The sequence below is a fragment of the Saccopteryx bilineata genome, chromosome 11 (genome assembly GCF_036850765.1).
Source record: "Saccopteryx bilineata isolate mSacBil1 chromosome 11, mSacBil1_pri_phased_curated, whole genome shotgun sequence".
In the NCBI taxonomy this organism is placed as follows: Eukaryota; Metazoa; Chordata; class Mammalia; order Chiroptera; family Emballonuridae; genus Saccopteryx; species Saccopteryx bilineata.
The window spans coordinates 36,303,265-36,447,443 of record NC_089500.1 but is presented as its reverse complement, the minus strand read 5'-3'; the positions used below and the strand labels follow the sequence as shown (position 1 = coordinate 36,447,443).

At 41.0% G+C, this 144,179-nt stretch overlaps 2 protein-coding genes and 1 pseudogene across 3 annotated transcripts; 2 read left to right on the top strand and 1 right to left on the bottom strand.

Moving 5' to 3' along the window:
- Positions 1-14,011: 14,011 nt before the first annotated feature.
- On the top strand, positions 14,012-15,180 carry LOC136315543 (ferritin light chain-like; annotated as a pseudogene).
- An 11,978-nt stretch (positions 15,181-27,158) lies between these two features.
- Positions 27,159-33,764, top strand: TTR (transthyretin). The gene is made up of 4 exons (XM_066246692.1): positions 27,159-27,314; positions 28,230-28,360; positions 30,365-30,500; positions 33,513-33,764. Exons 1-4 carry the CDS (start codon positions 27,246-27,248, stop codon positions 33,618-33,620), a joined length of 444 nt encoding a protein of 147 aa, XP_066102789.1. The 5' UTR covers positions 27,159-27,245; the 3' UTR covers positions 33,621-33,764.
- An 18,763-nt stretch (positions 33,765-52,527) lies between these two features.
- B4GALT6 (beta-1,4-galactosyltransferase 6) lies at positions 52,528-143,310 on the bottom strand. Of its 2 annotated transcripts, XM_066246909.1 has the most exons (9): positions 142,778-143,310; positions 119,841-119,957; positions 112,876-112,989; positions 80,776-80,900; positions 74,445-74,561; positions 60,873-61,060; positions 55,731-55,853; positions 55,347-55,448; positions 52,528-54,857 (listed from the first exon to the last, which is right to left on the bottom strand). In XM_066246909.1, the coding sequence occupies exons 1-9, from the start codon at positions 142,890-142,892 to the stop codon at positions 54,710-54,712; spliced, it is 1,149 nt and encodes a 382-aa protein (XP_066103006.1). In that variant the 5' UTR covers positions 142,893-143,310; the 3' UTR covers positions 52,528-54,709. The 2 variants fall into 2 exon arrangements, with proteins under 2 accessions (XP_066103006.1, XP_066103007.1); XM_066246910.1 differs by lacking the exon at positions 55,731-55,853.
- Positions 143,311-144,179: the final 869 nt, after the last annotated feature.

Below are 144,179 nucleotides of genomic sequence, written 5' to 3'. Positions count from 1 at the left end.
AGTAGAAGAAACAGAGAGAGACAAATTTTCCCCCAACCTTGACATGGCCCTAGTAACGGGGGGAGAGGAACACCTTCTACCACATGCAGCCTGTGATCATTCTAGTGGTTTATCAAAAAATAACCAGATTTTGCAGCTCACCTTCTAAGATTGCACCTCAAGAGATAATATTACAATTATGACAAAATAGATGTTCATCAAGATGGATGTTCATCCCAGCATTGTTGATCCTGTAAAAATTGTAAGCAGCAGGTTACTGGTAGAGTTCATTAAACATCAACTCTGTGCAGTGCTGTGTGTAGACTAATGAGGCACCTTCAAGTTACAAGACGGTGATACTTCTGAATTGTTTTTAGTAGTTGCGTGGATACAAGGGAGCCTGGAAGAGGCCTTTCTGCCACTCCCTCTGCCCTTTCTGACTGTCTCAGGGATGGCTGGCTTACTGGCCCACTGTTCAGATGAGCAAAGGCGGAGCTCAGAGGTGTGTGGCCCAGATGCACAAGCTGCTGGGTGAATCTTTCCAAGATGTGCCCTTCCCTACTTGGCATTCTCACCCCGCTCATAAATGGCTGTGACTGTAGTATGTCGTGAGGAGAGGAAAATAAATGTGCATTTCTCTTTGGAATAATGCTCTGAAATGACAGGGAGACGCTGACCTACAATCATGGTGGTAGTAACAATAGCATGCAATGTATCCCGGGTACTTTCTGTGGCCAGGCATGATGCTAACTAAGCATTATCTCCTCCTATTATCTGTCTTTATCCTCAGGACAATCCTAGAAATACACCCTATTATTTTCTTCCATTCTGTGGATGAATAAGCTGTGGGTTGTAGCAGTTATACAATATGTACAGTTGGGTGATCTGTCTTGTGCCTGCGATGACATCAGACAATCAGCTCTAGCTGAAGAAATGATCGAGATGACAAAAAAACCCCACAAAACTTTTATTGCCTCTTCTAGTCTTTGGGTTTGCTGGGACAGAGAGGGGCTCTTTAAAAACAATTCAAGAACCAGAGACATAGAGGAGGATTGTTATTCCTCCCCCTCCCACCCCCGTCAAATACTCGAAACTATTTTTCATCAGTACAAACCAAAGCACAGGGCAGAAATTTCCATTCACCTATGATCTACGATGGGTTAATCTTCTTTAGCTATCACTTAGCAACAGGCAACAACAAATGAAGGTTGGCAAAGCCCGGCTGATTAGCATTCTTTTTTAGTCAAAAGATCAGAGTTATTATAAGATACAGCCAACAGCCGTCAGGCTTACTGGATTTTAAAGGTCAGATAAAGTTGTTGGTTTGTTTTTCTGTGGGTTTTTTTTTCCTTCAGTGCAAAACAAGTTTTCTTTGCTCTTTGGGTTGATGAAATTCAGATGGTCTTTGAAAGGAAGCAGAATGTGGGTGGTGGGAAGGGTCCTAGTCAGACTGTGTTCAGCAAAGTGGAGCTGCTGGGGGTACCGTGGGATCAGAGTTAGTAACAGACCTGACACAAGCATGGGAGGTGCTTGGAAAACAGAAGGGGGAAGTGAGAGTGTCTGAAAAATTTTCACTGTCTAGAGTGTCGTGTGTGTGCACGCACCCGTGTGTAGTGGGTGAGAAATTATTCTTTCTTGAGCCAGCGTTAGAAAAGAAACAATGCTAGTGGCACCCCAATAACATTCAATCAAACATTTTTTTTTTGTATTTTTCTGAAGCTGGAAACGGGGAGAGACAGTCAGACAGACTCCCGCATGCGCCCGACCGGGATCCACCCGGCAAGCCCACCAGGGGCGACGCACTGCCCACCAGGGGGCGATGCTCTGCCCCTCCAGGGTGTCGCTCTGCCACAACCAGAGCCACTCTAGCGCCTGGGGCAGAGGCCAAGGAGCCATCCCCAGCACCCGGGCCATCCTCGCTCCAATGGAGCCTTGGCTGCGGGAGGGGAAGAGAGAGACAGAGAGGAAGGAGGGGGGGTGGAGAAGCAAATGGGCACTTCTCCTATGTGCCCTGGCCGGGAATCGAACCCGGGTCCCCCGCACGCCAGGCCGACGCTCTACTGCTGAGCCAACCGGCCAGGGCCCAATCAAACATTTTTTAAAAGAAGGAGGAGCAATGGGATGGAAAGTCACTGAGAATCTTTCCCAAAATGCCATGGATGACCTGCAATGTGCCAGAACCCTTCATGTCATAGCTTTCTCGGGGTGCAGGTTGCATGGTGGCTGACTGTCTCTGGGAGTGGTTAGTTCCCCCAGTCTAATCAAGTCTGGGGGTCCAAGGGGACATTGCATGAACTTAGGCCCTGAGAGGTCCCAAGCCCTAGAAGCATGCCAGTTGTATGATATGGATTGTTCCTCCATAAATAAGGGAGCATGCCCTTGGGGAACGGGGAAATCCCTGTATGTGGTCAGTGAGGCAAACTAGATTATAATGATTAAGCATAAGTGGAAAAGGTGAGATTATTCTTAAAGTTGGCCCAGTCATTCTTGCTGCCAATCAAAACTCATTTCTACCACAAAAAATAAAACAAAACAAAAAAATCCCTGCACACATATGTTGATAGCGCCTCTGTTTGTTACTGCCAAAACCTGAAAGCGACCAAGATGTCCTTCTACAAGTGAATGGATAAACAATGTGGCACATCCAGACAGTGAAATATTGTTCAGCCATAAATAAAAATGAGCTATCAAGCCACAAAAAGACGTGGAGGAACTTTAAATATATCCTGCTAAGTGACAGAACCCAATCTGAAAAGGGTCCCTATTGTATGGCTCCAACTCTATGACATTCTAGAAAAAGAAAAACTACAGAAGTAGTAAAAGGATCAGTGGTGGTCAGGAGTTTCGGCGGGTGGAAGGGTTGAACAGGCAGAGCACAGAGGGTATTCAGAGCGGTGAAACTGTATGTTGGATATGTATCACTATATAGTTATCAAACCATAGACTGTATAGCACCAAGAGTAAACCCTAATATTAGATATGGACTTTAGTTGATAATAATGCATCAATGTTGGCTTATCAATTGTAATAAATGTACCATACTAATGCAAGATGTTAATTAATAATAGGGGAAATTGTGAGGTAGGGAGTTTCAGGGGTATATAAGATTTCTCTTTACTTCCCACTCATTTTTCTCTGAACCTAAAACTGCTCTAAAAAAAATAAACTTCATTTTTTAAACCACTTTTTAAAATTCTAGATGTTTCTCTGTAAATGATGCTCTCATTGATTTAGTTAAGAAGCTTTCTATATCTCAAAGAATGTATATCCATATCTCAACTACCTTGAAGTAGTTCCATTGAGGGTGTTAGAAATGCACCCTTTAATAGAAAAAAAGGTTGAATTTGGAGAGAGTCTATGAATCTATTTTAGTCACAACTCTAGTTTCCTCACTGAAGATGCATGTGGCTTTGAGTGGTATAGTGTATAGGTCAACTGCCCAAATCTTTCTTTATTTCTCAGCTATAAAAAGTAGATAAAAAGAGGCCCTGGCCGGTTCGCTCAGTGGTAGAGCGTCGGCCTGGCGTGCAGGAGTCCCGGGTTCGATTCCCGGCCAGGGCACACAGGAGAAGCGCCCATCTGCTTCTCCACCCCTCCCCCTCTCCTTCCTCTCTGTCTCTCTCTTCCCCTCCCGCAGCCGAGGCTCCATTGGAGCAAAGATGGCCCGGGCGCTGGGGATGGCTCCTTGGCCTCTCTCCCAGGCGCTAGAGTGGCTCTGGTCGCAACAGAGCGACGCCAGGGAGGGGCAGAGCATCGCCCCTGGTGGGCAGAGCGTCACCCCCTGGTGGGCGTGCCGGGTGGATCCCGGTCGGGCGCATGCGGGAGTCTGTCTGACTGTCTCTCCCCATTTCTAGCTTAAAAAAATACAAAAAAAAAAAAAAAAGTAGATAAAAAGAGCAATATCCACAGGCTGCAGTAAGGATTAAATATAGAATGTCTAGCACATAGCAAACCCTCAGCCGATGCCTGCTGGACATTACGCAAGCTGCTGAATCTCAATTCTTTAACCGGTAAAGTGGGGGGCTTGTACTTGGGGGCTGCTAAGGTTCCTTCCTGGCCAGGCATGCTAGGTTTCTGTCATTCTGCAGCTGAAGAACAAAGCGTGGCTGAAAGAAGTCAACACATTGAAATGAGGTGTCGTGAAAAGCACTCAAGGGGGAAAAAAAGGGAAGGGTGGACCTTCCCTGATAGCTGGTTCCTGGTTAAGCCAGTGTGTCCCATACTTTGAGTCCTCCAATCTTCCAGATGCACGTGCCATCGTCTCTCTGGGCCGAAGAGGAACTGGAAACTCCTCCACTCACCCCGAGGGCGGTCAGGGATGGTCTGAACGTGGGTCTGTCTGACCACAGCCCCTGTTCTCTCCTCTACTTCGTGCTACTCTTACCCACTCCCCCCACCCTTATATTCCACTTGGGATGAGAGAGGCATGGAAACACTGGAATTAATTTAACAATATGATGTTACTGCCAAAGGAGATTTTTTTTTCTACCAGAACAGAACATAATAAATCGTGTTAATGAATGAGAGAAATCCCAGAGGTAAACAGAGATACAAATATACAAAAAGGTTCACAGCCACAGTGACGTACCAGCAAGACAGCAAGCACTGAATGAGTCTCTTATGTCTTTTTTTTTTTTTGAGGAGTGTTTTCTGAGAACCTCTCACCCCCAATTTCCTGCTGATCCAGCAGTCCCAGCCCTAGAGCTAAGAGGAAGCCAATTTTCCTGAGCTCTAATGGTGAGACACATCTCCTTCTGTGTGCCCCTCATTTCCCTTGTCCTCTCTGGTTTTCACCGCCCCCCCCCCATGGCTCCCTGCAGCCCGAGGGAGACTTGAAATTGCAATCCTCGTACATTCAAGTGCCAGATTATCCTTCTTAAAGGGAATCATCCATTGTTAAAATCTCCAGATAATCCCCAAACCACATTTGCACCATTTAAAAATAAATAAATACTGCTTTCCCAGAGAGTCCAAGCTTTAAATGGAAAGAACGAGAACGTTGAAGGTTTAAATGTCAAATCTCAGCCAAGAATCCAGCCAAACATAGTGCTTGGGCCCAAGGATGTCCCTGCTCTCCTTCCCTCATTCCCCACTGGCTCCTGACTCCCAATACCATTTCTCTTCCCACAGTCGTGGGCCTGTGCATACAGCCCCAGAAGCAAAAAGGCCACTTGTGGGCCGGAGGGCGTCTGGACAGGGGCAGCGGGCTCGTGCAGTCCAGGGCAGAGAGCCCAGGGCAGAGCACAGGTGGGTGCCTCAGAGGTTTGCATCTTGACCATTGGTTTGGCTCTAAGAGCTGCCTGGGGAAATCACCCAGCACAATGACTGCAGGGCACAGTAGGAAGAAGCAACAGAAAAGAGTCAGAGCAGTTTCTAGAGCAAATGTGCCCTTGAGGGCCCTAAACACTGAGTAGGGAGCGTGGGATGGTGGCAGAGCCCCTCTTCCCAGGATCCCACTTTAACATGGTGGCCCAGCTAAAGCCGAAGCACCTAGCAGCTGCCTCATATCTTTTGTGGAAGAGTTACCTGCCCTCTGCTTCCCCTCCTTATTTCTGCTAAGCTCCTTATTACGTGCCTCTGTATAATCTTCACACACTCTCTCAGCAAGAGGTTTTAGTTGTTTGAGGACAAGTTTATCCTTAACATTTCCCTTGCCGCTATGACGTAGTAATGCCCTTCGCCATAAGATGTGATCTGACTCTGATTGAACCGCCTCCTGACATCCTGCTGTCATAGATGTGGGCATTGTCAGAAGAGCCCTCAAGAGCTCCCTCTCTTGGGGAACATGTTAAGGACACTACTCATTTATGGATTCTTGCTGTATTGGCCAAGAGTTTGCTTAAAGGCTTTTAATCACTGTAAAAAAAATAGAGGACTAGATGAAGAAGATGGGGCACATATACACCATGGTATATTATTCAGCTAGGAGAAATGGTGACATTGGATCACTTATAGCGGAATGGTGGAGTCTTGGTAGCATTGTGCGGAGTGAAATAAGCGAATCAGAAAAAAACAGGAACTGCAGGATTCCATACATTAGTGGGACATAAAAGCGAGACTGAGAGGCATGAACAGGAGTGTGGTGGCTATGGGGAGTGGGGGGAGGGAAGGAGGGAGAGGGGGAGGGGAGGGGGAGGGGTACAGAGAGAACTGGATGGAGGGTGGCAGAGGACGATCTCTCTTTGGGTGATGGGTATGCAACATAACTAAATGACAAGATAACCTGGAAATGTTTTCTTTGAATGTATGTACCCTGATTTATTGATGTCACCCCATTAAAATAAAAATTTATTTATATATATAAAAAAATAAAAATAAAAAAAAATAAAACCGAGGCTCAAGTTTAGTTACTCTGAGTAGCCAGCCGAGACAGAAGCCTGACCTGGACACAGCCACTCTGATTCCCACCAAAAGCTCCCTCTCGCGCTTTACTGCCTCCCATTATTACATACGATCTAAGTTACCACTTTCAAAAAAAAAAAAAAAAAAAAAAAAGAGCTCCCTCTAGAGGACCACCATCTGTGGCAGATACAGCAAAGGGCCTGCCAATCCTTGGCCCAGCCCCTGAAAGTGATCAAAATTGATATTTCATCCAGAAATCAATTACTATCTATTCATCATTTACTCACCCAGTTACTATTTTTCAAACACACACACACACACACACACACACACACACACACACACACACACATTTGTTATATAAAATACGAAATCATTTCCAGACATTGCTGACTTTTTATGAATATTTTGTCATAGCTATTTTTTCCTAAATAGGTAAATATTAGAAGTGCTGGTCAAGAAATATTTTTACATTAAAAAAAAATTCATCATATTAGAAAAGGTTGGAACCACGGAGTCATGCACCAAATGCTAAAGCAGGGGTCCCCAAACTACGGCCCGCGGGCCGCATGCGGCCCCCTGAGGCCATTTATCCGGCCCCCGCCGCACTTCTGGAAGGGGCACCTCTTTCATTGGTGGTCAGTGAGAGGAGCATAGTTCCCATTGAAATACTGGTCAGTTTGTTCATTTAAATTTACTTGTTCTTTATTTTACATATTGTATTTGTTCCCGTTTTGTTTTTTTATTTTAAAATAAGATATGTGCAGTGTGCATAGGGATTTGTTCATAGTTTTTTTTATAGTCCGGCCCTCCAACGGTCTGAGGGACAGTGAACTGGCCCCCTGTGTAAAAAGTTTGGGGACCCCTGTGCTAAAGTCTCCCCCGAGTCAGTCAGGCAACATACTGCTAACTGGAGCAGAGGGAGTTCCTTTGAACAGATATTTTCTGAGCCTGCCAAAAATGAGTTTCTGAAGTCGCAAAAGCCTAGGGCAAAGTTTAAATGCTACTGATGCAACTATCACCTTGACCTATTTACTAGGAGCTGCAACCATATACAATCTGGAAATGTGATTTAAACAAGTGGTTCTATTTTAGCTTACAATACACAACAGGCTCAGTTTCAGCCCTCCCTTGTCCCCAATGCAGATTATTCAAAGTCCCTTTGTCACATGGCTAGGAGGAGGAGACCACCAAGTTTCATGACAGTTCCTGGCATTAACAGAAGGAATAGGGCTCCTCTCCCTCCTTGACCTAATTCACTAACTACCTTCATTGCCACAGACCCTGGAGAGGGAGCCATTTGACATAGTGAGTCTCATTTAAATAAATGGACATTGCTTGATTGCCCTGGTAATTACTTACCTTACTACATGTTTCATAATCCAAGAGGCACCTACCAGGTTAACTAATAACTACCCAAATTCTAACAAGACTTCATATTTTATGGTGACATTTCTATTCAGGGCAAAAATAAAATACACATTAAACTGAAATGTAATGTAGTGATTCCTATCCAAAAAGCTGAGATGTGGAAAGAGACAGCCATGGCTTGGCAATTTTATTTGTCGAGTATCCACAACAAACAGAGCCAAAGATTAAATTGCTTAAACAAAAATCAAGGCAAGCTTGCCAACCTCCTCATCCACCTTTACCGACTAGACCAACATTCATGAATTACTAAATGCTGAAAACAGCGCTATGCTTCTTATCCGTTATTGCATTCAATGCCCCCTAACAGGTAGATGCGACTCTCACTGCTGTTTAGCAGTAAGGATATTAAGCCTCCCAGGCTATGTAAGAAAACTCAGGTAAAATAGAGAGTGTGCAGCAAAGCTGGACGCAAACTGAGATTTTTCTGACTCCAAAGTCCATGCGTTTTCCACTATGCTACCTTATCTCTCAAGAGAAACAGGCTATTTCTTTGCTTAGGAGCCCTCACAGCCTGGGAGGGGTGTGTAGCCGCTAGTAAAACAGACTGGGAGATACTTAGAATGCTTAAAAAAAGGATGGCACCAAAAATTCAAACTCTCACCTTCACATAAGACACCCAGCCTAAGGTTTTTAATCTACATTCCCTCAACCAGCCCTGCCAGCAAAGAGATTTCAAAATCCCAACATGAGCAGACATGTCCCACTGACTCATATGTGTAACATTCTTTAAAAATGAGCAGTGAGCCGCCGATACAGAGCTCCGAGTACAGATGTCCTGTCGACAGCCCTGAGGTCTCCTGCTGGAGGCTGTCAGTGGCGAGCTCTGGGGGAATGGGCATCATGCAAGATGAAGCAGTGTCCCAGTGCGGTGAGCTGCCTTCAGCCCCGCAGCACCCACAAGAGTGGGGATTAAAGCCTGACCAGGCGGTGGCGCAGTAGATAGAGCGTTGGACTGGGATGCAGAGGACCCGAGTTCGAGACCCCAAGGTCGCCAGCTTGAGTGAGGGCTCATCAGGTTTGAGGAAAGGCCCACCAGCTTGAACCCAAGGTTGCTGGCTCCAGCAAGGGGTTACTCGGTCTGCCGAAGGCCCGTGGTCAAGGCACATATGAGAAAGCAATCAATGAACAACTAAGGGGTTGCAACGCGCAATGAAAAACTAATGATTGATGCTTCTCATCTCTCTCCATTCCTGTCTGTCTGTCCCTGTCTATCCCTCTCTCTGACTCACTCTCTGTCTCTGTAAAAAAATAAATAAATAAATAAAAATAAATTTTAAAAAAAGAGTGGGGATTAGAAACCGCAAATGCTGTGTGCTGACAGTGCTGTTAGGAGCACTGCTAACCCAAACCAGCAGCAATGCCACCTATCCTCACGGTGACTTTGGAGCCGTTTCAGAACTGAACAGTGGGAAGAAGGCCCAGTGGGGTTGTGCACAACTCAAATAAAGCTGCAGAGAGATTTATTTTGCTTTTGATGTAAGCATTTTTCCCAACTGAAGAATTATAGTGTTGGTATGAATGTGCATTAAAAGAACAGAAGCCGAGTTGTGTTCCAAGGGACTTGTATTGTCTAAACAGGCAGCCAATGACATGGTTTACTTCCCTGGAAGAATCAGCGCTCATTTTCAGAGTGACCTTGTAGTTTAAACTCTTTAAATTGAGAACACAATGAACAAGCTTCTCCACTGAATTCATAAGTAACTGAAACACAGCAGCACTGAGCCACTATTTGGGTAATTGTTTTGCCTGCTGAAATCTGGGTTGATCATTAGTTGTGTATCAGTCTTTTTAAGCTGCTAATATCTGCAAACAGGTCTTTCTAGACAGGTTCAAGAGGCCTTGATTCAATAGAACCGACAGGTCACAGATCATTCACTGCATCTCTCAACACAGAACTTTGACAAGGAGGTCAGGAGGTCCCTATATGCCCCACAGACACCTGGCCAAATGGATTGTTTCAAAGCAAGGTGAGTGGGACCTGAAAGTAGCCGCGGACCTAGTCACCAGCTACCCTAGCCTCTTAAAGTTCCTACTCAGCCCTGAAACTCTGCCCTGGAAATTTGTACTGTTCTTTGTAGGAGTTCGCAGAGCCATAGAATACTATGACTCCAATCTCTGATCAACTGGCTCAAAAAGTTCATCTTATGGAGAAAAAAAGGAAGGTCCAGAGAGGTTAAGTAGCTTGGACTCCATGGCCCAGTCTCACATCTGAACATGGGTTGCATCTAAAACAACGGTTTTCAGACTTTCGAGCACATCAGAATCCTCAGGAGGCCTTGTTAAAACACAAATTATTGGGCTCACCACTGGAATTACAGATTTAGTTTTTGGTTTTTTCGGGGGGGGGGGGTAGAATTTCATTTCTAACAAGCTCCTGAAGTCCAGGGCCCACACTGACCCTGACCTAAGCTCTGAAATAAAGAAGAAGAAATCGTTCCTCTGACTCCAAAGGCACAAAACATTCATCTAAAAATACCAAATAAAACAGTTTGTTCCTGTTTCCCAGTTTGTCCTGAGCCAAGTAAGCTAGGTGGAATTATCTTCTAGAATGCACATTTTGGAGACAATGGAATGTCAGGGGAAAAGGCTTCTCTGCCCGTTCTGCTGAATCACAGGGAGTTGTGAGTTTCAGTCTCAAATCAAAGATGAAGGAATAAGCCCTCAGGCAAATACAGAAGCCAGACAGAAGCCCACGGAGAATAGCCCAGGCCAGTGGGCAGAAAAACAAAGGCACTGGTCAGGGGGTGAACAAGCAGCATCGGAGTGCAGACTCGGGCTGGTTTAGTCTGACACGACGTGTGTACCCGAGAACGTAGGGAAATGGCCATTAGACTGCTGAGCTGGGATCAGACACCCCAAACGTGTGTGGAGGACAACACAGGGGCTCACTCACTGAGAAAAAGCACAACTGGGCTGCTATTCCATGGAGGTGACTCTTCCACTCATTTATGAAATCACTCAGGAAATATTTATTGGGGCATTCCTCTGTACAAGGCCACTCACTAGGGACTGAGGATGCAAAGAGTCAGATGGCATCACCTCCATTCTCAGAGCTCTATAAACTGCTCCAGGAAAGACAAATTCTGAGTCCAAGCCACTCTGATGAACAGCATAGATGTGTAAGGGGCAGGGCAGGAGCTGGGGGGAGATACAAAGCTCTTCCAAAAAGAGAGGGTCGCTTCTGCCTGGGAAGTTGCTCTCTTTTCTCACCAACTAAATGTTAGTTTATCCCAGAGTTCTATCCTCAGACTTGTTGCTAACGTCCGTTGGCGACCTCCAAATGCTCGAATCCAACTGGCACACTCGTGACCTGGAATCCGCACCTCCAGCCTGGTTTCTCCCAGCTCCATCCTTTCCAACTGCCGGCCGACAGGACACCTGGATACTATGTTTACTTTTGCTCATATTTCTCACTGTAAAAGTGAATTATTTTCTCATTTGGCAGCCTCCCAACCTGAAATGCTCAACTTCCTTCTCATTCACTTTCCACTCCTGACATCACCACGCTCTCATTTCTGCCTCCCAAACTGACTCTCACCTGGCCTCTTCTCTCTGTGACCACTGCCTTCATCATCACTTCGTTGGGTTAGTGAAACTCCTTCCTCTCTGAAACCTCTACCTAATCCTCACCCCTCCACAGGACGTTGTCTTTCACACCCTACAAAGCTTTGTTAGAGGTAGGAAGGAGAATGGCTGAGGAAGCAGTAAGGGCTCAGGGGTGGCATGTCACAGGGTCTCTCCAAAATTCAGCTGCTGTTTGAAGGACCATAGCAATAAATGAAGATGGTGTCAAACCAATTCTTGGCCATCTCTGAATGTCAGGTAGAGGACATTAGACTTTATTTGACTGGCCATGGAGAGGGAGGGAAAGCTTTTAAGAGAGATGTGAGGTAATCAGAGGTATGCATTAAGAAGATTACTTTGGCAGTAGCTTATTAAAAAGATTATATGGAAAAAAAGATTAACAATAAGGGGACCAGCTAGGACATACTTGCAAAAGGTTACATAATTAGAGCCGAAGGTTTGAATTTAGTTGGTAGCTGTGGAAACAAGAAAATAAGAAATGGGGAAAATGCTTTAGAAATAGAATTTATATTATTTTTTAAGTAACAGAATTATCTTAATCATGCCCTCAGAAAAATTAATTTAATTCTTGTGTAACCCTCATTATAGCTTGAATATTCTTATATCCATATTCATACCTTACTGACTCCTTGTTCCATTTCTTACTTGTTCTTAAAGACCTAATTGAAATATTTAACTTTCATTAAATATTTAGACTATAATAAATAGTCTAAAGTGAACTATTTATTCCTACCCCTCCTTCTACTTTCATCTCCCTATTCAAAAAAAGTTCAGTATTTCTTTCGGGTTACCCACCTATTTCCTATCTTCTTCTTTGAACTTGATCTTAGTTTGTCTCCTAAGATTATTTACTAGGTACTCGTGATTGTACTTTCAGCGGTTTTCTCCCCACCTCTTTGCTCCCATTATGCTTGAAAATTAATTCAAGTCACTCTAGTTGACACCTACCTCCCAACTTCGACTATAATTCCACCTCTCTTGTCTCTATCACTGTTCAAGAGCAGTTGACCTTGCCCCTTCTCTTTCATCATGCATAGCAGTGATGACGTTCCTCTGGCATCCACCTGGTTATCACTGCCTGTTGCAGCTGATTGTCACTTCTAAACCAGCAACACCACACTAGCCCGTTGCTATTGCCGACATTGTAAGAGAGGCATTTGCTGAGGTCACTGTCTCCAGGTGGAGTCCAGCTGACCCTCACCCTAGGGATGTGCTCTAGATGAATTCGCCAATTCACATGGGCTGACCAGTGTCCAAAGTCAACCGTGGAGACTCAGAACCATCGTTTCATCTAAAATCTCAGAGATGGACTCTCAGGAACCAAGCTCCAAACACTGAAATATAAATACAAATTTCAGTGTGGTAAAGAATTCCTTAAGAAATCCAATAGTCTCTCACAGTTCAGAGTAACTCACAGGTTCTCTGTCTTCACAGGAAGTCTTTGCAGCTCTCTTTCCTACTTCAGAGAAAGTCCTGTCCATAGGACTATAAATCTGGAATCCAAACAGCCAACTCTATAACTTCCTTTTTAACTCCTTCCACTGCGACCCAGTCTCAGGAATGGCTGCTGTTATCTTTCTTTACGTATGCTAATAGATTCCATTACATGACCGCCAATCTGTGCTGGTTTAGAATCTATCTCTTTGCCCAGGTTCTTAACTTCATTGTGCACAAAATTAAATACAGAGGATTACAAAGATAATCACATTGAAATGACAGCTACTAAAACATTTCTCAAATTGTGGTAGAGTAATATATGTACATCCTTATTATAAAATCTAGCACCGGGTCGAATAACTGCCATAATTTCAAAGTAGCAATGAGCCATGAACTCCCATCTCAAACCCACTGTGAAGCCCCGTCCCAGGACTCCTGACTGGTGGTCAGTGAGCTTTCACATGGACACCCTAGTGGCAGTGGGTTCCCCCACCTCGTGAGACAGAGTACGCGTGAGTAGTAGCCATGACTTGCCAGAAAGGTGGATGTTCTTACTTATAGGAAAACACAAGCTTCTCAGAAGAGCATTAAAGAGCCGGCATGACCTCACTCCAGACTGTGTTTTGGCTCATCTGATACCCTAGACCCCTGGTCGGCAAACCGCGGCTCACGAGCCACATGTGGCTCTTTGGCCCCTTGAGTGTGGCTCTTCCACAAAACACCACATGCGGGCGCTACCTCGATAAGGAATGTACCTACCTATACAGTTGAAGTTTAAAAATTTGGCTCTCAAAAGAAATTTCAATCGTTGTACTGTTGATATTTGCTCTTTTGACTAACGAGTTTGCCGACCACTGCCCTAGACACTGCTCCACTCTGTTCTCAGGCCACGTTTGGTGCTCTTCCACCATCCTCCCTCTGGGTCTCACAGTCTGTCAGGACAGATCATCCTGTCCTAACAGCTTACTGCCCAGAGCAGCTCCCTTCTTCCTTCACTGAGGAGGTTCCAAACACCAAATAAAATCAACAATAGCAACAGGAGGCAGGGCCCTGGGCAGTCCCCCAGATCTGCCTCTTGCTTAACAGTGCGGGACAGACCCAGGGACACCCCTTCTTCCAGCCTCCAACCACCCTCCAACCTCTTTTCCAGTCACCCTTTCAGAACATCTCAGCCACACCAGCCTCCAACACCAACCAACACTGGTTTTTTACCCTAACTCCTCATTGCCGATCAACCATGAGCTCCCAAACTCGTCAGAATTATTATCCCACTGAGGTGGAAGCTGCTGTCAACTGCCCCGTGAGCTTGCATCTGTGGGCCTCCCACACCTACCTCTCTCTGGGCTTCCATTTCCACCATGACGATGTGGCTCTGGGGGGCATGGGCCACTTCTTCTATGAGTTGACTAAAGAGAAGCACCAGGGTACCATGTGTCTCTTGCAGATACAGAAGCAGAAAGGTGGCTGCATTCTCTTCCAGGATGCGCCGAAGCCTTCCCAAGATGGGTGGGGTAAAACTCGGGACACCATGGAAGCTGCCATAGCCGTGGAGAAGAGCCTGAACCAGCGCCTTTGATCTGCAGGCCCCGGCTTCTACCCACACAGACTCTCAGCTTTGTGACTTCTGGGAGAACCACCTCCTGGATGAGCAGGTGAAACTCATTAAGAAGATGGGCCACACCTGATCAACCTCTAAAGCAGGGGTCGGGAACCTATGGCTCCTGAGCCAGATGTGGCTCTTTTGATGCCTGCATCTGGCTCGCAGACAAATCTTTAATAAAAAAAATAATAATGTTAAAAATATAAAACATTCTCATGTATTACAATCCATTCATTTCCTACTGCTCATGTTCATGGTTGTGGGTGGCTGGAGCCAATCACAGCTGTCCTCTGGTGTGGACAAGTCCTGCCGGGGGTGAGGATGATGGAGACGTAAATCCTGACTCTGGAGACCAGGTTCAGTGACGCAGATCCACTTTATCCAGGAAGTAAGCTAGCTTATATACATGGGTTCAGCCTATAGGGTGTTACAGCGTGTCCTTAGCCAATGGCTGAAAAGATCAGGGAGCTGCGTGGTTGGCGCTAAGTCACTTCCTTATTGCGGGTGAGCTCCCTTCCTGGGTGTGCCCAGGAGGGTTCTGGGAGCTGGAGTATTCTCACAGCATTGCATCAGCTAGGAATGTGCTCCGCTCTCCACCCACACTCCGGGACAACACCAAATTTTTATTGGATAATGTGTAATGTACACGGGTCATTGTATGGGTCTCACAGAATTACATTTTAAAATATGTGGCGTTCATGGCTCTCAGCCAAAGAGGTTCCCGGCTCCTGCTCTAAAGGCTAGCCAGCCCTCAGGCTGGGCTGGGCAAGTATCTCTTCAAAAGGCTCAGCCTCAAGCACGACTAGGAGCCTTTGGAGCCCAGAGGTCTTTGAGGGGCCCCTCTGCACTCCTCTGGTATCTGGCTTTTGCCTGAGCCTCTCCCTAAAACCACTAGGCACTTTTTTAACCACCCTGGAGCCCTCTCCCATGCATTGAACCAAATGAAAACCATAAAGCTTTTTGAAGAAAAATAAAAAGTAGCAACAACAAATATCATAAGTAAACACTTTTATCTGGGCTTCGGAGTGACATGGCTGAAACTCCCAATCCATGTGAAACAAATGGGATTATGTAGGGGTGGTCCCCTCTGCCCTTGGAGTTACCAGGTGGTGGGGCTGTGAAAACTGGATTCCCTGGCTCATCACCTTCAAAGAGAACAGCCTCTCCATTTCGCCTAAGTACTATTAGATATCTCATCCTTCTTACATGTGGGGAAGCAAAACATCTGGAACCCTGTAGGGCAGGGGTCCCCAAACTACGGCCCGTGGGCCACATGCGGCCCCCTGAGTCCATTTATCCGGCCCCCGTTGCACTTCCGGAAGGGGCACCTCTTTCATTGATGGTCAGTGAGAGGAGCATAGTTCCCATTGAAATACTGGTCAGTTTGTTCATTTAAATTTACTTGTTCTTTATTTTAAATATTGTATTTGCTCCCATTTTGTTTTTTTACTTTAAAATAAGATTTGTGCAGTGTGCATAGGGATTTGTTCATAGTTTTTTTTATAGTCTGGCCCTCCAACGGTCTGAGGGACAGTGAACTGGCCCCCTGTGTAAAAAGTTTGGGGACCCCTGCTGTAGGGTCCAGTTTCCATCAGACCTCGGGCTCTAGAATTTCTCTTACCCCTACTAACCTGTTTGCTGTAGTGTCTTGATTACTCTCTCTTTAATTCATGCCTGGCCTTAACCTCTCTTCCTAGCCTTTTAAAACTGATATTCCTGTAGGATTCTATGTTTGGTTCCTAACCCTGGGTTTTGAATTTTCCTTTATTTGATGTACCACAGTAAGCACACCACTAACCTCTCCTCCCACCCCATTCAGCTGAGGCTCTCAAATGCCTCACTTAAAGAAATTTCAGACACGGGGCCTTTTCTCCTATCTAGAGTATATTTATCCTTGGTGAGCAAGCTCAATCTTACCTCCTTACAGAAGTTTCCATGAGTCCAAAAGTGACTTCCTTCCCTCCTTCTCTGAATTAGTATCCTTTTTTTGTTTGTTTGTTTGTTTGTTTTTTGTATTTTTCTGAAGCTGGAAACAGGGAGAGACAGACTCCCACATGTGCCCCACAGGGATCCACCCGGCACGCCCACCAGGGGCGACGCTCTGCCCACCAGGGGGCGATGCTCTGCCCCTCCGGGGCGTCGCTCTGTCACAACCAGAGCCACTCCAGCACCTGGGGCAGAGGCCAAGGAGCCATCCCAAGCGCCCGGGCCGTCTTTGCTCCAATGGAGCCTTGGCTGCGGGAGGGGAAGAGAGAGACAGAGAGGAAGGAGAGAGGGAGGGGTGGAGAAGAAGATGGGCGCTTCTCTTGTGTGCCCTGGCAGGGAATCGAACCCGGGACTTCTGCACGCCAGGCCGACGCTCTACCACTGAGCCAACCGGCCAGGGCCTAGTATCCATTTTAACTGTTTCCCACTGAATGGGAGAATATGTTTTAATAATTAAATTGTAAGGAACTTTAATACCTATGTTTCTTGATATCTCCCATGGCGATGGCTAACGTATTAGCTTACATTTGAAAGATGCCCAACAGTTGCTTGTTTTTTATTCAGTTGATAAATTTAAAATATCCCTTTATGAGTCATATTTCTGAGTTAAATGATATATAGAAATGCCCCAAATATGGATCCTGAACCATAGATCCTCAATGATGGTTCTCAGCTGATTCTAAAAGAGATATAGGTATAGAGATAAAATAAATCAAGTAACTTTTCTCCCACTCTAACTGGTACAATGAACCCAAACCCCAGACCAGTCTCCCAGTAAACAGAACTAAGCTATGAAGCAATCACAGGATGTGTTTAGAGAGGAACACAGTCTGTTCCATATCACCTTTCCATCAGGCCCTATCTTGGTTCGGGTCCATCCTTCACAGCTCATGGTCACATAGGCCCATCCAAGTGGGACATGCAACTTCAGACCTGTTTTGCCATACAACTTGCATGACAGTGGCAGAGAGAAACGGACAAAAACCCAAAGAAAACCTGCCAATGAGGTAAGAGTCTTGAATCTCCTCTTCTGTCTGTATTTCTCCTCCTCATAAGTGAGTGAGGTGGGGTTGGGTGAGCTTTGTGTGACTCTAGAAGCAAAACTCTAACATCATCTAATGGCTAGTTCTAGATAAAAGTCCTTACCACACTTGTGATGGCTGAGACAGATATTAATTCAGACCAAAGCATGGATCTACTGACTTGGAATTGTCTGTGCTACTGATGTAAGGCAAATTGAAGTCTCCCAGGAAGAGATAAGGTGGGTTCTAAGCTGAGGCAGAGCCGAGGTGGCTGCTCTTGATTATAAAGTCACCAAATATGGCAGCATGTAGGAAAAAGTTGTGAAAGATTTTTTTTCTTCTTTTTTTAGTGCGAGAGAGAGAAAGAGGGAGAGAGAGAGAAACAGACAGGAAGAGAGAGTTGAGAAGCATCAATTTTTTGCTGTGATGCCTTAGTTGTTCATTGATTGCTTTCTCATATATGCCTTGACTAGGGGGGCTCCAGCCTATCCAGTGACCCCTTGCTCAAGCCAGCAACCTTGAAGTCAAGTCAGCGACCTTGGGCTTCAAGCCAGTGACCATTGTGTCATATCTATGATCCCTTGCTCAAGCCAGCAACCCAGCGCTCAAGCTGGTAAGCCCACGCTCAAGCTAGATGAGCCCATGCTCAGGCCAGTGACCTTGGGGTTTCAAACGTGGGTCCTCAGCATCCCAAACCAATGCTCTATCTACTGTGCCACTGTTTGGTCAGGCAAGATTCCTCTACCAGGCAGTTCTCACCTGTTACTCCTAACTAGGTTGGCTACTAAGATTCAACTGTGGTAGGCAGTTAGACAGACACGAGCCAGGACAATGGGCCAGGTTGAGAAGATCACCAGGTTGGAAATCCCCAGTAGCCTAGCACTGGGCAAAACTAGGAAAACAAGGACCTCGGCCCCAGGGTAACCCTTCCTCCCCCTAGGCTATTGCTGGCCATGCGATGTAGAGCCCCTGACCTTTCATATTGCTGGTATTGTGGTTCAGACCCTTCCCTGACCTTTCCTCCCCTGGCGTGTTGCTAGTCATATGAGTGAGACCCCCTTAAAGAGGAACAAACAAGGGAGCCAGAGAATAGCCCTTAAGCACTAAGCCCTGAAGACAATGAGGTTCTGACCCACATCAAATAAACCTAGGTCTCAGTTGTGTTTCAGTTCCAGGCCCAGAAAAGTAGCAAAACCAGAGAGGTGATGCTACTGCCACAGCTGACCCAAGGACCAGCCACAATGACTAATGACCCTCTGACCTGCTGCCAATCAATTAGTGAAGATCACAACCCTGAAAAGACACGCCTGAAAAGCTGATGAAGATCCTCCCCTGGGCCCTCCCCTAAACTCTCTGTGCTAAAAGCCCTTCCAAGGAGGATTCAGGGGCACTCTTCCCAGGCCCCTCGCCCTTTTCCCATTTCTCCCTTCTCCTCCACCCCCACGTCCGTGCATTACCATTGCCTTTCTCTCTTTCTCCTAAGTTCCAAGGGTCCTTCTTTTGCCTCTGTAACTTATTTCTTGAGCCCATTTCTTCTACTGCTCTTCTTCTACATCTGTGACTTTCTAAATAAACTTTCTCTTACAGTTTTAATCTTGGCTCTGAATTCTTTCTCAGCAAAAACTTGAGCACTGACATTGCTGAACAAAGGTCTGGTCTGACTCCACCAGTCTAACACCTGCCGATGTTTTCACACTGCCAACACAACCATGAAACTAAAATTACAATGAATAAAAAATAAAATGCAATCTAATTAACATATTCTAGATAATGTTTGCCTTTATTTGGATAGCTGTCTATATAGATAAGGAAAGAAGAGGAGACAAAATGAAACAGCCTTAGTGTTTCTTCAACAATTCCTGTGGGAAAGACGTGCTGATAGAGCAGACACAAGCATTCAAAGTGTTAGAAAAGCACACTTGGCCCTGGCTGGTTGACTCAGTTGATAGAGCATCAGCCTGGCATATGGATGTCCTGAGCTAGATTCCCTGTCAAGGCACACAAGAGAAGTGACCATTTGCTTCTCTCCCCCTTCATCTCCCCCTTCTGTACCTCTTCCCCTCCCACAGCCTGTGGCTCGATTGGTTTCAGAGTTGGCCCTGGGTGCTGAGGATAGCTTAGCTCAGGGGTCCCCAAACTACGGCCCGCGGGCTGCATGCGGCCCCCTGAGGCCATTTATCCGGCCCCCGCTGCACTTCCAGAAGGGGCACCTCTTTCATTGGTGGTCAGTGAGAGGAGCACATTGACCATCCCATTAGCCAAAAGCAGGCCCATAGTTCCCACTGAAATACTGGTCAGTTTGTTGATTTAAATTTACTTGTTCTTTATTTTAAATATTGTATTTGTTCCCATTTTGTTTTTTTACTTTAAAATAAGATATGTGCAGTGTGCATAGGGATTTGTTCATAGTTTTTTTTATAGTCCGGCCCTCCAACGGTCTGAGGGACAGTGAACTGGCCCCCTGTGTAAAAAGTTTGGGGACCCCTGGCTTAGCTGATTCAAGCATCAGACCCCTGATGGGGATTCCCAGGTGAATCTAGTCAGAACGTAGGCAGCAGTCTATTTCCCCTCTTCTCACTGAAAGAAAGAAAGAAAGAAAGAAAGAAAGAAAGAAGGAAGGAAGGAAGGAAGGAAGGAAGGAAGGAAGGAAGGAAGGAAGGAAGGAAGGAAGAAAGAAAGAGAAAAAAGAGGAAAAAAAGCATACTCTACAGCGAAGTGAAAATTCCAAAAATTAGCCAACTCCCTTTGCTCGAATTCCTTGCTTACTCAGCAACCATCTGACTATTAATTAAATTGGTATTATGGTTTGAAAATGAGTCTTTTATGATTTGCTTAGCATTAATCAAACCCCCAGGGCTTATTAATTCTGAGGAGAGCTGACAAAATTAAATTCTTTAATGACAAAGGTTTAAGGCCCCAAAATACTGTTATCCCCCAACCTCCATGAGACCCTGTTCAAGCACCTGACCAGCCAACTCTCCACTCTGGCTAATCAGCTTACTCACAATAACATTAGTGGGCATGTCAAGGTGGACATGTCAAGGCTAGGAGTTGACATGCACCCTCAGAAAATAAATGAAAGAAAAAAAAGTTCATCTATGATGTTACAAAGTTATTAAATAAGCCTGTCCATTATAAGGGTGAGGGCAGAAGAACCATCAACTAAAAACAGGTCTGAGTTATTCATTAACCACTGCATATTCTGTAGCAGGAGGAAGAATGTTGTCATTAATTTAGTCTTTTTTTCTTTTTTTTGTATTTTTCTGAAGCTGGAAACCGGGAGACAGTCAGACAGACTCCCACATGCGCCCGACCGGGATCCACCTGGCACGCCCACCAGGGGGCGATGCTCTGCCCACCAGGGGGCGATGCTCTGCCCATCCGGGGCGTCACTCTATTGTGACCAGAGCCACTCTAGTGCCTGATGCAGAGGCCATAGAGCCATCCCCAGCTCCCGGGCCATCTTTGCTCCAATGGAGCCTTGGCTGCGGGAGGGGAAGAGAGAGACAGAGAGGAAGGAGGGGGGGAGGGGTGGAGGGGTGGAGAAGCAGATGGGCACTTCTCCTGTGTGCCTGGCCGGGAATCGAACCCGGGACTCCTGCATGCCAGGCCGATGCTCTGCCACTGAGCCAACCGGCCAGGGCCAATTTAGTCTTTTTTTTTTTTAACTTCAATTAAGCATCTAGGCTATGCAAAGAAAACAGTACATGGCTAAGAAAGGACATAAATTTATTGCTTAAGTGTTTCACTGATGCTCCTTTTGTTTGCTGGCATTAGGCCCTTACTGTTGCTGATACTCACTCTACAGAGGACACAGTTGCTATAGCAACCACTTAGGACTCCAGGAGTGTCATGATCCTTGACCTTCGTTGGTTGATCCCATGTAGCCATCTATCTAAGAGAGCTTTCACACACTCAAATAAATATCAGAAAGTCAGACCCCTTATCTTTGGGAGTCTATGTTTATCAACATAACCCTCTCTCATCACAAACTGCCTCTCAGGCAGGAAACATTGGACTTTTCTTGTATTTATGACTGCCATTTGTTGCACTCAAATGTTCCACCCACAAAGAATGTATTCATACTGTATTTTCTGCTTTTTTTTCTGCCTATGTCAGCCTTCCCCTTTCACACCTAAAATACTGTCCGCTTCTCCTGGGACTCTCTTACTTTTACTTTAACTGTACATCTGATCCTCAGGTCTCAGCCAAAATGTTCTCTTCTTTTCATGTTAAAAAGAATCTCTATCTCTGTTATCAGTGATTCAACAATCAGATCAGGATGCTCCTTGTGCTCTGAATTGCCTCACTTTCCCTCCATTTCCTTGTCTTGTGCAAATTCAAATTTTATTCATTATTTCCAAATCAATGACAGTTCAGAAGGCAAGCAAGTCAAAGTAGCCAAGGGCATGAGGCTTGGAAAGCATGCTAATGAAGTCAGTTACAGAATCAACTATTAACTGATGTCAGTAGCATGGAGCAGAGTGATAGAATAACAAGATAAGCCTGACCAGGCAGTGCCATAGTGGATAGAGCATCGGACTGGGATGTGGAAGGACCCAGGTTCAAGACCCCAAGGTTGCCAGCTTGAGCGTGGGCTCATCTGGCTTGAGCAAAAAAAACCCAAAAAACTGATGATTGATGCTTCTCATCTCTCTCCGTTCCTGTCTGTCTGTCCTTATCTGTCCCTTTCTCGGACTCTCTCTCTCTCTCTCTGTCCCTGTAAAAAAATAAATAAATAAATAAAATAAAGAATAACAAGATAAATGCATCAGGCTTAAACAAAGATTCTCATATTTAGGAAATTCATAAATGATGAATAACCACAATAAGATATCACCCTACACTTGTTAAAACGACTATTGTCAAAAAGAAAAAAAATGAGTTCGTGAGGATGTGGGGAAAGAAAGCCCTCATGCACTGTTGGTGGGAAAGTAAATTGGTGAAGCCATTATGGAAAACAGTATGTAGATATAAGGCCAGCAGTCGCAGCCATTATGGCCATTCACAAGTAGGTTCTCATTGGATTTGGGCAGAGGGTAAAGAAACAGTGGAGCCAAAAAATGGTGGACCATTCCTTTATTTAAGTCTCGCACCGGCTGATGAGCAAACACACAGAGAAAACACTTCACTTTCACTCATTCAGAGCTACCAAAACCCTGACACATTCTCCAGTTCCACAACCAGGAGAATCTTCTCCAGTTTCTCCTAGAATCAAAGACCCCACCAGTCTTAGTGGAGCTCGCAAAGCCCCTCAGCTCTGGTCCCCCATCTGCACACCTTCTTTTTCCCTGCCAACATGGCTTCTCTCTTCAGCACCCTGCATTGTCTCTGCTCTCTCTGCCAACATGGCTTCTTTCTTCTTTCTTCAGCACCCTGCATTGTCTCTGCTCTCTCTGCAAACATGGTTCTTTCTGCCTCTTCTCCTTCTTCTCTCACTCTTTTCAAAATTTTCTGGCGTGAAAACCTCTCCTTCAGCAAACATTAGCAAAACAATGGCTCTTCCCAAGCAGGAAGGTAATTTGCGATTTCACAGATCACATATACCTGGCACTGCCCAGCCCTCAGCGCAAACTATAAGCAAACAAACATAAAAATCACATTTTACAAACTTATTTGACCAACAGAAGACTTTTCAAAAAGTTAAAAATAGAACTTCCCTGTGATCCAGCAATCTCACTTCTGGGCATTTACCCACAGGAAATTAAAATATATTAAATATATATATATATATATATATATATATATATATATATATCTGTACTCCCATATTCATTGCAAAATTACTCAAAGTAGCCAAGATATGGGGGAAAAAAACCTATGTATTCATCAATGAATGAATGGATAACTAAGAGATTACTTATATATATTTATGTAATATATTATATATAAAGTGGAAATTACCCATGTATAAAACACTCCCATGTATAAGACACACCTTAATTTTGGGGCCCAAAATTACATAGTTATTGAACTCAAGTTTTATTCATCATAAAATTCATACAACTCTTCATCACTGTCAAAACTCCCATCCCTTAGCTTGCCCTCATCAGTGTCTGATGACGAATCATTGTCTTCACATATTGCCTCGTCCTCAGTTCCATGTATGGCATTTGAAATGCTACGCTTCTTAAATGCAAGTAAAAAAATGTACAACCACTATATAAGGCGCACCCAATTTTTAGACCCCAAATTTTTCAGAAAAAGGTGCATCTTATACATGGGGAAATACTGTACTCAGCCACGAGAAAGCAGGAACTCCTGCCATTTGTGACAGCATGGATAGATCTGGAAGGCATTATGCTAAAAGAAACACAAATATTGCATGGTATCACTTATATATGGGATCTTTAAAAGAAAAGACAAAGAAAAATTCGTAGAAATATAAAGTTGAAAAGTGGTTACCAGGTACTGAGGAGTGGGGGAAACAGGGAGAGGTTGATAAATGGGTACAAACTTCCAGCTATAAAATGAATCAATCCTGAGGACTTAACACGAAATGTGCCTGTAGTTGATAAGCCTGTGTGACATAATTGAAATCTGCTAAGAGTAGAACTTAAATACTTTACACACACAAAGATTAACATGGAAGGTGTCGCATGTGTTAGTTAACAAGATGATGGGAATCTTTTCCCAATGTAAATCTTAAAGCTGAAAATAATAAAATAATATTCATAAATGGTAAAAGCTCGAGATGATATATTTATCACCATATTATCACCATATATCTATTATATGATGATTTATTACCCAGGTCACAACAAGTAGAGTTATGATCAAGTGGGGAAGGGGTCACAACTACTACAGTTACCAAGGCGCTTGGGGTACAACACTTCCAATGGAGTCCTTTTGTCAAGGGAAGTCTCAATGTCCTTTGTGCTGGCCTGATCCCATCTGGAGAAAGCGTCCCATTCAGAACATCCCATCTGAAGAGAGATATTGACCAGTGGTATATATGAGGAGAAAGTTCTTGGCGGTAAGGATTCTAGGAACTGTATCTGAAGAGGAATCATTTAAGTGCCATATGATTTCACTAATATAAGGAATCTAAAAATAAAATAAAATAATTAAACAAAACCAAACAGAAACAGACACATAGATACAGGGAACAAGCTGATGGTTGCCAGAGGGGACTGATGTGAGGGAATAGGAATTTTTTAAATGATCTTTTAAAAGGATAGATAAATAATTGCAGAGCCTCTTGCTCTCAGAAATTTACAACCCAGAAAACTGTAGGACTAGGATGATGAGGGGTGAATAAAAAAAAAAGAAAAAAAAAAAGAATTGTTTGAAGAAGTGGGAATGTCTATTTGGCGAAAACAAAATAAGCTGTCATTCACTGTTTAAATGGCTATAAAAAGATCAGCAATTGCAAACTCAAATTTCCAAGAGGCCAAGTAAGGAAGAACATAGATGAGAGAAACCGGATATTTGAAGGGAAAAAAAATCTTGAACATGATAGTACCACTGGCAATGTTCCCTGGCCTCAAAGTTGGACGGGAAGCCCATGAGTTGTATCGTCTGAGAGAGCAAGTCCACTGATTACCGTCATGTGTGAGTGTGGGCCTCACGCTGCCATCTTTTCTGATTTTTCAAGAAAAGCCAGAAATCCAAATTTCTGTGCAATGTGTCTCAATTTTTAACTGCAACAACCACTTCAAAACTTTTAAAGAAACATTCCACAGACCGAACATAACGTATCTACAGACTGGTGGCAGCCCGGGAGCTCCCGTCCACAAAGTCTATGACGTTTCTAGGTTCCAACAGGACATCACATGGAGATGCATGCATGAAAGATTTACTTGAGATATGACAGAATTTGTAAATGTTTGGAATTCATACAGAAAACAAGTTCTCCCATTCAAGTTCTGAGCAATAAAAATAGGCAAATATTGGAAGACAATGTATGAGAAATGTTAGAGAAGAGACTTTCTCCTGAACACAGATGTTGAATTATAATTATACTCTACACCAGAGAAGTGTTTACAACTTACAAAGAGTTTTTAAATCAAATCACATTAAAAGTTATTTGAGCAATCCTTTACGTAGGGAAATTACAGGTTTTACTATTTTTTTTTTTTTTTTTGTATTTTTCTGAAGCTGGAAACGGGGATAGACAGTCAGACAGACTCCCGCATGCGCCCCACCGGGATCCACCCGGCACGCCCACCAGGGGGCGACGCTCTGCCCCTCCGGGGCGTAGCTCTGTCGCGACCAGAGCCACTCTAGCGCCTGGGGCAGAGGCCAAGGAGCCATCCCCAGTGCCCGGGCCATCTTTGCTCCAATGGAGCCTCGCTGCAGGAGGGGAAGAGAGAGACAGAGAGGAAGGAGAGGGGGAGGGGTGGAGAAGCAGATGGGCGCCTCTCCTGTGTGCCCTGGCCGGGAATCGAACCCGGGATTTCTGCATGCCAGGCCAACACTCTACCACTGAGCCAACCGGCCAGGGCCGGGAAGTTACAGGTTTTTATTTTACAAGTGAATAAGCTGAGTATCTGATGATTAATTAACTCAGAGAGGGGCTCTGGGAAACAGGACAGCAGAACTAAGAACTGGATGACCCAGGTCGTCTAACTCCAAATAGAACTCTTTCCAGGGTTACTTCAGTCTCTAAGTCTGGAAGATTCTAGTCCTGGCTATGCTATGCACTTTCCTGTGGTCAGCCCACTCTCCCCAAGTCTTCCTTGCACAGTCCCGTATTCCTGAAGGCCTTCCTTTTTCTCCCACCACCTCTTTCCTTCATGATCTCTTGTTGAGTTTACTCCATCCAACCTGCGTCTGTCAGCTACAAAAATGTTTCTCCAAATCTCAGTGCTTCAAAATGGACTCACCCTTGACATGTATTCATCCAAAATTCTTGTCTGTCTTCTCTATGTCTTCTACATAGAGTATTTGTCTCTATTAGGCCAAAGCCTGTCTTAATGAATCCACGAACAGAGCCACATATGCGTATGCAACACACACATACACACAAGAGTTGGCATTTCACCAATGCATCGTAAAATCATTATACCTCTTAGACTCCTAGGTTGGCCCGGAGGAAGAGAATCTGTTGTCAGCTGTGGCTTCTCCTTCTCACAGTCATCTCTACTTCCTGCCAGAAATTTTGATTCTGACAGAAGCCACCTGGGTGACCTTGTTTCTCCATGTTCCATGCAGGAGAAGCTGTAAAGAATATTTGGGTCTCTGTACCTCAGGTTTGTCAGTGCCAGTTTGAAATATGTCATTATTTTTGGGGTTGACATGAACCTTGGCAGGGGAGAACAATACAATTGTGGAAAAATTGCTGACTTAAAAATGTTTCCAAATAACTTAGTTTGGCTAAAACATAGATTTTTTTTTTTAATGTAAGCACTGCCAAGGGTGTTTCCTGATAACTAGTGGTCATATACCAAGTGCAATGATGTTTTCTTATGCACTATCCCTGTGCAGCCAAATGTTCAATGTGAAATAAATTATCACAATGCAGATCTATCATCTAAAATGAAAAGTAAAATGTATAGAAAAGGAAAGACATGCTTAGAAATAAGTAAAGGAGAAAAAAATTCCAAGAATGTCTCTGCACTCAGCCAAGGAGGGAGCAGAATATTTTTGTTTTGCTTTGATTGTTTTGATTTTGGTCACCCAGCGGGTCAAATGATCTGTTAAGAATATTTCATAGTGCTAATGTCTGACGCTCTAATCTCTCTAGGCAAGGTTCATATTTGAGTGGGTTACTTATTCTCCCTTTGTTGACTAAGTCAATAATCGGAATCAGCAGGTTTGGAGCCAGGTTGGCAGGGATCCACAGCCTGGCTGGGGGAGAGTGAGTATAAAAGCTCCGGGCTTGGAGCGACCATCATAGAGGCCCACTGGTTCTAGGCAGGATGGCTTCTCACCGTCTACTGCTCCTCTGCCTCGCTGGCCTGGTCCTTGTGTCTGAGGCTGGCCCTGTGGTGAGTGTTTGCTTCTGTTGAAGTCCCTCTCCTACATTTCTTCTGTACATTAAATAAAGTAGAAGTGACTTCCTCCAACTTTGCCAATCAGCTTTTGTTACTAAGGCAAGGGTTCCCAGCATCTATTTTTAAACATTATTGATTCAAACTTCCAAAAGAATGCGGTCCTGCAGAGCTCACTGGGCTGGGGCTTGGGTTCTGGATGCTCTCCTGTCTTGCTCTGGGTCATGGGGGTTGCAATGCCTGGTGCCTTAATTTCCTCAGGTGAATGGTCAAAATTAAGAGAGGGTACGTATGAAGCTATTAATACTGAATTTTTAGAAAGACATCCTCTAATAAAGTTTATTTCCCCTTAGCTAATCAAAATATATATATTTATCGATGAATCTCTGGAAGACTTGGCAGACAGTATTGCAGTCAGATATGTAATTCTTAAGTCCTCCAGGAAATTACCTAATACTATAAAACGGGTCATAAAGTAGCCTGACATTAATTTAAAACAACTAGTAAGAGTGATTTACTACAGCAACAAATGACTAAAATGCTTCCAGAAAAAAAATTACTTGATTCTACGGCACCTTATACCTTTTCAGTCATTCTCTAGAACGGCTGGCGAGGTTAAAGAGCTGGGCTCTGCGGCCTGTCTTCTCTCCTGAAATTCACTCTACACCCCCCCACACACACACACCCAGCTGCTTGCAGAACTGCTAGAGGCAGACACCAATCTTGCTTTGGAAGCCATCATGTCTGTGTTGTGCTGAGGAAGGGAAGCTCATTAACTGTCAACACTTATGTTGCTGGAAATGGGATTTGCATGGACTGCCTGTCTCGTTCCAGATTCCTGACACCGCGAAGAACAGATCCTTTCCCTCTGACCTGTTTTGTTGACTTCTCCCTTGTCCTCTTCCTGCCCAGGGCACCGGTCAGTCCAAGTGTCCTCTGATGGTCAAGGTCCTAGATGCCGTCCGAGGCAGCCCGGCTGTCAACGTGGCCGTGAAAGTGTTCAAAAAGGCTGCGGATGAGACGTGGGAGCCGTTCGCCTCTGGGTAAGCCACCCAGCACACCCGGATGCGGGTCTTCGCCTTCTCAGTCTCCTTCGCGGGTTGGAGAGAGGGCTCACATTATTCGCTGAAGAATCCACAGGAGATTGAAATTTTGAGCAGAGCTCAAGTGGACCCTGGGAGGGATGGGAGGGACGCCCTCTCTGATGCCCTCCACTTGTTTTGCTTAGCTGGGGGCGAGAAGGAACCTGAGCAGCAGGTAGGGTGGACGATGGGGAAGAGGAGCCAGCACTGCCTCTACCCCAGTGGTGGCTCCTCACCTTTCTAGGTCACAGACCACTTTAAGAAGGTGATGAAAACTATGAATTCCATGCCCGGAAAAATACACATATACACACACATACCAAAATGCATATAGAATTTCAGGAGCTTCCTTGGTGCCCTGGCATACCACTCAGTCTAAGTCCATACCTGGGAATTTTAGGGAAGACATACAATTTGTGTTCATTTATTAATAAAGAAAGGAATCAAGGGGCAGCATTGCCCAGGCACCTATCGGTGATTTATTTGGATTATCCAGAACCCAGGGCCTTCGTCTAGCAAACCCTTGTGGGGCACCTTGCTCTGCAATGCTGGGGGCTTCCTCACTCAGTAAGAAAGAACACAGAAGAGAAAGGCATATCACGCAAAGCACAGCCACAGACTAACCTCAAGATTACCCAACTGTCAGGTGCAAAAATGACTTCTCATCCTCATCAACCGCTTTATGATTTTTAGGGAGTGTTTCCACCTCCACTGGCAAGAATTGCAAAGAAAATGCATATCAGTGACCCTAAGCCAACTAATTGAAAGAAAGGAACCCTCAGCAGAAAGTAATACTGCTAAGTGTTTCTGTCCCCTGGGAGGAGAGCTTCTGTGGGTTTTAATTGAATCCCAAGGACCATTTCCTTTGGTGTCGTTTCAATTGAGTTTTTATTTCTGAATTCATTTACATTTTTTAAAATGCCAAGCACAATGTGGAATGTAGTTAAGAGAATATTCTAAGTAAGAGATAAAATGGACACCAAAAATATTCTGATGTTCACGTGAATCTTTTCTTTATAACAAGACTAAGAAGGAACCTAAATATTTTTTCTTCCTGGGAAAAAAGAAGGTGGAAGAGCAATGCTCAGAGTTAACAAAGACAACTTCCATTTTTGTCTATCTTACATTTTGCAATCTAATGAAAGGTGATTTCAAACAACTGCTATTAAGCTGGAACTTATATGGAAATGAAAGGTGCTTAATTAAAAAGAAATTTAAAAAGAAGCTGCCTAGTGTTTGTTTTTGGCAAAGAGTTACCAAAGAAACTAAATATATATATATTTAATTAAATATATATATAAATTAATTAAATATATATAATATATACTTAATTGATTTTAGAGAGAGGGGAAAGGAGAGAGAAAGAGAAACATTGATTTGTTGTTTCACTTATTTATGCATTCATTGGCTGATACTTGTATGTGCCCTGATCAAACCCACAACCTTGACATATCAAAAGGATGCTCTAACCAACTGAATCACCTGGCCGCGGTATAAGAAATTAAATATATAAATGATAGAAGAGTCAGATATGGGTTTCTCATTGTTCTCTGGGGTTCCCATTGTGTGTAAAAATGATACCACCTCTGAAAAATACCCTCACATCACAAGTGAGACCCTGGTGTCATGGGGAACAAGAGTCAGAGTGACTTAGGGTCACATTCAATGGTTGCTATAAAACTTGACCCAAACACAAATACAGAATCACGATGACTCTTTTTGAAGTGAAAAAGTATACCCCTATCTTGTTCTCCTAAGAGAAAGATACCTACAATGAGATTTTAAAACATTTCTGACAAATTTCCTGTCCATTAATTTCAGACATTTAGTAGAATTTTCTTTATCCTCACCTGGTAGAGAAAATACATATATTCACATACACAAACTGCTCGTGTGTGTGTGTGTGTGTGTGTGGTGTGCCTTGCCCTTAATGCCTAACTTAACTTAGACCTTTGCCTCTTTTAGGAAAACCAGTGAATTTGGAGAGGTCCATGGGCTCACAACTAATGATAAATTTGTCGAAGGGATATACAAAGTGGAATTAGACACCAAATCCTACTGGAAGGCACTTGGCATTTCCCCCTTCCATGAATATGCAGAGGTGAGTGTATAAACACTTAAGTTGGTTTGTATTTTTATTTTTTGTTGTTGTTTTCAATGCCCAGAGATGCACATTTTTGCACTTTGCATACCATGGTAATGCATACCATAAAAAAATGTTCTTGAACTAACACAGGTTCTTTTTCTCAGTTCTACAGTCAGAAATCCATAAAACTCTGAAAATCAAACTTTCCCAGAAAGTTTAGTGAAAACTCATTTAGTAACGTCACCTAAACTTACATGATGCCCTTGATAGTCCTCATTCATTCTACTGAACATGAGGATGTGTTTGTTTGCTGAAGAAATATTAATAGGATGAAATATTAGGCAGCCCTCCAAACCTATTTAGAGTGTTATGTAATAAGAGATAGAGGTATTATTATACTTCTCTAAAATCTGAAAAATTCTCCCTTCCAAAACACATTTGGAATCTAGAGGCTTGGTAAAGTGTTTCAGGGCAATGCATCCAGAGACAGTGAATTTAAAATAATAATGGCAATACAATAGATAACAGTCATTAAATGTGTATCACATGCCAGACACTGTTGCATTTTCTTCATTTAACCTATTTAATCTTCAGAAACAACCTAGTGGAGTCAGTCCTGCTTTTATGCCCACTGTACAGATGATGAAAACAAGGTTCTGGGAAGTTAATTGACCTGGAAAGGTCACAGGACTAGTAAGGCGAGAATCAGTAATATTTACCAACAGGACCCAGGCTGAAACTAGCCTTGGTGTGCCTTGGCTTTCTTCTCATGAGAAGCCAAGCTAGTAATAATAATAATAATAATGATAATAATAATAATAATACCAGCTTTGTAACTTTTGGTTCACACTCTTTTCCTCTACTTATGAGGTACTAAGATCCTAAAGGTATACATGGGCCCAATCTCCCGCCTTCTTTTCATCTGTAATTCTTTAAGTCACTTAAAACAGACGGCTGTCATGGAAATAGAATCCAGACATGTTGTTCAGAGTTAAAGATCAACTAATTGCATCAAAAATAGCTCGGCATGAAAGAGAACTATTCTCTCTGGCTTAGTCACGGAAGAGACTTTCAAAAGGCACAAAACAGTTATTTTAGTAAACAGTGTTGTCAGGGAAATTGGAGGGGCTTATTGAACTTCCCAGGCTCACAAGTCACCAAGGTGTCCCATCTACCAAAAGGCCTGTCTCTGGCTACTTCCCAGCCAGGCAGCGAGACCCGGAGCCTGGTTGCAGTGGGCACAGGGGTTCAGATGACGCCCACTACAAGACATGTGCCCCTAGCATCTTGGGCCCTATCTTAGAGCACCAGATCAGCCTCCCTGAGACCCTTATCTGTCCTAGATCTCAGCCTGATGAGAAGATCAGAAGCGATTCCCTGCCATACTACCCAGGCCATGTTGCTCCTATTCATTGGGCTGCTCCTCACTCTTTTAGTATTCATTCAACAAACATTTAAAAAATAAAAACCTATGTGTTGAGCATTCTGCTAGATGCTAGAGATTCAAAAGTGAAAATACATCTCTGCTCTTAGAACATATTAGGCAAGACTGTGAGTCACCTTGGATCCTGAATGGATGTGGGGAATGAGAGAGAGCAGGTAGGCAAGCATGAGCCCCACTGTCACTCGGTGACCAGTGAGGGCAGCCAGGAGTTCCTTTCCTGCAAGCTTCCTCTGATGAGGACCTCCCAAAACATCGCTACCCTACAGCACTAGTCACCTCCTAGTGACCCAGGTGGCTATATTAGACTCACAGATTGAGTTAGAAATTTCCTTTGGAACTATTAGTCCTCTTCATTTCATAGAATTTTGAGCACCAATTATGCCATTTACAATTTTTAGATAGAATAAAATGGGAATGGAGGCCAATGTCAACTCTAAGAGATAAGTTTCCCTAGTTAATTCCAGACACTTGGCCTTTAAGGAGTGCCCCCTTCTCCTTTAGCAAGATTCTTAAGTGACTCTCACCTCCTTTTGCCCTAATGCTATTTTTGCTTTCAGTATGATTCAATCAGGTCTTTTTTTTCTTCTGTTCTCAACTAATCAAGGTTTTCTTTTTCCATATTTAGAATAAAATGTACTTATCCAAGAGTTGTCCAAAGCTCAGTCCCGGGCCTGTACACAAAATAAATAAAATCAAACACCTCTCCACTGTCCCCTATCTGTCTCCTGAGCTCAACTCTCCCTCCGTGCCTTAGACCAGGCACCTAACAATCCCAGCACCTGAGTCTCAGAACCTCTACTAAATTTGCCTAAAGCACATGACTAGCTGGAACAACACTTTGATTGAAAATTCACCCAATTAAAAAGTTTAAATGAGCTCCAACACACATATATATTTCAGAATTCCAACATGATCTTCCTATTCTGCTTGCATTGTGAATAGAACCCTATAATGCTTTTATCCCATATTTCATTGTTTGTTACATCTATAAAAATACACGTGATGCTCCTGGTAGAAAATGCAAAGGAATAATAGGAGAAAAATCTCTGGCTTTGGACACAAGTGCCTTAACTTCTAGTCTAGTTCTGTCACTGTATGAACTTGGAGCAAGCACTCTGATTCAGAGCTTCTGTTTTCTTACCTGTAAAATGAGAAGAATGTTCCCTTCCAGCTCTAACATTCTAGGTCCCTTAAGTTTGCGATAGGATTAGCAGAAATCATTCTCAAGACTTCAGGTTAGGAAATACCAGTTTCTACATTCTCCCCTCCTTTTTTCTAAAACCAAGAAAATGGACAAGAGCATTTAGGCACTCTGATTTCCTTCAGTCAGGCCAGGGACACCCTGAATTTCAGTGTAAATTGTTTTGAGGGGGAGAGACCCAGTCAGAGAGGCAGTAGAGAACTCTTGTCTAAGGATTGCACAAGGCTCTAGTGGTTAATTTTGCCTTTTGTTCTGTTCCAAAAAGAACAAAATAATATAATAAAAATAATTCGTTTGTCACTGGACGGCCAGTGTTCTCTCTGGCCGTGGCTCACGTTGTTGACCTCTGTTAGAAACGCGTCCTGTCCGTGTTCTCTCGCAGGTGGTGTTCACAGCAAACGACTCAGGCCAGCGCCAGTACACCATCGCTGCTCTGCTCAGCCCCTACTCGTACTCCACCACCGCCCTCGTCAGCACCCCCAAGGAGTGAGGGCCCCTCCTCTGCTCTGTTCGAAGGAGGGAATACAGGATTTCATGTTACCAATAGTATCCCGTTTTTATGAAAGCAGTGTTTTGACTTGATAAGCTATGTTACAAACGCAGGCAGAAGCAATAAAACATTCTTATTAAAGCACTTCCCATTTCATTTGAACTTGCTATTTTATTCCCTTATTGGCCTCTCAAATAAAAAAAAAAAAATCTAAATTTTACAAAGAAGCAAAAGAACTCAGAACAGTCACTGGCCAAACTCTGAGGGCTAAATTTTCATTGTCTTTCAAGCTAAGCACATATACAACATGGTCTGCAGCCATTGAAAACACACATTCTGAAAATGAGGAAGCTTTATTTTCCTTTATCCTTCAGTGAGTAGCAAAAGACAAATTCTAAGGGCCTACTTTTTTTACTGTGTGCATTCCCTTGAAGTGCCTTCCTGATTGCAGTAACAGCAAGTGCCACCTGGACAGACCTGCGGTGACTCAAGCCCTCTGATCCCGTTCAGACCAACCACAAGCCTCACCACCCCCACTCATGTACTGGGAGACGACTGTATGCGGAGCACTAGTGTAGCTGCGCTGAGCATAAAGGATAAGATTGAGTGCTTGCATTTAAAGAGCTTACATGCTTTCGAGACGGAAAACTATCTCAATGGGATTTGACAGTCTTTGGCACAAGACACAGCAAGGGTAGGAAAAGGAGTAGCAAACAGCTTGCAGAAGTCAGTGAGGACCCGGAATAAAGGTCACATGATCTGAATCACTGCAGTTTATCAGGTAGAAAAGCCAGGAGGGGTTCTAGGTAGAGAGCTCGGGGATTGCAAGGCCAGACCAAGTGAAACAGCTTGGTAAGTCAAGGCAACAGATGGGAATTCAGAATGCTGAAGTGTAAGGGGACTAAGGTGTGCGAGGCTGTGCTACTGTAACAGACAACCCTGTATCAGTCTGGCTCAACCAATACAAAGCTCACTTCTCACTCCTGCCAAGTCGAATGCGGAAGTTCTTGGTCTGGGTGGCCGTCAGAATGGCTTTCCTCCAGATGGTGACTCAGGGCCCCAGTTTGACTTACTTTGTAACTTCAAGGGACACCTAATCAGCAAACTAGAGGAAAAGAGAATGTATAGGATATTAGCCCCTTCTTGAAGTAGCTTCACATGTGATTCCCAGTGGCATTTCCCCGACCAGAAACTGTTACACGGTCTCATTTTAGATTCACTGAAAACATGGCTCCTGGGGCGGGGGGGGGGGGGGGTACTTCTCAGAACAACCCTACAATCCCGGGGGAAAAAGGCACCATTGTGCTGGTCAACAGGTATCTCTGCCGCAGCAGCATTGGGAGTGGTGGGAAATGAGCCTGGAGTGGAGGGGGCTTTGTAAGCTGCCTGCTAGAGCTGTGGGTTGATTTTACAGCAATATGGACCCACAGATGGGAACCTCGTCATCAGCTGTCCTCCGTTAATTCTTGTGCATCATCTCCACTAGGATGGGGCAGGAAAACCGGGGTCAGACCCCATTAGGCCTAAATTTATGTAAACAAAACAAGCTTTCCATTTTCCTTCAGGTACAGATCTAACATTTTGCCATGCTCTAGCTAGCTGTGTAGAGAGTAAGACTCGGGGGTTTTTGTTTTTTTGTTTGTTTGTTTGTTTTGAGAAAGAGAGGCAGGAGAGACAGATAGGAACATGGAGCTGCAACCAGGAAATCGAACTGGCAAACTCCATGCTCCAGGACGACGCTTGACCAACTGAGCTATCTGGCCAGGGCTTAATTTTTATTGAAGGGGAAGGGAGAGAGAGGGCAGAGGGGAGAGGGAAGAGAAGCATTTGTTGTTCCACTCAGTCATGCATTTTTTGGTCGCTTCCCTTGTGTGCCCTGCCTGGGGGCCAAATGCTCAGCCTTGTTGTTTTGAGCCGATAGTACAAGGTGTCAAAAGAGTGGAATGTAGGTTTGGACTTTTTAACATGTACCGAGTTTCCCCACAAATATATGTGGTAAATATCAAAGCCTCTGATTCTGTTTAATGAGGTTAGCAAGTCTTTCTTCCATGTATATTGGGTTAATGCATATCAAGTTGCCATTTTTGTAAATTAAATGGTCAAATATTGGCAAATTTGTAAGATTTAATCTAATACCTACAATGATTATATTGGGCTCTGACCAGCCTGTTTATAAAATGCTACATTTCCATTTGGCTGCTATTAAATAGCTATGGATTTTTTATTCCCTAAGCAGTCTGAAAATGTGAATCTTCCATGAATACAAATCGCACTTTCCAGCCCCCACGTCTTCTTGTTATCAGCAAACTTAATCTTATCTGCTGAAATCAACTCAGTTTGACTTCCAGTTTAATGCTTGGCCTTTTCTTCCTGTCTCCATTTAATCTACGCCCTGGAAGCTGGGCAGCAGCACCTGGGCGTAGGGTGGCACGTGTTTTCTAGGCCCTGATAGTTCTCTGTCCATGCTGCTTCCACTGAAATAATCCTTTTCTCCTTTTTCTCTGTTGTTATGTGTTAGTATCTTGGCTCATGCCCTTTCATGGCCACTGTTCTGGGTGAATTGTATCCCCTAAAAAGGTATGTTGAAGTCTTAATACCCAGGACCTGTGATTGTGACATGATTTGAAAACAGGTTTTGCATATGTAATTAACAAACATGAGGTCATTAAGGTGGGCACTAATTCAATATGACGGGTATCCTTATAAGGAGAAAATTCAGACACAGACACACAGGATGAAAGCCATCTGATGACAGGCAAAGGATAGAGCAATGCAGCTATAGGCCAAGAACATCAACCATGGGCAGCTATCCACAGAGGATTCTCTTCTACAACTGTCAGAGGGAGTGTGGCCCTGCTGCCACCTCCTTGGACTTCTGATCTACAGAATGGTGAGACAAAGAATTCTTGTTACCTTAAGCCACCTGACCTCTGGTACTTTGTTCCTGCAGCCCTAGGAAACGAATATAGCCTCCTATGGGAGTCTTCCAAATTTTATCTTAGGTTTGTATCATTGAAATCTTTGCCATTCTGAGGTCAATGCTACATTTAATATTTGTTGTTATTCCTTTTTTTTACTTAATGATGCTGAACATACTGTCTTATTATGATTATCAGTCATTTGAACCTCTTTTGTGAACTACATGGCCACATCATTTAGCCATATTATACAGGGTGGTTATCTATTAAATATTGATTTATAAAAGCTCTGTGTATATTAAGCATATTGCAACTGGTATTTGAAAAGTAGATGTGACAGAAGGAAGAATAGTTAAGTTGTAGAAAACCACATCAGCCAAGATACATTGATAGAAGTTAGTGTGATAATTGCAAAGAAGAGGGTGGGGACTATGTTGAAAGAATGAGAGAGCTGAGAAATCATGGGGGGATATTTTGGATGGGTACTTTAGGTCCAGGTAATAGAAGCAGTGAATTCTGGGTTTTGGAGGCCTTGGGGGAATAAGAAAACCGAGATACAGAAGGTTAAATAATTTGCTCAAAGCCGTGTGAACAGCTTTGCAAAGTCCCCAAAGGCAGAGAATAAACAGATTCATCACAGGAGTCCATGGGCTCCCAATTAATTCAGATAGTGAGGTACTGCTCACCAAAAGCCTTGAAATCATGATGGATGCTAATAAGAAAACGCTGCCAATAAACCAATATCAACCTCTAGCTTTAGGGAAGTACGTGATACCTATGTTTCTGATTAGTGTGTAAGGCCATTAATGGTTTTAACACATTTATCTCTTGGGCAAAGAGAGTAAGGCTGACTGAAGGCTACCGAGGAAGGTAGCATTGTGTGTACATATATGGGCAGAAAACAAAACTCACTAATAGTAAACTACTTTCTGGTATTGACATAGCACCTGTCAAACAATGAAATTTAGGGCATTTATGCCTCAAACTGTATTCTTCCCACAGAGGCAACCCTTCCTAGGAATTTGTATTTCTCACCCAAACCCTCAGTTTTACAACGTGTCCCTTCCTTTTACCTCATTGTCCATAGAACATCAACTTCCCTTAGCACCATTACTTCTTACTGCCTCTCAAGATGGAAAGAAGCTTAAAATCAATTCCATCTTCCCAGCTCTCCATTCTCTGTGAGTCAGACCTGCCCCAGTTAATTTAAAGCCAAGGTAGATAATAATTCGTCTTTGGCAATCAATGCAAATGCTGGATGTCTGTTCCGGAACCACTGTCAGCCAGTGAGGAGAGACGGATTGCATGCAACCTGCTTAAATAAACACCGGAGATGTGGAGTTCCCTCCCAGCTCAGCAGTCACCCACCTTCTGTCACTGCCACTAATGTCACTCCCCAGGAGGTCAAAGGTTGTGGAACTGGGTCTAAGACATGATGTGGAAATGCAGACAGCTGAGGCTCACATCTAAGTCCTGGGCAGCTGCCTAGAGGAAGACTCATGCTGAGCTGAATGAACTGTACTCAACAGCCTTCCCCGAGAAAGTGCACTTGGGAAATACAGTGGAATGGATTTCCAAGTATCTGGAAGACAGTGTCTAGCACACAACACAGTAGAGCTCAATAAATAGTTTCTTAATAGATGGTTGAAAGGCTTGGCTCTGGGTAGGAAAACAGTTTTCATCTGAACCCTTACAAGCCCCTTGGGTTTTACCAGAATGGTGTTTGCCCCTCATACAGACACGTGAGAAATGGCACCATGACCCACCAATACGCAAGAAATGGGCCAGTTTGTCGGGAAACACTCAAAGACTACCAGCTCCCGAGAATAACCCAGTTCAAATATTGAGTGCCAGCTTCTTCATCCTTGGATTGATTTCAAGAACCTAGTTGCTGAGGATGCTTAAAAATAGAAAGTCTATTTAAAATGTCCTGCTGCCTAGGGCTAGGGCCAAAAGAACAAAAGGGACCTGTCATTCAAAATGACAACAAACCTACCGAGTGGGGTTTTTTCAGCGTCCTGGAAGGCAGAGACTCTCAGCTAGTCCAGGCCCCGCCCTACAGAAGCAGGGTGGAATGGGAGCCTTGTCTGGGGCGAGCACTGTGGGGGCGGGGTCCTACACAGGAAATCGAGGTCCCCTCGAAGTGAAGGCCTTGTCAGGAGCCACAGCCCTTCCTGAGTGGGGTTTCTAGAGGCAAACACACAGTAAAATCTAGGAAGCTCTGTACAAATATTCTAACCACATTGCCAGCATCTCCTCGTTTGCTCCTCCTACACTGAGTGGCAATGGAAACACTCTCATCCTGGTTTCCAGGAGGAGGGGAGTGAGGAGCTCATTGGTCTAAACCAGGGGTAGTCAGCCTTTATATACCTACCACCCACTTTTGTATCTCTGTTAATAGTAACGTTTTCTAACCGCCCACCAGTTCCACAGTAATGGTGATTTATAAAGTAGGGAAGTAACTTCACTTTATAAAATTTATAAAGCAGAGTTACAGCAAGTTAAAACATATAATAATGATTACTTACCAAGTACTTTATTTCGAATTTTCACTAAGTCTGGCAGAATAAATCTTTATAGAACAACTTACTATAGTTAAATCTTTTTATTTATACTTTGGTTGCTCCGCTACCACCCACCATGAAAGCTGGAACGCCCACTAGTGGGTGGTAGGGACCAGGTTGACTACCACTGGTAAATGGTGCTTAGTTTAGTTTAGAAATAGTTTAGGGAGGCTCAGGGGATCTAAAATGGCCCAATCAGAGGGAAGGAAGCCCAGGACTTCCCTTTTGTGGTGAGATAAAACTGCAGTGCCTCCTGAAGAAATCAGCATGATGTTGGGTCACTCAGATAACCCAGGATAATTTCTTCAGCTCAAGATCCTTAATGTAATCACATTTCCAAAGTTTTTTGCACAGGTTCTGGGAATTAGCACTTGGACAGCGTTTTTTGGGGGGAGGGGGGCATTATTTATTCCATGACAGCATACATATATTTGTTTTATTCTAGACATGTGTTGAGCCCCTATTCTGCACCAGGTGCTGGAGCTGTAAGAATGAATTAGGCACAAGGTCCTGTTTCAAGGAAATGTTCTTATTGGAAACAGACATGAAAGAGATAAAGAAAAGAAGAGATGGATGGAAGGAAGGAAGGAAGGAAGGAAGGAAGGAAGGAAGGAAGGAAGGAAGGAAGGGAGAAGGGAGGGAGAAAGGGAAGGAGAAAGGGAGGGAGGGATGGAGGGAGGGAGGAAAGAAGGAAAGAACAAAGGGAGAAAGGAAAGCATTACCATAAAAATATTTAAAATGCTATGGTAGCATAATAAAAAAAGAAAAAACAACAACTTGTTCTGATTCCTGGAGGGCTGGAGGCCTCACGAAGGAGGGACAACCGAGCCTGCCCTTAGAAGCGAAGCAGGAGGCACCAGGCAAATGAGTAGGAAAAAGTCGTTTCTGGAGAGAAGTCCAAGTTACACAGGGACAAAAATGAAAGTACATTAAATATTCAGAGAAAGGCAAGCAATTTGATTCAGTTCGTGACTGGAATATTTCATATTGAGTGACAGAAGCTTGAAGGGTGATGCTAAGTTAAAGAACCCACGGTAATGGGGAAGCTGGTGACGGCAAAAAAGGTAATGATTCCATCTGATCACTGTTCTCTAAAGCCCCGTCTTGTGGCTGAGGCAGGTTGGATAAAGAGGAACCTAAAGGCTGTTACAATTTCCAGGGAAGGGGTAGGAATGCCCATTCATATTTCTCTTTGTTTTAATAGAGATCTAATAATATAAATAGAAAGGAATGAACTACATAAGTTTCTGTGGTTTCATGATTTTGTTCAATATGTTCTCCCAATGGGATTGGTAATTATAATACTTTAGCTTCTAGGCTTAGAGTAAAAAAAAAAAATTACATTACCCAAAACACTAATTCAAAAGAATACATACACCCCTATGTTCATTGCAGCATTGTTTACAATAGCCAAGATTTGGAAGCAGCCCAAGTGTCCGTCAGTAGATGAGTGAATAAAAAAGCTGTGGTACATTTACACAGTGGAATACTCCATGGCTATAAAAAAAAAAAAAAAGGAAATCTTACCTTTTGCAACAGCACAAATGGACCTGGCAAGTATTATGCCAGGTGAAATAAGCTAGTTAGAGAAAGACATCTATGTGGACTCTAATGATCAAAATAAACAAAATAGAAACAGACTCGTAGATACAGAGAATAGACTGACAGCTCTCAGAGAGAAAGGGGGTTGCAACTGCATTAAAGAGGTGAAGGGATTAAAGAAAGAAGAAAAAAAACTCGTGGACACAGACAACAGTATGGTGATCACCAGAAGGAAAGGGTGGTGGTGAGGTAGAAGAGCGTAACAGTGACAGAAGGAGACTTGCACACAATACAATATACAGATGATGTATTATAGAACTGTACACTTGAAACCTATATAATTTTATTAACTAATGTCACTCCAGCAAATTCAATATTTAAAATTACATTTATTTCCAGAAAGTAATTTTTAAAGATGCTTTTAGATAAGTAGCTACTAAAAATTGTTATTTAAAAATTATTCAATTATTTCCTCCAATGTATCCTAATAAGCTGTTGGATAGCTTTAATTTCTTTACAAAAGTACAGTGTGAATATGGCATTGCCATATTATTTGCAAATTAGAAGCAGCAAAAACCCTTCAGACTAGTCTTTAGAAAAACGCTTGCTGTTCCATTCTTTTTATCTTCTCCTTTTCCAAGTGAAAGGAGGAGAGAGCTTTACTCAGTATCCAGGGCCAACGCTCTCCAATCGAGCCATGGCTGTGGGAGCAGAAGAAAGAAGGGGGAGGGGAAAGGATGGAGAAACAGATGGTGGCTTCTCTTGTGTGCCCTCACTGGGAGTCGAACCTCGGACATTCACATGCCAGGCTGATGCTCTACCACTGAGTCAACTGGCTAGGGTTTGTTGTTCCATTTTTTTTAACTTTAATATATTGTTAAACTTCTTTGAGATTAAAGCCTAAAGTCAAGAATTCCTTCCTAGAAAGTGTTTATATGATCTGTAAATTTCTAGAGTTTTCTAAAATTTCTCTTTTTATTGCTCCTTATCCCACTTCCTCTGACCTTCCAATTTTCCTTCCTCACCTCCACTTCCTGGTGTATCTCTAAGGGACAGCAGTACCTAGCATTTAGCTTTTTCTCTTTTTCCAGTGGATGTCTTTCCTCTGGCTTCTCAATCGATCCTTACTTTCACTCCTTCAGTATCAAATGAGGTATACACTGAAAGGCTTGGAATGTGCTTGGTCCACTGTGAGCATGTAACAGGTGAAATATTTTTATCTATGCAAAACTCTTTATAGACAGACCACATTACCCTACAAAATATTCTAAAAACTTGTCCAGATAACTGACTGAGTGATCTATTATTAGTCTTCAGCACTTTATTTTTTTCTGAAACAACAATTAATGACTCAACAAGTGGAGGACAGGGGACAGGGACAATGGCCAATTCCACAGGTTCCATCTGAGCCTGATTGGGCTGCAAGCAGTGGCTACCAAACTTTAGTACATGTCAGGGTCACCTGGAGAGCTGTGGAAATACAGATCACTAGGCCACACACACAAGACTTTCTGATACAGTTGGCCTGGCTGGGGCCTGGGAATTGGCATTTCTAGCAAGGTCCCTGGAAATACTGCTACTACTAGTCCAACACACTTTGAATAGCATGATCTCAAATCATCAGGCCCGGACCAAGATCCAGGGGTGGAATTCAGCTGGTTCGCATCAGTTCAGCAGAACCAATACCTAATTTTTTGTTGATTTTGGCAAACCAGTTATTAAAATAGCACTTGTAATCAGAGTTCTCTCTAAGGTGGGTGCCTGGGCAGCTGCCCAATGTGGAAATCACAAATTTACATTCCTTACTCTTTTTTAACATTCATCTGCACAACAGCATATTCTAAGTGCCCGTAGTAATGCTCATTCTGTCCATAGGTGAAAAGAATTGCAAGTGAGGATGCCAATCAAGAAGCAATATTGAGATATCTTAAATCACAGTTTTATTGTTTATCATGTATTATTTAATACTTTTTTGTTAATATTTTAAAATTTTCTTATAATATAATCTAGTTTTGTGTGCCTCTTTTATTGTTCTTATTTAAGTATTAAATGCATGAAATAATAAAACTACCTTTCAGTGTATCGTTTTTTTATACTTACAATGGTCATTAGGGCAGAGAACTGGTTGTTCAAGTATTTGAATCCTACCACTGCCAAGATTTACTTCTGTTTGAAAAGTCCCATGAATTTGCATCAGCCTCAAGGTCACATGAATGACATAGGTAGTATCTACCACCATGGTTTTGGATCTTAGCTGCATTTTAGAGTTGGTTGGAAATATTTTGAAGAATACCAATACCCAGGTCCCAACCCAGATCAGTTAATTCAGTTGGCTGGAGGTGTAGCCGAAGTGGGATTACAATTTAAAAAGCTCCCCAAGTGATTCAAATGTCAGCACTGAGCCCCACTGGCTGAGAGTATCATGCATTTAACAGTTCCCAAACCCTGAACAGCCTGTGAATCAATTCACCAGGACTCCCTGGCCAAAGGCTAATGAGGACCAGATCTCTGGGAAATTTTTCCAGAATATCTATAGTTCTTCATTTCGAATTCAAATTGTAACTGTATCCCCTGAGATTCTACATTCTATTGTCTCGGAGAAAAACAATTAAAAGAAAAAAAATAGAATGCATATACTGAGTTACAACTGAAAAAAAAAAGGCTTCATTTAAGAAATAGCACTCCCATTTTTGAAGTCCCATTAAGAAGTCCCCTTAAAGATAGAAAAGACATCTCACCCCAGTAGGGCTATTTTTATGTATGCTTGAATATGCTTGTTTATAAATAGATTGTAACTTTAATCGACAGAATCAAAATTGGTTTTAATGAGGTCAAAAACCTTTCTAAAAAAGCAATAGAGTGTCTCAAGCAGGGGTCCAGTGAATTAAGATTACATACTCAGTCCAGCTAACTTGAATGATAAGGGATCCACTCAAGGGTTCATATGTGTCTCACAGAACACCCCTGGCGGGGATACCGCAGGCCACCCCGGGGACCAGGTCTGGAAGCAACAGGACTGGCGTGACTGCGTCTTTCTCTGTCTCTGGGCTGCATGATTCCCAATGTCAGTCCTCTTCACTCCCTTCGCAGACCAGCTTCTCTGCTCACTTAACCGTAAGGAAGATTTGGGTTTACCTCTTCCCACCACAAGTGAACTGCCCAGTCCCTGTGTCCCTTCAAATTGTTGAGAATCTGATGAGCTCTGTTTGCCCACTATTGTGCTTTCTCTGGTCCACCCCTTGTCCAGTGAGCTGTGGCCAGGAAAGCTAAAGTGTGTGGAGCTTCACCTCTAAGGAGGTGGTTAAGGCAGGTTCCCTGCGAAAGGACCAGGGGCAAGGCTCCCACAAAAGAGTAGCTATGACCTTCCCCACATTAACAATACAAAGTAAACTGTGTACAAACAAAAAAAAAACAGTAAAAGTAGGAAGAAGGACCCGGTAAAACATGAAATCACAGAATTAGTAACATTTATACAATTTAGCAAGAACAATAACCAAATAGGAATTGTTTTCTTTCTACTTGCTAAAGTTAATCATTGGTTAATGAACAAACTCACTAAATATTGGTTCTCTTTTGTCCAAATAATTTTAAAAATGTGTTTCTGTTTAACACTGATATTAGAGTATGGTTTCATATTTTAATTTTTGGATTATATAAAAACATTGACATGGCTCCTGTTTCTAACTACGGCCACCCTCTCCACCACAGGCCACCATTTGCATTTGTTTCTGGTTTGTCCTGTTAGTCACCCTTTTGTAAAAAACAAGGGAATACACACAGTTTTATTTCCCCTTCTTTCCTTCACAAAAAGCAGCACTTTATATATATAATGCATCAATCTTATTTTATCTCATGGGACACCATCAGCCAGGAAAGCAGTAAGAACCAGGGTACAAACTTCATGTCTCCTTTTTACATGGCCACAGGGCTCTGGTGTGGGGGTGACCAGAGCCTGTTCAACCAGCTCCCTCTAGCTCAGGGGTCAGGAAAGTTTTTGGCTGAGAGAGCCATGAACGCCACATATTTTAAAATGTAATTTCATGAGAGCCATACAACAACCTGTGTATGTTACACATCATCCAATAAAAATTTGGTGGTGTCCCGGAGGACAGCTGTGATTGGCTCCAGCCACCTGCAACCATGAACATGAGCGGTAGGAAATGAATGGATTGTAATACATGAGAATGTTTTATACTTTTAACATTATTTTTTTTTATTAAAGATTTGTCTGGCCCTGGCCGGTTGGCTCAGCGGTAGAGCGTCGGCCTAGCGTGCGGAGGACCCAGGTTCGATTCCCGGCCAGGGCACACAGGAGAAGCGCCCATTTGCTTCTCCACCCCTCCGCCGCGCTTTCCTCTCTGTCTCTCTCTTCCCCTCCCGCAGCCAAGGCTCCATTGGAGCAAAGATGGCCCGGGCGCTGGGGATGGCTCTGTGGCCTCTGCCCCAGGCGCTAGAGTGGCTCTGGTCGCAACATGGCGACGCCCAGGCTGGGCAGATTATCGCCCCCTGGTGGGCAGAGCATCGCCCCATGGTGGGCGTGCCGGGTGGATCCCGGTCGGGCGCATGCGGGAGTCTGTCTGACTGTCTCTCCCCGTTTCCAGCTTCAGAAAAATGGAAAAAAAAAAAAAAAGATTTGTCTGTGAGCCAGATGCAGCCATCAAGAGCCACATCTGGCTCGCGAGCCATAGGTTCCTGACCCCTGGTCTAGATACTCAGCTGCTTCCATTGTTTTGCTCCTTTAAATAACGCCTCTCTGAATAAACATGTACATATGTGGTTTCAAACCTGGAGAGATGTGTCTGTAGGGTAGAAGCCTAAAAAAGGATTTGGGGAACAAAGTGTATATGCTCTAGGGATTTTGTGAGATATAGCTCCATTTCCCTCCATAGACGTTGTGGTGTTTTGCATCCTGTGTAGGACAGCGCCTGCTGCTGTGCCACCTAAGCAATCGTGGTGGTGAAGTTTCTGGGTTTGGGCTAATCTGATAAATCAGAATTGGTACTTCAATGTCATTTTAATCTATATGTCTCCTACTTGAGTGTTGATCATCTTTCATATAGAATTCTTTGCCTCTTTTTAAATTACATGTTTCAGTGTGAAGTAATTGCAGACTCGTGTGCTGTTGTAAGAAATAATACAGGGACCCTCGTACCCTTTCCCCAGCCCTCCTCCCCATGGTAACATCCTGCAGATACAGTGCGATGTCACAACCACCACCTGGACATCAATTATGAGCATGCAGCACAGTTCCTTCCCTTTCTTTTTATGTGACATTCTGATGTGAGGTGGGGTAACCTCATTCTGTCTTCTCCCACTAACAACCAAAAATCAACAAAAAAACAAAAGCCCCCCCCAGGAAAAGCCTATTTTCTGGAACCTAGGAACCTAGAAATCTCACATCTGCTGGCAGACACCTAAGTCAATATATTCAAATCAATACCTTCTTAAAATATCCTTTCTTCCAGGAAAAAATGACTCCTCTATTATTTCTGGCAAATACAAGGTGGGACAAAAGTAGGCATATAGTTGTGAGTACATAAAATACATTTTATTCTTGTATTATTTATTAATGACTGTATTATTTTTCCATACTCAACTGTAAACCTACTTTGCCCCACCCTATAGATTGGTGTAAAAAAATGAATAACCTAATATTTCTTAAACAATAAAGGTTTTGATAAATATATGAAAAAATATATACCCATCTCTTCTCCAAAAGGGAACCTTGAAAAAAACAAGGATGAACCCTATCCCTTCTCCCCCACCCCCTCCATGGTAACAAGGTGGTACCCTCTCCCACGGAGCCTGTGTGGGGAACCCTGTGCCAACTTCCCTCTTACGTGACTACACTCTTACTCACTTTTCTATTGGTTTCCAAGTAGGTTATGAACTATTTAGAAGAACATGGAGTTTGCCCCTGGAGAAGCCCTTGGCAAGCATCCCCCTTACCTGGCTGAAGCCTGCTTAGAAGAGAGCAGCTTCTTCACCCTCGTGTCCTTAACAGTCAGCACAGTGCCTGAGACACAGTAGGTGCTTAACAAATGTCCCCAAATTTTGAGTTTGAAGAAATTGGAGACAAGGCTGCCAGAGTTGCTAGACTGGTTAAAAGGCTACATAATCACCCTGTGCAAAATGACATTTATACAAGGTCAAGGGGTAAGAGTCTGATGAAGAAGTCTGGTTTCCATAGTGATCCTGTTCTGCTTGAACAAAAGCACTCACAGGATTTCTGAGAGTCCAGGAAAACTAACAGCCACCAAGATCTTCCCCAATTCTAACCATGTGGTGGTGGAAGAGAAAAAGAGAAGACAGGGAAGAACAGGAGAAGGAAGGGCGGGGCAGGGGGAGGGCCATGTAAAAGGAAGTCGGAATCATCCTTGGAGATAGCTAGATGTATATTTTTAAACTAGCTCAGATATAAATTATGTTCCAGGGGTAAATTAACACCTTCACTTATTTTGATAAGCCCAACAGATATTTTCAGCATCTGCTCTCAAACTTTTTTCTCATATTTGTGACATTTATTTTGCAGGATGACTTTCACTTTCCACGTTTGATTTTTTATTTAATAAAAGGTACCCTGGCCATGAATTCTTAGCTATGCTGTTTTTCCTTTTATACACCAATCTATAATTAATTTCCTAAAGCTTATTAAATATTTTTTAAAAAAATTTTAAATACGTTGAATAAAAATGATGAGCCTGGCCCTGACCGGTTGGCTCAGTGGTTGAGCATCGGCCAGGCGTGCGGGAGTCCCGGGTTTGATTCCCGGCCAGGCCACACAGGAGAAGTGCCCATCTGCTTCTCCACCCCTCCCCCTCTCCTTCCTCTCTGTCTCTCTTCCCCTCCCGCAGCCGAGGCTCCATTGGAGCAAAGTTGGCCCGGGCACTGAGGATGGCTCTGTGGCTTCTGCCTCAGGCGCTAGAATGGCTCTGGTTGCAACAGAGCAACGCCCCAGGTGGGCAGAGCATCGCCCCCTGGTGGGCAGAGCATCGCCTCCTGGTGGGCGTGCCGGGTGGATCCCGGTCGGGCGCATGCGGAGTCTATCTGACTGCCTCCCCGTTTCCAACTTCAGAAAAATACAAAAAAATAAATAAAATAAAATAAAAAAATGATGAGCCTGGCTCTTTTCAGATATATTTGTAGGTCGGTCCAGATGATTTTGATGATGATCCTTAATAGTCATAATTAAGTTACTGATCCAATGTCTCATGGATCAATAAGTAGGTGTGCATATTTGCACTAATGGAACAGTAATTTTCTGTGGATTATTCTTTCCTACTAGATGGCCAACAGTGTTCCCAACAGGATTGTTCACTCACTGAGCACCATGTTAGATGCTGGAGAACAAAACTGAATGACAGACACCACTGCTGTCAAAGAGCTAACAATTTGGGGGAGGAAAAAAAAAGTGCAAACAAATAAATGTAATAGTGTGACATATGCTTTAAAAAATTTTATGTATGGGCCCTGGCTGGTTGGCTCAGTGGTAGTGACGGCCTGACGTGTAGAAGTCCCAGGTTCAATTCCCAGCCAGGGCACACAGAGGCGTCCATCTGCTTCTCCACCCTTCCTCCTCTCCTTTCTCTCTCTTCCCCTCCCATAGCCAAGGCTTCATTGGAGCAAAGTTGGCCCGGGCACTGAGGACAGCTTCATGGCCTCTGGCTCAGGTGCTAGAATGGCTCCAGTTGCAGCAGAGCAACGCCCCAGATGAGCCAACCATCGACCCCTGGTGGGCACTCCTGGTGGATCTCAGTTGGGCACCTGTGGGAGTCTGCCGCCCCCTTGCTTCTCACTTTGGAAAAATACAAAAAAAAATTATGTATGGTAGACAGGAGTGTAAAAGAGAAGCAAATTTTACTTGGGTTGGCCAGAAAAGGCTTCCAGAAGAGCTTATTGAGTCTTAAGAGACACGTAGTAGATCCCTTGGTCAACAAGGACAGAAAAGCTGGTGTGCAGAGGCAAAGGGGCATTATGCTGCCCACTGCGAGTTCACAGGTGGCTAGAGACTTCGAAGGGTGCAGTATGGATGAAGGGTGAGGTATTGGTCTTGAGCAGGAAAGCATAAGTCAAGTCATTAAGAAGCTAGTATGAGAAGCAGAAATACACGCACCTCATCCCATAGGTAAAGGGAGCCACTGAAAAATGGGAAGCATGGTAGTATTTTAAAAGACACAACTTTCTTGACAAAATGGAAGATGGATTTAAAGAAGACAACACACCTTTATAGTAAGAAAAGAGTGGGAGGATCCAGGTAGTTGTAAAAGACTAGATGGACTGAAGACTTGAGAGGTAGAGTGAATGTTGACTGGACAGAGAAGAGGGATTTGCCCTCGAGTATTAGTGCATAGTAAAAGATGAGAAAGATTAGGTTTTGGGTATATAAATTCAGCTTAGGACATACTGAGTTTTAAGTTCTGTGAACAAGAAGGAGATGACCAATAAGTTGACAGTGTTGTTCAGGAACTGAAGCTGGAGGCACATTTTGGGAGTCTCCTGCACATAAACAGAGGGACCATGTAGTCAAAGCTTTGCAAATACAAGAAGTCACCTTCTGTGTGTGTCTACTTAAATTTATTTAAAAGTCAAAAAAATTAAAAATCCAGTTCTTTACTTGCCCTAGTCACATTTCAAATTTATAATAGCCACATGTAGCTAGTGACTATCATATTGGATAGCATTGTCATACAGCATTTCCATCATCGTAGAACATTCTACTGGACAGAGCTAGAAAGTGGTCCTAGAAAATGAGTTATTGATCAGAAGAGAGGAAGAATGGATGGCAGAGGAAGGGTCTCCCAAGAAAATCAAGAATAGGTGAAAGAGCCAAACGTAAAAGCCAAGGTAAGAGAGGAAAAAGCAGGTGCTTAGGACATTAACCACTTCAGCTTCATACTGGGAAGGACTGAATGACCTCCACGAGCCAAGTGGTGTAGGTGCTTTCCACGTCATCTACTTAAAAATTGCACAACCCTCTGAGGAAACAGAGCTTGGTTCCCATTTACTACACTTCTTCTCATGACTATGACTGATAATTGTGCGCTTCTGCCATCTTTACTAATTGTTTGCATACCTTATCACGTATATAAGGTAATCACTGACTTCATGTCCTAATAGAGTTAAAGAATGTGATATCATTCTTTATGATCCAGGACAACTTGCACGAGAGAAGGTGGTTACTCTAAAGCTGAAAACCGACTTAGTTTGAGACAAGTTCTCGCAAAGGGTGTCAGGCCCTTATTAGGATTAGCTTATTCAATCATTTCAGCAATCCTTGGGTCATTCCTATCATCCCCAATTGAGAGATCAGGAAACTGAGGTCCACAGAGGTTTACGACTTTGCTAAAATTTCACAAATAATGGTAGTGGATCCCTGAATTCAAACTCAGATCAGGCTACTTCCTGAGTCTTTGTTTATAACCACCACTTTCCACAGAGCCCTCCTAAATGTTAACTGGAAATCCTCAGTGTCCACTGCAGACCTTTACCAATGATCTCAACTATCCTTCTGAAGTATAATGCTTATGCTAAGAAATATGCAGTTCCTGGGGGGGGGGGTAGCTGATGGAGCTGCTCTATGAGCCTAGCGCTGCATTAGTGAAATATGAAATCAATGTTTGCAGAGGCTAGCACTGAGCACCTCACCTTGGAGTATGTGGGTTTTCAGTTTCTGCTGCATCCGTTTTACATACAGAAGACAGGCAACTCTTTGAGGGCAGGTAATGTCTGATCCCTCTTGGAGAGAGCCTCTCAAGCACAGACTAATTGTATTGAGGAAAATATTTAAATACTGCTGTGGTTTTCGTATTCTTTTCTTTTGAGGAAAAAGCTGAGTGATCTCTAAATGCATTTAAACGAAGTTGTTGCAAAGACAGAGGCTGTGGTTATCTTATGCTTAGGTTGCAATCCCAGTGCAACAAAGGTATTCATCAACCATTCACTTGAAATTTAGAAAAACAAACACAAGACAACAATGAAAAACCCAGATAACCCCAAAAAGGTTCCTCAGGAAAAATAATTACACCATCACACGAAGTCTTTAGAACATTATATTTCATAAAAGACAATGATAAAAAAGTACAAACATTTCCATGAGAAGCAAAAAAAAAAAAAAAATGAGAATACAAGAAATTACTAGCATTTATTTCAGTGCATTTATGCAAAAGCCTTTCAGATCTTAATAAATAAACTAATCTTAAGTACACTTCCTCTTTCTGATAAACACCTCTATGGCCACTTTAATTCTCTCAGTTGGCATACTTGTAAATACAAGGCAACAAATCTAGTGCGCTAATATTTGTCTGAAAAAAACACATAAAAAATAGCACAAAGACAGGCAAACATCAAATAAAATGGCACAAAATCTGTTTTCATTCATTGGAGGCTGCAAAATATGGAGAATATTGTATTGTATATTTTTCCATTTTCTTTTAAAATGGATATCAATCTCTTGGCTGGGAACGAAGTATAGACAAATTTTAAATATGTAATTTTGTACTTACATAATATTGTAAGCAAGGTTTTCTTACTAAACACCTTTTGACAAAGTACAAACAGAAATTTAAATTTAGGTTTTAAAAAATATATATTCATTAAACCCTAGTTTTTGGCAAATATTTAAATGACTATGTCCACTATGGATTAGACATAACGTTATAGCAAGTGTCAACACTTTCTTTTTCTACAAATAGGCCCATTAATGATTATTATTTTCTCTAGTTGAAAAGTTCTATATAACTTTCCCACTAATGCCATGGGGACCTTGTAATAACTTTATGTCCACATATATATATATATTTTTATTTTGGGACTAAGAAATACAATGAATAAGTTATCAGAGGATGTCTTCATAATTTTAGAAATTTTGCTTTACTTGATTTGTTTAGAAATGAAGTAATACTTTTTCTGTGACATTACTAGCTAGCATTGCACTTGATAGAGTAGGCAAGAATACATGTTCACTAATATACCCACCAAACAACACTTTAGAAAAGGTAGTTTGCATTTGCAATATATTTTTTAATTTTTATGGAATAAATTTATTTTCACACAATAAGATAACTGGGCAAAACTCTGTCATTTTTATTGAAACATATTAAGTCACTATAGACAATAATTAATTTTAAGTCTATAGTTTAAAAGCAAAACAAACAAAATGCAAAAGACAAAAAGCAAAGTAATAAGACAATTTTCATAGAATGACACACCATATTCAAAACTGCAAAAAGCAAAATATTCATGGCCTACTCTGAAAACAAAAATTACTATTAGAGTTAATCCAATAAAATAAGGCTGATACTAGTAGAACTGAGTTCTCTTGAAATTGTAAAATACATATCAGAATGAAAAGATTCCAAAATGTGAGCTCCACATTAAAAAAAAAAAAGTTTTTTTAATAAGACTCAGAAACAGCCCTAATTTTTCCCCAAACTGAAATATATAATTATTTAATTATTTTATGGATTAATTATGCTCCTATGCCTCTACTATCTTGTTAGTGATCAACAAATGGTAACTTTCCCAATTTACTTTCTTTAATTGCATTGAATTAAAAAAAAAACTACATTGACTATGAGAGACAGAAAATGAACAGACAAATTAAGAACAAATTTACTTTTCAGAAGGTTTGATTTTCATTATTTTCAGTATGAACAAAAAAAAATTAAAGACAAATATTTTGGAAATATTTCTAAGAAAAAAATGTGGAGAAATTCTGTTTGGTATCATAGCAAAGAGCTATTAGTTTTCTCAAAGTACAGGCAGTCCCCGGGTTATGAATAAGATAGGTTAGAGGTTTGTTCTTAAGTTGAATTTGTATGTAAGTTGGAGCAGGTACATTTACCTTTCTTTACATTTACCTATTAAATGCAACTTAGAAAGATGTTTGTCTTTTTTTTTTTTTTGACAGAGACAAAAAGAGAGTCAGAGAGAGGGACAGACAGACAGGAAGGGAGAGAGATGAGGAGCATCAATCCTTCATTGCAACACCTTAGTTGTTCTTTGATTGCTTTCTCATATGTGCCTTGACCAGGGGGCTACAGCAAACCAAGTGACTCCTTCTCAAGCCAGGAACCATGGGGTCATGTCTATGATCCCATGCTCAAGCCAGCGACCCTGCACTCAAGCTGGATGAGCCCACACTCAAGCCGGATGAGCCCACACTCAAGCCAGATGAGTCCATTCTCAAGCTGGTGACCTCGGGGCTTTGAACTTGGTCCTCCACATCCCAGTCCAAAGCTTTATCCACTGCACCACCGCTTGGTCAGGCAGAAAGATGTTTGTCTTAAAATAGTATTTATTTCTACCTCTCTGTGCATATAAACACTTAAATATTTTCAAACCTACAGAAACTATCTTGTTTACAACCCAGAGACTGTCTGTACAAGAATTTCAATTATTTTACAATTTGGCTTGTGATCCTTTGTGTTACTAATATTGCCACAGAAAATACCAACCTCAAAAATTAAATGTACAACCTGAGATAAACAACCATATTTCTATTTTAGGTGAATAATCCATGAGGCAAATATTATCCAAATATCTCTCAAATCCAGATTTTTATTGTTCTTCGTTGTTGAAGATTCACGATATAGATATACAATTTTTTGTTTTAAATTTGTGAAAATACCCTAAGATATTTTAAAGAATCTTTGGTTATCAATAACTGATAATTTTCAAAGTAAAAACATTGTTTGGTTTTCCCATAAAAACTTCATCCAAATTCAAATAATGTAATATTGATGTTAGGTAGTAAGACCTGTTTTCTGAGAAGTGCTTTATAACATCAATGTTTTTAAATAACTGATTATGTATTATAATTGTATTAAATTATGCTTTTAGTGAGGAAATTTTAATAATTAACATTAGAGATTTAATTTCTTAAAAGTGAAAAAAAAATGCAATTTGAATGAAATTGGCCAACACTAAAAAGAATCCCTCCAAGCTTAAAATTCTATGAGTCTGAGATTAAACCTAAAATTTATTTTTTATCTACTAAGTCTTTATCTTCATAAAAATAGAATATTTAATTTCTTATCTAAGAGTATAATTCATTTGTATATTATAAGTACTATTGGGTTTTCCATATAACTCATTCGTTTTAAAAATTGTCTTGATTTCTTTTTAAATAAAAAAAATTTTTGGCTCTTCTGAACTGGAACTAATAAAAGTGCTGTTTGCTATTAACTAAAACAAACAAACAGTGTACAAACACACGTAATCTTGGGAACGTTTTTTGAGGCACAAAATCCCTGACACCAGAGGCACATGAAAAACAACATAAAGAGGTCCTTTAGGTCACGTCACATCACAACTTGTAAGATTTTCTTGGTAATACTCATGCAATATGCATAAACATTATGGTTGTGACTTAGCAAAATCTGATGAGATTGCAAGCAAGGAAAAATATAAGTGATCCTGGCAGGAAGAAAAGCTGTTGAAGCCATTTCTTCTTACCCTTTAGGGCCCTAAGTAAGCTGTGACTTCTCCCACACAGAAGGCTAAAGTTCTAAAGCTCAAAACTAGTATAACAGTTTACTGTATTAGTCAGCTGTCAATTATTGACAGTTCCTTCATTTCACACAAGGGTTAACCTTTGTTTAGTGACATAAATTTATTTTTTCCATGCAAATAAAAATTGTCTATAAAAGTCCAATAAAGGCATAACCAATTACATGCAAAACTGCAACACATGTTGTTTTTCAACAATTTAAACACATTATTTTATATCACATATGTACAAAATATGTTTAAACAGAAATAAAGCATTCTCTTGAATTAAATTATAGATTTCAGTATAAAAATTTTCTCTTTGCAGGGAGCTCTTAACTTCCAGTCTTAAGCAATGGCATCTGGTCTCCACAGTGCTCGCCATGGGGGTGAGTCAGAGCCGAGGACGGGAGGAAGAAGGCTGACTGTGGGTAACCCCACACTGTAATCACGGAGAACTGCCGGCTCTTCTACAGAACTGGTCACTGTGACACCCCCATTCATTGACCTCCATTAAGAGTGCACTCTAAGTTTATGATCCAGCATTGTGGTCTATCCTGCCATGACAGCGATTTCTTTAGTAGTCTTCAACTGGTGCTAACTCTGGCATGAGGTTTACAGATATGTTTGTATACAACCTATCAATGAGTATTTTTGGCATGTATGCTAAATTGTTCAATCCATCGATGTACTGGCGTTCTTTTGAATACCTTAGCAATTTGTACCTATAGTGTGAGAGAGAAACAATAAAAAGTGACAGAAACACGTTCAAAAAGAAAAATTGGTGGGGCATATGCTCTTACATATTAAAGCATTCAGAGCTCTTTACAATTTTGGGTTCTCAAACATAATTAAGAACCTTTCTAAACCATTTTTTTAAACCATTGTTCTAAATTAGCATTTTTATGAGTCTTAAAATGCCACATGAAAAAATTATTCTGTACCCTACTTAGACATCCTTAAGAAATAAAATGTATTTTATGTTTAGAAAACACTGTTTATATAAATAATTAGGCTCTTTAATATATTAACATAAATATGTATGTATGCAAACATATGTATATATCTTCAACACAAGCACAAAAATGCTTTACTTCTATAAAAAATGATATTGATAGAAAATTTTCTTCAGAATATGTTTTTGGGTGCAATGTATATTTTCAGTCTTTCATACATGAATAAACCTTGTTATCTGAAGACAATACTAAACTTACCGTCCTAAAAACTGGACTTCACCTCGATGATGATGAGGAATGGATTTGTACTTTCCCAGGTCTCCCTCTGGTCTTGTTATATTATATCCAGCATAGTGAACTCTATAAGACAGGGAAATAAAAATATAAAGAAATAAAATCTGACATAAACATTGATGATATGAGTTCAATTTTAAAAGCAAAAGAATGCGCTAATGTGTATGCTGTCAATTTCAGAAGACCCTCTTAGTGGACAAAAAAAAGGAGAAACACAAAGTAGGACTTAGGAATCTCAAAAATTTTCCATCCCAAAGAATCTTTTCTTGGAATAGCAAAGGACAATTTACCTAACAGGAAGAAAATTTAGAGAAATTCTGTTATTAAGCAATTTGTACCTCAACATACCTATTCCAAAGGTCATCATCTTCTCCTCCCCAGCCCCAGAAGGCATTAGGAAAACCATTGATTTTTCTAAATTGTTCCACTGTCAGTCCACTTACACCACCAAAAAACTCTTTATATGGGAGACTAAAAAGAAAGCAGAATATAGCATCCTAAAAATAAAATCAAAACAGTTTGCCGCATGAAATCAAGTTTTCAGTCTTTTATGTGGCTTGCAAAATATACCCCTACTTTCCAAATAAATAATTATGTTGATTAAATCACATTCTGGGAAATGTGAAGTACCCCAAGAAACAAAACATTTTTATATTCTAGTGAGAAAAAGTACATCTATATGTGTTACATAAAACACAAAATAAAATAGATGGTAATTGAATTTAATATATACTATTGCTACTTTATATAATACTCAAACCCAATGTTCAAAAATTGTTAATTTTTATAGCAAAGTAAACATGATTAAATTCATCAATAGCTGTCCATGCAATGCTAGATGTTGCTAAGCTAATAACATTTTCTAAGTTAATAGAACTTAATTATAAATGCATTATTTACAGACCAGGATAAATGTATATTAGTAAAGACAAGTCTGGTATTTAATTTTAAAATGACAAGTTTCCTGTTTCTATAATATATCTGTTTGGATTGTATTCCCAAAATATGCATGAATGTTTACAAATATATTTATTTCAATGTCCTAATATTCAGGAGAAATGACTTTTTCTATTGAGATATAAATGAGATAAAACATTGTATTAGTTTTAGTTGTACAACACAGTGGTTTGATATATACTGCAGAATAATTACCAAAATAAGTCTAGTTAACATTCATCACCATATACAACCAGAAAATTTATTTTTCTTGTGATGAGAAGTTTCAGTATCTACTCTCTTAGCCACTTGCAAATATACAACAGAGTATTGTTAACTGTAGTCACATTACATCCCAGAACTTACTTATCTCATAACCGGAAGCTTGTATCTTTAACTGCTTTTACATTTCACCCATCCCTTAACCTGTTCTCTGTATCTATGAGTTCGGTTTTTTGGGGTGTTTCTTTTTAGATTCCACATATAAGTGTAATCATACAGTATCTGTCTTTCTCTGACAAATGACTATATATATATTCTTTTAATTTTGATTTTATTTCCTTACCTTTCCCTAACTCATACTCCAAGGGCTCTATCAAACAGTTATTCATTTAGGTGCAGACTGGACTTCTGATATTGAAGTAGCATCTCTAGACTTGTCGACTTGAGTAATTCTTATGGCCCCAAGAGTGCTATTGGAAAGTAGTATGCTAGGACCCCTTAAAGGGCCAGGCCACTTGGAGGGCCAGGAGAGAAAGCACAACCGTGCACAGCATCCGAAAACCCAGCTAAAGAAAATCTGGCCAGGGCCACAGCACAGTTGCCTCAGAGAAAGGGAGGAAGCAGATTCCACTTTTTTGCTGAAGAAATTCTCGCCTCATTCCCTATGGGGAAGAGGTGCTGTCTGCCAGCTGGGATCTTGTGTGGCCACAAAAGGTGGAATAGGCCGCTCCTGCATGGAATGCGAGGGCTGCAGGAGCAAGTGATCTTGGACCCACCCCGGGTCAAGACAGTAACAGTAACACGGCCCCCCCAAAGACAGCCCTTGTGTTCCAGGAGACCTCACGAGGCTCACACCTGGGAAGTTAGCATTCTAGTAATAACACTGGTTGGGATTCAAGAGGGTCGATAAGCATTCCTGGCACAGTTGTTTCCCACACCAGCTGAATCATTCCTGCCCGAGCTAGTGGTTTGGAAGAATCCTGAGATCAGTAGATATGTAGATATGTATAACTGTATGTGTGTGTGTATATATTGACATTTGTACATCGGCAAGCACATTAATTCCATTTATTGTTCTGCTTAAGTGGAAACAATCAATTGGACTATAACCAGAATGGAACGATATTAGATAAAATGAAGGCACAATAGATAAATTAAAGAATAAAAACATTAGGCCAACAAGCAAAAACCTAGTGGTGTTTATCTTGCACTGTCCACAAAGGAAAAGACACTAATATGGGACTTGAGCTTTCTGGTCAGCAGCCACAAGAGCGTGGGCATGACTGCTGGGCAGAGATGCTGCATCAGGTTTCGGCCCGTGGCTAGAGCTGGCACCACCCAGCCATTCCCTGACCTGCTACCATCTCCCCAGGCTAGCATTCTAACTTCTGTCCGAGATACCCTACTAACCCTAGGACTAGTCTACGTAGATATAAATATTTTATTCATTAGAAATTAATATTTTCAAGTTAAAAAGATAATTAAGAATTCTTAAGTTTATATAACCTTTATGATATTTTTTAAGTGAAAATCAATCACACTGAATCCAATTTGATTTCAGCCGGCTGACCAAAATAATTTCCACAAGTGCTAAGAACCGGATCCTGAACCTGAATGACCTTCCCACGGTAATGCCAGACTTGAAGCTCAGATACTGAGATGTTAAGGAAAAGGTTTCTAATGATGACAACAACCAGCAAAACAAGATAAAGCCATTCTTTTCCTGTTTCAGTGCTGATTCACCTGGCCACGTCACTGCCTCTCTCTACTCTGTCGGGGAGCAGGCAAAACTGTCATAGGGGAATAACCTCCCCTGCTCCGGGCTGTTTTCTTTGCTCCCCACTTCCATTAGCAAATGAAAACTGTGATCTCTTTCCTAGATTAGACATGCATGCTTGAATGTCAATTTAGGTCACTGTCACAGCATCCCACCGAATGGGAGAACTATTTGTCAATGATACATCTGATAAGGAGTTAATATTCAAAATTTATAAAGAACTCATATAATTCAACATCAAAAAACAAACAATCCAATTTAAAAATGGGCAGAGACCTAAATAGACACTTCTCCAAAAAGGGCATAAAGATGGCTAATAGACACATGAAAAGATGTTCAATGTCACTAATCATCTGAGAAAGGCAAATCAAAACCAGTGAGATACCATCTCACACCTGTCAGAATGGCTGTCATCAATAAAACAGTAAACAGTAAGTGTTGGCCAGGATGTGAAGAAAAGGGAACCATCATACACTATTGGTGGGAATGCAGACTGGTGCAGCCACTGTGGAAAACAGTATAGAAGTTCCTCAAAAAGTTAAAAATGGCCTGACCAGGCGGTGGCGCAGTGGATGGAGGGTCGGACTGGGATCCAAGAGAACCAAGGTTCGAGACCCCGAGGTCGCCAGCTTGAGCGCGGGCTCATCTGGTTTGAGCAAAAAGCCCACCAGCTTGAACCCAAGGTCGCTGGCTCGAGCAAGGGGTTACTTGGTCTGCTGAAGGCCCACGGTCAAGGCACATATGAGAAAGCAATCAATGAACAACTAAGGTGTTGCAACGTGCAATAAAAAAGTAATGATTGAAGCTTCTGATCTCTCTCCATTCCTGTCTGTCTGTCCCTGTCTATCCCTCTCTCTGATTCACTCTCTGTCTCTGTAAACAACAACAACAACAACAAGAAGTTAAAAATAGAACTCCCAAAACAGAAAAAAGAAACTGCCATATGACCCAGTGATTCTACTTCTGGATATATATCCAGAACAACCCAAACAGTAATTCAAAAGGATACAACAGTCTCGATCTATGACATTTCAAGTTTATGATGCTCACTCCCATAAAGACTTAAAAATATTGAGACATGAGTGTTTCAGCTTACGCCGTTAGCATCGTCCTTACAGACTACGTGGCGAACTAGCTGGGCTGTGCCCTGCAGAAGAATATGTGGTAACGGCGCATGAGTGAGGGAGCTGGCGTCCCAGTACACTTACCTAAACCATTTTGAACTGTTAAAAGTGCAAGTGTTCCATTGTGTGCTTTGGTTGGCTTAGTTGTGTTTTTATGTTCTAGTTTATGATTTTACAACTGTATTAGGATAGGTAAGCGACTTAGGCTAGGGTGTGTTTCAATTTACACCAAAATTGGAGTTACATCACTGTCGTAGGAATGGAACTGTGTCATAACCCAAAGACCCCTAGAATGCACCTCTATGTTCATTGCAGCATTATTTGCAATAGTCAAAATATGAAAGCAACACAAGTACCCATCAATAGACGAGTGGATAAAAAAGCTGTGGTACATTTATACAATAGAATATTCCTCAGCTATGGAAAAGAATGAAATCTTACCATTTGTGATAGCATGAATGAACACAGAGGGTATAATGCTAAGTGAAATAAGTCAGTCAGAGAAAGACAAATATTTTATGATGTCACTTACTTGTGGAATCTAAAGAATAATATAAACAAATAAACAAAACAAAACAGACTCATAGAGACAGAGAACAGACTGATGGCTGCCAGCAAGGAGGGTGGTCGAGGGACTGGTTGAAAAAGTTGAAGGGATCAGGAAGTACAGACTGGCAGTTACAAAATAGTCAGAGATGTAAGGTACAGTATACGGAATATAGTCAATAACAGTGTAACACCTATGTGTTGTGCCAGGTAGGCACAGGAAATTCAGGGAGAACACTTTGTAAAGTATATGATTATCTAACCACTATGCTGTACACCTGAAACTAATACAGATTTTAAATGTAAACAGTAATTGAAAAAAAATAAAATAGAAAAGGTACTGTCACAGCTCTGATGACTTTTTACATTACAATGTATCACCAGAGAAGGAAAACATTTGTTTCTTATTATTGAAAGCATGTCAAGAATCCATAGCTTAGAAAGATGATACTCTGCAGAACGTGAAGCAGAAGGGAGACAGAACAGGTGCTGTGATCTACACAGGGCAGACCCAGCATACGTGATCACACAGCAGTCCTGTACATGGGCTCTATACTCCAATGAACTAGGAAACCAATGTTCAGAGATACAAGTAACTGATCAAATCCTACAACTTAAGTGTGGAAATCAGAAGTTAAAGCCACATTTGCTTGACTCTAGAAGCCAGGCTCTTTCCCATCACTCCCACACGAAACTCTGCAGGAGGAAGAACCTAGATGGTCCTACAGCCTGCCTTTCTCTGAGGACAGGTTGGAGTTAAACATACTCTTCAGGCTATCAACAATCTCAGATGCTGACACATAATGATGATACTGTTCTGATGATATGGTTTTGCATACATATATACACTATTACATAATTTCAGGAGGACTGCACATTACTTACATATACATGTATTTATCCAGCTTTGCTGCAAAATGACGTGGCATTTCTCCACATCCATAATAGTTCCGATCGTTTTCGGGTAGATGATCCACGTCATGGAAGATGACACAGTCCCACACACTGTCTTTCATGGCTTCTTTGAAGCCCACGTTGAAGAGCATTGCACGGTTAAACGGCTGTGTGCCGGTCTTCACAGGGAGGAAAACAGAAATGCTACTTAGGCTTTGTCAACTGATTGTTTTCCAAATTTTCTTAAGTTGTTAAATCATTGTCAAATAATAAATACATCTGAATCAAATAGATAAAATAATAAACATACTTCAGGATGTTCAACTATACCATTTAAATTTACTTACATATTTTATACTTGGTAAATTCTAAGAAAACAATGTCATTATCTAGTCCATTGATTGATCACCACATTTATATAATGACAGCATATATGTTTCTATTTTACTTCTAATATATCAGAATATAGATTATAACCAGAAAAAAATAAAGCCATTAAAAATCATAGAGGCTGTGCCTGCCCTGTGGTGGCACAGAGGATAAAGTGTCAACCTAGAAAGTGGAGATCGCTGGTTCAAAACCCTGGGCTTGCCAGGTCAAGGCACATACCACAAGCAACCAATGAACAGCTAAGAGTGAAGCAATAACTTTGCATTCCCCCCCCCAGCTCCTCTCTATGTAAAATCAATAAATAAAATATTTTGGAAAAAAAAATCATAGAGGCTGCATTTTTTTAAGCTTCCCACATGCTATCAAAACTAAGAGAAGCAAATGGTCCTTCCTCTTATATAACAAGGCCAGGGAGAGCTAAATTTGATTACTAATGCTTATAATAAAGACAAAGACAGTTTCAGAGACCAAAACAATTGGAACTTATTACAGAAAATCTAACTTCTTTTACTAGAATCATTTTCTCTTATTACTAGGGAAATACATTAAAATGCATGGAGAACAGATAGTTCCTATTTTTATTATTCTTGCTCATAGCAAATACCAAGAATATTTATGAAACAAAAAACAGAAACTTATGGCATAGATCCCAACTTTCTATATTATAACCACTTACCTTTTTTTATGACAGAAATTATACTAAGGTACATTGACAATAAAAAAGTTTCATTCTGTATCTAAAGAAAATTAAACAGCAATCACCTAGGCTTTAGCTACAGTTCTCAACATAATTTCCAAAGCATAAAACAAGAAAGGACTATGACAGAAGCGAAGGAGACATATGATGCAGTTAGCACCGGAGTGTTGCTCAAGGGTGAAAAACTAATTTTCAAATCCTGGATCCTGCACTAACAGCAGGTAATAAAAACCACTTTACTTTTCACAGTTTCTTTCTTCGCTAATGAAATGGAGAGAATAAAAGAGAAAGGTGATTAAATTATAATGTTATTACTGGTACATCAACATCAGTTTGAACTATTTTCCTTTAAAATTTTGAAATTTGTTTTTATTACTCCTTCTCCGAGGAAACACCAAGTGGCAATGATGCTGTCGGAGGGTGCAGAGGCCAGGGACCCTGGAATGAGAGGCTGTCGTGGCTTCTCTGGAGGATTTGGCACCAGCATCCAGGACTGAGGTCGTGGCCAGAGCCAGGGTCGAGGCTGAGGCCCCAGAGCTCATGGAGGCAAGGCCAAGGACGGAGTGGATCCCTGCACCATGCTGGACTGCTCGGGAAAGAATATGAAAATCAGGTCCCTGGCATAGACCTCTCTCTTCTCCCTGCCCATCAAGGAATTTGAGATCACTGACACTTCCCTTGGGGCATTCTCGAAGGCTGAGGTTTTAAAGATTAGGCTGGTGCAAAAATAGACACACGCTAGCCAAAGGACCCCGTGCAAGGCACTTGTCACTATTGGGAACTACAATGGACATGCTGGTCTGGGTGTCAGAGTTCAAAGGAAGCAGCAAGGCATCATTGAGGCCATCATCCTGGCCAAACTCTTTGTCCAGATGGGGCGAGGTTACTGGGGAACAAGATCAGCAAGCCCCACACCATCCCCTGCAAGGTGACCGGCCCTGTGGCTCTGTGATGATGTGTCTCATCCCGGCCCCAGGGGCAATGGTGTCACCTCAGCCCGTGTCCAAGAAGCTGCTGCCGATGGCCGGTATTGACGATTGCTACGCCTCGGCCAGCAGCAGCATTGCCACCCTGGGCACTTTGCCAAGGACACTTTTGATGCCATCTCTAAGACCTACAGCTATCTCATCCCTGACCTCTAGGACGAGACTGTGTTCCCTATCAAGAATTTACTAGCCATTTGTAGAGACCCACACCAGAGTTTTTGTGCAGACGACCCAGACTCCAGCTGTGGACACTACATAATTTTATATCATATAAGAAAAGCAAAGTGAATTAAGCCTGCTAAAAATTTGTTTTTATTAAATGTATACATAATGGCTTATAATGAAAATAAAAAGTGATATGTCTTACCCATCTTCATGCTCCAAAATCAATACATTTCTGCTCCTCTAACAGTTTATTCTAGTACTTAACTGCATATTTCAACATAATGAGAGTTCTGATATGTCCTTGCTTCATTAGACTTTTGGTATTGTCTATTGACTTCCTATGGTTTTGAAGGATCTACACTATCACACTCACTGCCTCTCCATTCATTCTCCCAAAATATATAGTTATATCATAAGTTTTGGTTAAGTCAATAGTGTTTCTATTATTAAAATAATGGAAATATTTCTTTTTTTTTTTTAATATTAATATTTTTTATTAAATTTAATGCAGTGACATTGATAAATCAGGGTACATATGTTGAGAGAAAATATCTCTAGATTATTTTGACATTTGATTGTGCTGTATACCCCTCCCGCAAAGTTAAATTGTCTTCTGTCACCTTCTATCTGGTTTTCTTTGTGCCCCTCCCCTCCCCTAACCCCTCTCTCCTTCTTCACCCCCTCCCCCCTCCCCCAACCCCCCCGCCCCTGTTGCCATCACATTCTTGTTCATGTCTCTGAGTCTCATTTTTATGTCCCTTCTATGTATGGATTCATCTCAGTTTTTTTTCTGATTTACTTATTTCACTCCGTATAATGTTATCAAGGTCCATCCATGTTATTGTAAATGATCCGATGTCATCATGTCTTATGGCTGAGTAGTATTCCATAGTATATATGTACCAAAGTTTTTTAATCCACTCGTCCTCTGACGGACACTTGGGCTGTTTCCAGATCTTCGCTATTGTGAACAATGCTGCCACAAACATGCGGGTGCATTTCTCCTTTTCGAGCCGTTCTATGGTGTCCTTGGGGTATATTCCTAAAAGTGGGATAGCTGGGTCAAAAGGCGGTTCGATTTTCAGTTTTTTGAGGAATCTCCATACTGTTTTCCACAGTGGCTGCACCAGTCTGCATTCCCACCAGCAGTGCAGGAGGGTCCCCTTTTCTCCACATCCTCGCCAGCACTTATTCTGTGTTGTTTTGTTGATAAGCGCCATTCTGACTGGTGTAAGGTGATATCTCATTGTGGTTTTAATTTGCATTTCTCTAATGATTAGTGATGTTGAGCATTTTTTCATATGCCTATTGGCCATCTGTATGTCCTCTTTGGAGAAGTGTCTATTCATCTCTTTTGCCCATTTTTGGATTGGGTTGTTTGTCTTCCTGGTGTTGAGTTTTACAAGTTCTTTATAAATTTTGGTTATTAACCCCTTATCAGACGTATTGTCAAATATGTTCTCCCATTGTGTAGTTTGTCTTTTTATTCTGTTCTTGTTGTCTTTAGCTGTGCAAAAGCTTTTTAGTTTGATATAGTCCCATTTGTTTATCCTGTCTTTTATTTCACTTCCCCGTGGAGATAAATCAGCAAATATATTGCTCCGAGAGATGTCGGAGAGCTTACTGCCTATGTTTTCTTCTAAGATGCTTATGGTTTCACGGCCTACATTCAAGTCTTTTACCCATTTTGAGTTTATTTTTGTGAGTGGTGTAAGCTGGTGATCTAGTTTCATTTTTTTGCAGGTAGCTGTCCAATTTTCCCAACACCATTTGTTAAAGAGGCTGTCTTTACTCCATTGTATTTCCTTACCTCCTTTGTCAAATATCAGTTGTCCATAGAACTGTGGGTTTATTTCTGGGTTCTCTGTTCTATTCCATTGATCTATATGCCTGTTCTTATGCCAGTACCAGGCTGTTTTGAGTACAATGGCCTTGTAGTATAACTTGATATCAGGAAGTGTGATACCTCCCACTTTATTCTTCTTTTTTAAGATTGCTGAGGCTATTCGTGTCCTTTTTTGGTTCCATATAAATTTTTGGAATATGTGTTCTATATCTTTGAAGTATGTCATTGGTATTTTAATTGGTATTGCATTGAATTTATAAATTGCTTTGGGTAATATAGACATTTTAATGATGTTTATTCTTCCTAACCATGAGCACGGTATATGCTTCCACTTGTTAGTATCTTCCTTGATTTCTTTTATCAATGTTTTGTAATTTTCCGAGTACAAGTCTTTAGTCTCCTTGGTTAAGTTTACTCCTAGGTACTTAATTTTTTTGGTTGTAATTGTGAAGGGGATTGTTTCCTTAATTTCTCTTTCTGACTGTTCATTGTTGGTGTATAAAAATGCTTCTGATTTCTGAGTATTGATTTTATATCCTGCCACTTTGCTGAATTTATTTATCAGGTCCAGTAGTTTTTTGACTGAGACTTTAGGGTTTTCTATATACAATATCATATCATCTGCAAATAATGATAGTTTTACTTCTTCTTTTCCAACTTGAATGCCTTTTATTTCTTCTTCTTGTCTGATTGCTGTGGCTAGGACTTCCAGGACTATGTTAAATAAGAGTGGTGAAAGGGGGCACCCCTGCCTTGTTCCTGATCTTAAGGGGATTGCTTTTAATTTTTGCCCATTGAGTATGATGTTGGCTGTGGGTTTCTCATAGATGGCTTTTATCATGTTGAGGTATGTTCCCTGTATTCCCACTTTGCTGAGAGTTTTGATCATGAATGGGTGCTGGATTTTATCAAATACTTTTTCTGCATCTATTGAAATTATCATATGGTTTTTCTCCTTCTTTTTGTTTATGTGATGAATCACATTGATTGATTTACGAATATTGTACCAGCCTTGCCTCCCCAGAATAAATCCCACTTGATCATGGTGTATGATTTTTTCCATATATTGTTGGATCCGGTTTGCTAATATTTTGTTGAGGATTTTAGCATCTATATTCATCAGAGATATTGGCCTATAATTTTCTTTCTTTGTGTGGTCTTTGCCTGGTTTTGGAATCAGAATTATGCTCACCTCATAAAAGGAGTTTGGAAGTCTTCCTTCCTCTTGAATTTTTTGAAATAGTTTGAGAAGGATAGTTAGTTCTTCTTTGAATATTTGGTAGAATTCCGTTGTGAAGCCATCGGGCCCGGGACTTTTCTTTGTTGGGAGTTTTTTGATAACTGTTTCGATCTCCTTTGGTGTAATTGGTCTGTTTAAGTTTTCTGATTCTTCCAGATTGATTTTTGGAAGATTGTACGTTTCAAGGAATTTGTCCATTTCATCTAGGTTGTCTAGTTTTTGGCATACAGTTCTTCATAGTATTTTCTTACAATATTTTGTATTTCTGTTGTGTCAGTTGTTATTTCTCCTCTCTCATTTCTAATTTTATTTATTTGAGTCCTCTCTTTTTCTTGGTGAGTCTACTTAAAGGTGCATCAATCTTGTTTACCTTTTCAAAGAACCAGCTCCTAGTTTCATTGATCCTCTGTATTGTTTCTTTAGCCTCTATGTCATTTATTTCTGCTCTGATCTTTATTATTTCCTTCCTTCTACTACATTTGGGCTTTACTTGCTGTTCTTTTTCTAATTCTTTTAGATGCAGGGTTAAGTTGTTTATTTGAGCTTTTTCTAGCTTCTGAAAGTGTGCCTGTAGTGCTATGAACTTCCCTCTCAGCACTGCTTTCGCTGTGTCCCATAAATTTTGAGTTGTTGTATGCTCATTGTCATTCGTTTCTAGGAATTTCTTTATTTCTTCTTTGATCTCATTCTTAATCCATTCATTATTTAACACCCTGCTATTTAGTTTCCATGTGTTTGAGAATTTTTGAGCTTTTCTGCTGTGATTCATTTCTAGTTCCATGCCGTTGTGATCGGAGAAAGTGCTTGATATGATTTCAGTCTTCTTAAATTTGTTGAGAGCACTTTTGTGCCCTAACATGTGGTCTATCCTAGAGAATGTACCATGAGCACTTGAAAAGAATGTATATTCTGCTGCTTTAGGGTGAAAGGTTCTGAAGATATCTATTAAATCGAGTTGATCTAGTGTTTCCAATAAGTCTGCTGTTTCTTTGTTAATTTTCTTTCTTGAGGATCTATCTAGTGATGTTAGTGGGGTATTGAAATCCCCTACTATTATAGTATTGCTGTTGATCTCGCCCTTTAAATCCATCAAAGTCTGTTTTATATATTTGGGTGCTCCTATATTAGGTGCATAGATATTTATAATAGTTATATCTTCCTGTTGGATTACTCCCTTTATCATTATGTAGTGGCCTTCTTTATCTCTTACTATATCCTTTGTTTTAAAGTCCAATTTGTCTGATATAAGTATTGCTACCCCAGCTTTTTTTTCATTTCCGTTTGCATGAAATATTTTTTTCCATCCTTTTACCTTCAATCTGTGTGTGTCTTTTGTTCTAAGGTGTGTCTCTTGTAGACAACATATGTATGGGTCCTGTTTTCTTATCCACGCAGCTACCCTATGTCTTTTGATTGGATCATTTAATCCATTTACATTTAAGGTTATTATTGATATGTAGTTGTTTATTGCCATTTTCTTCTTTAAAGGTGTATTCCTTTTTCTTTTTTTTTTTTTTTCTGAATTCTTTTCCCACTTTATCTGTTTACACCAGGCCCCTTAATATTTCCTGCAGCATTGGTTTGGTTGTAATGAATTCCTTGAGTTGTTTTTTGTCTGGGAAGCTTTTTATTTCTCCTTCAATTTTAAACGATAGCCTTGCTGGATAAAGTAGTCTTGGTTGTAGGTTCTTGTTCTGCATTACTTTGAATATTTCTTGCCATTCCCTTCTGGCCTCAAGTGTTTCTGTTGAGAAGTCAGATGTCATCCTTATGGGGGCTCCTTTGTAGGTGATAACTTTTTTTTCTCTTGCAGCTTTTAATATTTTCTCTTTATCGCTTAGCTTTGGTATTTTAATTATGATGTGTCTTGGTGTAGGTTTCTTTGGGTTTCTCTTTAATGGAGTCCTCTGTGCTTCTTGGACTTGTGAGAGTTTCTCTTGCATTAATTTAGGGAAGTTTTCAGCTATGATATGATTGAACAAAGTCTCTATCCCTTGTTCTTTTTCTTCTTCTTCAGGAACCCCTATGATGCGGATGTTATTTCTCTTCATGTTGTCACAGAGCTCTCTAAGAGTTTCCTCTGACTTTTTGAGTCTTTTTTCTCTTTTCTTCTCTGCTTTCATGCCTTCATTCCAGTTGTCTTCTAACTCGCTGATTCGATCCTCTGCTCTATCTATCCTGTTTTTAATTCCTTCCATTGTGGTCTTTATTTCTGATATTGTATTTGTCGTCTCCAACTGATTCTTTTTTATACTTGCTATTTCTTTATTTAGGTTTTCAAACTCCCCCTCCATTGTTGTTCTAAGATCCCTAAGCATCCTTACAATCATTATTTTGAACTCCGCATCTGGAAGTTTGATTATTTCCATATCACTCAGTTCATCTCTCGAAAATGTCTCTTGTGGTTTCATTTGGATTGCACTCCTTTGTTTTCTCATCTTCTTCTTCTTTTTTTTTTTTATTTGTAGAGTTGATTGAGTCTAGGCTTGGTGTTGTCTGCCTCCAGTTTTCAGTTGTGTTATTTTTAGGTCTTCGTGGGTTGGTATCAGCTATTATTTGTAATCCATTTTCGGATTTGGGCAGCTTTGAAGTCTTGATTTGTTTGTTTTCTTAACAGGTGATAGTCTTGTTAACTGATCTCAGCAGGGGGCTTCCTTGAAACTGTATCCAGGAATGCTGTGGGTGTAACCTGAGACGCTGAAGGTCTCTTCCTCCAACTAATCTCACTGGGGGCAGGGTTTTTTCTCTCAGCTTCAGTAGGGGGAGGTGTATCTCAGATCTCCATGGAGACCTGAGTTACTGCCCCTCCTCCCCACTTCTTGTTTTCAGCTGTGTCTTGTTGTGCTGATTGGAGCTGGATAGATGTCCGGAGATCTCTGATCCGGAAGCACTTCAGCTCTGTTTTGTGAAAGGTTCAGTCCCTCCCCCAGCTATGGCCGCCTCCAGCACAATGAGTCAGCTTTTTTATTTTGTTTCTTGCATACCTTAGCCCCTCACAGTCTGTCCCTCTCCCTGTCTTTTCCACTTGGGAGATAAGCTGGTCTTTTCAACCCACCTTGCTCCCTGGTCGCCAGGTAAGTGGCTGTGAGCAGTAGTTTCTGCTCTTTTTCCTCTGTGAAATCCTCTCTGGGCTCTCAGCCTCACCCCCCTCCTTCCCTTCCTGTAAGCAGAGGAGATTCAGGCACTTCTTACCAGGATTATTGTGGCTTCCTCTTTGCTCCTTGGTTTTTGAGAGCTGTTCTTGCAGTTCAGTGTTGGTTTTTCATGCTGATTTTTTCTAAATTGATTTGTATTCCAGTTTGGTGTTGAGAGCTGGGTGTCTGTGCATCCGCCTACTCCGCTGCCATCTTCTCTCTTCCTCTGGAAATATTTCTTGAGGGCTAAGTGAATTATTAGTTTTCTTTCTCAAACTGGAATTAAGAACTGTCTTTTGTTTTTCTTAGTTTTCTATTACTTTGCATAAAATCCCAAATAAATATGCCCTATATCTATTAATAATTGATGTAATCATTCAAACACATCAAAGCCACTACCAATTCTTTCCTCACCCACCAAACCCAGCTCTAGCTCCTACTGCCCACAGTTCTTGCTCCAGTCTGGATTGGTCTGACCATGTACGACTTATCATCCTGGGAGTTCTTCATTCTCTAGATTTTTCTGTACCTTTTACTTAGCTTCCTCAGTTTGCTAAGGCCCATCCCTCAGCAGCTTCTTAAGGGTCCATGGAAAAAATTTTGTAGTCCATGAATAATTGAAAATGCCATAAGTCTATCCTCACACTTGATTGATATTTTGGCTGGGTAAAAAAGTTCTACGTTGGAAATTACTTTCCCCTAGATTTTAAAGGCATGACTCCATAGTCTTCTAGCTATCATCACTGCTGCGCAGGTTTATATAATAATGATATAAATCATCAGTAATTTTTTCTACAGAATATTTTTGATGTCTCCCCTTTTAAATTTGTATTCTAAAATTTCAAAATAATATGTTCCATAGTGGATCTCTATTTTACTTGGGTATACATGTGGGCCTCTTTAATCTGAAGACTCATGGCTTTGTTTGTGGGAAATTTTCATATATTATTTTTTTGGTTATTTTCCCCATTATCCCACAGTTTTTTTGCTGATATATTTTCCCAGAATCCTAATTAGTGAATGCATTCATTATCTATTGATGTGTAACAAATCACAGCAAAACTTAGTGGCTAAAAATATAATAGTCATTTATTATGCTCGCAGCATCTGTGGAGAGGAAGTGCTGACAGCATAGCAGAGATGCCTTAACTCTGCTTCACGATCTGGGCCCCCAATGGAGGATCCATTTCCAAGGTGGCTCAGCCTCATGGCCAGGGAGACGATGCTGGCAAGTCAGTTCCTCTCCACAGGGCTGCTTGAGCATCCTAACGACATGGCAGCTGGCTTCCCTGAGAGTGAGTGATCCAAGAGACTAAGCAGAAGCAGCAATGTCGTTTATGACCCAGCCTCCAAAGTCACATGCTGCCACTCCAGTTTGCTTGCCCACACTCCACCTCTTATTCACTGCAGGAGATCACACACGGGCCTGGCTGTAAGGAGCTGAGGCTGCTTGGGGCCAGTGAGAGGCTGGTCACCCTGTGACGTACTGGAACTCTTAGGATGATTTCCTATGTTTTCATTCTATTTCTGGGAGTTGTTTTCTCAAGTTTATCTTCCAGCCATTCTATTGAAAGTTCTCTTCTAGTTCTCACATTTTCATCTTCAATTATGTTCTTGTTCTGATTATTCTCTCCTTAGAGTATCCTGTTTTTTGTTTCACGGATTCATTTATTCTCTATGGATAATGATTATGAGCATCTATTGTTCAGCTCTTTCCTTTTTGTAGATTTCCTCTATTCCCTCCAAAGTCTCTATTTTTTATTTCTTACTCTACCTTTTGTTTGATTGGTTTTGTCTCCTCTTGTGGAGGATTTCTTCAAAATTAAGGACCCTCAACTGCCCATTTATGTTTGAGAATAAGGCACTAAAAAGCTGAGGGAAATGGCCACATATGTGTGTGAGGATGGTGGCATACCACTCTAAACTCAAACACATACACACACACATACACAAAAAAACCTGGCATCACTGGTCTGCATTGTTCACGCTTCACATCCAACTCATCAGCAAATAACATCACTTTAAAACCCAAAAAAGGCCCTGACCAGTTGGCTCAGCAGCAGAGTGTCAGCCCGGCGTGTGGAAGTCCCAGGTTCAATTCCCGGTCAGGGCACACAGAAAAAGCGACCATCTGCTTCTCCATCTCTTCTTCCCCTCACCCCTCCCACTGCCATGGCTCAAATGAGCAAGCTGGCCCTGGGTGCTAAGGATGGTTCCATGGCCTCACCTTAGGTGCTAAAATAGTCAGTTGCCAAGCTACCGAGTAGTGGCCACAGATGGGCAGAACATCAGCCCCAAAGGAGGGTTGCTGGGTGGATCCTGGTCAGGGCACATCCAAGAGTCTGTCTCTTCGCCTGCCTGCCTCTCACTTGATTAAAAAATAATGTAGCCCAAACCCCACCAGTGCTCACTTCCTCCCATAGCAGCCCAACTCAGCATCCCTCCTACCTGGGCAATTGTAAAAGCTTTCTAACTGTTCTTGTTTTAGCACTTGTTCCCCTCTGTCTATTCTCTGCACAATCATCTTGTTAACACAACAGTTAGATCATGTCATTCCTCTACTCAAAACCTTCTAGAGTCTTCCAATCTCATGTGGGATTGTCCAAGTCTCACCCTGGCCTTTTAGGTCTTTCATTAACTGCTTCTCATCCCTCTCTAGTTTTCTCTCTCACAATCTCTTCCATTCATCACTCCAGCTAGACTGACCTCATTGTCCACATACACCATGTATCCCCTGCTAAATGCACATCCCCAAACATCAGACCAGCTTGCTGCTTTACATCATTCAGGGTTGCTCCAACCTCACGTCCACCAGGAGGTCTTCTATGAATACTCTGTATAAAAGAATACGACTCCCTCTCCTTTGCCCTGACTCTTAGCTCTGAGCACCGGCTGACATACTACACAATTACTTACCGCCTGTCTCTCCACAGAAAAATAGCATTACCTGGTTTGTTCTCTTTTGTATCTGCTCTGTTGAATGAATGAAAATGGGCTTCGTTGAGGTGATAAAGTGATAAACTGGCCTTTTCCTATAGAAACTTCCAAATACAAGGTTAGGCATCTTTTTCCTAAGGCTAATTTATTTCTCTAATGAAGAAATCACTTACACCCTACCTCAGCTGAAAAGATTGGGCAGATTCATACAAAAATTCTGTCTTCAAGAAGCCAAACAGGAAAAAGGCCCGAGGGTCCCTCAGGTCAGCACACAGGTTTACTTAACCCTTCTGTTTTAAGGCCCCAAAGGACAGCGCTGTCAGCACAGTCAGGACCTTCTCTAGTGTAGTTACTCCAGAGAATGAATTCTCGTTCTCCACAGGACACAACAGAGCAATCACCTGGCAACACAAGGAAAACCGGGGAACTAGGGATTTGATGGTTTTGTGATCACACTTTCAAATAATCCCCTTCCTTCAGCCCACTGCTGCAGTCCAACTTCTGTGACAACTTTCAAGTGCTGAGAATGACAGGGTTTGTCCCGTAGATGGATTCAACCTTGTCACAATCACCTTCACCACGCACTTGGGCTGGAAGAGCCTCGCTCTGCTAAGGGAGTTGCCAGTGGTCCACCTGCTTCTCAACTTCCAGAAATGTGCTAAAGTCTCCAAACTACTTCCACTTCTTTGCCCTTGTGGCTTAATATGTTTTTTAAATATTTTTTCTTCATTCTCATTTCAGGAGTTTAAAAAGACGAAGAGGTAAACATGTGTACAGTCTGCCATATTTAACTAGCACTTGTGAGCTGCCCCCACTGCTTAGCTCTTCTGGGCACCAGTCCAGCAGAAAGATGACTCTTCTATTTCATCTGTGGTAAAGATGCTACTCCTCAAAGTGACACACTGTCAAGTACACCGGCCTGAATTAATATTGATCGAGACTGAGATTCCAACTTAAGAACTTTGTAAAATATGGATCACAGTTGCTTTGCAGAGATTTCTTTGTTGCATACACAAAATAATTCAATGGTGCTGGACTCTCAGGAGAATATGCCTTTAAAAGCACAGGCAGATAGCTCATTTCCCAACACATTATGGAAATTGAAGTTTTCAAAAAGGAAACTAACAGTTGATAAAACTGACCTAGAAGTTCACAAGTGTGGCTATCACGTAAGTAGCTAAACTTTTTGTTATCAGATTTCAAAAAGCCTATTCTCATGGTATAGGTTGTTATATAAAATAGTACATATGCACTCTGTACTATATCATCATTATATGCACAGAGAACAAGTCTTAAAGGGTGATATACATACAGAGAAGTATAAATTGTATTAAAAACTATACCCAGGAGAATAAATAGAGACAAGATGCTAAGAGCAAGAAATTAAAAAAATTAAATTAAAAAAGGATTCCCTAAAATAAATCACACAGAAGTAGTCATAACACACAATATTACAATCCTGGGAATAAAATTTGAATATTTTCTACCTCAAAGAAAACCCATCATCTAATAATATAAAATAGGTCACTTTCTGTCTACTAATATATAAGGAAATACATTTTTAGTCAGGTTTAGTGTAAGTAAAGAAGAAAAAGGAAAGATCAGGATAAAATGAGTTCATCAATGTAAAAACCAGAAGTATCCAAATCATGTGTATTTGATACACAAACAAAATGTACAGTGTTAGAAATTATAAATAGAATTCAGTGATAAAATTCAGTAAATGCCCTAATGCTTGAGAAGTGGAGTAGGGGAAAGACCAAGAAAAAAATCAAAGATGACATTTTAAGTGTAAAACTAGGTAATGGCAGAAGTAGAAATAACAGAAGTGTGGAAACTATCTCTAAGAATGAAAGAAATTGTGTGCATGAAATACCAAGACAAGAAAAATATTCAGAGAGAAAAAATTAGCTGCAAAAACAAAGAATAGAGAAAAAAAATTACTTTATCAGGTAAGCTATAAGATGATTAAAAATGATAGGAGCATATCAACTGACAAATGGATTCACAAAATGTGTTATATAGCACTAACAGTTCAACCTAAAATTCAATTATACCCAAATATAAAACTAAGGATTTGAGTTACCTGATTAACCTTAAGCTAAAGATTTTTAATCAAACACATATGCTCTAGTAGACTTGATTACCATTTTGAAAAATATCCTCACCTGTTCAATGACATAAAAGGCGAATTCCAGCCGCTGTTTCTGGAGCATTGGAATCAGGTGCAAGAAAAAAATTGGAAGATGTTCATGGCGATTACGGAAAGGAATGAGGATTGCCACCTTTAAAGCAAAATAGTCACATAGGTAAATAACACAGCAACAAGCCCAAGAGGTAAAGAGGAATATCAATCCTTAAAAACTTATAATGGTTTTAAAGTTACATTCTTAAGACTTTCCTCATCAAAGAGCTAACAGTGAGCAGAAACTGACATGCCCCTGCCTTCGTGCCACTTATGGTCTTCTGTACCTGGGGGGGGGGGGGATAGGTACAAATGGGCTCCAAGGGCCATTCTAAGGATTCTGGTCTTTATTCTATGAACACCATGAGAAGTTGTGGAAAGATTGAAAACAAGGAATAAAATCAGATTTGGTGATGGCAGAGACAACTATGGAGAGTTGACTGTAGAAAGCCAAAAAATGGACTCGGGGAGGTGGTGTGAAAATGAATGCAACAGTTGAGACAAGAGTGTCGATCACTTGACCTGAGGGTGAAGAAGAGAGGTGCATGTTGTTCTGAAACATGTAAGAGGTAAACAGGATTTGTTTATGGGTGAGATATGAGAAGTGAAAGAGAGGGAGGTGTCAAAAGTAACTTCTAGGTTTTAAGGGAGATCATAAATAATAACACTATGGTGCTTTCATTGAATTTAAAACAGATGCCACATAAGTATCTATTATCCTACACATGGCTTATCTGACTAGAGGTATTTTGAAGAAATATAACCAATGTGTCATGGAATATACATAAAGTTTGATAATTATATTAATGTCTTTCATTTAATAAAAATGCACAATTAATGTTTTGCTATATTTTATGTTCATTTCAGTGGTAGGATAATATTCAGGTTAAAATAAAATTAACAATAAAACTATGTTAAAAATGTTGAGTTTAACAAGAAAGATCATGTAAGCAGCAAAGAGTAATATGTCCTTGATAAGTCAAAGAAATATGTTCATAAATACCTCCCAAAAGAAAAACAACATATCTGGAAATAAGAACAGTTTCTGCGTAAATCGATCTATTGTCTAACAGAAAAAAAATATTTATTGGAACTATCAAAATCAAGACTAAGAAAACATCATCTATATAAAATGTGTCAATGAGACATGAGAATAAATGAAAAATTATTGATCATCACTTACATCCTCTATTTTCTGGACCTAAAATTTCTCATACAAGCCAAGTCACCCTGTAATTCAGTGTGCCTTTGAAATAGCTTAAATGATGTTTACTCTAAACATTACTTTCTTGGCAATTTTTGAGCTAAGCTGGCTTTAGTATAATTGTAAATTTTCTAATAAAAAACTAAAATTAAAATAAGTTTTCCACACATAAATTGCCAAATCATTAGATTTTCAAAGAACATTAATTAAAATATATCTAATTAAATACAGAATGTCACTCTATATTCTGTATTTTTAAACACAATCTAAAGTGGCTATTACAAAAAAAATTATTGAAGAACTTAATTCTGGGATTTATTAGAATTTCACATCCACCAAGTAAATTTTACTACTGAACAAATAACTGTGAACGACGGAGTACACAGGCTGAGGACCTAATGCTACTTGTAAAATCAGGACATGGCATTAGATATGGCCAGTAAAAAAGCAGTAACATTTATCATGTATTTTATATTACCAGGATCATAAATGAGAGAAACTTTTAAATTCTCAAAATAGTTTTATTTCGTGTGAACAAAGGATGACAGTAAAATTAAAGATGTCTATACAAAAACTCCCCACTCATGTTCCCTTAATGCTGATGGGATAGCAGAAAAATGGCTGCAATGACCCTGATATTTTCGTGTTTACTTTGTTTTATATTTGTTCAGTGGTAGGTACTAAAGAGGTCTGGGACCCCTGCCAGTCCCACTTTGGATCCCATTACCCTTTGCTTTGCCCCATATAGTACCTCCTCTTGGTTTACGTACCTCAGGCCACAAAGCTGCCAGAGCAACCCCTCCAAGAGTCCTTTCCACACCCCCAGGGCGGCTCTAGCTGGGGCTGGGCACTCCCTCCTGACTGGGAACTGGCAGAGGGCTTCAGTATCAATCAATTTAAGAAATTCCCAAAAGAATACAACTCCCAAAGCAGTTCAGAGACCCTGGGTTTTCTCTTAGGGTAGGAAAATTTTATGAGAAGTAAAAAGGAGAGAAAGGAATTATATGGACAGTGAGGAACTAGCCACAAGCTGGTTGCCTCAAACATAAATAAGTAAACGGGCTAGGAAAGCAATTAAGGAGAGTTACAGATCGAGGGGAAGAAGCTATTAAAGAGTTCCGGAGTTCATACATTTTAAAGTTTGTATTATTCAAATATAATTAGGCTGAGTGATGAGTTAAACATATAAGAATAAACAAAGGCAAAGTCATAGTCCTTAATATAATAATTTCTTCAATGAAGCATTTTAATTATTAAGAGATGTTTTTGTATTTGATCTTATAAGGAAACTGAGAATGTCATACGAGGGAAAAAATGCCAGTGTCTTGGCAAATTCAAATAAGCAAAACTGTTGTTTTAATAGTGGATCAATGTCCACATTTAAGTTACCAAAGATTTTGAATGGTATGCGTAAAGCAAAGTTTTTATTCAAATAAAGCTGAACAACGTCTTAAATTTTCATTCCGTACATCCCTTCTTGCAGCTGTGAAATGACATTCTCAATAGTTTACAATTTGTTGTCTAGAAAAAGAAGACCTCAGTGTTCTGTGATAATTTATTTCAAGGTTTAATAGCCTTTGTTTCAGGGCATACTTTTTCATATGTGCCCTAATTTGCTGTCCAAGCCACTCGCCTGCTGATGCATCTCCGGTGGCAATAAAGAACGTCTGGTCATCACCTTCTGAAAAACGCACTTCATCTTCAGGCATCTCCCCTCACCTCTTCTTGTTCGGGCAAACTGATCCCATTCAGTCTGCTCTTACTTGAAAACCACTAACCTTACTGAGTGTCTGCATCTATTTTTCTTCCTTGCTTATTTTCTCCTGTACTCACCAAGAGGAGATAAGCGAGAAAAATGTTTCCTACATAAATTTCCCCCGCCAAGTCTTTTGTCCTACTTGCAAACTTCAACCACACCACCAGCTTTAGCGTCCCTAAACGACATGGCTTCAGACTTGCCTGCTGGAAGGGTGCACTAGCTATTCGCCACTAAGGCACAGTGCAAGAGAAGCCACGGATGAGCTATTTTCAGGTCCATCTTCCCCTTCCTCCTCATTTCCAGTACCTACAGGAGCTCTGCCAACAGGAGGCACTCGATAAAAAACACAGGTTCTTGGTCCTTGCCACCAACAGAATCAGAATGTCTCGGGACAGAGTTTCTCAATGTTCCTTTTGGCCAGGCACCCCATGTAGTTCTGAAACAGGTGGCTAAGGCCCATCTTTGAGGAACCTTGGCCTAGAGCTGCAACTCCAGGCCTCTGAGTAGGTAACACCTTCAAGCAGCTGCCTGGTTCTTTGAGCTTTTAGGGTTTAGACCAAAGTTGTTCAGGCTGCTACCGGAACCCTGAATGGAAAGGCAATGTCACAGGTACAGTGGTACCTTGAGATACGAACAGACCAACATACGATTTTTTTAAGTTACGAGCTGCGACTCGGTTCGTATTTTTGTTTGAGATCCGAGCGAAATTCTGATATACGAGTCATGATTCGGGAAACTGCCGCTAGTTGGCACATTGGCGCATGGGTCCTGTAATGGCAGCGTGATATACTACGAGTTGACTGACTTACAAGCTCGATTACAGAACGAATTAAATTTGTATCTCAAGGTACCACTGTCTAGACTTCCATCTCTTATTTCCTTTAGAAACAAGCATCCAACCTGGACTAAATCTTCCACTTGAGACTGCAGTGTTCAGAAACACCAAGGAACCGCTGGATTACTAGTTTTAGAAGATCTCAGTTCCAGTTAGCTAGCCATCAATTAATTGATTTTTTAACTCCTTTTTTTTTAAAGAACCTCAAATATTAAAATCAAGTTGGTAGCAGATGTTTAACATAAATCTAGTTATTTCTTCTTTCCTTCCGTGGTCCAAGATTAGAATGGGACACTGTTAAAATGTAAACTGGTAGAGAGGAGGGGGTTATCTAGTTAATTAAGTATGGCAACAGCAGGTCACCTCTGAATAATCTCTGAATTTCCTCGCATATCTTTAGGTGCATAGCTCAGAACTAGAGTGTATTCTCAGCAGAGTTTGTGCAAAGCTGAGATAAAAGAAGCATTACCATAGAGTTCCTAATTAAAATAAGTTAATTTTTAGATCTCTAAATTAGCTTGGTTTTAGAAACTCTACTTTCTTTTTTATTTTTATTTTTTTGTGACAGAGACAGAAAGAGATAGAGAGAGGGACAGATAGGAACAGACAGACAGGAAGGGAGAGAGATGAGAAGCATCAATTCTTCGTAGCAGCTCCTTAGTTGTTCATTGATCACCTTCTCATATGTGCCTTGACCGGAGGGCTCCAGCAGACCGAGTGACCCCTTGCTCAAGCTGGCGACCTCAGGGATTTGAACCTGAGTCCTTCACGTCCCAGTTCAACACTCTATCTACTGCACCACTGCCTGGTCAGGCAAGAATTCTACTTTCAATACTGTCGTCCACTGATTCACATGGAGTTGATAGTCCACTAAAACCTCTTAGTAGGAACTACATATGTGTGATATACCTGTCTGACACAGAGTACTGGAGAAAGGACAAGAATACTTCATTTTTTAATCCCAAATTATTCTTCATCAGAGCCACACAGTGCACACCTGAGGGGTACAGTACCCGGCATGAATACATGTCTGAGGACCAGCCTCCATGTTAACCCATAGCCTCCAAGACTGAGTACGCCTCTCTTCCACTAGCATCCCAAATACATACTCGTCTACCAAAAAGGAAAACTAATTGTTTTGTCCAGGACATTTTTAAAAATGGAATAATATAAATTGGGTCACATTATATATACAAATGTGAGAAAAATCAATCATGAAATATGAAATGATTCACTTATTAACCGAATCTGATCTGGAAAACAGCATAAGACAGTTGTAAAATAGAATGCTTCACCAAAATGTATACCGGAATTCATTTAAGCATCTTTACAACTTAACAAGGCGTTTGTCATATAAACTCAATTCCACACTAATGGGTTCAGTGCTTACCTTATATGGCATGGACAAAGGTAGACTTACAGTTGTAATACAATAATTAATAAATAAAAATAGGATAAACTGTTTCACATACAACTATAAACCTACTTTTACCCACACCTATACATGACATCATGCTCTGCATCAGGAGTGCAGATATAAATAATACACATCCCCAAATACAAACATTCAAGTTGAACTAAGTAGAAGACTTTTATCATAATCTCAACAGCATCAGACTTCTTTCCAGCTGTGATTTCTTTTTTTTTTTGTACCAAAAATAAAGCCACAAATATTTCAGCAGAATACTAAGATGTTAAAAGACACTGAAAACCATTCCTAGATTAAGGTTATGTCACAATTCTTTAGGAGACATAACACTTAACTTAATCATACATAGTTTTCATTTGAATGATGTCAATACTGCTTCCAACCCAACCATAAATACATTTCATGAATATGCACTTACTCAATTTCATAGTATTGAGAGCAAGTCAAATCGAAACCATCGTTTCAGTTATAAGCAGCTGATGCAGGCCCTCTCCCTTATAGTTTTTCAAATACAACATTAAGTAGAATTCTGACATGACCAAAAGATAAAAAGTTAGTGCTCTGCCTTCTGCAACAGAGGTGAAGAGCCCAAGTTCCCCTTTCTGTCTCACAGTGACCTCTGAGTCTCCTGAGACGTCTGGGGCTCTGGGGTACAGAGCTTGAAAACTCTAATGCTAGACCCACCTGGAAATCAGGATATTAATACCTCCCCATGAGCTCTCACAGGCTGCAGGACTTGGTGGGGCTACGGCTGCAGGTATCAGTCACCACTAGGGACAGCTGCAGGATGCAGAGAAATCATAGCCTCTCCTCCACACAGAACAGAACAGAAGAAAATCTGTTACCAGGATCTCTCAGGCTTAGTCATAACACTATACTCTGTATATGCAGAGATGCAGTTACAGTCTTCATCAGTAACACTATTACATCACGGTTGAACTGTGAATACCTTTACATTAAATACAAAAATGTTGATGTCTGAAATTGATCAACACTTAAAGGTGTTTCGCTATATATTTTGAATCAAGCACACTCTTCCTCAGATGCAGAGTAATGTCACAATTACTTATGAGAAAATTGACCTCACCTTCCATCTGGGTTTACAGTCTTTAGGTCTCCAGTGACCTCCTGGTTCAATGTCTAAATCCTTGGAGAAGAGTTGATGAATTTCATCAAAACTGACTTCACTTACATTGACATTGAGAAATCCCCCTAGAAGGTCAAAAACATAAAGAACCGTTTTAATACATTTCCCTCCCCTCAAAGATGAAATCAGCAAAGCAACAATCAGTAGGTTAATTGGCATAACTTACTACCAGTACAGTATAGTTTATTCCTGTTATCACCATGTAATTGTTTGTATCACCTCCTCTCAATTTTAGTTTGGATGATAAATTATATAGTCACACTATTATTACCTTTAGTAAATCAACAACAAAAAAAAATCAAATTGTTTAAACATTTTGGTTTTGAGTAATAATATTTTAATATTCTTTGGAAAATGTCTGCATATCATTACTACTTAGCACATCACTGCAATTTAACAACTATTCACGTATTTTAAAACTATTTTTAATTTCAACATAGTTAACATAAGGGATACAATAGCACAGTACAAAAGAGTAAATTAAGCAGTTAGATTGATTGGGAAACTGAATGCTAGCTTCTGTACACTGGGGAAATTTTTTAACTTCTTTGTGCCCCAGTTTCTTTTTTTTTTTTTTTTTTTTTTTTTATTTTATAATTTTATTTTTTTAATGGGGTGACATCAATAAATCAGGATACATATATTCAAAGATAACAAGTCCAGGTTATCTTGTCGTTCAATTATGTTGCATACCCACCACCCAAAGTCAGATTGTCCTCTGTCACCTTCTATCTTGTTTTCTTTGTGCCCCTCCCACCCCCTATCCCTCTCCCATTCCCCCCTCCCCACCGTAACCACCACACTCTTATCAATGTCTCTTAGTTTCACTATTATGTCCCACCTACGTATGGAATAATACAGTTCCTGTTTTTTTCTGATTTACTTATTTCGCTTCGTATCATGTTATCAAGATCCCACCATTTTGCTGTAAATGTTCCGATGTCATCATTTCTTATGGCTGAGTAGTATTCCATAGTGTATATGTGCCACATCTTCTTTATCCAGTCATCTATTGATGGGCTTTTTGGTTGTTTCCATGTCCTGGCCACTGTGAACAATGCTGCAATAAACATGGGGCTGCATGTGTCTTTACGTATCAATGTTTCTGAGTTTTGGGGATATATACCCAGTAGAGGGATTGCTGGGTCATAAGGTAGTTCTATTTTCAGTTTTTTGAGGAACCACCATACTTTCTTCCATAATGGTTGTACTACTTTACATTCCCACCAACAGTGTATGAGGGTTCCTTTTTCTCCACAGCCTCTCCAACATTTGCTATTACCTGACTTGCTAATAACAGCTAATCGAACAGGTGTGAGGTGGTATCTCATTGCCGTTTTGATTTGCATTTCTCTAATAGCTAAAGAAGATGAGCATCTTTTCATATATCTGTTGGCCATTTGTATTTCTTCCTGGGAGAAGTGTCTATTCATATCCTCTTCCCATTTTTTTATTGGATTGTTTGTTTGTTTGTTGTTGAGTTTTATGAGTTCTTTGTATATTTTGGATATTAGGCCCTTATCTGAGCTGTTGTTTGAAAATATCATTTCCCATTTAGTTGGCTTTCTGTTTATTTTGTTATCAGTTTCACTTGCTGAGCAAAAACTTCTTAGTCTGATGTAGTCCCATTCATTAATTTTTGCCTTCACTTCTCTTGCCATTGGAGTCAAATTCATAAAATGCTCTTTAAAACCCAGGTCCATGAGTTGAGTACCTATGTCTTCTTCTATGTACTTAATTGTTTCAGGTCTTATGTTTAGATCTTTGATCCATTTTGAGTTAATTTTTGTACAGGGGGAGAGACTGTAGTCCAGTTTCATTCTTTTGCATGTGGCTTTCCAGTTTTCCCAGCACCATTTATTGAAGAGGCTTTCTTTTCTCCATTGTGTGTTGTTGGCCCCTTTATCAAAAATTATTTGACTATATATATGTGGTTTTATTTCTGGACTTTCTATTCTGTTCCATTGGTCTGAGTGTCTATTTTTCTGCCAATACCATGCTGTTTTGATGGTCGTGGCCCTATAATAGAGTTTGAAGTCAGGTATTGTTATGCCCCCAGCTTCATTCTTTTTCTTTAGGATTGCTTTGGCTATTCTGGGTTTTTTATAGTTCCATATAAATCTGATGATTTTTTGCTCTATTTCTTTAAAAAATGTCATTGGAATTTTGATGGGAATTGCATTAAATTTGTATATTGCTTTGGGTAATATAGCCATCTTGATTATATTTATTCTTCCTAGCCAAGAACAAGGTATATTCTTCCATCTCATTATATCTTTTTCAATTTCCCTTAACAATGGTTTATAGTTTTCATTATATAAGTCCTTTACATTCTTTGTTATGTTTATTCCTAAGTATTTTATTTTTTTTGTTGCAATCGTGAAGGGGATTATTCTTTTGAGTTCCTTCTCAGTTGTTTCATTGTTGGCATATAGAAAGGCTATTGACTTCTGTATGTTAATTTTGTATCCTGCGACCTTACTGTATTGGCTTATTGTTTCTAGTAGTCTTTTTGTGGATTCTTTGGGGTTTTCGATGTATAGGATCATATCATCTGCAAAAAGTGATACCTTTACTTCTTCTTTTCCGATATGGATGCCTTTTATTTCTTTGTCTTGTCTGATTGCTCTGGCTAGAACCTCTAGTACCACATTAAATAAGAGTGGAGAGAGTGGACAACCCTGTCTTGTTCCTGATTTAAGGGGGAAAGCCTTCAGATTAGTGCCATTTAATATGATGTTAGCTGATGGTTTATCATATATGGCCTTTATCATGTTGAGATATTTTCCTTCTATACCCATTTTGTTGAGAGTCTTAAACATAAAATTGTGTTGTATTTTATCGAAAGCCTTTTCTGCGTCTATTGATAAGATCATGTGGTTTTTGTTCTTTGTTTTGTTGATATGGTGTATTACATTAACCGTTTTACGTATGTTGAACCATCCTTGAGATTCTGGGATGAATCCTACTTGATCATGATGTATTATTTTTTTAATATGTTGTTGTATTCGATTTGCTAGTATTTTGTTTAGTATTTTAGCATCTGTATTCATTAGAGATATTGGTCTGTAGTTTTCTTTTTTTGTGCCATCCTTGCCTGGTTTTGGTATGAGGGTTATGTTGGCCTCATAAAATGTGTTTGGAAGTATTGCTTCTTCTTCAATTTTTTGGAAGACTTTGAGTAGAATAGGAACCAAGTCTTCTTTGAATGTTTGATAAAATTCGCTGGTATAGCCGTCAGGGCCTGGACTTTTATTTTTGGGGAGGTTTTTAATGGTTTTTTCTATTTCTTCTCTACTGATAGGTCTGTTTAGGCTTTCTGCATCTTCTTGACTCAGTCTAGGAAGGTTGTATTTTTCTAGGAATTTATCCATTTCTTCTAGGTTGTTGAATTTAGTGGCATAAAGTTTTTCATAGTATTCTACAATAATTCTTTGTATATCTACGGTGTCCGTGGTGATTTCTCCTCTTTCATTTTGGATTTTGTTTATATGAGTTCTTTCTCTTTTTTCCTTGGTAAGTCTTGCCAAGGGTTTGTCAATTTTGTTGATCTTTTCAAAGAACCAGCTCCTTGTTCTATTAATTTTTTCTATAGTTTTTCTGTTCTCTAATTCATTTATTTCTGCTCTGATTTTTATTATCTCCTTTCTTCGGCTGGTTTTGGGTTGTCTTTGTTCTTCTTTTTCTAGTTCCTTAAGGTGGGAAGTTAAGTGGTTCACTTGGGCTCTCTCTTGTTTGTTCATATATGCCTGAAGCGATATGAACTTCCCTCTTATCACTGCTTTTGCTGCATCCCATAGATTCTGATATGTCGTATTGTCATTTTCATTAGTCTGTATATATCTTTTGATCTCTGCACTTATTTCTTCTTTGACCCATTCATTTTTTAAAAGTATGTTGTTTAGTTTCCACATTTTTGTGGGATTTTTTTCCTCTTTTTTGCAGTTGAATTCTAGTTTCAAGGCTTTATGATCAGAAAATATGCTTGGTACAACTTCAATTTTTCTGAATTTGCTGATATTGTTTTTGTGGCCCAACATATGGTCAATTCTTGAGAATGATCCATGTACACTGGAGAAAAATGTATACTCAGTCACTTTGGGATGAAATGTCCTGTAGATGTCTATCATATCCAGGTGCTCTAGTGTTTTGTTTAAGGCCTCTATGTCTTTGTTGATTCTCTGTTTGGATGACCGATCTAGAGCCGTCAGCGGTGTATTGAGGTCTCCAAGTATGATTGTATTTTTGTCAGTTTTTGTTTTAAGATCAATAAGTAGCTGTCTTATATATTTTGGTGCTCCTTGGTTTGGTGCATATATATTAAGAATTGTTATGTCTTCTTGATTCAGTGTCCCCTTAGCCATTATGAAATGGCCATTTTTGTCTCTGAGTACTTTTCCTGTCTTGTCGTCAGCATTATCCGATATGAGTATTGCTACACCTGCTTTTTTTTGGATGTTATTTGCTTGGAGTATTGTTTTCCAGCCTTTCACTTTGAATTTGTTTTTATCCTTGTTACTTAGATGAGTTTCCTGTAGGCAGCATACAGTTGGATTTTCTTTTTTAATCCATTCTGCTACTCTGTGCCTTTTTATTGGTGAGTTTAATCCATTTACATTTAGTGTAATTATTGATACTTGTGAGTTCCCTATTGCCATTTTATATCTTGCTTTCTGTTAGTTTTGTGTCTTGTTTGATCCTTCTCTTTCGTTTTTCTATCTTTTGTTTTTATTTGGTTGTATTCCATACATCTTTCCTCTGTTGCTATCTTTTTTATCTCATGTGCTTCTGTGGTGGTTTTTTCAATGGTGGTTACCTTTGAGTAATGAAAAGGGTCCCTACCCTGTTCATTGTAGCGAACTATTTTGTGAGTACTTTTGCACTCCATCGTCCTTTGCTACTGTTAATCTCCGTCTTCTCCCCCTCTTTCTTTTTGTTGTTGTCACAGTTTAAATTTGGTTTTATTGTGTTCTTCTTGGAGCTTTTACTTGTGGCTCTGTTTTTTTTTGTTCTTTGTATCTGATTGGAGAACCCCCTTTAGTAATTCCTGGAGTGGGGGTTTTCTGATGATAAATTCCCTCATCTTTTCTGTATCTGTGAATGTTTTTATTTCTCCTTCGTATTTGAAGGATAGCTTTGATGGGTATAGTATTCGTGGCTGAAAGTTCCTCTCTTTCAGGACTTTAAATATTGGGGTCCACTCTCTTCTAGCTTGTAGAGTTTCTGCTGAGAAATCTGATGATAATCTAATGGGCCTTCCTTTATATGTTGTATTCTTCTTTTCCCTGGCTGCCTTGAGAATTTTTTCTTTGCTGTTGGTTTGTGTCAATTTCATTATGATATGCCTTGGAGTAGGTTTGTTGGGGTTAAGAAAACTTGGAGTTCTGTTTGCTTCTTGAACTTGAGGCTTTAGTTCTTTCCACAGGCTTGGGAAGTTCTCATCAATTATTTGTTTAAGTATGTTCTCCATTCCATTTTCTCTCTCTTCTCCCTCTGATATACCTCTTATTCTTATGTTATTCTTTTTGATGGAGTCAGATAATTCTTGTAGGGCTATCTCATTTTTTTTAATTTTTGAGTCTCTTTCTTCTTCTCTCTGTTGTGCCTCAAGTTGCTTGTCTTCTATTTCACTAATCCTCTCTTCTATCTGACCTGTTCTATTAGCTAAGCTTGTTACTTCGTTTTTCAGCTCGTGAATTGAGTTTTTCATCTCTGTTTGATTTGTTTTTATAGTTTCAATTTCCTTGGACATATATTCTTTGTGTTCATGGAGTTGTTTTCTGAGCTCCCTATATTGCCTTTCTGTGTTTTCTTGTATATCTCAGAGGATTTTTAGGATTTCTATCTTGAATTCTCTGTCATTTAGCTCCAAGGTTTCCAATATATTAAATTTTTTCTCCATAGATTTTTCCTCATCTAGCTGTGTTACCTCTCTTTCTTTTGTATCCATGATATTCAATTTTCTCTTCCTTAATGGCATCTGAGGGTGGTTTTGTTGATAGTATTAATGAGATTTAATAAAGAATAAAAAGTTAAAAAAAATAAAAAAATAACAAATCGAAAAGAGTTGTTTTTTTAAAAAAAAATTAATAATGAAATAAAGAAAAATAAAATAAAATAAAAATTTTTTAAAAAAGGAAATTATTCCCCCCCTCTTTTTTTCCTCTCCTCTCCTCTCCCCTCTTTCTTGAGAAAATCTTGTGGTGGACTGTGAGTTATAACAAACAATGCCTGTGATGGAGGGCCTGAATTGGGGAAAAGTAATAAAGGGGCAAAAAATGAGAAAGAAAAAAAAAAAAAAAAAGGAAAAAAAAGAAAAAAGAAAAAAAAAAGAGCGTATGGACCCACAAAAAGCAAATAAGGAAAAAATTTGGGTCAAGAATAAAATGATTTGCTTTTAGGTGTTGGTTTTCTAAGAGTTATGATGAGAGGAATAAGAGGAAAATGGAAAAATGGGGGGACAAATTAAAAACTTACTATTGTATTTAGTGGAACAAGAACTAGATAATATGGAGAGCCAGGGATGGGAACACTGCTAGTGAGTTAAAAAGGTGAAGTAAAAACCCCCCAAAATGCCACAAACATAGGTTTGAGTCCCAGATAAGATAATTTGTTTGTTATTGAGGTTTGAATGAGAGGAGATGTAAAGGAGAAAGGAAGAAACTAATATAGAGGGAGAAAAGAAAGAGAGAGAGAGAAAAAAAGAGGGAACCACTAAAAGAAGAAAAAATAAAGGAGAGAGAGAGAGAGTTAAGGGTTTTGGAGTGCAACCCTCATAGAGAGAAAGGAAGAGAAGAGAAATGATAATGGGAGATGTAACACTTATGGGTAGTGTAGTTCAGGGAGAGGAGAGAGTAAGACCGGTAGAGAGTTAATCGGCCAAATTGGAGGAGGAAAAAAAAGTCTCAAGAATGAAGATAAGAGAAACAAACGAACAAATATAATAAAATGGGATAGGTTATAAAGTCTGCAGATTATTCTTGATTTTGAGAGGTTATCTTCTTGCTTTTTCTTTTCTCTCCCTCTTCCTGGTCGGTGACTCTGTACCCCGGGTTCTGCCCCTTTGGCACGCTCAGGTAGAGGTTTGCAGTTGATAAGTCTCTATGGCAATGTCATGTATTGTGCTTTATTCTCGTTGGGAGTCGAGGCTCATTAGCATTTATAGGCTCCGACAGTGAGAGAGTCCGTGTTCCTGGAGCCTTTCTCCTAGTCTTTCCTTCCTCAATTAGTAGCCTGATAGTCCAGGTATGGGGTTGCTGCTGCCTCTGCCTGGATAGTAAGAGGCTCAAATTGCTGGCAACTCCCCAGTCTATTTCCACTCAGCACAGGGCTCTGGGTAAGGCTCAGTCAGTCAGAGCTGCTAGCATAATCAGGCGGGCTTTCCGCCCACTCGAAGACCTCTGGCTCTGCCACTCTATCCGGTAACACAAGCGGGCGCCCACTTCCGGGGCGCTTGGAGGAAACTCTCACTCACTGTCTGCAACCAGGATATCCGGCCAGCAGTCTCACGCTCTGAGTGAAACCCCCAACCGCAGGGAAAAGTTGCAGCGTTGGAATTGAGTCTCGCTCCGTCCCCGTGTGCGGCCCTTGCAAGGCGCTGGGGCGGCCCGAGATTCCGCTTTGGCCCACACAAAGGCCCCTGACTCTGCCCCTCTGTGCGATAACACGGGCGCACACTGCCGAGGCACTCGGAGGAATCGCTCACTCCTTATCTGCGCGCGCAAACCAGGATATGAGGCCGGCCCCGTTTCCCTCTGAGTGAAACAGCCTCCAGCACGGAAAATCTCCACCGTTTGAATTAGTTCTCACTCCCTCCCATGCGTGGCTTTCCCAGGGCGCTGGGGCTGCCCAGAGACTCTGCCCTCAGCCCACAGAAAGGCCTCTGACCCTGCCTCTCCGTGGGGCAACACGGGCACCCACTTCCGCGGCTTAGGAAGAAATCTCTCTTCCACTAACTGTGAACCGACCAGGAGACCGGGTAAAATGGCCGATCCGCTTGTCTTTCTTTGTTTGGGTTTGGTGCGAGTGTTAGCTTGTATTGCCCGGGTTGCCACAGGATCAGATTTTCCTCGGCTTGGATCTCTGAGCCACAGCCTGGTTCGGCCGTTTTTGCTGTGGCGGCCTGGATCTATTCACCCCCTTTGCCCGCCTCAGTTTCTTAATTCACAGTTACCAGAAAAAGCCGCCCTGTTTAGGTTAGTGAGGAAGGCGGAGCATTTCTTACTCCCTATTTCCTTCGGGGTTTGGTTATATATTTAGCCACTTTTTCACTCAATCATACCTTTGGGTGTATTGCGAAGAATCTGGAAGCTCCAAGTATAGGTTTTTCTGTTTCTGGTTGAAGATCTTGTTGAGTTTTGGGGGAGATTTATCGGTATCGCTTCCTACTCCGCCATTACTCTGACGTCATCCCCTGTGCCCCAGTTTCACGATCAGTTAAAGGCAATGGTAATGCCTGCCTCCCAAAATGATTGTGTTGATTGGATGAAATAGTGTGTGTGAAGGATCAAGTACAGTGTCAGCACAAAGGTATACACACTCAATAAACATCAACGACTATAACTGTCCTAGTCTACTTAACTGACATTTCTTTTTTTTTTTCTTTTTACAGAGACAGAGAGAGAGTCAGAGAGAAGGATAGATAGGGACAGACAGACAGGAATGGAGAGAGATGAGAAGCATCAATCATTAGTTTTTCATTGCGACACCTTAGTTGTTCATTGATTGCTTTCTCATATGTGCCTTGAACGCAGGCCTTCAGCAGACCGAGTAACCCCTTGCTTGAGCCAGCAACCTTGGGTCCAAGCTGGTGAGCTTCTGCTCAAACCAGATGAGCCCACACTCAAGCTAGCGACCTTGGGGTCTCGAATCTGGGTCCTCCGCATCCCAGTCCGACGCTCTATTCACTGCGCCACCGCCTGGTCAGGCCTGACATTTCTTAAGAGAGAAAAATCTGCAAATACAATTCTGCAAATTTATTTTCAGCCACTATCACATATGCCCTTGAGATGCAAAACGGAAAAGCCACACACTTCTAAGATATTCCTGGTCCTCTAGGCACTTGTTCTCCAAATTAACAAGTAAGGATATGATATTACTGAAGGTGTTTTTACTAATAGGTTTTCCAATGTATACCATTGAAAGAGGAATGAATCTTGGACAGAAAATCAATCCATCAACTTAATTAAAAACAAAATAAAGAACTAAGAGAACTAAATTCTTTCTAGCTTCCGTATCTCATAAAACAGAAATCAACCAATGTTGAGGTTTCCCATTTCAAGCCTGCTGAGCCTCAGTGGCCTTGATTTCACAACATACAACACTCGGTTCCTCTCCAGGGAGCCCCTTTCCTCGCTTCTGCTATTCTGTATTCTCTGAGGCTGCCACAGCTGCCTCTCCTCCCTTCCCTTTCCTCATCAGTAGCTTCCACTAAGCACTGAGGCATGCTAGAAAGAAGTATTTTAAAATGCAAATACCCATTAAAAAAATGCAAATGCCTAAGTTTCACAGAGTAAGCCAGGAAAAAAAATTTGCAAGCTTCTGTCTGCCTGTTCTGTTGACAATGTTTGTGGTCTTTTATAACCAAATACCCTCCCTTGAGTAGGACAAGTTATACAAAATAGCTAATCTTAAAAAGATCAGCTCCACCTATGAACTTGCAGAGAAATAATAGGTCAAATGTAAGAGTGATCAGTCAGGGTAAGTAGAGACCCTCATGACTCGGCTGACAGAAACAAAACCTAGCACTGTAATCAAATGAAGTCCACACAAATAAATCTGACGCGTTTAACGCTAGGCATAATTGCTAAAATTAATTAGGCTAAATAGTAGCAGTCCATATAAGTGACTGAAGTTGCTATTCTTTATGCACTCTTACACCAATCTTTGCCTTTTTCCCAGCTTTATGGCTTCAACAGCTGCAAACATCATTATTATTAGGAGTGTCTCCAGTATCATTTGCAGTTTAATTTTCATCTTGAACACCTATGTGCCAGCAAAGGGAAAGGCAGGCTGTATAGCCTTCTCCTCAACCAACAGGGCCTCCCATGTCCACCACTCCTCCTCAGGGTCCCTCCACCCACATTCCTCAGCGTCCCTTAGCAGCCTATCTGCTATGACTCTTTGCTCTGAAATCCTAATAATCTGCTGCTGAATGCCCAAAATGACCCAGTGGCATGAGGCTGTCATGCCAGAAGTAAGAGCAATGTCACTGTTTTTTCCCAGAGGGGGAGTGGGCGTTCAGGACAGACACTGCCCCTCCCCCAACGGTGAAAGTGCGGTCAGAAAGAAAGAGAGAAAGAATAAACACTGATCATTGTGCGTGGAGGGGGGGTGATAAGGTGAAGATCCTGCTCACAGGATGGGCAGGGAAAGAGCCTATTATAGCACGAGGCCAGGAAGAGACTCTGAACAGCTGATCTAGTGGTGACGTGATTCCCAAGCTGTTCTCACTGCACCACTGGGGCTCCTTCCACCTCCTCCACACGTGGGGCTCCCCCTGCAGGTGTCACTTCAGAAAGTGCTCCAGTGCTTCAGAGCCAGGAGAGGACGCGGCCTGGACCGCAAGGAAGTAAGCAGTCAACCAGGCCAGACGCATCTGATGCAACTCGCCAAGATTTCAAGGGCACCTGAAGGGCAAGGATGCGAGAGCTCCACAGGACCTCCCAGCCTGCACTCTGCCTAGGCTAAGTCTGAGGGTTTCCAGTGAGAACATGTGCACTCTTTCTGCAAAGGGAGATTAAAAGATTGAAAAATAAACAGATTGGCCTGAATCCATTTATCCGGCAGTGTAATCAATCAGCACAAAAATGTAAATACTGTAAGGTATGAAATCCTGACTCACTATTTGGAAGGTGGGAATGAGATAGAAGGGGAAGAGCAGGAGAACTGGGAGCCTGGAGAAAAGAGGGGTGGCCAGTGAGCTAGAGGGTAGAGCGGAAGCGTCACCTGTAAACTACCTGGCCACCCGGCAACAAAGCCCGGGCCTCACCACTTCTGTTCTGCGCAAGAATAACTAACCGGGTTGCGCCCCTGGTCGGCCAGGACGTTTGCTGTAATTTCCGAATACGAAATGTTTTAGAAGTATATAAATTATATTTTTCATTAAAGAATATTAAAATAGCTGCAAGTAACAGTTAAAGTGGCTATATATACATGGATGTTTATAGATGAGATTATGGGTACAAATGTATAAACTTACTGCTGGATATACGAGACATGCAACAATGCCTCCCACTTTGGGAGGTGGGACCTAAATGGACCAGGGGTCTGTGAAGGATGTGCAGGCCCAAACCTTAGGCTAATGGTAGTGTGGATGTATTATGTCATGATTTATGATAGCATTCTTCTATTAAAATAGAATTCTTAAAATAAATATTCAATACATATGAAGTACCTATCTATATTTACATTTTTTTCTTGTATTTCAAGTAAAATTTAAGGCACATACTCTCCACGTAGAAAGCTGTTTTCTCTATATAGAACAGTTTTAAATGACTATTTCATTCAGTTTGAGGCCTATATCTTTTTTTTTTTTTTTTTTTTTGGTATCTAAAGCTTAATTCTGGATACTTGGGCTTTTGTCACTGTTTCATCCCCAGGGTTTCACATGTACACAGTTCAAAGAGCTGAGACAGTGCAAGAGAAAGGCTGGAACTTCCTCTAGAAATAATATCCCTTTGGGTGAATTCCTCTCCAACATGAGAAAACAATTTTTATGATAAGATGCCACCTTTGGAGAGGGAAAATGGCGACAGAGTAGGCAGACGTTAAAACTCCCATTTCCCAGAACCAAAGTGGATTGCAACTTTGGGACAATCATCTTGAAGAACCAACTTTGGACTAAACTAAGAGGAATCTATAACCAAGCATCACTGAAAAAGCCACACTGAGACTGGTAGGGAGGGCGGAGACACGGAAAGGGCTGACCCGCTCCCAGGAGCTAGAGGCGGCCTGGAGGGTCTCTCACAGCGGGGAAGGGTTGCCCAGAGAGTTGTGGGTCCTCAGCACCAGGACCGGAACCCCAGCCTGGAGCCCCAGAGACTGGAGGAGGTGTACGGACAGTATTTAACTGAAAGAAGAAGAGCTGTTTGTGAAAGGGAGACAGAATTCTCAGACCCAGGCTCCATCTTAAAGGGACCGAGCACAAACCTTGTTCACAGCCACTTACCCAGGGCTCTGGGAGCAGAGAGCGCCAAGAGAACTAAAGTAGTGAGAGGAAAGTGTAGTTTCAGGGGCACAGAGAGAGACTGTGGGGGACAGCCACCCTGATCGCTATACTGGGTCACTCCTCAAACCTAAAGTGACCATTTTTCCTGGGAGAATTAAGCCAGCAAAGGGAGGCAATTACCCCGCCTACCAGAGGCTTTCCTGTTCCAGTCAGTGCAAAGAGACGCTTAGAAGCAGGGGGGTCGCCTGACGAGGCGGTGGCGCAGTGGATAGAGCACCAGACTGGGATGCAGAAGACCCAGGTTCGAGACCCCAAGGTCACCAGTTTGAGCGTGGGTTCATCTGGTTCAAGCAAAAGCTCACCAGCTTGGACCCAAGGTCTCTGGCTCGAGCAAGGGGTTGCTCAGTCTGCTGAAGGCCCACAGTCAGGGCACATATGAGAAAGCAATCAATGAACAACTAAGGTGTCACAATGAAAAACTGATGATTGATGCTTCTCATCTTTCTCCGTTCCTGTCTGTCTGTCCCTATCTATCCCTCTCTCTGACTCTCTATCTGTAAAAAAAAAAAAAAAAAAAAAGAAGCAGGGGGGACATCAGGGACACAGGTTTTGAGTGCTGAGGTCTGGGCTACACTGCCCCCCCGATAGCTGAGTACCCTCTGAAGGGTGGGAGGGCCCAGCTGTGGCAGTGGCTGCAGCGCTTAGCCCACGCAGCAGTGGAAGGTGGAGCCCAGCAAGGCAGCCCATGCTGCAGTGGCCGCGGGCAGAGCCCAGCGCAAAGCACAGCGACGGCAAGGGGCAGAACCCAGAGAGGAAGCCTGCATGCCCTGTGGGAGGTGGCATCCCACATACCTGGGGGACATCCCACATACCTGGGGGACAAAGCCTGGCGGGGCAAGGAGTCCCCTGCACCCATAGGGAAGCCCGAGCTGCAGCCCAGAAGCCCATGCACCCAGAAGTGCCAGTGCCCAAGTGCCCGAGGAGGCAGTGGAAAGACAACACTTCGGGAATAGAGAGACCACACACACTGACTAAGAGTAGATAAAAGCCAGCCTAGGAGTGCAGCTAATATTTACAAGGGCATCAGGGCCCAGCAGAGGCAGCCACAAATTCTGGAGCACCTCTAGCTCCAAGAAAGTTGCTAAGGGCCAGACATAAAGAGTGACCCCCACAGGTCTGTGCCAGGTTCCTGTCAGGGAGGTCCAAGGCCGGATACGGAGAGCATCAGCTCAGGACCTAACAACACTAGTTAGAGTGGTATCTTAGGAAAGGCTCTTCACATATGACCCAGCTAAGGCATAAAAAATGCTGACACAATAGCAAAAAGAGCAGTAGCAGCAGACAAGTAGCCCACAGCAATTACAAAGAACAGCTGAGGCATACCCAAGAAGATCTAGAAACAACACAACTGAAAGCTGGAGACAGACAACACCAACCCTATACTCAGCTAGCTATACAAACAACACATCCAAAGGAGCAGTCTATACAGAGACAAAATGGGAAGACAGAGAAATGCAATTCAAATGAATCAATAAGAGAAATCCCCATAAAAGGAACTGAATGAGATGGAAATAACCAAGATATCGAATGCAGAGTTTAGAATAATGATTGTTAGGATGCTTGAGGATCTTAGCACAAAAATAGATGGACATAATGAGCACTTAAACAAAGAGATAGCAGGCATAAAAAAGGACATTAAAATCATTAAAAAGAATCAGACAGAAATGACAAACACAATAGCAGAAATGAAGACTACATTAGAAAGATTAAAAGCAGGCTGGATGAAGCAGAGGATCGAATCGGCAATATAGAGGACAAGATAAGCAAAAGCACAGAAGCAGAATAGCAAAAAAAAAAGATGATCAAAAAGTCTGAAAAACTCTAAGAGAGCTCTGTGGCAACATGAAGAGAAACAACATCTGCATAATAAAGGTTTCTGAAGGAGAAGAGAAAGAATAAGGGATAGAGAACCTGATTGAAGAAATCCATAGCTGAAAACTTCCATAAATTGATGAAGGAAAAAGTCACACAAGTTCAAGAAGCAAAGAGAATCCCATTTAAAAGGAACCCAAAGAGACCTACACCAAGACACATCATTATTAAAATACCAAAGCTAAGAGATAAAGAATACTAAAAGCTGCAAGAGAAAAGAAATCACCTATAAAGGAACCCCCATAAGGATGACATCTGACTTTTCAACAGAAACACATGAGGCTAGAAGAAAATGGCAAGAAATATTCAAAGTAATGAAAAACAAGAGCCTACAACCAAGACCTCTTTATCCAGCAAGGCTATTGTTTAAAATTGAAGAGAAATAAAAATCTTCCCAGACAAAAAAAAAAAAAAAAAACCTCAAAGAATTTATTACAACCAAACCAATGCTGCAAGAAATGTTAAGGGGCCTGACCAGGTGGTGGCTCAGTGGATAGAGTATTAGACTGGGATGCAGAGGACCCAAGTTTGAGAATCCTAGGTCTCCGGCTTGAGCGCAAGCTCACCTGGTTTAAACAAGGCTCACCAACTTGAGCCCAAGGTCGCTGGCTTGAGCAAGGGGTCACTTGGTCTGCTGTAGCCCCCCGGTCAAGGCACATATGAGAAAGCAATCAGCCCTGGCCGGTTGGCTCAGTGGTAGAGCGTCGGCCTGGTGTGCAGAAGTCCCGGGTTCGATTCCTGGCCAGGGCACACAGGAGAAGCACCCATTTGCTTCTCCACCCCTCCTCCTCTCCTTCCTCTCTGTCTCTCTCTTCCCCTCCCGCAGCCAAGGCTCCATTGGAGCAAAGATGGCCCAGGCGCTGGGGATGGCTCCTTGGCCTCTGCCCCAGGTGCTAGAGTGGCTCTGGTCACAACAGAGCGATGCCCCAGAGGGGCAGAGCATCGCCCCCTGGTGGGCAGAGCGTCGCCCCTGGTGGGTGTGCCGGGTGGATCCCGGTCGGGTGCATGCGGGAGTCTGTCTGACTGTCTCTCCCCATTTCCAGCTTCAGAAAAATACAAAAACAAAAAAAAAAAAAGAAGAAGAAAGCAATCAATGAACAACTAAAGTGTCACAATGAAGAATTGATGCTTCTCATCACTCCTCCTTCCTGTCTGTCTGTCCCTCTCTCTTTCACAAAAATAAAAATAAAAATAAAAAAAGAGAAATGTTAAGGGGCCTGTTGTAAACAGATTAAAGAGGAAAATATCTAGTAAAAGAGGAATGTAGATTTAAAGAATAAAATGGCAATAAACAACTACATATCAATAATAACCTTAAATGTAAATGGATTAAATGCTCCAATCAAAAGACATAGGGTAGCTGCATGGATAAGAAAACAGAACCTGTACATATACTGTCTATAAGAGACTCACCTCAAAACAGAAGATACACATAGACTAAAAGTAAAGGGATGAAAAAAGTATTTCATGCAAATGGAAATATAAAGAAGCTGGGGTAGTAATACTTATATCTGACAAAATATACTTTAAAACAAAGGGATAAAGAAGGTTACTACATAATGATAAAGGGAACAATCCAACAGGAAGATATAACCATTATAAATATCTATGCACCTAATATAGGAGCACCTAAATATATAAAGCAGATTTTGATGAACATAAAGGGAGAGATCAGCAGCAATACTATAATAGTAGGGGATTTCAATACCCCACTAACATCACTGGATAGATAAATTAACAAAGAAATAGCAGCCTTAAAGGACACACTCAATCAACTGAATTTAATAGATCTCTTCAGAACATTTCACCCTAAAGCAGCAGAATATACATTCTTTTCAAGTGCTTATGGTACATTCTCTAGGATAGACTACATGTTAGAATGCAAAATGAGTCTCAATAAATGTAAGAAGATTGAAATCATATCAAGCATCTTCTCTGATCACAATGGCATGAAACCAGAAATCAATTACAATACAAAAAATGAAAAACATTCAAACACTAGGAAACTAAAGAGCATGTTATTAAATAATAAAAGGGTTAACAATGAAATCAAGGAAGAAATAAAAAATTTTCTTGAAACAAGTGAAAATGAACATACAACAACTCAAAATTTGTGGGACACAGAAAAGCAGTCCTGAGAAGGAAGTTCATAGCATTGCAGGCATACCTTCAGAACCAAGAAAAAAGTTCAAATAAACAACTTAACCCTGCATCTAAAGAACTAGAAAAAGAACAGCAATTAAAGCCCAGAGGAAGTAGAAGGAAGGAAATAATAAAGATCAGAGTGGAAATAAATGACATAGAGGCTAAAAAAACAATACAGAGGATCAATGAAACCAAGAGCTGGTTCTTTGAAAAGGTAAACAAGATTAATGAACCTTTAACCTGACTCACCAGGGAAAAAAGAGAGAGAACTCAAATAAATAAAATTAGAAATGAGAATGGAGAAGTAACAACTCACACAGCAGAAATACAAAGGATTGTAAGAAAATACTATGCAGAACTGTATGCCAAAAAATTAGACAACCTAGGTGAAATGGACAAATTCCTTGAAACATATAATTTTTCAAAAATCAATCTGGAAGAATTAGAAAACCTAAACAGACCGATTACAACAAATGAGATAGAAACAGTTATCAACTCCCAACAAACAAAAGCCCTGGACCAGATGGCTTCACAGGTGAACTCTACCAAATATTTAAAGAAGAACTAACTCCTATCCTTCTCAAGCTATTTCAAAAAATTCAAGATGAGGGAAGACTTCCAAGCTCCTTTGAGGCGAGCATAATCCTCATTCCAAACCCAGGCAAAAACACTACAAAGAAAGAAAACTAGAGGCCAATATCCTGATGAATTTAGATGCTAAAATTCTCAACAAAATATTAGCAAACCAGATCCAGCAACACATGAAAAAAATTATACATCATGTTCAAGTGGGATTTATTCTGGGGAGGCAAAGCTGGTACAATATTCACAAATCAATCAATGTGATTCATCATATAAACAAAAGAAGAAAAACACATGAGATCAATAGATAGAGAAAAAGTATTTGATAAAATCCAGCACCCATTTATGATCAAAACTCTCAGCAAGTGAGAATACAGGGAACATACCTCAACTTGATAAAGGCCATCTATGCAAACCCACAGCCAACATCATACTCAACGGGCAAAAATTAAAAGCAATCCTTTAAGATCAGGAACTAGGCAGGGGTGCCCCTTTTCACTACTCTTATTCAACATAGTTCTGGAAGTCCTAGCCACAGCAATCAGACAAGAAGAAGAGATAAAAGGCATCCAAATTGGAAAAGAAGAAGTAAAACTATCATTATTTGCTGATGATATGATACTGTACACAGAAAACCCTAAAGTCTCAGTCAAAAAACTACTTGACCTGATTAATGAATTCAGCAAGGTGGCAGGATATAAAATTAGTATTCAAAAATCAAAGGCATTTTTATACACCAACAGTGAACTCGCTGAAAGAGCAATTAAGAAAACAATCCCTTTCACTATTGTAACAACAACAAAAAAATAAAGTACCTAGGAGTAAATTTAACCAAGGAAGTTAAAGACCTGTACTCAGAAAATTATAAAACATTGATAAAAGAAATCAAGGAAGATACAAACAAGTGGAAGCATATACGGTTTTCATGGATAGGAAGAATAAACATCATTAAAATGTCTATATTACCCAAAGAAATTTATAAATTCAATGCAGTTCCTATTAAAATACCAATGACATACTTCAAAGATATAGAACAAATATTCCAAAAATTTATACGGAACCAAAATGAACATGAATAGCCTCAGCAATCTTGAAAATGAAGAATAAAGTGGGTGGTATCACACTTCCTGATATCAAGTTATATTACAAGGCCATCATACTCAGAACAGCTTGGTACTGGCATAAGAACAGGCATATAGATCAATGGAACAGAACTGAGAACCCAGAAATAAACCCACACCTTTAGGGACAATTGATATTTGACAAAGGAGGTAAGAGCATACAATGGAGTAAAGACAGTCTCTTTAACAAATGGTGTTGGGAAAATTGGACAGCTACCTGCAAAATTAAACTAGACCACCAACTTACACCATTCACAAAAATAAACTTAATATAGATAAAAGACTTAAATGTAAATCATGAAACCATAAATATCTTAAAGGAAAACATAGGCAGTAGGCTCTCTGACATCCCTCACAGCAATATATTTGCTGATTTCTCTCCACAGGCAAGTGAAATAAAGGACAGAATGAACAAATGGGACTATATCAAACTAAAAAGGTTTTTCACAGCTAAAAGTAATATGAATAAAATAAAAATACAAACCACACAATGGGAGAACATATTCACCAATACATCTGATAAGGGGTTAATAACCAAAATTTATAAAGAACTTATAAAACAATACCAAGAAGATAAACAAGCCAATCAAAAATGGGAAAAAGAGAGGATGACGTCAGAGTAATGGCGGGCTAGGAAGCGATACCGATAAATCTCCCCCAAAACTCAACAAGATCTTCAACCAGAAACAGAGAAACCTATACTTGGAGCTTCCAGATGCTTCGCAATGCACCCAAAGGTATGATTGAGTGAAAAATTGGCTAAATATATAACCAAGCCCCGAAGGAAGTAGGGAGTGAGAAATGCTCCTCCTTCCTCATTAACCTAAACAGGGCGGCTTTCTCTGGTAACTGTGAATATAGAAACTGAGGCGGGCAAAGGGGGTGAATAGATCCAGGCCGCCGCAGCACAAACGGCTGAACCAGGCTGTGGCACAGAGATCCAAGCCAAGGAAAATCTGATCCTGTGGCAACCCGGGCAATACAAGCTAACACTCGCGCCAAACCAAACAAAGAAAGAAAAGCAGAGCGGCCATTTTACCCGGTCTCCTGGTCGGTGTGCAGTTAGTGGGCGAGAATTTCTTCCTGGGAAAGCCACGCACGGGAGGGAGTGAGAACTAATTCCAACGGTGGAGATTTTCCGTGCTGGAGGGTGTTTCACTCAGAGGGAACCGCGGCCGGCCTCATATCCTGGTTTGCGCACGCAGATAAGGAGTGAGCGATTCCTCCGAGTGCCTCGGCAGTGCGCGCCCGTGTTATCGCACAGAGGGGCAGAGTCAGGGGCCTTTGTGTGGGCCAAAGCGGAATCTCGAGCCGCCCCAGCGCCTTGCAAAAGCCGCGCACGGGGACGGAGCGAGACTCAATTCCAACGGTGGAGGTTTTCCGTGCTGGAGGGTGTTTCACTCAGAGGGAACCGCGGCCGGCCTCATATCCTGGTTTGCGCGCGCAGATAAGGAGTGAGCGATTCCTCCGAGTGCCTAGGCAGTGCGCGCCCATGTTATCGCACAGAGGGGCAGAGTCAGGGGCCTTTGTGTGGGCCAAAGCGGAATCTCGAGCCGCCCCAGCGCCTTGCAAAAGCCGCGCACGGGGACGGAGTGAGACTCAATTCCAACGCTACAACTTTTCCCTGCGGTTGGGGGTTTCACTCAGAGCGTGAGACTGCTGGCCGGATATCCTGGTCGCAGACAGTGAGTGAGAGTTTCCTCCAAGCGCCCCGAAAGTGGGCGCCCGCTTCTGTTACCGGACAGAGTGGCAGAGCCAGAGGTCTTTGAGTGGGCAGAAAGCCCGCCTGATTATGCTAGCAGCTCTGACTGACTGAGCCTTACCCAGAGCCCTGTGCTGAGTGGAAATAGAGTGGGGAGTTGCCAGCTCTTTGAGCCTCTCACTATCCAGGCAGAGGCAGCAGCAACCCCATAGCTGGATTATCAGGCTACTAATTAAGGAAGGAAAGACTAGGAGAAAGGCTCCAGGAACACGGACTCTCTCACTGTCGGAGCCTATAAATGCTATTGAGCTTCGACTGCCAACGAGACTAAAGCACAATACATGACATTGCCATAGAGACTTATCAACTGCAAACCTCTACCTGAGCGTGCCAAAGGGGCAGTACCCGGGGTACAGAGTCACCGACCAGGAAGAGGGAGAGAAAAGAAAAAGCAAGAAGATAACCTCTCAAAATCAAGAATAATCTGCAGACTTTATAACCTATCCCATTTTATTATATTTGTTCGTTTGTTTCTCTTATCTTCATTCTTGATACTTTATTTTCCTCCGCCAATTTGGCCGATTAACTCTCTACCGGTCTTACTCTCTCCTCTCCTTGAACTACACTACCCATAAGTGTTACATCTCCCATTATCTTTTTTCTTCTCTTCCTTTCTCTCTATGAGGGTTGCACTCCAAAACCCTTAACTCTCTCTCTCTCTCTCTCCTTTCTTTTTTCTTCTTTTAGTGGTTACCTCTTTTTTTCTCTCTCTTTCTTTTCTCCCTCTATATTAGTTTCTTCCTTTCTCCTTTACATCTCCTCTCATTCAAACCTCAATAACAAACAAATTATCTTATCTGGGACTCAAACCTATGTTTGTGGCATTTTGGGGGGTTTTTACTTCACCTTTTTAACTCACTAGCAGTGCTCTCATCCCTGGCTCTCCATATTATCTAGTTCTTGTTCCACTAAATACAATAGTAATTTTTTAATTTGTCCCCCCATTTTTCCGTTTTCCTCTTATTCCTCTCATCATAACTCTTAGACAACCAACACCTAAAAGCAAATCATTTCATTCTTGGCCCAAATTTTTTCCTTATTTGCTTTTTGTGGGTCCATACGCTCTTTTTTTTTCTTTTTTCTTTCCTTTTTTTTTTTTTTTTTTTTTTTTTTGCCCCTTTATTACTTTTCCCCAATTCAGGCCCTCCATCACAGGCATTGTTTGTTATAATTCACAGTCCACCACAAGATTTTCTCAAAAAAGAGGGGAGAGGAGAGGAGAGGAAAAAAGGAGGGGGGGAATAATTTCCTTTTTTTTAATTTTTATTTTATTTTTCTTTATTTCATTATTAATTTTTTTTTAAAAAAAACAACTCTTTTCGATTTTTTATTTTTTTTTATTGTTATTTTTTTAACTTTTTATTCTTTATTAAATCTCATTAATACTATCAACAAAACCACCCTCAGATGCCATTAAGGAAGAGAAAATCGAATATCATGGATACAAAAGAAAGAGAGGTAACACAGCTAGATGAGGAAAAATCTATGGAGAAAAAATTTAATATATTGGAAACCTTGGAGCTAAATGACAGAGAATTCAAGATAGAAATCCTAAAAATCCTCTGAGATATACAAGAAAACACAGAAAGGCAATTTAGGGAGCTCAGAAAACAACTCAATGAACACAAAGAATATATGTCCAAGGAAATTGAAACTATAAAAACAAATCAAACAGAGATGAAAAACTCAATTCACGAGCTGAAAAACGAAATAACAAGCTTAGCTAATAGAACAGGTCAGATAGAAGAGAGGATTAGTGAAATAGAAGACAAGCAACTTGAGGCACAACAGAGAGAAGAAGAAAGAGACTCAAAAATTAAAAAAAATGAGATAGCCCTACAAGAATTATCTGACTCCATCAAAAAGAATAACATAAGAATAATAGGTATATCAGAGGGAGAAGAGAGAGAAAATGGAATGGAGAACATACTCAAACAAATAATAGATGAGAACTTCCCAAGCCTGTGGAAAGAACTAAAGCCTCAAGTTCAAGAAGCAAACAGAACTCCGAGTTTTCTTATCCCCAACAAACCTACTCCAAGGCATATCATAATGAAATTGACACAAACAAACAGCAAAGAAAAAATTCTCAAGGCAGCCAGGGAAAAGAAGAATACAACATATAAAGGAAGGCCCATTAGATTATCATCAGATTTCTCAGCAGAAACTCTACAAGCTAGAAGAGAGTGGACCCCAATATTTAAAGTCCTGAAAGAGAGGAACTTTCAGCCACGAATACTATACCCATCAAAGCTATCCTTCAAATACGAAGGAGAAATAAAAACATTCACAGATACAGAAAAGATGAGGGAATTTATCATCAGAAAACCCCCACTCCAGGAATTACTAAAGGGGGTTCTCCAATCAGATACAAAGAACAAAAAAAAACAGAGCCACAAGTAAAAGCTCCAAGAAGAACACAATAAAACCAAATTTAAACTGTGACAACAACAAAAAGAAAGAGGGGAGAAGATGGAGATTAACAGTAGCAAAGGACGATGGAGTGCAAAAGTACTCACAAAATAGTTCGCTACAATGAACAGGGTAGGGACCCTTTTCATTACTCAAAGGTAACCACCATTGAAAAAACCACCACAGAAGCACATGAGATAAAAAAGACAGCAACAGAGGAAAGATGTATGGAATACAACCAAATAAAAACAAAAGATAGAAAAACGAAAGAGAAGGATCAAACAAGACACAAAACTAACAGAAAGCAAGATATAAAATGGCAATAGGGAACTCACAAGTATCAATAATTACACTAAATGTAAATGGATTAAACTCACCAATAAAAAGGCACAGAGTAGCAGAATGGATTAAAAAAGAAAATCCAACTGTATGCTGCCTACAGGAAACTCATCTAAGTAACAAGGATAAAAACAAATTCAAAGTGAAAGGCTGGAAAACAATACTCCAAGCAAATAACATCCAAAAAAAAGCAGGTGTAGCAATACTCATATCGGATAATGCTGACTACAAGACAGGAAAAGTACTTAGAGACAAAAATGGCCATTTCATAATGGCTAAGGGGACACTGAATCAAGAAGACATAACAATTCTTAATATATATGCACCAAACCAAGGAGCACCAAAATATATAAGACAGCTACTTATTGATCTTAAAACAAAAACTGACAAAAATACAATCATACTTGGAGACCTCAATACACCGCTGACGGCTCTAGATCGGTCATCCAAACAGAGAATCAACAAAGACATAGTGGCCTTAAACAAAACACTAGAGCACCTGGATATGATAGACATCTACAGGACATTTCATCCCAAAGTGACTGAGTATACATTTTTCTCCAGTGTACATGGATCATTCTCAAGAATTGACCATATGTTGGGCCACAAAAACAATATCAGCAAATTCAGAAAAATTGAAGTTGTACCAAGCATATTTTCTGATCATAAAGCCTTGAAACTAGAATTCAACTGCAAAAAAGAGGAAAAAAATCCCACAAAAATGTGGAAACTAAACAACATACTTTTAAAAAATGAATGGGTCAAAGAAGAAATAAGTGCAGAGATCAAAAGATATATACAGACTAATGAAAATGACAATACGACATATCAGAATCTATGGGATGCAGCAAAAGCAGTGATAAGAGGGAAGTTCATATCGCTTCAGGCATATATGAACAAACAAGAGAGAGCCCAAGTGAACCACTTAACTTCCCACCTTAAGGAACTAGAAAAAGAAGAACAAAGACAACCCAAAACCAGCCGAAGAAAGGAGATAATAAAAATCAGAGCAGAAATAAATGAATTAGAGAACAGAAAAACTATAGAAAAAATTAATAGAACAAGGAGCTGGTTCTTTGAAAAGATCAACAAAATTGACAAACCCTTGGCAAGACTTACCAAGGAAAAAAGAGAAAGAACTCATATAAACAAAATCCAAAATGAAAGAGGAGAAATCACCACGGACACTGTAGATATACAAAGAATTATTGTAGAATACTATGAAAAACTTTATGCCACCAAATTCAACAACCTAGAAGAAATGGATAAATTCCTAGAAAAATACAACCTTCCTAGACTGAGTCAAGAAGAAGCAGAAAGCCTAAACAGACCTATCAGTAGAGAAGAAATAGAAAAAACCATTAAAAACCTCCCCAAAAATAAAAGTCCAGGCCCTGACGGCTATACCAGCGAATTTTATCAAACATTCAAAGAAGACTTGGTTCCTATTCTACTCAAAGTCTTCCAAAAAATTGAAGAAGAAGCAATACTTCCAAACACATTTTATGAGGCCAACATAACCCTCATACCAAAACCAGGCAAGGATGGCACAAAAAAAGAAAACTACAGACCAATATCTCTAATGAATACAGATGCTAAAATACTAAACAAAATACTAGCAAATCGAATACAACAACATATTAAAAAAATAATACATCATGATCAAGTAGGATTCATCCCAGAATCTCAAGGATGGTTCAACATACGTAAAACGGTTAATGTAATACACCATATCAACAAAACAAAGAACAAAAACCACATGATCTTATCAATAGACGCAGAAAAGGTTTTCGATAAAATACAACACAATTTTATGTTTAAGACTCTCAACAAAATGGGTATAGAAGGAAAATATCTCAACATGATAAAGGCCATATATGATAAACCATCAGCTAACATCATATTAAATGGCACTAAACTGAAGGCTTTTCCCCTTAAATCAGGAACAAGACAGGGTTGTCCACTCTCTCCACTCTTATTTAATGTGGTACTAGAGGTTCTAGCCAGAGCAATCAGACAAGACAAAGAAATAAAAGGCATCCATATCGGAAAAGAAGAAGTAAAGGTATCACTTTTTGCAGATGATATGATCCTATACATCGAAAACCCCAAAGAATCCACAAAAAGACTACTAGAAACAATAAGCCAATACAGTAAGGTCGCAGGATACAAAATTAACATACAGAAGTCAATAGCCTTTCTATATGCCAACAATGAAACAACTGAGAAGGAACTCAAAAGAATAATCCCCTTCACGATTGCAACAAAAAAAATAAAATACTTAGGAATAAACATAACAAAGAATGTAAAGGACTTATATAATGAAAACTATAAACCATTGTTAAGGGAAATCGAAAAAGATATAATGAGATGGAAGAATATACCTTGTTCTTGGCTAGGAAGAATAAATATAATCAAGATGGCTATATTACCCAAAGCAATATACAAATTTAATGCAATTCCCATCAAAATTCCAATGACATTTTTTAAAGAAATAGAGCAAAAAATCATCAGATTTATATGGAACTATAAAAAACCCTGAATAGCCAAAGCAAACCTAAAGAAAAAGAATGAAGCTGGGGGCATAACAATACCTGACTTCAAACTCTATTATAGGGCCACGACAATCAAAACAGCATGGTATTGGCAGAAAAATAGACACTCAGACCAATGGAACAGAATAGAAAGTCCAGAAATAAAACCACATATATATAGTCAAATAATTTTTGATAAAGGGGCCAACAACACACAATGGAGAAAAGAAAGCCTCTTCAATAAATGGTGCTGGGAAAACTGGAAAGCCACATGCAAAAGAATGAAACTGGACTACAGTCTCTCCCCCTGTACAAAAATTAACTCAAAATGGATCAAAGATCTAAACATAAGACCTGAAACAATTAAGTACATAGAAGAAGACATAGGTACTCAACTCATGGACCTGGGTTTTAAAGAGCATTTTATGAATTTGACTCCAATGGCAAGAGAAGTGAAGGCAAAAATTAATGAATGGGACTACATCAGACTAAGAAGTTTTTGCTCAGCAAGGGAAACTGATAACAAAATAAACAGAAAGCCAACTAAATGGGAAATGATATTTTCAAACAACAGCTCAGATAAGGGCCTAATATCCAAAATATACAAAGAACTCATAAAACTCAACAACAAACAAACAAACAATCCAATAAAAAAATGGGAAGAGGATATGAATAGACACTTCTCCCAGGAAGAAATACAAATGGCCAACAGATATATGAAAAGATGCTCATCTTCTTTAGCTATTAGAGAAATGCAAATCAAAACGGCAATGAGATACCACCTCACACCTGTTCGATTAGCTGTTATTAGCAAGTCAGGTAATAGCAAATGTTGGAGAGGCTGTGGAGAAAAAGGAACCCTCATACACTGTTGGTGGGAATGTAAAGTAGTACAACCATTATGGAAGAAAGTATGGTGGTTCCTCAAAAAACTGAAAATAGAACTACCTTATGACCCAGCAATCCCTCTACTGGGTATATATCCCCAAAACTCAGAAACATTGATACGTAAAGACACATGCAGCCCCATGTTTATTGCAGCATTGTTCACAGTGGCCAGGACATGGAAACAACCAAAAAGCCCATCAATAGATGACTGGATAAAGAAGATGTGGCACATATACACTATGGAATACTACTCAGCCATAAGAAATGATGACATCGGAACATTTACAGCAAAATGGTGGGATCTTGATAACATGATACGAAGCGAAATAAGTAAATCAGAAAAAAACAGGAACTGTATTATTCCATACGTAGGTGGGACATAATAGTGAAGCTAAGAGACATTGATAAGAGTGTGGTGGTTACGGGGGGGAGGGGGGAATGGGAGAGGGATAGGGGGTGGGAGGGGCACAAAGAAAACAAGATAGAGGGTGACAGAGGACAATCTGACTTTGGGTGGTGGGTATGCAACATAATTGAACGACAAGATAACCTGGACTTGTCATCTTTGAATATATGTATCCTGATTTATTGATGTCACCCCATTAAAAAAATAAAATTATAAAAAAAAAATGGGAAAAAGAAATGAATAGACATTTCTCCAAAAAGGACATACAGATGGTCAATAAGCACATGATAAAATTTTCAACATCAATAATCATTACAGAAATGCAAATTAAAACCACATTGAGATATCACCTCACACCAGTCAGAATGGCGCTCATCAACAAAACAACACAGAATAAGTGCTGGCGAGGATGTGGAGAAAAGGGAACCCTCCTGCACTGCTGGTGGGAATGCAGACTGGTGCAGCCACTGTGGAAAACAGTATGGAGATTCTCCCCAAAATTTTAGACTCAATGCCCAGCCATCCCACTTTTAAGAATATATCCCAAAAACACCACATCACTGATTCAAAAAAAGAAAAGCACCCCCATGTTTATGGCAGCATTGTTTACAATAGCCAAGATCTGGAAACAGCCCAAGTGTCCATCAGAGGACAAGTGAATTGAAAACCTGTGGTATATATACAAAATGAAATACTATGCAGTCATAAAAAAGAGGGAAATCTAACCTTTTGTGACAATATGGATGGACCTGGTAACTATTATGTTAAGTGAAATAAGCCAGGCAGAGAAAGAAAAATATCATATGATCTCACTCATTTGAGAAATCCAATGAACAATGTGAACTGAGGAATGGAATAGAGGCAGAGGAGGGATCAAATGGACCAGAGGGAAAGTGGACAGAGGGAAAGGGGATGGGAGGATGGGATCAGAGAAGGGAAAGAGATTGGTGAAATTATATACACATAACACAGCATTATAGAGAACAGAAAAGCAAATCCTGGAGGGAAGTGGGGAGGGCTCTGGGGCAGAGGAGCAAGGGGGATATTGAGGGGAACACAAGGGTGGCAAGATGTATTCGGTGGGACACTTGAATGTATGTAAACACAATAAATTAAAATCAATAATATAACAGATGCCACCTTCTCTCCCCTCCCTCTGGACTGCCACCTGAGTGCGGCTCTAGGGCTGCCCACTCCCCTGCTGGCCTCTCCAAAGCCAACACTAGAAACGGCCCTTTACAATGCCATACTTAGGCTTCTCTATTCGTGGAATTTTATACCCTCTACTTACACAAATGATTTCCTATTTATTCTTAAAGTAACCAAATCCAAGTATTCTAAGTACAGACAGGGTGGTTTTAAGTCACACATCCCCAATGCCAAGTGCAATGGCTGGACAATGAATGAATGAACGAATGGGAATGGCAAAGCTGGCCAGGTCCAGTCCTGCCTCACACTTCCCTCTCTGCTTCCTTCCTACCTGCCTTTCCACTCCTTGGCTCCACCAGGTGCTAAAATAGCCTTCTAGACGTTTGTACAAAAGGGACTCCACAGGTAGATGACCTAAAAGAACAGCCCCCTGTATAGCCTAAATGATGGTTTGTTACATTATCATTATTTGAGCTTTCCTAAAGTTTATTTACTTACCTTTTCCCTCTTTGCTGATTTTCATCTGAATTATTTAAACTCATCTCAAAAAGCCCCTGTTGCTTTTGTTAAATTCAAAAGGCTAGCCACTATAGACTTTATTAGGGTTAATCCATAAAAGGAGCTATTCCACACACAGTAACAACAAAATACATAATATCAACTGCAAATATATATATTTGAACACAAATTACAAAATAGGAAAACTACAGGTAAGTCTATCTTCATTTTAATGTGAAGTGCACGTACAACTGACATTTTCCATGTCTACCTTAACCAGAAAAAGCAAAATATCCATGCCAAGCAGTCACTGCTTTTTAGTTCTAAATAAAGTAAAATTTGTATTTCACTCTGTGAATACAGGGAGTCTCATATAAATGTAATAAAACTGAAAGCATGTTTGCCCTCTGGAGAACCTGTAAGCACTAACAGCAACAAAAAGAAGCATTCACTCGTATTATATAAATAATCACACTGAAACAGACTGCATGGTGTAACCAACTGAACATAAAATATTGCCGAAATCCATGCCATCAACTGTATCTGGATTCCAATTGGAAGTTTCAAATTTTATCTTTATGGTAATCTAGTGCCAGTAGTCTCGTTGTTACACTAGAGAAAAATAAAAAAGAAGTTACAGCTAGGTTATCAAACACACCAGTTGTAAGCTTTAACTTTCATTTTTGGTGATTATAAGAAAATTAAGTATCATTTACACTTGAATGGTTTTCATCCAACGAAAGCTTATTCTTACACAGAACTTTTAACTATTATTTGGGGAGGTATTGTATTCAATTATTTTGTGTGATATTATTAATAGATTTTACATTTAGGAATTTTATTAGGCTGGCTCTATCACTGATGGGAAATAACCTTTATAATTTAAAAAAAACTAAAGATGCATAGCTAACTTTAAAACTTTTAACCCTACACATTTCTCCTTGGTTTCTCCTTCCCTGAACACTGTAAAGCCTGACTATATCACTCAAAGATGTGAAAAGAAGGCAAGGAAATATCAAATTAACTTCTGTTAGGCTCCAAGCACTGTGCTTCTATTTATCCTTGCAATACTCTGAAGTTGATATGATAATCCCAGATTTTCCACATAGGGAACCTGAGACTCCACTTTGCAAAGATTCACAGACTAGTGAAGGGGCTCTCTTGGCAGAAGCCTCATTACGTTGGCTGTGCCCACGCCCCTTTTCTAAGGAGTTATCAGTGTGTGGCCCTATCTTCCACAAACTAACCCCAGCACTCCAGCCACGGCTAACTAAACAAGGGATTGGTGCTAGACTCAAAGCTGGCTGCCTGTGAGAAGGCCTTCTGTAAAAAGGTGGCTGGCCAAATGGGTGGGACCCTCTCTTGTAGAAGAATACAAGGCCAAGAAAGGCAGAGACAAATGGCAGCTGCACCAACACACGCAGTGAACAGGCAGAGAGAGCAGCCGTGGCACAATCTCTCCAGCACCCTAACGGTATTTGTAAGTGGCAGGACTGGAGGGGAGGAGTGCTAGTAGGAAGGTCTGGCAGGCAGACGTTCCCAAAAAGAGTTTAATTAGTACTCATAAAGTGCTAATTAAGAAAATGGCAACTAAACCAAGAATGGAAAGATTTCCTAGAAACTACAAATCCTTTAATATGCAAATTATGAGAGTGAAATTATTATAATCAATATTTCAACACTACTCAATGGTTGCAGTTCTACACAGACAAAAATATTCAGTTTTAGAAAACCATGGCTGCAATAACAAAGTAAGGAAACAGCAAGATTAGAACCAAATAAGGATTTCTGTTTTTAAATAGAAATAACCAGGCCCCATCTCAGATTTGGGGCCCCTAGGCCGGCCTTGGAACTATAAAAGTTCCTCAGGCTATTGTGCGGCCAGAAATGAGATCTGTGACTCTGAACTAGTGAGTCTCAAAGTGTGGCTCGGGGTCACTGTATCAAGGTCACCTGGGAACCTCTCAGAAACTGCAGATCTTCTGAATCTGAAACTCTGAAGGTGGGACTTTGTAGTCTGTGGTTTCTAAGATCATCCAGGTGATTCTGTCTCCCCATATTAAATATACTTTATACACCTAAGCTTATATCTTGATTCTTATATAATTAAAAATACAAACATCTTGTGCCGGAGTTTGAGAACCATGGCCTTAGACATTAAAAGGCAAATCTTTCTTTTTATTATAGATATACAATATCTATGAGCTACAAATTGAAAAGAACCCTACAAATATGGCAGGCAAAGGCTAATTTCCTCAGTAAAGAAAACTCAGGCAAAGACATAAAAAACACACTTAGATACTGAGGACATCAGAACACAATGACTAACAAGCAATCCAAAAAGATGTTTGTATTTTTAATTATATAAGAATCAAGATATAAGCTTAGGTGAATAAAGTATATTTAATATGGGGAGACAGAAAAAGAAAAAATGCCAAATAATAGCCATGTGGCACCTATCTGAGAGATTTTTAATAATTATAATATTTTATCTTCACAATTTTGGAAAAAATATATATAACTGTATTTAAAACACAATATCTTGATCCCTACCTCATACTGTACACAAAAATTAGAAACAAAATTGTAAAATTATTAGAATGAAATAGAGTATTTTGTATTGCATTGGGGTACAGAAAGCTTTCCTAAGACAAAAAAGCAAAAACCTTAAAGCAATTTGATAACACTTGCAAATATCATAATTTTAAACTGCTGTAAAAAGAAAAGACCCCATACCCTGACCAGGTGGTGGCACAGTGGATAGAGCGTCGGACTGGGACACAGAGGACCCAGGTTTGAAACCTTGAGGTCATCTTCAGCTTAAGCACGGGCTCACCCGGCTTGAGTGTGGGCTCACTTGCTTGAGTGTAGAATCATAGACATGACCCCATGGTCGCTAGCTTGAGCCCAAAGGTCACTGGCTTGAAGCCCAAGGTCACTGGCTTGAGCCCAAGGTTGCTGGCTTGAGCAAGGGGTCATTCGCTCTGCTGTAGCCCCCTGGTCAAGGCACATATGAGAAAGCAATCAGTGAACAACTAAGGTGCCTCAACGAAGAACTGATGCTTCTCATCGCTCTCCCTTCCTATTTGTTCCTATCTGTCCCTCTCTCTAGCTCTCTTTCTGTCTCTGTCAAAAAAAAAAAATCCCATAAACTAAATGAAAAAAGCCAGGGACTGTGAAAAGATATTACCACACATATAGTAGAGAACAGGTCACTCCCAGAACATATATAAAAAATTGTTGCCAATCAATACAAAAGTCTAATTAGCCAATAAGGAACTGATAAAGCACGTGACTGGGAGAAAACTCAAAACCACTCATAAACCCATGAAAAGTTATTTAAACCCACTAGTAATGAGAAAAGTAAAAGCTAAAACAACGACATATAATTTTTATCTATCAGATTGTCAATAATGAAAAAGTCCATCAATATCAATTTGGTGCTGGGGACATAAACTCCAGCGCACACAGCCACGCCAGCCGAGCCACAGCTCCACTTCCGGATCCGAGCCCTCACGCGCATCCACACATGCGCACAGAGAAGCACACGCTCCGTCATTCCTTCCAGCACTGCTTTGTGCTGGCAAAAAAGCAGAAACCACCCAAATTTTCATCGGCAGGGAGAAAAAATAAGCAAAATGTGGCACATTTATTCAAAAATGCACTATATAACAGTTAAGGGAAATAAATATATAGATCTGTATGTAGCCACATGAAAAGTTCTCAAACATTATTAAGTATATACAAAGCAATTTATACAATGAAATGTAATTTGAGAGCATCTATATAAATCCTTAGACCCTTTGAAACATTTTAATTTTCTGTCCAGCCCTCTATATAAAATGTAATTTTAAAGTAAGCTGTGAGAATGCACATCAAACTCACAATAGAAGTTACTTCTGCATAAGGGATAAGCTTTTTCTTGAGCTTTTCAATACCCTGCCCTCTCAAAAAAAAGAAACTGAATAATGTGCTACATAATATAAGCATTAGTACCCACAGTGATAATCTGAGCCTGGTATGCTCAAGTCATGTGATTTTTATTATTTTATTATAATACAGGCAAAAAAAAAAAAGTTAGGTCAAAATGAGATGACACTTACGCATATAAGGCAGTTTTTCTGGGCACGGGAGGTATGGCAAATATGTAAAGTTTTCCGGAAGATATGTTGTCGTTTGAACAAGATAATCACTTGAATTACTGCCTTCAGGATAATCTTGGAGAGAGAGAAAAAAAGTTACAACCGAAACACTGGCTTTTGCTTTGCTCCTAGTATGAAATACGTCACTATCACTGTGGGAAGATCTGCGATGCACAATCTACAGAAGTACTTAAAAGGAATTACCTATAAAGAACTAGTGAAAAGCAAACTGCAGTTGCCATGGCTACTCTCTCATTTATCATTCGCTACTGCCAGAAGGGACCTCTTAGCAAAATTTCCCAAGGGAGCGCTGGGACAAGCCCAGAGAGCAGCCTGGCCCCATCCGTGCAAACACACATAGCAGGCCCAGCTGCGACCACATGAGAACTCCCATCCCTCCGCTGGCTGACCCAGAACGCAAAGGGAATGTGACAGTACACTAGGGACTCGAGGAATCCTCTCCACTACCAATCAGCCGAGAGTGTTCAGGACGACCACACAGACACAGTACTGCGTCTAGCACCCACAGAGCCCAGGGGTGGGAGGAATGTTTTCTCACCACCCCCACACTTAGGAAACTAAAATTTACCCACTCAACTTTCTTCTGTAACACAGCTCATTTTAAATCTTTAAATTAGTCATTTCCAACCCGTAGGCTGTACTCCCTGGGGAGCCCTGAAACTATTATTACATTAGGTCCATTATATCTTTAAATTCTGGCAAGCTACGAAACATAAGAGAGCACTGGTTCAGAGCCCCAAAGTCAAATGCTGAGTACAAATCCTTGCTTCCAACACACACTGTTTTTATGGTACAGGGCAAGATAATGTGTTTTCTCATCTGTGCCCACCCCACCTGTCGTTTTCCGATTGCAATAAATGTATCAAGTGCTCAGAGCAATCCCTGTCCCATATACGTATTCAATAACTATAGCAATGAGCACTTGGTTTAGAGATGAGCATCTGACCCAATCTGGAACAGTTGGAGCCTTAGGAGTTTTGTACATGGAGCCAAAGAGATCACATTTCATTCCCTATCTGGAACCAAGTTCTGACCTGCCAGTTTCCCACTCTGTAAGAGGAAGCCGGTCTAAAAGAATGAAACTAATATGCAGAGGGGAGGAGATGAGAGACAGAAACGGCTGATTAAACTGCTTTCTGTCTCCTGGACCCAGAGAAAATGCAGCTCTAGCTGACACGTCTGGAAAATGTGAAGGCGTTCTTTCAATCTTCAGTAACCTGCTCTGAGGAGAGTGAGACTCCTCTCTGAACTGGCTTGCAGGGGGAAAGATGGGAAGAGAACAAGATTCTGACTTAAAAGAGAGACCTGTCTGTCAGCAACCAGCAAGCAAAAAAGACTGAAGGTCAAAACCACATATCTTACTGAAGAGTAAAAGCCAACCCCTTGCCCTGTGGGAAAAAGGTAAAATCCTGGAAATTGAATGTGAAGTGTGGGAGAAGACTCCACGAACACTGAACACCTCTCTGTATACCAGGGGTCCCCAAACTTTTTACACAGGGGGCCAGTTCACTGTCCCTCAGACCGTTGGAGGGCCAGACTATAAAAAAAACTATGAACAAATCCCTATGCACACTGCACATATCTTATTTTAAAGTAAAAAAACAAAATGGGAACAAATACAATATTTACAATAAAGAAAAGTAAATTTAAATCAACAAACTGACCAGTATTTCAATGGGAACTATGGGCCTGCTTTTGGCTAATGAGATGGTCAATGTGCTCCTCTTACTGACCACCAATGAAAGAAGTGCTCCTTCTGGAAGTGCGGCGGGGGCCGGATAAATGGCCTCAGGGGGCCGCATGTGGCCCGCAGGCCGTAGTTTGGGGACCCCTGCTGTATACCTTTGCCTACACAATATTCACGTGTCATCACAATGGAATTAACGGGGTGCAGCCTGGGAGCCAGGAAGGCCCTCAGAGCGGAGACGCTTAGCCCGCCTCCAGGCCCACCTACTACTCAGAGACTGCTCAGCTGAGGTCTGTAGGGGTCCGGTACCAAGGAAGGGACAGACCTGGAAGAAAAAGTCCAATTCCAAAGGACTGCATGGAAATCTCAGTTGGGAATTTGGCAGGACATCAGTAACAGCGCTGCCAGAACACCCCACCGGGCAAACAGGGACAAATGAGGTGGTGAAATGGCGAGGGCTACTCCACCAGGAAGGGGCAGAGCCCAGTGCGAGGATCCTCCCAAGCCCCTTTCTTCTGCGAAGCCCTGGAAAGCACTTGAGGAAAATCCTCCAAACGAAAGGGGTGGCTGATTCAGTGGGCAGTCATTGCTTTGGATGCCCAGGGACAGACTGACACCGCAGAAGCCCCTCTAGTAGCCTATAATCCATATTGCACCCGTAGAAATCTGAAAATTCCAAAGATACTAAACATAAATAAGTGTAAGGAAGTCAATCAAGTTCAGATTCATTCCTAAAGATGCTTTAAAAAATATTTATCTAGATAGACATCAAATTTAAAGTTATATTCCAAAAACATTTTCTCCTCTGCTGGGGATTCTCAATCTGCTAGCTAAGCATCTGCTACGCACTACGCATTTGCCGGAGCTGAAAAGAGAAGATAAATAAGGTTGCCCCTGGAGTCCACTGCCTTTATATGCTCTGAAGACTCGTTTTCCTATCATCCCGAGGCTGACAAATATTGCCATTCTTATGCAATCCTTAGTGTCATTAGTTAACTTCCAATAAGGGTATTTTCTTACTCTGCATAATTTATTAATTCTCATCATTAATACTTGGGCCCCTTCCTGTAGTCACACACTCTGATTCTGTAAATCTACATTTGACTCACTGAAAATGTAAGACATCCCTGCAAGACAAATTGTTCATGATAGCTGCCCTTGGGAATCTGGTGGCAGAAGGAAGGCCAGAGAATCATCTCACTTTTATTTCAGTGCAAGAATGACTGATTCTTTCACAAAAGAAGCCATGCATCACTTACCAGTTTTTAAAGAACCACATTTAAAAAAAGAAACCTTAAAGATATTCAATACCAATATATGCACATCCCTTAAATACAAAATTTTGGAGCTGAAAGTGTTATTCGTGGCCACACCATTATCAATTATCATAAGGCTCTCAATGCTCCTCCAGCACTGTAGCCAGTGTCGTTTATGTCATCCCTATGTGTAATGTATGTAACTCTACCCATCCCCCTGCCACTAGTCTGAGTACCTTTTCTGAAATCAAATTGCCTCTGATTTAAAGTATCTGATAAAGTACCTACAACATAGTAAAAACTTACTGCAAAGGAACATTTCACAACTGATACTACAGCCAACAGTGATTTAAGGTTTGGGGGACTATACTGTAATAAACCTACAAAATCATTATTCCTACAAAGTGGTTAGGTCCATCAAGCATAACCACTGCTTTCAAAATCAGGAGCAGTTTTAAAAGAGTTATGCATGATAGATGCATTTGAGACTGATCCACCACAACTGCTCTAAAGTGTAGACATTATTTCATCTAATGAATGGATGAACACACACACACACACAGTGACCCCAGGGCCCTGGGTCTTCTTCCTCCCTTCCCGAGCCACACCCAAAGGAAAGGGAAACACAGACTTAAACCACCAGCTCTCACTGGACCTCAGCACTTAACAGAAAAGGAGAGGACCAAAGGACAACTTTCGAGAGCTTTGTTTTTCCTGTGAAAGGGCAGATTAAACCAGTAACAGAAACTCAGTGAGAGTTCCAATCTGTTTACCCCAGCTTGTCCTGTCAGTCTGGCAGGGCCTGAGGGCCTCAGCACACAGCCGAGAAAGGAGGAAGTGTGCTGCTAGGTCACTCCTAACAAATCTACCAGCTCTAGCACTGCACCACCCTTATCCTCTGCTTTGGTAATTATTCGCTGAGTGCATCTTGTTTTTTAATTTTACTGACTCCACAGCTACAAGGCAAGGCACCATTTAATTATGAGAGTATGTGATTTCTTCACAGAAATACTTTATATATAATCTATTTACATTTGGTGTTTCAGAAAGGCAGGTACAGGGTGAAAAGCCCCTTTCTGAAATCAAATGTACTTATAAATATCACAACCTATTTGCCATTGAATGTTAAGTTTTATGTCTATAAGATATTCTCATTAACATGCAACACTGTATTACTTTAAGATGTACAACATAATGACTTGACATATGTATACGCTGCAAAATGATTACCACATATTTAGCTGCTATGCATCACCTCACATAGTTACAAATTTCTGTCTTGTGATGAGACCTTTTAAGATCTAATCTAAATATTAAATTTTAAATGAACCAGTACATATTGATCAATTCTCCCCTAGAATTCGGGTAGCTCTCCGTACCTCTGAACGGCAATTGCTTCCTTTTGTGGCAGGTCATATTTGTGTAACTTCATATTGAAATAAGTGATTGCATTATAAATACATTCCCATCTCTTCCAGAAGCCTCATATGGGACGGGAGGATGTTTTTGTTAATGTTGTATCACCAATATCATAGTAAGTACATGAACTATACTAATTGTTCAATATAAATGAAAATGGCTGAACCTCATAGTTGCCTACTCACACTCCCTTTTCCCTTTCTCCCGAGGTAGCAGAGCCTCAACTTCTCGCAGAGCACCAGTGAGCCAGCTCAAGGCTGAATTCCCAGGGCCCTATGACTAAGTTCTGGCCAGTGAGATGTAAGCACACACACTATGTGGATTTCCTGGACGGCTCCTTAAAAGGGGCCCTCTATTTGTTCTTCCCTCATCCTTTCTCTTACTCACTGACCCAAGCATCAGGACACACACTGGTGCCCTGGCAGCCACCTGAGACTGTGAAGCTACATGACAGAGCTGAAGATGGAAAGCACGTGAAGACCTGCTCCACAGAGCCCTGGATACCCAACTTCTAAACTTCTCTGACCCGAAACAATAATCCTCATGTGTTGAAGCATCATAGTTGAGTCTCTCTTATAAGCAAACTCAGTCTCTAACTGATACAATGACTGTCTCCTAAGGACAGTTTACTGCCATAAAGGAACCATACAAAAGGTTTTCAAAGGTTCATAAAAGTAAGCAAACTTTAATCAAAGTATGCACTGGCTATTTGGTCTTTATTAAAACTGACTTGGTGAGGATAGAATTTTCTCTTCTTATCCAATTGTAGGGGATTGAAAGGAAAGTTCATCTTGCCCAAGGAATCGTTTCTCCTAACTATGCACAAATTCATACATATAACTTACTCATACCCCAGAGGAAAAACTTGATTATACACCATTTTTAGTATTCACTTATACAAATACAGTAATCTAAATATGCTTAATATCTCTGTTAATGAACACCTTCACAGTCAACTTATTCAACCAGGATAAGTCCTAAGGAAGTTTTTTAAATGTACGAACTTCTCTGAAGATTGGACTACTACTCAGAAGACCAATTAATGAAGACCAGTTAATGAGACTTTCATTGTACTACTAAAATATGAACTACAATAAGACAGTCTTTCTAAAAGTAATGCAAGAGAAAATAAGTGAAAATTTTACAACACAAATTTTGCCAAGACTAGAATGAATTTTATAGAAGCATGTTTGAAATTAAGAATCTATATGTTAGTCTTGAATTTTTAGAAGGGTCGAAAACTACTGTTATCCATGTTAACATGCACTTTTAAGAAAACAAATCTGGGCCCTGGCCGGTTGGCTCAGTGGTAGAGTGTCGGCCTGGCGTGCAGAAGTCCCGGGTTCAATTCCCGGCCAGGGCACACAGGAGAAGCGCCCATCTGCTTCTCCACCCCTCCCCCTCTCCTTCCTCTCTGTCTCTCTCTTCCCTTCCCGCAGCCGAGGCTCCATTGGAGCAAAGATGGCCCGGGCTCTGGGGATGGCTCCTTGGCCTCTGCCCCAGGCGCTAGAGTGGCTCTGGTAGCAACAGAGGGACGCCCTGGAGGGGCAGAGCATCGCCCCCTGGCGGGCAGAGCATCGCCCCCAGTGGGCGTGCCGGGTGGATCCCGGTCGGGCGCATGCGGGAGTCTGTCTGTCTCTCCCCGTTTCCAGCTTCAGAAAAAAAAAAAAAAAAGAAAACAAATCTGCTGGGAAGGGAGATAAGCATGTCTTCCTGTTAGTGAAGTATGTGTGTATATTGTTTACAGAGGCACAACGAAGAACAGTCGACACAAACCAAATCTTTAATTTTAACTGTTTAAAATGAGAATATAGAGGATGCAACTACTGACCATCAGCCACTGAACCCTTTAAAGTAACAGCTCACAATATTCAGGAGACATGCAGAAACACTGCCCTAGAGGAACATCAGCATTCTTCCACAATAGCTAAACCTACTTATGTCAATCTTAGCATTATTAATTTGGCCTATTATGTAAATTTTAATCTTATGTGGTTCTAATGCACATTCTTCTTCCAGATAATATTTTTAAAAGAGCAGCTACTGATTCCCATTTTGTATCATTTCTCCTCTAGCCCTTAAAAAGTCTATAAAATTATTAAGAACAATCTATCATTTAGAATAGTAAGTATTTTGTAGACATAGTTGAAAAAACATTTTAGGTATTAAAAAGAAGGCAGAATAGCTACTATGAATAAATTATTCTTCTCGTAGTTAATTTCCCTGAAATACAATAGAATTGAAAACAAGCTGCTTCTCTATTTTGTTTGTTTGCAAGAATTAACTTAAGTATCTTTGTACAAAACCCTCACCACCTTTACATAGGTATGTGATCACATCTTAATAGATCCGAGACTAGCATACCTGACAGTCCTGGTTTGAGCAATAAAAGAATCTTCCAGTGGATTTAATAGGACATACCCTCTTCGTTAACAGGGAGTTACGTGGATTTAATACCAGAGCCTGAGAGGTTTGGTTACTGCTTTGTAACTACAAAGATAAGAAGCAAAAGCAAAGCAAGATTAAGCAGGAAGCAATCTTACCTGTACCATTGAGCGTACTGTTTTTATTGGTGTATAGCCTGATCATATGTCCTATTGTTTTCACATTTTCTCTCAACATTATTCCTCGAGCTTGTACCATAAAGAGATATGTGTTGGCTATAAAATAAAAAGAGAGATAATGTCACAATTTGGTAACCTTTATTTTAAATTTAATAAAATATTCAAAATTGGGGAACTGCCCAATAAATCCAAACTGACTAAATTAGCATGTCCAGAGGAGAAACAGAAATATAAAAACTATTTGTCATTGTCAAAATCTTACCAAAAAACCTAATTTTTAAAAATAAAAATGAAAAGAATTCAAGTAGTAATAGCCATCAAATGGAACAACACTAAATGAGCAAACTTATATACCATAATGAATTCCTTTATCCATAAATTATTTTCTACCAAAAATATACTTATAAATTTCAAAGAAGCATTTTATTACCAGTATACAACCATATAATTGCAAAATGTACTTTCTCTAATTCTATATTAATTCCTTCAAACAAAAAACTCTACAAAGGTGAAGATTCCTCATCTATTCATAACTATATCATAAGTCATCATAATATCTAGTATGGAAATGGATCTTGCAAATTCTCAGTGTGTTGAGGCTGCATACGGCAGGATTCTCTAGAATCGATATCTATTCTGGTAATTTCTATCTAGTCACTTAAACTTTTATAACTCGCTTTGAATCACAAATCTACCTACCAGGACCAGAAAAGCAGACAAAGTCAAACTCAATGTACCATTTTCAAAGTTGATCAATTTAATTCTTTGTGTTAAGTGCTTTAAAAATAGGACCTTAATTTCTTTCTTTGGGAGAAACTGGTAAATTGACAAAGATTATAAAAGATCTCTGCCTTTTGAGATGCTACATCATTTCCTCAGAGAGGTACGGGACTGAAGTCAAAAGATCCTTTCTCGCCTGCCCAGGCAGTGGCGCAGTGGATAGAGTGTCAGACTGGGATGCAGAGGACCCAGGTTTAAGACCCCAACGTCGCCAGTTTGAGTGCAGACTCATCTGGCTTGCGCAAAAAGCTCACCAGCTTTGACCCAAGGTCGCTGGCTCCAGCAAGGGGTTACTCGGTCTGCTGTACTCCCATGGTCAAGGCACATATAAGCAATAAAGGTGTCGCAACGAAAAACTGATGATTGATGTTTCTCATCTCTCTCCGTTCCTGTCTGCCTGTCCCTATCTATCCCTCTCTCTGACTCTCTCTGTCCCTGTAATAAATTAAAAAAAAACAAAAAGGATGAAAAAAAAATACATTAAAAAAAAAAAAGATCCTTTCTCTCCTGATCTTGGTTCTGTTAGTGCAGCTCATGACTGAACAGCTCACCGGGTATCAGGACCACATCTAAAAAAGGCAGTGTTGCCCTTGATGCTCTCGAACACCCCTCCTATTCTAGATGTTCCAAGCATAAAGCCCTAAAATCATAAGCTCCAATCAAACAAGAGAAGGAGGGTCATTATCATGGAAGAACCAAGAAAGTGCAAAGCTCAGTTAATGACTTTCAATTTTGAGATAAGCTATCTCTGAACACAGTCACAACAGTCTAAAAAAAGTGAACGCAGCCTGACCTATGGTGGCGCAGTGGATAAAGCATCGTTGACCTGGAACACTGAGGTTGTCGGTTCAAAACCCTGGGCTTGTCTGGTCAAGGCACGTATGGGAGTTGATGCTTCCTGCTCCTCCCCCTTCTCTCTCTCTCTCTCTCTCTCTCTCTCTCTCTCCTCTTCAAAATGAATAAAATCTTAAGAAAAAAAATATTTAAAAAAATAAAATAAAAATAAAAAATAAAAAAAGTGAACGCCAAACAAAAAAATTGCAAATTCCAATGACTTTCCTGGGCCCTGTTCTACTTCCTTAAGATAGTAGTACAGAGAGGCCCTGGCCAGCTGGCTCAGTGGTAGAGTGTCAACCCGGCGTGTGGATGTCCTGGGTTCAATTCTCGGCCAGGGCACACGGGAGAAGCACCCATCTGCTTCTCCATCCCTCCCCCTCTCCCTTCTCTCTCTCTCTCTTCCCCTCCCACAGCCAAGGCTCCACTGGAGCAAGTTGGCCCAGGCGCTGAGGATGGCTCCATGGCCTCCACCTCAGGCGCTAGAATGGCTCCGGTTGCAATGGAGCAGCACCCCAGATGGGCAGAGCATCGCCCCCTAGTGGGCTTGCCAGGTGGATCCCCGTCAGGCACATGTGGGAATCTGTCTCTCTGCCTCCCCACTTCTCACTTAAGAAAAATATTAAACAAACAAACAAAAAACGTACAGACAGATGAACTAAATGTATTGTTTGCTACCTCCTTTCCCATTTTTTCATATAAATTTGAACTTGTTCAAAGTACAAATGAGTACATAGAGTAAATAAAATTAGTACAGAAACAGAGTAAAATAATTTTCCTTTCACCACGCATTCATAAAAGAGAAACAGAAACCCAGTTTCACATACACTTTACCTCAATGATTTTTAAGAACATGTCTGCATCCTCTCTAAAAAGCAGTCCTATAATTAGATTAACTTGTTTAGGCTTGAATTTATTACCCTGGTTTACAAACACCACACGTATTTATTACGTTTTTGCTCTTGAGTGGACTTAAAAAGAAAAAAGAAGAGACAAAGTGAAAAACAAAAACAAGGAACAGCCAACCAAAAATGTGAGGAAATGTTCAATAAAGGCCAAACCAACGTTTGCGATTCTACCTAAGTTCCAATGCGATGACGGAGAATAAAAACATCACACAGGTGACTAACACCAATTGGTTTACACCCCGGATCATTTACTCCTAAAGGTATACAAGAAATCTGCTCTCAGTGAAGTAAATATCTTATAGTATTTGTTCTGCACCAAAATGTAAAAAGAAGACCAGTCACAGAATAGCAGAACTAAGGCAAGAGTTAAGCCAAGACCATTAAGACCAATATTGTTTCACAGACTTCAGAAGACAGTACAGACCTAAGCAAGGAGATGCTAGGTGAGAATAGACGTGCATTATTTTGTGTCCTGAAAACGAAATTCTAAACATCTACAGAGCTTTTACTTTTAATTAACATATCTATTCATATAAAGAAAACTGTTTGACATCCTGAAACCCAGTCGAATTTAAGTAGCAAGGAAAAGATCTAGGATAGAGAAGAATAATCAATGTCAAATCTTCCTAAAAACTTTCACAGTACCAGGCAACAAAACTATTAAGAAGAAAGAAACGATCACTGAAGATTCCTGTGACAAACGTGAGCCATTTACCAAAGGAATGCATTTATTATTCATTAGATCATGAGAAAAAAATAAAGCAAGACACCAACCTCTCCAAGTGGAAAATCTATTAGTTTATTTTAAATGGTGAGCAGCTAATTGAGTTACATTCCTCAGGTTAATGGTCCCCATGGGTTTAATCCCTAAAGAACAAAACCCATTAGGAAATGAAGCCGTGGTTAAATAGAGAGTCTGGCTAATAGGAAGAAAGTGCTGTGTCAGAGTGCTGCTAGTCACGCCAAGCCATCAGGAAAATGGTTTAAATTGTCTGACTTCCAAACATCAGAAAACTGGGTTAACTCACACTCCAGTAACTATATACCTAATTATCATTAACATAAAAGGTACTGGCCTAATGGGAAACCAGTGAGTTAGAGGAAATCCTTGTCTAAAATTTCTATTCCAATGTACAAGAAACTACATCACGAAAACAAATAGGCAAATCTTTCCCAGCCTTGCTCTTTGGCCTCAACGCAACCAGAACTACACCAAAATCTCCTATTGCTTAATTAAAGTCATGCCAGGTTCTCTAATTTAGTTCATTTGTTATTTGCATTGTTAGAAGGAAATTTAACTTATTTACCAGTTTTGCTTTCCAGGGGAAGAAAAACTATGACAATTAAAAAAAAAAAGACTTCAATAAATCAACAGTTTACAACAGCGTCTAGGCATCCTACCCTGGGTTTGTGAGGAAAGAGATTTATGAACTTGCCTCCCTCTCAACCTAAGAAAGCAGAGGAACACATTTGCTATGACTCTGTCTCCCCACCCCTTTCCACATCCAGTTTTGCTCAGTGAAAGCACAGTCAGTGCTCACGACAAAGAGAATATGCCCATCTACAGGGATCTGGAAAGGGTTCCTGGGCTCTAAAGGGTTACACACACAACATCCCCCTGATCCTGATACCCATGTTCCTAACCACTGTGACACATGGCTGCAGGTCCCTTAACGAAAGTAAGTCAAGTGAAGGGCTGATTTTGAGGGAGGCCACACTGGTTAGGCATTCTGGCAAGCATGTATAAATGCAAGACTAGAAATAAGAAAGAGAGGGCTAGAAATCCAATTTGGGGAGACACTCGTCTAAAAGTAAATGTGGGAACCATGGTGGTGAATTACTACAGGAAAAACTATCTAGAAAGGAGATAAGATGGTGAAGTTCAGATACAGATGTGGAGACAGACCACAGATCAGAGGCACAGAATGAAAGGCCCCCAGATAAATCAGTCTGAAGTTGAACATAGTAAACAAGGGGAATAGTCCCCCCCTGTCAAATGCCACAGAGGCAAAGAAGAAAGACTAAAATCAATAACTCAGAAAAAGAACAATTAATACTCTGTGCATACTCCGCCAAGCATCCTTAGAAAAACTTTACATAGACCAACCTACTTAAATCTTACAAGCAACCTTGTGAGGTGGGTACTGGTATTATTCCCATTTTATTGATTTAAAAAATTGAAGCATGTAGTTCGGTAACTTGTCCAAAGTCACAGTTATTAGCAAGTGGTGGAGCTAGGCTTCAGATTCCAGCTCCAGCTCCAGTAATCTGGCTTTTTAGCACCCTATCAGTTAGCCTCTTACACAGCTGTTAGGAGATCACTGTCAATCTTTAAGTGAGCAGTTACAGCAAAGTAATGGAAACAAAAGGAAAACAGATAAGAGTGGATAATAACAAAGTGAAAGCAGTTAAGTTTCAGAAAAGATAAGTGAGAGCAAGGTCAGGGGAAGTTTTTCTGGAACAGGAGACCCGAGCCTGACTGGTCTGAGGAAGGGAGGAAAGAAAAAAATTTAAATTTAAGGTACCAAAGGTAGTAAGAAGAGGGGGAAATTTTTCCATTATTGGGGCAGTATAAGCAGAGGCACTGAGGGGCCCAGAACCGAGCACACTCGAGGATTGACAACCCAGCAGAGGAGGTAGCAACGGAAAATGAGTTGCAGATGTCCAAGTGGATGGGTGGTGTGGAAAACAGGAAGGAGGGGGACAGGACGAAAGGTCATTGTGAAGACGAGAAGTAATGGTAACAGAGGTCACAAAGTGCCGGCAATGGAGGGCTGGGAAGACTGATCTGGACAGGTGCAAGGACAGCAGGCCACAGCTATGAGGACACCAGGGCCTAGCCAAGCAGAAGAAGATGAACATGTGGCCCAGACCTCCTGATGGTCGCAGGGACATGGGTAGGGGACAGGGTGGAGCGGAAATGTTCTGAAGTGAGTACTAACCTAAGATCATCCAGGATGCAGAACATTGAAGGGCACAGGTTTCTAAAGAAAAGTAAATGAATGAACATTTACTGAGTACCTATATTGTCCAGGCACTAAGCTGAATGCCATATGTAAGTATATAAATAATCATATTTCATTTAATTTCTGTAACAGCTTACATGCCGCCAGCTGAATGGGTACCCTCAAAAAGATGTGTGCACATTCTAATTCCCAGAACCTGTGAATGTCATCTTATTTGGAAAAGGAGTTTTTGTAACTGAAATTAAGTTAAAGATCTTGAGATGAGAAGATGATCCAGATTATCTGGGTAGGCCCCAAATCCAATGACGAGTGCTCAGACAAGAAAAAGGCAGAGGACGAGTTCAAAGGCGTGCGCAGACACAGGAGAAAGCAGTAAGAAGATGCCGGCAGGCACTGGCATGATGTGGCCGCCAGCCCAGGAAGCCAAGAAATGTCAACAGGCACCCTGAAGCTGGAGGCAAGAAAAGATTCTCCCCCACCCCCCCAGAGAGCCTTCAGATGGAGCAGGGCCCTGCCAGCACCGTGACCTTGGACTTGTGGCTTCCAGAACTGGTATGATGACCTTCTGTTGTTCTAAGCCACTCAGTGTGTGGTAATGTGTGGCAGCCCTAAGAAACGAACAGCACCCCAGGATACAGGTACAACTTTCTCCATTATAAGATCAAAAGAGTGACACAGGTAGAATGAACAAATCAGGAGCCCAGCACAGGTCTGAAGGACTCTGAGGAGCAGCAAGCTGGAAGAAGCCACGGCTGAAAGTCAAAGAGGAGAGGGAGGGACTAAGAAAAAGAAAAAACTTCAATGTAAAAAGTTATGAGGGAAGTGACAAGGGGAGGGATAAAACAGAGGCCAGCAATGCAAGGAGGTGGAGGAAGTCAGAGGGGCGCTTACAATTACAGGACAGAAAATGGTTTCCCCATATTACCTACAGAACATATAAGAAAATAAACAATATGGAAAAAGGCAAAACACCGCTTACATATGCCCTTTGATATTACCTACAAATATCCAAGTCAGGTGTCTCTGAATTCCTAAGAACTCGCAAAAATCTTTCGAATATCTATTTCAGATGCTTAGAGGTTTTTCTTTTCCACATCTAGTCCCTTTTCAACAAATTTCCAGAAATTACTCATCTAAGTTGGTGAAGCTAAATATATTATCTCAAGTAATAATGCTATAAACCCTAGGGTTAAGCCAGACTCTATATGTGAAATACAGTTCATATTTGGCCTGGGACCAAAGTATTGCTTAGGTTAAAAACAAAAAAATAAAAATAAAAAACTCTCTAGGCTGTGCCGGGCTATAAAACAATTTACTTTATGTCAAAGTGCTATTTAAACAGTAAACTTACTAAGGTAATAATAATTCAAAGCCAAGTATGGGCTGAAGAAAATCTGCAGTAAAAGTAATTACCAACCTATAATCTCCTCCGCATCTTTCAAGTAAATCATGGGCTGGCTAATGGAAAGAGGATGAAAGAATTCTGTGCTCATAGTCTCATTTTATCGGTGATCATATATGGTACATATCTAGGTCAGATCTTTGCCAACAGCTCAAGCTTTGATCATGCAGACACTAAAAATTAACAAGACATCCTTTACAACAGGTGTTCTGCCAACTCCACTCCACAGTTTTAACAGTTTTAAATTATTCCGAAAGATTATTTGGGTTTGAATATGGATCAAGATGAAAAGAAGAATTTGACTTTTCTAACGATCTTATTCAAGATATTCAGGGTAAATATGTACTTACTCAACAAATAGTTATTTGAATGCCTACCATTTGCCAAGTAGTACCAAAAACGAAGGGGCCACGGGAGTTCCTCTATAAAAACCAAAACCCTGGAGCAGCATAAATCAATCACCTAAAACATTGGAGCATTTTTGCAACAACCAGATCATCAGTTCAAGATAGTTTAAACTGGGCTTAGTAATTCAAAAAATAGATTCTTAACCAAGAAATCTGAAAACAACTAACACAAGACAGCTGTCTGTACTGTCATTTATGAGTTCACTGTTAGTCACTTAAAATAAATGCATAGCTTCTTTAAAGCATGACAGGAGCCCAAAGAGTTAAAAGTTATAAACTACACTGGAGAAAAGCAGAATCAAAAGGAAATGAGGAAATCGGGGAAGGAAGAATGCAGTTAATTAAATAGACTTTTAAAATCAAATCAGTAGGGAATTGTACTCAATAAAATTACAGAGTAAAAGATCAAACTGTAAATAAACACTCCCAAAAAACATTATATAATTATGGAAAGTTAATAATTTCAGAGTGCCTAAGGTAAATGTGAAATGAATCTAGATCTACTTTAGAATTCCACCACAAGAAAAAATATAAGTGAGACCAATCTGAACTATATACTTTAAAATCATCCCCAACTTCCTTGTTTTCATAGTTAAAATACCTTTCACAATTTCAACTTACTTACTCATGAAAAGAAGATGACTGTAGAACAAGCAGGAGGGAAAAGAACAACACATGGGAAATGAATTTCAAAGATTTCCAAAGCTAAAGAATATTTTCAAATCAATAAACAAGGCAACTTATAATTCTTTACTGTAGCTCTCTTGATTCAAATGAAAATAAAGTCCAGCATTTCCTTCTCTGAGTCAAACTGGAAATTGCACTATAATTAGAAGTCATAATTTCTGAGTAATTAACTTAATTAACAGGAAGGCAATATATATAACATGGTTTCAGTAAAGTCATATTAACACTAGCAAGCCTCAAATATCATAAGAGATAATATTTCAATCAAGATATGTTAGAGTAACAAACTGCATATTATTACTTAACTGTAAAGATATTATCAAGACTTTTCTAGCCAAATACTAATTGAAATTTGTTTTGTTTTGCTTTTCAATTAAAGTACAATTGACATACAATATTATTAATAGGTTCAGATGTACAACATGATTTGACATTTGTACACATCACAGAATGATCACCATAAATCTGTCACTATACAATTATAGTTTTATTTCTTGTGATAAAAACCTTTAAGATTTACTGTTCTAGTAAATTTAAGTTTTGCAATACATGCTCCTGGATTTCAAACCCTATTGCAAAGTTATAATAATCAAAGCACAGAGCCCAGAAATAAACCCAGGCACAAGTAATCAATTAATTTATGACAAAGGATGTAAGAATAAACAATAGGGAAACCATAGTCTCTTTAATAAATGGTGTGGGAGAAAACTGGACAGTCACATGCAAAGAATGAAACTGGACCACTATCTTACACCATAGACAAAAATTAACTCAAAGTGGATTAAAGGCTTGAATGTAAGACCTGAGCTATGGTTTTATGGAACCGACTTCAAAGACAAGAGCAACAAAAGCAAAAATAAACAAATGGAGGTGCATCAATTTAAAAAACCTCTGCATAGCAAAGGAAATCATCAGATGAAAAGTCAAGCATCTGAATGGGAGATTTTTGCAAATCATATATCTGATAAGGGGTTAATATCTAAAATATATAAAGAACTTCTACAACTCAATAACAAAAACCAAACAAATTTATTTAAAAATGGGCAGAGGATCTGAACAGACATCTTTACAAAAAAGGTAAATAGGGCCTACATGTAGTTGAAAAGATGTTCAACATCACCCATTATCAGGTGAATGTAAAGCAAAACCACAATGAGATAATCCCCACACACCTGTCAGAATGGCAATTATCAAAAAAAAAAAAAGAGAGAGAGAGAAGTTTTGGTGAGGATGTGAACAAAAAGGAACCCTCGTGTATGACTGGTCAGAATGCAAACTGGTGCAGTCACTATGGAAAACAGCATAGAGGTTCCTCAAAAAACTAAAAATAGAACTTTCATATGATTCAGCATTTCCATTTCTGGGTACTTATCCCCCCAAAAAAGAAAACCCTAATAAAAAATATATGCATGAAGCCTGACCTGTGGTGGCGCAGTGGATAAAGTGTCGACCTGGAAACGCTGAGGTCGCCGGTTCGAAACCCTGGGCTTGCCTGGTCAAGGCACATATGGGAGTTCATGCTTCCAGCTCCTCCCCCCTTCTCTCTGTCTCTCCTCTCTCTCTCTCTCTCTGTCTGTCTCTCCCTCTCCTCTCTAAAACGAATAAATAAAAAATTTTAAAAAAAAAGTGGCCCCTGAGCCACTTTAAAAAAAAAAAAAAAATATATATATATATATATATACACACACACACACACACACACACACACACACACCCCATGTTCATTGCAGGAATATTTATAACAGCCAAGATATGAAAACAACCTAAATGCTTATTGATAGGTGAGTGGATAAAAAAGATGTGGCATGCATATACAATGGAATACTACTCAGACATAAAAAAGAATGAAATCTTACTACTTGCAACATGAATGAACTTAGAGGGTTTTATGCTAAGTGAAATAAGTCGGGCTGAGAAAGACAAATATTGTATTATTTCACTTGTATGAGGAATCAAAAAAAAAAAGAAACAAAAGAAAACAAAACCAATCCCATAGATACAAACAACAGATTGGTGGTTGCCAGAGGAGGAGAGGGTTTGGGGTTAAGGGAAATGGGTGAAAGGGATCAAGAGGTCCGAATACGCCTCCAGCTTTGCTCTTCTTTCTCAAGATTGCTTTTGCTGGTCAGGATTCAGACAAAGTTTAGGATTGTTTGTTCTTTTTCTATGAAAAAATGCCGTTGGAATTTTGACAGGGGTCGCACTGAATTTGCTTTGGTAAATTGCTTTGGGTAGCACGTTTAACTATTAATTTTTCCATCCATGAGCACAAACTATCTTTCCATTTATTTGTGCCTTCTTTATGTTCTGTCATCAGTGTCTCATAGTTTTCAGTTTACAGGTCTTTCATCTTCTTGATTAAATTTATACCTAGGTATTTCTTTCTGATGCAATTGTGAATAAGATTTTCCTCAATTTCTACTTTTGATGGTTCATTTTTAGTGTGTAAAAATGCAATAGATTTTTGCATTTTGATTTTGCACCCTGCAATTTTACTGAATTTGTTGATTAATTCTAAGTTTGTCAGTAAATTTACAGTTTTCTATAAATGAAACCATATCATCTATAAATGGTGACAATTTTACATCTTCCTTTCCAATTTGAAAGATGTTTTTTCTTTCTCCTAATTGCTCGGCTAAGACTTCCAATACTATGTTGAATAAAAGTAGAGTGGACATCCTTGTCTCGTTCCTGATTTTAAAGGGAAAGCTTTTAGCTTTTCACTGTTGAGTATGTTAGCTGTCAGGTTATTACATATGGCTTTTATTATGTTGAGATATGTTCAGTCTATACCCACTGTGTTGAGAGGTTTTTATCATAAATAGATGTTAAATTTTATCAAATGTTTTTTCTGCATCTCTTGAAATGATGTTAGTAATGTGGTATATCATGTTGATTTCAAGCACTGAACAAATCCATCTTGATCATGGTATATGATCCTTATGATGTACTTATGATGTTCAATTTGGTTTGTTAATATTTTGCTGAGAATCTTTGTATCTACGTTCATTAGGAATATTAGCCTATAATTTTCTTTTTTGTGTGGTCTCCTTGTCTAGTTTTGATGTAAGGGTAACACTACCTTCAAAAAATTTGAAAGTATTCCCTCCTCTTCAACCATTTGGAAGATTGTGTGAAGGAGAGGTATTATTAATCTTCTTTGATATTTGGTAGAATTTACCAGTGAAGCTATCTCATCTTTTTTACTTTTGTTTGGGAGGGGTTTATTGTTATCATTGATTTAATTTCATTATTTTTAACAAATCTGTTCAGATTCTCTATTTCTTCATGAGTCAGACCTAGAAGGTTACATGTTTCTAAGAAACTATCCATTTCTTCTCAGTTGTAAAATTTGCTGGGGTGTACCTGTTCACCATAGTCTCTTATGATCCTTTCTATTTCTTTGGCATCAGTTGTAATTTCTCCTCTCTCGTGTCTGATTTTATTTACTTGAATCCTCTCTCTTTTCTTTCTTGGCGAGTCTAGCTAAAGGTCTGTCAATTTTGTTTATCTTTTCAAAGGACACCCTTTACGCTAACTTTCCTATTTTAATTGAGGAGGGTTTTAGCTGTAGCTTAATCCAAACTCTGCCATGTTCTGCTATGACCAAAAACAAATACTCCCATGAAACATTACAAATCAAGTTGGCCCAATGTAGAACTTACATGGGAAAGAAAAGATAAAATAGGGGTGCTGTGTGAAATTCTCCAGTGGTCCCAAGACATGACGTAAAAATACTTAGTGATAACTGGAACTCCTAATTTTGAAATAGCGTGTTATTGCCATTCTAGGTATACTCGGAAAATCTATTTTCAACCTTCAGTGGACCTGATCTTCAACTGAAATCAAAATGTCACTCATATATTATTCACTCTGTTATTATCCTGACAAAAAACAGAAGTGGGAAGAAAAGGTTTTTTAAATGTTAAATCACTGTGTCCTTAAAAAATAAAGAAAAAAAAAAAACCGATTCAGAGGGAAAATGAAGAGAGAGAGAGGAGGAAAGAAAGGACAGGGACAGGCTGCTCTGACTGAAGTGGTAAATTACAATCTGAGGCAGTGGTGGCAGGCAATAGTCAGCTGGTAAGGGGGCCAGATAAATTGACCGAAAGAAGACAGTAAACACACAAAGCCCCAGCGACTCTCAACTCTCTAAGAACTCCCCAACATAAGCTAGGAAATCCAGCCTCTAGAACAATCACTCTGCAATGCTCCTCCTTCCTCTCAGCTAGGTTCACTTGCCCACCCACGTCCACATTGTTACTTAGGTTAAGACAAACATGAAAGGCAAGCCTGAAAGGGAAAACAAGTCACAAGTGGTAGTGGGTGGAAGAAGGAACAGGTGGAGGAGCAGGTCTGCCCCTCGGCTGGGTGAGAAAAGTGGCCAGAGTCTATCACAGCACAGAGTGGCTGGGTTTCAAGGGCTCTCTAAGCCTGGCCAGTCTCCTAAGCAAGACACCTTCTCCAGCCTTAACAGGTAGTAAATCCGAGGCTTGAAAACATAAAAGGACAGCTTACAAGGCCACTTGTTTTATTGTTTACAAATCAATTAGAATGATTTGATTTGGTTTCTTTACAATGAGCCAAAAATCTTCCTTGTAATTACCCTCAATACTATCTAAGCTATCCAAAAAAAAAAAAAAGTCCCCCCCCTTTTATACAGTATCCCTTTAGGTTGAAGAAGATTTCTCCCAAATCTTCCATTTTCTAGGGCAGCAATGATCGGTTCAACTCAGGCATAGTGGAAAGAGTCAGATATCCCAAGGTGTACATTTCAGCTCTTCCAAACTTGTCTACTTCAGCTCTTCCAGCAATGATGTGAGACTCTGGGCAAGTGAAATCTTTGGGAGCCTGTCTTTCCTTCTCTTTCTTTATAGCAAGGCTATCCCACTAGTATGCGGTTGGGAGTAGGTAGGGACACCTCCACGGAAAAACAGTGGCCTAACTTTGGGAATTTGCTCCTGGGGCTTCTTTGTACACAGCTTTGGCTCCAGAGACACAGGCTTCTGTGTCCAATGCGCTCATGGTGCTGGGCCATTGGTCACAGGAGCAAATATTGGGGCTGTGTGGGGAAATGGACAGCCGCAGCTACAACCACCAAAACCCAAGGCCTACAGGACAAGTGCCTTGAGAAACATTCTAATTCATCCTATAATAAACAGGCTCGTGCCAGGATGGGTTAGACAACTGCCTGCCCTTTATAACACTCAAGAGGCAAATGCATTCTGTTCCCAACCAAATTCCAAATAGTGTTTGGAATACCTACCACAGGAAGAGACTACAAATCTAGATTAGGCATTTTTCATGTAAAAATATCCACAGACATGGCTATTTTTACCTTTAATAAACATTAAAGGGCAGTAATGCTAAACACTGCTAAAGAATAAATACATCACTATATCATTCTGCCACATTATTTAACAGACCTCAAATTTATTCATAAGAAAATAACACAGAGAATGGTATTTGGCATTGTCAGATTTCAGTGAATCAATTTTCCTTTCAAATACGCCTCATTTCCCACAAGGCCACAGAATTTAAATTCACTAATGCTGAAACAACATAGCTCAGTTACATATACTGCTCAAAAATGGCAATCTGACTGTAGTAGGCCATCTCTAAGAACGCCTCCCCCAGCACTCCTTGAGCGCAGACTGAACATAGTGACTCTACTAAAAGAGAAAATATGGAGGCCCATGTGTCAAGGAACTAAGCAAGGCCTCCAGCCAACACCCTGCGAAGAACTGAGGTCCCCAGTGCAACAACACTCAAATCCACGTAGGCGAACCTGGAAGCAGAACCTCCCCCAGTGGAGCCTTCAACCACAGCCCTGATCACCACTCTGCAGCCCAGTGAGACCTTGATCCAGGGGCACCCAACCAAACCATGTCCAGATTCCTGGCCCATAGAAACTCTGCAACAACACATGTTGTTTTAAGCCCCTAAATTTTGGGGTAATTTGTCAGAAAATAAATGATATCTAATACACTGATAGATCCTGGCATTTTTCTCCTCTGTTTCTAACCCCTCCATATTTATTCTCCCAAGATGCCTAACATCCAACATCAGAATGGCATTGCTGAGTCAGCTGGTGACAGAATGAACTGGAGCTGCTGTACTAAGAGAAGTGATTTAATCAAGAACGCTCAGTCCATCAGCAATTCTCTACTAAGCCTTCAGTATGTGCCAAGACAGAAACAAAATCTCTTAACCGCGTCCAGGAAACAGCTCACTCTATACTAGGATTTGTTCACATAAACAGAGCCCCTCACTCTGAGCAGGTAAATCAGGCACCCAACTAATCAGATAGGAACTCCCTCAACTTCCCTCTCCACACGCATCTAATTTTTACTATGACAAACACCTTTATCTCCTCCCATTTCCAAAATTAATCTACCTATGCACTTGATCCCACCCCCTCCACCTGGTCTCCCTGATTCCAATCTTGCTCCCTTTAATGCATCCAAACCAGTATAGCCAAAATATTTCTAGAATGCAAATCTGGTCATTTCACTCTCCTACTTAAAATTTAAGCCCAGTGGTTTGACACTGTTCTCAGGCTAAAGTCCAAGTTCTCAAACCCAGCTTACAAGGATCTGTAGGACGGGTGTCATATTGACCTTTTCAGCCCACACTCCCCTCTATACCCTATGCTTTGGCCCCTGCCTTTTCTTTTTAAACTTTCCATTACTCTCTCACCTCTTAGCCTTCGAATACTCCATTCCTGCCTGAAGTATTCTTCCCCAAGTCAACCCTTTAATTACACTGCAGAACAATTTTTTTTTTCATTTTCTGTTGCATGAGGTTTTAGAACTGTGTCTATATATTTGTGCACCGCTAATTCCAAATATGAAATCTGTTTTTTGGTGCATGCTCTAGTTTTTATGCAATTTTAATTTCATTTGTTACAGTTAATGGCATGCATTGGTTTTTAAATTGGAGTTAAAGGGCAACAACTCTTGGATTGAACATAATACAAGGCAATGTTTTACAAATATCACTTTTACATAATTGTAGTCGTTTTTAAATGTAAAAAAATTATCTGATAAAAACACCCTCTTATTTTTTTTTAAGATTAAATATGGCTTCTTCGAGTAGGCATAAATGTAATAGTCCTGACACCTTCTGTTATATATGTGGCTGTTACACACTTCAACGTCAAAAGCGCAATATTTCATTTGTGACACATGCATTTATTGCCTATTTTCAAGTTCCCTTAGGCGATCAAGACAAGAATTGGGCTCCTCATATTGTGTGCCATAATTGTGAGGAAATGCTTCATGATGGGGCAAAAGGAAAATGCAAAGGAATGCCTTTTGGTATTTCCATGGTTTGGCGTGAACCTAAGGACCACAGCAGTGACTGTTACTTCTGTCTGATCCATACAAAGGGCATCAGCAAGAAAAAATGGCATATGATCGCATATCCTAATATTCCTTCAGCATTATGACCTATCCCACTCTGAGACACTCCTGGTTCCAGTTTTCAATGGTTTTATTTCTTCTAAGGACGAAGAAAGTGAACATAGTGATCAAGTGTATATTGATAAGATGTATGAGGAAATGGTTGTAAAATCTGAAGGGTCTTCTTCTGATGCCAAGCAGTCATTAACCCCTCAGCAGTTTAGCCAACCTGAACTGAATGACTTAGTAAGAGATTTGGGCCAATCAAAGAAAGCAGCTGAGTTATTAGCCTCCAAGCTTCAAGAAAAGAATGTACTTCACCAGTCAGCTAAAGTATCCCATTTCAGGAAGCGTGAACAAATTTTTGTGGACTTTTTTTCCGAAGACAAACACTTTGTTTACTGTCATGATATAAGTAGTCTTCTCAGCCAGTTAGGTGTTGCCACTTACAGTCCAACAGAATGGTGGCTATTTCTTGCCAGCTCTAAACAGAGTCTGAAATGTGTTCTCCTACACAACGGTAATGTTTATGCAGCGGTTCCAATTGGTTATTCAACTCATCAGCTAGAAGATTATAATGACATAAAAATTGTCATTAACTTACTGAAGTATGAGAAGCATAACTGGATCATTTGTGTGGATCTTAAAATGGTAAATTTCTTGCTAGGACAACAGAGAGGTTTCACGAAGTATCCTTGCTTTCTGTGTTTGTGGAACAGCCGAGCTCAGGAGAAACACTGGACACAGAAGGAGTGGCCGAAACGTGAAGCTCTAGAAGTAGGGATGCAAAATATTGTGAAGGAACCTGTAGTTAATCGAGACAGGATCATTTTTCCCCCACTTCACATCAAACTTGGCTTAATGAAGCAGTTTGTTCAGGCTTTGAATAGAGAAAGTGAATGCTTTCAACATATTATTTCTGCTTTTCCTGTCTTATCTTTCAAGAAGATAAAAGCAGGTGTATTCGATGGACCTCAAATTCGACCCCTCATATGTGATGAAGAATTTGCCAGGAAAATGAATAAGGAGGAGAGAGCAGCATGGCAGTCTTTTGTGGCAGTTACAAAGAACTTCCTTGGCAACAAAAAAGCAGAAAACTATGAATTTCTGGTCCAAAGGATGCTGTTGGCTTTCCGCGACACTGGATGTAGTATGAGCGTTAAGATCCACTTCCTGAACAGTCACCTTGATAAGTTTCCTGAAAATCGTGGAGCTGTTAGTGATGAGCAGACTACTGCTGGAACATCAAATGAGATTGTCCTCAACAAGTACACAAACGCAAGAGCTACAAACGCAAATTTTTGCCTGAATAGAATTTAAATAAGTTTTGCGCAAATTTTATAATTAAAATAAGTGTTTTAATATGTTCTATTTTGAAATTGTAGACAAATTCTGATGCAATCCTATATTTTAGTATATTATTGTATTTACTGCATTATATAAATTATTATATTTTCACAAAGATGATGCCCAAGAAGACATTCTACTTCATTCTGTTAAACTAAATGTTGAAAATTACAATAAGATGAAAACCTAAAATCTTGAATTGCAAAAAAACTGTAGCTAACAGAGAAAAACTAATGTCAGATTTGAGATCAGCACACTTGAATTAGGTAAGACCAAGTGTTTTTTGTGGATGCAACAAAAATTATATTCCCCAGTGTTATAAGCTTCTGACCTCAGCTTAATCCTCCTCTTCTCCCCAATACCTAAACCACTTCAGTGCCCCCAACCACAAACTGGCACATCCATAACTGTATTTCACACCATTTTCTAGAACAGTTACTCTAATTGTGTGAGCTTCCCACTGGCTCTGTGCTCTGTGAAGACAGGGACCTGTGAGAGCTGTTCAACACAGAACCACAGAGCCTTGGACAGACTAACATTTGCTACACGAATAAGTAAAAATGAAGTCTTCCTAGATCACATGTCATAAATTGTGCCCCTTCCCACATCTTCCAACCTGACCTTTCCTCCCTAAGTCTCCACATAAGCTCAGGCTTTCCCATTGTAAAGCTCCTCTGACCCTACAGGCTCACACTTTAACCACCTCCTTTCCACTAAATGAGTCACTGTCATGATTGCCTCCCCAGCTCAAGGCAATCTGGCCTCAGGACACCAAAAAAACTCTTGCAGTGGCTGTCACAGACCTCCTTCCTACGTACCAAGTTAACAATTCTCCTTCCAGACACTACACCACTGAACTTTACCCCACCTACCATACTTGTCCTGCTGATCATCATTTTTATTTATTTACTTACTTTTGCAAAGACCTCTCTCCACTTTCATGATCTCTCTCTCTCTCCCTTTATTTTCTCGTTCCTGTATCTCCACTTGTTCTGTGGGATTTGATCTGTAGCGACCTTCTCTTCTGCCTCCACAAGCTCTCCTTGGGCAGCCGGTCATCTAAACTTTCCAGGGTGTCAACCACACTGACTCTCAAGCAACGCCTCAAGGGAAACTTTTCAAATTACACGTGGGCTACCTTCACATTCCAATTTAACCTCATCATTCCAGTGGGAGAGTAACTAACTCATACAGTCACTTCTGCTTGCAGGAGTTAGTTTTATCTCAGGTATGTCGTCAGGTGAGAAGTACAATAGATAAGTATCATTACCTTTGGAGGCCCTGGCTGATTGGCTCAGTGGTAGAGCGTAGGCCTGGCGTGCAGGAGTCCTGGGTTCAATTCCCCACCAGGGCACACAGGAGAAGCGCCCATCTTCTTCTCCACCCCTCCCCCTCTCCTTCTTCTCTGTCTCTCTAATCCCCTCCCGCAGCCAAGGCTCCATTGGAACAAAGATGGCCCAGGCACTGAGGATGGCTCCATGGCCTCTGCCTCAGGCGCTAGAATGGCTCTGGTCACAACAGAGCGACGCCCCAGATGGGCAGAGCACCGCCCCCTGGTGGGCATGCCGGGTGGCTCCCGGCCGGGTGCATGCGGGAGTCTATCTGACTGCTTCCCCATTTCCAACTTCAGAAAAATACAAAAAATACAAAAAAAAAAAAAATCTTGGGGGTGAAGACACTCAATGGCTCTCCTGTATTTCACACTGTATTTCTCCTGGGCTCTAAGCCCTTACTTCCATCTGTCTCCCTACTGACAAGTTCTTGGATATCCTACAGGCATCCCAATTCAATTTCTCTACAAGCAAAGAGCCCCCTTAAGGCATGTGCCTGTCTTTAGCCCCTATTACCCACAGCCTAGGTGTCCAGGATAGAATGCGAGCATTGTCTCCCTTCCATCCAACTACTCACATCTTCTCAACTCTGCCCTGATCCAACTGCAGCCTTGATTAGGTTCCAATCTTCCAATGCCTGAGCTGCTGAAATAATTTCCTCCTTCCCACTGGTTGTCCTCCATAACCCATACTCCATGCTAAAAGCAGAGGCAGATTTAACAGCAGGCGCACCGGGCACACGCCCTGGACTCCAACTTCTAAGGGGCCCCGCAAAACCCCAACTTTACAGTTTTTTCTAATGTAAGGGGCCCAATATTTTCTTCTGCGTCCAGGGCCTCAACCGACCTTAATCCAACTCTGGCTAAAAGAACTGCTCTAAAACAGAGGACTGCATCATTTCCCTTTTCAAAACTTCTGGTGTTCTCTGCAACATACAGGACAAAAATTTCAGCATGGGATGCATGGCTAGTAAGAAAGAGTCAGAGAAAAGAAATGACCAACACCATGCCCTAAATCAAAAGAATCCCTGAAATGTGCATGCCGATGAGAGCACTTTTTGAGTAGAAAGCCAAAAGGACCTTTGAAACACAAAGCAGACGGTATCAGATAAAAAGATCACAACCAGGCTCACCCAGCCAGGTCAGCAGGCTAAAGGGTTGCAGAAAGCTGTGAGGCAACTAGCTCCCTTCTGCACTAGCCAAGAAACACCAACGCAAAGGCCAGGGGGCTCTGAGCAAGGACCTAACTAAGCCACCCTCTCCCACAACGCATGTGCTTGCACATACTCCTCAGGTCCTGACCATCGCCAATTCCACTGCCAGGGCACAAAACCCCTGGAGGCCCAAATAACAAAGCACTCAGACAGCTAATTCCTTCAAAAGGCCCACAGGAATTCAAACCAAAGAGGCCCAGCCCAATTCCACCTTTACTCAGAGAATACAGCAGCCGGTCAGCTGTCTGGGAAAGGTCAGGACTCTCTGGTGAGTCAAAAGAAGAGAGACATCCCCACTTCCAGGGGAGTTGTACAATCTTCCCCTGGATATTACCCCATTGAAGATGGGCACATAAACTTTTCTTAATCATAGACAGTGCTGAGAAAGTTGTAGGAGCTAAGACCTGTCTTTCTCTGCCAGGAATTTTAGGGACCTCCAGCGCCAGAACACTAGGCTGGGCAGGAGAGCCCAAGCAAGGCCTTCTCCATCTGGCCCATCCACCACCTCGCGCCTTACGTGGTAGCCAGATGGAAATACTCCTGTTTTGTGGAACCCTATGCTGTTCCCTCTGCCTAGAATCCCTTACTCAGCACAGAGAAATCCTGTCCATCCTCAAGGACCCACTCCAAACCACCACCACCTCTGGAAATCCTTAACCACTCCTCACTTGCCCCCACCTGCCTTCCAAGGACTTGCCACAGCCCTTCCACAGGGCTCATCCCACTGCAGTGCAAGGGAAGGAACCATGGCTTATTCACTTATCTTCCATGCCTCCAACAATGTCTAGCCTACCTGCGGTTCTCTAATCGCGTTTGCTGAATGAACCTGCAAGTCAGCTCATCTACTCCTTTAATACTATAGCAGGAAAATTACTATGTCGTGTTCGGAATTTTATACTGGAAACTGTTTCATACTAAGTGAAACTCCAATCTCAATCCAGCCAGTTACCTTGGAAGGAAACTGCGCTCATCCTTCTGCAATCACACACAAAGGCAGAAATATGCCTGACCAGGCGGTGGCGCAGTGGATAGAGCGTCAGACTGGGATGCAGAGGACCCGGGTTCAAGACCCCGAGCTCGCCAGCTTGAGTGCGGGCTCATCTGGTTTGAGGAAAAGCCCACCAGCTTGAACCCAAGGTCACTGGCTCCAGCAAGGGGTTACTTGGTCTGCTGAAGGCCCGCGGTCATGGCACATATGAGAAAGCAATCAATGAACAACTACGGTGTCGCAATGAAAAACTGATGATTGATGCTTCTCATCTCTATCCGTTCCTGTCTGTCTGTCCCTATCTATCCCTCTATCTGACTCTCTCTCTGTCCCTATAAAAAAAAATTTTAAATAAAAATTAAAAAAAAAAGAGAGAGAAAGGGAAGGAAGAACATAGGTGGAGACTACGGAAGAGAAATGAAAATGACAGGAAGCCTGGGGAAGGCACATGCCCAAAGGTCTCCGGATGGGAAACATAGGAAAAATATAATTGATGCCTATTGAACAGGTGGATGTGGGTAGCATTAATATAAACTTTTCAACAGAGGAGATTCAAAACATTTACTTAAATTAAGAAAAAGTGCTCTCTTATACAACATATTTTAGTCATTAGAAATTCTAGCCCTGGCTAGTTGGCTCAGCTGATGAGCGTCAGCCCAGAGTGTGAAAGTCTCAGGTTTAATTCCCAGCCAGGGCACACAGGAGAAGAGCCCATTTGCTTCTCACCCTTCCCCCTCTCTTTTCTCTCTATCTCTCTCTTCCCCTCCGGTAGCCAAGGTTCCACTGGAGCAAAGTTGCCCCCCACCCCCGCCCCGGTGCTGAGGATGGTTCCATGGACTCAGCCTCAGGCTCTAGAATGGCTCCAGTTGCAACGGGGCAACAGCCCAGATGGGCAGAGCATCGCCCTCCGGTGGGCATGCCAGGTGGATCCTGGTCCAGCACATGCGGAGTCTGTCTTCCTCCCTGCTTCTCACTTCAGAAAAATACAAAAAAAAAAAAAAAATTCTGCCTCAACATGTAATTCAAGCAAAAATAAGAATTTGTTCAAAAGAATCTATGTACCTATAATGTAAACTAGTTATAAAAACCTAATTAGTTTTGGGCACATGTCTTTAATAAGAAATCTACAATGAGCCCTGGCCAGTTGGCTCAGGGGAAGAGCGTCAGCCTGGCATGTGGAAGTCCTGGGTTCGACTCCCGGCCAGGGCACACAGGAAAAGCGCCCATCTGCTTCTCCACCCTTTCCCCTCTCCTCTCTCTCTCTCTCTCTCTCTCTCTCTCTCTCTTCCTCTCCCGCAGTCAAGGCTCCACTGGAGCAAAGTTGGCTCGGGCACTGAGGATGGCTCCATGGCCTCCACCTCAGGTGCTACAATGGCTCCAATTACAAGGGAGCAACGCCCTGGATGGACAGAGCATCGCCCCTGGTAGGCATGCCTGGTAGATCCCAGTCATGCACATGCGGGAGTATGTCTCTGCCTCCTGGCTTCTCACTTCTGAAAAATAAAAATAAAATTTTTTTTTTAAAAAGGAACAGGTGTGATAGTAATTTTAGGAAATTAAACAGGTATCAATAAGGTTTGCTTCTCCTCCCTACCCCTACAATTCATTACAATAATCCAAACAAGACAATGCCCTGATAACAATTCCATCTCAAAATTCTTCAGGTGTAAGAAGCCATCCATTTTTAGCTAAGTCAAAGGGAGAAATGACACTGATTTAAAAGACTACTAGTGTTTAACAATAGGAGATGCCACAGTGTTACTAAGTAATTTAACACTAAATACATAAGAACCAGAAAAAATTCAGAAAAGCTTTGGAAACACAATGCGTTTTAACATCCATATGAAGTTGCTATTTCTCATCCATTAGAATGCCACACTGGCATCTTTTTAACCAAAAGGGGCTGAGGAATTAAGATTTTTGATAAAGAAGCCAATTCAAATAGATTATACAAGTGTGTTTTTGCCCAAAGGCCAAAAATTTTAAATAGATTAAAACGTTAATCTATTTAATACAAACTATCTTACATAATTATTTCAATTATCATTTTATCTCAGAAGTTATCTTAACAGGTAAGAAGGTTAGCTACCCTTGAAAAGCAGACTAGAGCAGACTAAATAATGCAGCATTTTTACAAGACAATTCATCGCCTAAAAATTTCTCAAGTACAGCACAAATAAATGTTCACTGACCCCATTCTCATAAAGTGACCTAGAACGCTAGAATACATACATACTTGAACTCAATCACATTTCCTGCCCTTGGTTTCTCCATAATATTTTTATAGCCAATCATTATATCTGTGAGTGTTTGAATAAAACTATGACTAAGTCCTGAGTTTAAGCTTAAAGACTTTATATTCAATGGACAGAGCTGTCATGAATACTCAGGAAAGCGACCAGGGCATCTGGGGCCGTCATGCCTAATTTTGCTGTGTCCTTTAATACAGTTCTTTAAGTTATTTAAATGTGCATTAACAAAACTCACATACCAAAGACATGCCCTGAAGCAGTTTATTTGACTCGTCTGAAATAACATTTCAAATAAAACTCTTTCTGCCCGGCCTCTGTACAGCTTGCGAATCCCATAAGTATATCCTGCGTTTCCTCCAGCGTGACCGTGGGAAGTGAGGGTGTGTCTCGGTGCTTACCGATGCCCGGAGCCACATAGATGAAGTAGAGACAAGATGAGGACAGGGAGAAGAAGAAGATGAAGGCGAGGAGGGAGCGATTGGAGACCCGCATCATCCGCCTGAGCACAGACATCTTCCTCTTCCCGCCCGGGAGCTCGGGCTGCGCTCTGCGGCCGGCTTTGCGGGCAGCGTCCAGGCCCTAAACTTCCATGAATGTGCTAAGAACCCCGAGACCGCAACGGGGTCCGCGCGGGGCGGCCCTGGGGGACAGGCCGGAGCGGGAGGGAGGCAAGGGAGGGTGCGGACGGAATGAATGAGAGGCCGGAGAGCTGGGGGAGGGGAAGCGCGGGGGGACAACGGGGAAGGGGTGAGGGGGAGAGGGGACGCAAGGACCTGCGGAGGCCGAGGAGCGCGTTTAACCGCCTCTCAGCGGCGGGAAGAGGGACCCCGGCTGGGTAGAGACGCGGGTGCGCGCCGCGGCGTCCCTGCGGAGACCGGCTGCAAACCGCAGTGCTACCTGCGGCCCCGGCCGCCGCGCCCCTGAGTGCAGGACGCGAGTCCCCGGCGCGCAGGATCTGGGCCGCCGCGCTCCGCAGGCCTGGGCCGCCGCCTGCTCCGCCTCCGGACCTCCGCGTCTGGTGCCGGCGCGGGGCTAGCGCTGGAGCCGGAGCCGGAGCGCGCGGCACGCGGGGGCCTGCGGGGGCCCTGGGGGCCGAGCAGCTGGGCGCTCGCCGGCGTGCAGCCTCCTCCTCATGCCGCACCGGGCCCCGGCGCCCCGCGGCGGCCGCGGAAAACCTGGGGTGGAGGAGGCGGCGTCCCGGGCAACCACGAGCGCGCTGCGGCTCCGGCTCCTGCTGCTGCCGCTGCCGCTGCCACTGCCAGCTGCCAGCCCGGCCTCAAAGGCGAAGATCGCAGCAGCATTACCGCCGCCGGCCCGGGTGAGGCGCCCCCGCCGGCACCGCCCCCGGACGGCCCGCGGACACCAGGCGGAGAGCGGCCCGGCGACTCGCGCTGCGGGCAGAGCCGAGGTGCCGGGAGAGGAGGAGGCCGGGCGCCGTCGGAGCCGTGTCCAGGTCGTAGAGGGAGCGGCTCTGAAAGGGCGCTGAAGCCGCGCAAGAAAAGCGGGACAGCGGGCACACCCGGGAACCCCCGGGGGCTCCACGCGTTCGCTGGAAACTGGAGGCGGCGCTGCGTCCGCACCCCCTACCCTCCCCGCTCCCGAAACACCGCGCCTCCTGATTGGCCAGCACCGCGGGGAAACCTGCCCCCTCTCCGGGCGTTGGGACCTCGGCCCCCACCACCGCCTGCGTCACCGCCGCCCCCGCTCGCCTAGGGACCCCAGCGCTAGCCGCGCTGCCTCGGGCAGAGGGCCGGCTACTGCGCCTAGGATAGGTTCCACCCTAAGAATCAATAATGAAGG

Excerpts from the sequence above, each read along its gene's own strand:
- TTR (XM_066246692.1), top strand. The coding sequence starts at position 27,246 with ATGGCTTCTCACCGTCTACTGCTCCTCTGCCTCGCTGGCCTGGTCCTT. Across the intron at positions 27,315-28,229 it reads TGTCTGAGGCTGGCCCTGTG|GGCACCGGTCAGTCCAAGTG; the intron begins GTGAGTGTTTGC and ends CTTCCTGCCCAG. Across the intron at positions 28,361-30,364 it reads TGGGAGCCGTTCGCCTCTGG|GAAAACCAGTGAATTTGGAG; the intron begins GTAAGCCACCCA and ends TGCCTCTTTTAG.
- B4GALT6 (XM_066246909.1), bottom strand. The coding sequence starts at position 142,892 with ATGTCTGTGCTCAGGCGGATGATGCGGGTCTCCAATCGCTCCCTCCTC. Across the intron at positions 80,901-112,875 it reads AGAAAAACTGCCTTATATGC|GGGGATTTCTCAATGTCAAT; the intron begins GTAAGTGTCATC and ends TTGACCTTCTAG. Across the intron at positions 55,854-60,872 it reads CTGGATAAATACATGTATAT|TCTCCCATATAAAGAGTTTT; the intron begins GTAAGTAATGTG and ends CTTTCTTTTTAG.